The sequence below is a fragment of the Mytilus galloprovincialis genome, chromosome 13 (assembly GCF_965363235.1).
Source record: "Mytilus galloprovincialis chromosome 13, xbMytGall1.hap1.1, whole genome shotgun sequence".
NCBI classification, from domain to species: domain Eukaryota; kingdom Metazoa; phylum Mollusca; class Bivalvia; order Mytilida; family Mytilidae; genus Mytilus; species Mytilus galloprovincialis.
In genome coordinates, this window is record NC_134850.1 from 24,869,114 (window position 1) to 25,013,292 (window position 144,179).

General features: G+C 31.4%; 1 protein-coding gene and 2 long non-coding RNA genes across 6 annotated transcripts in view; 2 read left to right on the forward strand and 1 right to left on the reverse strand.

Moving 5' to 3' along the window:
- Positions 1-17,262: 17,262 nt before the first annotated feature.
- Positions 17,263-73,656, forward strand: LOC143057769 (uncharacterized). 2 transcript variants are annotated; one of them, XR_012972816.1, is made up of 5 exons: positions 17,263-17,537; positions 46,771-46,900; positions 52,608-52,747; positions 54,720-54,864; positions 73,532-73,656. It is a non-coding gene; the product is annotated as an uncharacterized LOC143057769 (long non-coding RNA). The 2 variants fall into 2 exon arrangements; XR_012972817.1 differs by lacking the exon at positions 73,532-73,656 and adding an exon at positions 59,173-59,424.
- An 8,103-nt stretch (positions 73,657-81,759) lies between these two features.
- On the forward strand, positions 81,760-132,393 carry LOC143057770 (uncharacterized). 3 transcript variants are annotated; one of them, XM_076231163.1, is made up of 7 exons: positions 81,765-81,906; positions 95,487-95,611; positions 122,056-122,592; positions 123,964-124,051; positions 126,712-126,844; positions 127,916-128,104; positions 131,048-132,393. In XM_076231163.1, exons 3-7 carry the CDS (start codon positions 122,091-122,093, stop codon positions 131,753-131,755), a joined length of 1,620 nt encoding a protein of 539 aa, XP_076087278.1. In that variant the 5' UTR covers positions 81,765-81,906; positions 95,487-95,611; positions 122,056-122,090; the 3' UTR covers positions 131,756-132,393. The 3 variants fall into 3 exon arrangements, with proteins under 3 accessions (XP_076087276.1, XP_076087278.1, XP_076087277.1); XM_076231161.1 differs by lacking the exon at positions 95,487-95,611 and having other exon boundaries at positions 81,760-81,906; XM_076231162.1 differs by lacking the exons at positions 81,765-81,906; positions 95,487-95,611 and adding an exon at positions 95,245-95,345.
- Positions 132,394-139,370: 6,977 nt separating this feature from the next.
- Positions 139,371-144,179, reverse strand: part of LOC143055948 (uncharacterized) — a 5,096-nt gene continuing 287 nt past the window's right edge. The window contains exons 2-3 of the long non-coding RNA XR_012972176.1: positions 140,740-140,827; positions 139,371-139,870 (exon numbers count right to left, since the gene is read on the reverse strand). This is a non-coding gene — a long non-coding RNA (uncharacterized LOC143055948). The remainder of the gene's footprint in view (positions 139,871-140,739; positions 140,828-144,179) is intronic.

Genomic DNA, 144,179 nt, shown 5'->3' on the forward strand with positions numbered 1-144,179 from the left:
TACTTTTACATAAGTTATCACGTAACTTTTCAAATGTCTCAGTTGTGTTTGCTTTTTGTCACGCTCCTAGTTTCCTTCCGTACGTTTTCGTCAATATTTGTGATGGTTCAAGTAACTGGTTATAATCCAATTACTGCAAAAGTCAATGCTAAAAGGTATGTGTCAGTGCACTGTGATACCGATTCCCTTTTTATTCGTATTAATATATAAGCTTTTCCTAAGAAGTGTTTTTAGAGAAAGAGATCATAGTTTCAAGGACACAAAGGTAGAAAGAGAAAATAAAAAACATGCTTGACCTTAATATTTCCTTCTTAGAAAAATTAGATGTATACAATATCATATTTATATTCCCACTAATATAATTAATAATGACATACTTTCACTGTAAAACATTTGTTAAGGGGGACAGAAGCGGTGGTTGATACATGCAAACCCACAAATAACGTACACAAGACAAGTGACTTGCGTAATGAAATTCTCAACAGAGACATATTTTTACATGATTTATGTTCAACATTACTAGTATATGTATAAGAAAAGAAAGTATAACAAGTTGAAGACAATTTGATGACCTTGTTATCTGCTGGAGCACAATATTTTTTCATCAAACAGTGGACCTAAAAAACATACCCCCTTGAAGTTAAATGGTCATTCCCTTATTAAAGGTTGTCGCTTATTCATGAAGAACTTTAACTCTCTGGGATGAAAATCAATAAATCCGATATGTAGTGCGAAAGTTCATACATGTATGTGTATTAATTTATTTTGATTTATTATTCACATTTTGTAGTGATTCATCCTTGACAGTTTGTGTAAGACGCCACTTTCAGTACATTTGACTATGTCTGACTTTCAGTTTTTTGTTTATAGAGGAAGCTGTATTAGCCGAAAGAAACAAATGAGTCTTTGGCAGAAAAAAAAAAAAAAACAAAAAAACTGGCAGCCCTGGTAAATAAAATTGAATTGGAACACAACTTCAGTATTGATAAAATAGTGAACACTGAAGATGAATTACGTAGACCACTCTACAATTTTTATTGAAAAGTTACTTATGTTGAGCAATTAACCTGGAATTGATTAAACTTGTTGTAAAGTTCAAACTCCAAAACAAATACGTGTAATTATTCACATCATCAGTTCATTTAGCATCCCGAACGGATTACTTTCGGAACATCATTACATTAAAGAGTCATCAATCTCATTTGGTATTGTATATGGCTATGATCATGTTTGTCGTATTTGAGCATTGTTCACGTGCACATTAGCCAATTCAAACCCTTTTGCAATTGATTTGTGAGTTCAAAACTACTAAGAAGATTGTTTTCTGCAAGTACTTTTTCATTAGTTATCACGTAACTTTTCAAAAGTCTCAGTTATTTTTTACTTTACACTTGTTTGTGCTCCCGGTTTCCTTCTCAGCGTTTTCGTAAATATTTGTGGTTGTAACAGTTACTGGTTAAAATCAAAGACTGGTACAAAAGTTATTGATGAAATGTATTGTGGATATGTTTACCTTGTTTAATCGCTAAACAACAAATTCAATTATTTTGTAAAATATAAAAATATCTCAGTATTCCTAACAACACAGTTATAATATATAAATTTTCCTGTGTCTTATGTTACAGTTGTCTTTTTTATGTTGTTTTGATGCATTTATCACATACGGTGAGAATTGGTTTTATTGTCTACCTGTAAAAAAAATCATATACTCAAAAGTCTGTAACTTGTAGAACTCTTTAACATGTTTCAATTCTTGTAAAAAAACACATTTTTATTTGTCAGTTCTCTGTCATGCTTTTTCTGGTTTTTATGGAAAACAATCATTTTTAAACTATCAGATAAATTTAGGAAACAAATAATGTGCATCAAGAAACGATTTAAACCTCAACTCTTACATTTGTCTAGCCTAAAAACAAGTTACCCTTTTGCATTTTTATGTCTACTTAAGTAGTAAACTGCCTATTAAGAATCTATTATTGGTTCGAATTCTTTTTAAAAGTACAACATTTGGCTTATTTTACATTGAACCATAGAAAGAAAGTACTTCATTCTAACATTTAAGTTTTTTTCACTTTCCCTTACTGACTTATTTCGTATTGTTATCACTTTAAAGATCCATTAATCAGTATGCCAAATTAAGTATGACAGCATTCGCAAGTATTCTTATTCAATTTTCTATTGATGAATGCAGAATCCATAAAAGACGATTTATGTTGGAAATAACAACTCTTAATGATATTGTATGTTTTTTTGCTGAACGACTGTTTCTAAAATTTTCTTATTAACGTTTGTCGCTCATTCGTGTAGACCCTTTATTGTCTGGTAAAAAGTCAATATATCTGTTGTGAAGTGCGATGGGTTATACATGTACATATATTTGTATAAGATGAATTTGTTTATTATTTACAATTTGAATTGATTGATTGAATGACATATATAAATAAACTCATCATAGATACAAGGATTAAATTTTATATTTACGCAAGACGCGCGTTTCCTCTTCAAAAGACTTATCAGTGACGCCCGAATCCGAAAAAAGTTAAAAAGGGCAAATAAATTACGAAGTTGAAGGGCACTGAGGACCAAAATTCCTTTATTATATATATATATTGTAAATGTCTACAATAACAGAAATAGCTTTAACAATTATTGCTGAAAGACATGTTGTTTGACAAATTGATTTCTATTAATAGAAATAAATTCCCTGCAGCTACATTAAGTAAAGTGTTATTGTTTGGAATGCCACAGCAATAATGGTCACACTGTTGCACTTTACTTTTATGTTATATCACAGGAAAACATGTCACTATGACAGCGAACTTGATGAAGTTCCACTCACAGAATTTTCACAACTCATCCTAATGATATAACCTTGCATTCTAAGCGGAATTTACAACACAACTAAGTGTATATGTAATTTTTGTCAATAATAAATCATCTTTTGCACTTACAACAAACAAGAAACAGCTACATAATTATGTATATTTTCCTTTTTCTAAATTGGACATTATACATGATAAAAGGCCCCCATATCTACACTATCTGAAACACGTAGTTTGAAATTTGATAAGTCAGCAAAACTATGAAAAAGCATTTGAGCATTTCGTGAATATAAAGATGATGTACTATATCATTTATACTTCAATTTAACCTCCCTTCGACGGCAAATAAACCATAGACTATATAAGGCATTACCCTGTATTTCCGTTCATTTGAAATTGTGACTCAATGATTTGCCTGTACCAAGTCAGGAATACGACAGTTGTTATCGCACTGTTTGTTGTGTTTGAGCTTTTGATTTTGCCATTTGATTAGGGACTTTCCTTTTTGAATTTTCCTCGGAGTTCAGTCAAACGCGCGACTTTTTTATTGCTTCTTTGTTAAATATTTGTTTGGTTTTGTTTTAATTGAGATCGTGACACGTTGATGACTGCTGTACCCCTATTTTGACAATTTTAACTATTATGTCTGTTTTGTTCACTCATCGTTGTAAATATTATTGAATTTGATGCGACTGTCATACAAGTGAGAGGTTCAATCCACCATTTTTTACATTTGAAAATGCTTGTTCCACACCAGGAATATGACAGTTGTTGTCCACACGTTTGGTGTGTTTCATCATTTGATTTTGCCACTTGATTAAGGACTTTCGTTTTGAGTTTTCCTTTGAGTATTTTTTGTGATTTAATTTTTTCATGACATATACTATGTACTATAGTGCTTACAAATATAAAAAAAGCGTAAAACTATTTTAAGAAATATTGACATGCGACAAGATATTAAAAAAACAAACGCGTAGTATACTATTATCTTTTATATTCAGTTGTCAAATTAAAATGACGTATATCTGTTTTGTATGAGTGTATTAAAATATATATCATTTGATATTACTTCTGAAAACGCAGAGCCAATCATTGTATCATTGTAGGGAAAACACGATTCCAATAATTTGAAATGATAAGATGAATACTTGAAGTCAACTTGCGGTTATCGAACATCACAAAAAAAAACGTATCATATACGGTTTATTATATACATGAACTTATGATTGCTGATGTTTGTATTTGGTCTTGATGTGTCCATGTGCAACCATGACCTATATCGATATCATCATCGATGACTGATACTGAAAGATTGATTTGACATTGATTGTATCACCCATAACGTTAATCGATTTTCTGTTCAAAGTTAACATTGTAATTATAAATCGATATCATTAATTAAGTTAAATGTGATAATAAACGAATTATTTGCAATTTTGTTTTTTCTCTTTCTCTTTTTCGTTTTTAAATCTTCCATGTCCATAGTAAGAGTACCGAGAGTGCCGTTAACACCCAATCTCCGTAACAGTGGTGACATTGCTTCGCCTATTAAAGTCAAAATATTGTAGCCAATCGGTAATTTTCGAGTGAATCCGCTACTCGGTACGAAATCGGCCGAATTTTGACAAATGGTAGCGTAGCAAGGAGCTCGAGGCGGTATAACTGTTTCGGAGTATTTTGTACACCTACAAACAATATATCGTCCATGAGACTAAAATAAATAAAGATGATGTATATCAAAGTAGGTTGACATAGTGTCTTTACACTAATAAACGAGTCAACATTTCACTTGGTATTACTTTAATTGTATTCTCTAATTTGTGTGATATTTTAAACATTTTCTAGAGCGGTGTAAGAACAATATTTCTCACTTGTGAAAAATCTATAATTCTTAGCAAATGATTGGTCGAAATTTAATTTTGACGTTTAGTGTTCTTGATTTCGTCGAAATTTTCTATTGTGACGTCTTGAAAAAAGGTGACGTCACGCACAAAGAACTCAACGTTCTGAAAATGTCAGCAAAGAAAGGTTCTAAATCACTAGAGAAACAGATTCCACCACTGTAATTCGTGTATTATGATATTTCGGTAAGCCTCGTGCTTTAAATATTAAAATTTAACTGTATCGAGTGAAGAAATATCGTCACACACTTGTTGCAGTTACGGAGTCCATATTCTCTAGCTTTTTAAATTTGTTTTTACACTTTGCTTTAAATTAATATAAGATTTTGATACTTAAAGAGTTTAACCGACCGATCCACGTTCTATTTTGTATGAAATGTCAGAGATGTCTCATATATTTCCTACTTGTTAAATGCTTAATCGTAATTTTCATAGAATAGAAATTTAAAATTTCTTCTCTCTCAGAACAATGAATGCACAAGTCATGGAATAATGGCGACGTCTTGTAAATAAAAAAAAATTCTTGATTTGAAAGAAGTTATGTGCATCTTAAAACAAAATTGCCTGTCTATTATATTGACTGAAAAGACAACGTTGATCGATCATTCTGTCAAATAATTTAAGTGTGTTTATAGACACGCACTACAGGGAAAGATTTTATTGACTCAGCATATTTCATTTTTTCTAGTCGATGTATTTGTGTTAAGAGTGAATATCTCTGGTAAGTTTTTTTTATCAAATTTTTTTGGCATTTAAAATACAACGAAATGACTTTGCATGCTGATGTAGTTTGCCACTTCGTTCTAGAGTACACACACCGGTTAAAAGAGTTTCGATCCTTATTGGTATATGTCCATCTGTAAAAGATGATTTATCAAGAAAAAAAAAGAAGGAAAACTGCGCAAAACTTTAACTCGTTAAAATTTTCAAGGAAGACAAACACCAGGAATTTGATTAAAAGATCCAGTTTTATAAGAAAAAAAGGAGAGCAACAATCTATGAATTAATGCATCCGAGGGTCTATTTCTGTAGTGACCATCACCAAAGCCGAACGTTTGAATGTCAAGGAAGTAAAAAAACTGAAATAGTTGAAAAGCTATAAAACAAAATTAGTCTATTATCAACATTGTCTGTGGGAATTGAAACCTTACTAATCGATTTTAAATTTATAAACGGAAACTTGAAAACAGTTTTGTTATAAGTCATGTCCGAAGAAATTAAAGCTAAAAACAAAACTATTGGTGACGAGGTCTTTTTCAACTGGCTTGGATATCTAGTCACGAAAAACTTGTTCACGCTCACAAAACATGAATTGATCATGATGCATATAACTGATGAAACAAAAGAATTAAAAAACAACAACATGCAAAATGTAGCCATTAAAAATAGTTTTGGTGGGGTTCGTGTTGCTTATTCTTTAGTTTTCTATGTTGTGTCATGTGTTCTATTGTTTGACTGTTTGTCTTCTTTCATTTTAAGCCAGGCGTTGTCAGTTTATTTTCGATTTATGATATCTTTCGTCCCTCTTTTAAAAGCTTGAATATGGAAAGTCTATTTTCTCTAAATTGTTAATAGGATTGACATTTTCAAATAAATCAATGCAGTTATATCTTTTGTGATGATACCTCGTGTTTGTACACTTTATTAGACTGTGTAGACTGTCTATCAATTTATTTCATTCACGCCGCAGACTAGTTAGTCAAGAGCATGTCTTCAATTCTGTTGTCAATTTAGGATGGATATTAACTTCACTATGTGAAACAAACTACAATCTGATAGATAAGTAAATAGCTGACCTGAATTGAACAATTTCATCTGTAAATGTAACATGATTGACTTTCTATTTAGGTGTCTGGTAAAATGTTGATCTACCGGTTAAGCAAATGCGTTAGTTTCAAAGACTTGCGTGACCAGATAAAACAAAATAATAATCGAAGACTATTTAAGATGAATGACAAATTATAAGAACAGACTCTATTTTCTTCCTGTAACAACTTTCTTAAATTCATTTTTGTGAGATGAAATTTGATAATCGATGGAATTTTCTCGTTTTAAGTCACAACTGAGACAACTTCTTTTAACAGAAACTAAAATGGACTTGCAGGTTGTTCAAAACTAAAAGAAAATCATCGTCGTTTTGGATAAGGTTTAATGATACACATTTAATACTTCATCATATTTTCTATGTTCTATTGAGTTTTTTGGTTTTACTTTCGTCGCATTTCGTTTTTGTATTGTCCTCTTGATTCCCCCTCTCTCTGTTATCTTTTTTTTATCCATCCATGAAATCTATAGTAAATTCGTATCGCTTTTCCATTCGTCACAACTCGGCTGATTCCGTACCAGTCCTTTAGAAGAAGAGTAGCGGATTCATCATAGGATTGCCGATTAGTCCCCTTAGAATCCCTTAAAGAATATTTTCAAGCCAAACAATTTTGAGTTTTTTACGATTTTTAATAAGTCCCATGAATGTTTAATTCCCACATTAATTACATGTGGACGACTAGCATAATCATTATACTTAAAGGTAGTTCAAAATAATCTAGAAATATAAAGAAAATGGGTTGCAAACGGAAAGAATGTGAAAGCCCTTGATTGAATTAATATTTTCCGCGAAGTCAAAATTACGTTGTACTATATTATCTTCAGAAACTCAATTTAGGAATAATCATTTGCTTCAGATGATACATTTAGCAATTTAATAGTTATATAACAGATTAAAATTGAAAATGAACATTTCAAAATTGGATTTTGCGATTAAATGCAAAGATCATTGATGTTTCCATCAAACTGGAAATAGGAAAATAAATGATCATCAGATTAAAACTTTAGAGACTTTTCTTGTTTATCGTTCTGTAAGGGTTCAAACATTGGAAGAATTGAAAACTCATACTATATGGTCTTTTTTTATCGAGACGTACGCCAAGTAAGTATTATACATTGACATTATTTTGTGAATGTAATAGTAAGGGAGACCATCATTTGTTTTAATCATTGACTCATAGACCCAAATTTCCGTCGTATTAACAACAGTTACGCTATTGCATGAAATAAACAGTCATAACATAAGGAGGTGCATTCACAATAATGTTTAATGTATTTCTCGAATTTCGACCAGTCTGTTTAATGAATTTGTTGTACTGAACATCCGAATTTCGATGAGGACATTGGTTGTCTCAATGTTTGAACTGTTTTGTAGTTAACCGTGACATTGTAGGAAAACCAATAATACATGTAAGTATAAATTTTTGATATGATTCGACTCGATTTGGCTATAAACAGCCTCTTTTGAACCAAAGTTCGTTCAATGTTAAAATTCATTCTGTGAAATTGAGTTGACGAACAGCAATACTGCTTTTTTGCTTACCCCATACGGTATTTACTATAAGTAAAGTATTTGTTATTATTTAGAAACATTAAAGAAGACATTGAAATGTGTCAAAATTAGTATGAGGACAGAAAAAAAATATAAGTATCGGTATTGTAATTGTTAAAAGAATGAACATATGTTTTATAATATAGTTTATGTTTATACATTACATATACGATCTTATCTCTGTCCTTTTCTCTCACAGCTAGACAAATCGTTTCTAAATATAAGATAGGTTCTATGCAATCAATACTTAATGATCTGAAGCAGAATAAATTACTAGATAAGACAGGTCAAGCTTTTAACGTGATTTAAAAGTAATCTGCAAATTGGATGACGTTTCATATTGAATTTTATTGTCTGGACCATGTTAAATTTTCCGTATATTATCAAATAAATACATTTTTAAAGATAATGTTGCTGTCTATCAACACTTACAAATAATAAGGAAAAGGATTCAATTTATCATTTAAAATGAGAGTCGAAAAATGCAAATTAAAAAAAACAAGAAAACTCATTAGTCGAAACAAAAACGACAGTGCCATGGCAAACAAATAGATAAATAAAAATGAAACGACCATAAACAAACAACAGTACACAAAACACACATTAGAAATATTTATGTCTGAGACCACAATTCCTACCAAAACACTGTAATATAGGGACGAAGTCCCCAATAACAGTAGAAAAATCAATTAAAAAAAAATAAAAAAAAAAATATCGGGAAAATCAAAATCGTTCAATTTTTTTGATGTCATGTTTTGAATTCCGACATCTGTGCAGAAATCTACAATGTACTTCTTTTTTCCGCTCTCGTTTCTATGAAACTTTGAGTAAAATATATAGTTATCAATCTAGTATAAAATAGAAAAGAACGCAATACCAATTTCATTTTTAATAATTCCTTTGTTTACATTGCATATGACGTCACAACTTATAGATAACGTCACAACTAATATCCCTAACAACAGAACCAAAATCGGAAACGTTACGATATTTCCCTTCCTTTTTTTAAACAAATATTTAAGTTACAAAAAAATAATTCATACAGACTCCATTTAGAGGTAATGCCTGCCTCATATGATTTTAAAAGCATTATTCATAGAATTACTATTTCCGTCCTAAGTGTGACATATTAAAAGATACGTGTTCATCTGTTTAAATTGAGAGGCGTCAAGGATACAGCAACATGATAAAAAGAGTCGAAAACAGACCAAAGCCACCATTTGGGTCTTAAACACAGCAAAACAATCACGCACCCGGAAGTGGTTAAAATTATGTTTGTTTGTTAATTATCAATTTCAGTGCCAAAATAGCTGTATCATTTCAAAAGACAAATTAAACTGCCTGATAAGGGATTGAAACATAAGAACAATCATAACATATATATATACAGAAATGAACGACACTTTCGGGAGCATAGATAAATGACAAAAAGGTATTATTTTTCTTGCATAATGTTTCCTAATCGTAGTACAATATTATGACTGGATGTAAAGTAAATCTTTTACGATCAAATTATAACTTTATTTCACATAACACAAACTACACAGATTAAGGTGGTATAGGTGTCTTTCGTCATCTTGGATTGTAAAAACAGAGAATCTAATTAGGTCCATTTTTTTTTCAAATAAGCAAAGTTTGATGCAGGAATTTTCGTTATTTTTGTTTGATTTTTAATGTTTAAAATTGGCATTTTAAGGGGAGGAAGCTTTGAAATAGTTCATTTTCTAAAACCTACGGTGACCCTACCTTTTCTTTTGAGTTTCTCAAAACATTGAAGAAAAACCCAAATTCTCGTATTTTATTTTACAATTCTATCATTTAGTTTAGCTTACTATCACATAATGATGTGTTTTTCATGTATAAACCATACAAAATGTGACATTTTGTCCCAACCTGTAGCTTGGGAAAATGCACAAAGACCTATCATTGCTATGATATTTTTGAATATATTAATATATATTAATTTTTGGCAAAGTATGAACAAATTCTGTCATTTTCAATGTATACTCCCATATCACTCCAGCTGAACGTCGGCGGATTTTTTTATTATTATTACACTAGAAATATTGTTTTGACGTCAATACAATACTTCCATGTTATAACAAATTATATAAAAGGTTTGCATTCGTAAATCAAGTACATGTTATAGTAAATTACACGGAACTTATCCAATTCCAAACCAAACCGTTTTTTATCCCATCATCATGTCTGCCTGAAAAATATAAAACCATATATATTTAAATAAAGTTTGGGTGCGTATTACATATGAGTTTAGTTTAAATGAATAAGGAAGGTTCATAGACAATGTTCCGGATAGTACAATAGAAGTATCGGATTTTTCATTGCCATAAAAAAGTAATCATATTGATATCTTTGAATGGGTAAATAAAGACAACAGTAGTATTCATAATTTCGAAATATTCGAAATTCATAAATCGATAGAGAAAAAAACAAATCTGGGTTTCAAACTAAAACTGAGGGAAACGCATTAAATATAAGAGAACTACAACACAACAGAAACACAACAGTAAAATGAAACACACACAGAAACGAACAATAAAATAACAATGGCCATTTTCCTGACTGGGTACAGGGCATTTTAAAATAAAAATTGTGAGTTGAACCTAGATTTGTGGCATGCATAAAAATTCAAACAGAATAAAAAAAATATTACAAAACGAAACAAAAATGAAGGAAAACACATAGTGTCTGTACAATTTACCAAGTTTAAGATCGTTTTAATACGCCATACACTTGAATGATTTCTTCACGTTTTAAACTTTCAACGGAAACTTTAGTTATGATTTGTGACTTAATTTTTATTTTTTGGCCACTGTCTTTCTCCGAGTAATAGAAAAAAAATTCTTTTATTTATTAGAAAAGTGCAAACAGGTCTTTATATTGTGGATGCTATGTGTTTTACTTAGAATATCTATACTATTAAACGAGACCTCATTTTGTGTGTCGCTTCTCTTCCTTCCACGATTAATTAATCACCATGCCTCTGTGCTCTAGAGGTAACATGCATAGTCGCATTTGTCATCCATTCTTATGATTATGCAAATTGAGTTATTTTTGGAGAAAAAACGACAAAAAAGGAGTCCGGAGATTGATTCCGTCATCAGACTGACTTTTAGTCATATATAAGACTTCCGGTTAAAAACAACCAATCGTATGATAGATAACAAAAATCGAAAAATAAATAAGCCAATCAGAGCTATCTCCGTATCATGGTGTTTAGATAGCAAGTACCACAACTGTTATACCTCCTTAGACATGTTAGAGAGGACAATTATTTTACGCGTTTTATCTACATGTAAACTACGATTATGCTACTTTAATATAAAGATCCTCTCTGTATTCTGTCTACTGTTTTCTTTGAAATGCTTACTATTTGAGGGGTCATACCAGTTGCCTATATATTAAAATAAGTTAAACATGTGGAAACAAGAATGTGTCCATAGTACACAGATGCCACCTCGGCACTATATTTACTAAGTTTCGAGTTGATTGGACTTGAACTTCATAAAAAAACTACCTCGACCAAAAACTTTAACCTGAAGCGGGACAGACGGACGGACGTCACGAACGAACTCACGGATGTACAGACTAGAAAACATAATGCACATAAATGGGGCATAACAATTTATTGTTGAAAGTGAAAGTAGTGATTTGGCAAAAATGAAAGTATAGTAGAGACTAGAGGGAGGCAGGACCTTTTTCGGGACTTCGGGATCGGATGTTTTTAAGCTTGGGATCTGGGGATTGATCAATACGGCAGCCGGGAATATATTTTTCGATTTCGGTATTTCGGGATATGAATTTCTTTGAATTCTGCATCTCGGGATTTCATGTTTTTAAGACCGGGATTTCGGGATTGCGGGATCAGGACCCCTCCGACCATTGGCATGTTAATAAGGCTCTCAAAGGAAAAAGCACTGATGGATCCAATTGTCCTAGAAGCATATTTTATTAGACAAATAATGGTCTATATACAAGTAGTTACATTTATTTCATATTTGAAGCGGTGCAAATTTTAAATTTAATTTGACTTTTACCAAACAATGCATTATAGCAGTGGAGAAGAATAATTGTGGTCTGAGGCCAGAAACACGAAAATAGTTGAATTTAACAGAAAGGAAACAAATATCGAACTTTGGAAAAAAGGGAGAGGGTTTTTGATACCTTTTCTGAAATTCTCAATGATACATAATTATCTTTAACAAACATCATCCTACAACAGTTCACTAGCTGTATACGCCCGCGATTTCGCGGGTGTGTTCTAGTTTTGTTTTAAGAGAATGCTCCAAAATACACATTATCTTGAGCAGAAAAATGCCCATAAAATTTATGAATACAGAAAGTAAAGACCTCCTATCCAGACCCTCATCCACGGATGTTCTTTTTCTTCTTTATAACCTTTTTTGGATTTTTGCTTGTACGTTTAGTATGCAGATCGTTTTCCGATATTTGTTGTCGAGCGTTATGGAGTCAGTGAATAAAACTTGCCCTAGTGACATTAAACGACAAATAAAACGAATTTCATGAAGTAGTTTTCGTTGTTTTTTAACTGAAGGTTAAAATTCAAACATAATTCATTGTGCTAATGTGTAATATACAATGTATTATAAAAGGCAAATTCAATTTTTTTACACCAAAAGAGTCAAAATCTTATCAATTTCATTGAAAGTCGTTGACATGTTTGACTTTTTGATGTATTTAAATTCATTTTGTTTAAAAGTCCAAATGCAAATGACAGTACATTTGTGGCCGTTAAAGTACAAGATTGATGCTAATGTGACTTTAACAGGTTAATGATAGTTAATATATAAATATATGAAGATATTCTCATAATAAAAAAAATAAACAGAAAAAAGTTAGCAGTTACCAATAAAAAAAACACAGAGGGATGTTTGAAACATTCAGTAGTATTACTATACACAGCATTAATACAGATTTATTGTAAGGCGTTACGTAATATATGATGTTCAATAATAAGACTTCCCTTTCCTATATCCGTTACCGTAACAGTGTGTTTAAAATACAAATATACTGACCTACTTTAGAAACGCAACACTAGATTATTTTTTTCAATTTTTTGAATGAATGTATCACCGTCAAAAGCAATGCCTGCCTGTAACAAACGCCAACATTATTGTCAGAAAGGTCAACCAATTCTGTTCGACATGTTTCGGGTTCTGTTTTACACCTTCTGATTTTGCCTTTGTTCCACATATTACAAATGTTTTGGCAATCATGCGGTTGGAATTTAAGGGCTTTAAATGTTTTTCTTCAGTCAATTCTTTGGCAGTTCATTTTATGGGAAAACATATGGCATGACTATGTGTGCATCGGCATTTGGCAATTCAAAAAGCAGTTGACGTTGCAGTCGTAAACATGTGTCGCACATGACGTTGCGTATTCAAATTCTATTGACGTTGCATTGTCACTACATGTACATGTTGATTCAGGTCATTGATGGTCAGCAACAAATTCCGTCGAAATGTATCGTTGTCGGAAAGGCAGACAGACGAGTTTCTGAAGTCAAACTGTGTGGTTGCAGCACGTTCACATTTTTTTTTGTTTGCAGCGTTCTCATGTCCTGATTAAGTTTTTTATTCCTCAGTCGTGGCAATATGGAGATGAAACATTTCTACCTGATTTAAGTTTGGCCAAGGATTGACAAAATTGTTAGACGAAGCAAAAAAACCGAAAAAAATCTTCTACGGGTTCCAAATTTCGTTTTTAGAAATTCGTGCGACTTCAAAAATCCGGTATATTCAATAACGGCACGTAAGTCAGATGTTGATTTTTTTCTAAAGAGAAAGCAGTAGGGTAGGTATAAATAGAAATTATATGAGAATCAAACATATGAGTGTTGCGTTTTTAAAGTCAATCAGTATATATGACAATGGTACATTGTAGTGATCGGTAAATTACATATGCAGTTTAGTAAAGTTTCCGGAACTGACTTCATTTCATAAAGACAAATTTACCAGTTAAAAGCGACTCAGTCATTATAGCTGTTAGATGCATTTCCGTTTACTCGAATAAAGTGATCGGAAGCCGAAATTTAATCGTTCCGGCTATTACCATGATATTAGTTTTGTATTGAACAGTCTAATCGGCATTATACATAGCATCAGAATAAAGGATAGGATATTTCTCAGTAAAAAATCGCTTATTTCTTTTACTAATGATGCATTGCAAAAACTTCATTGCTTTTACTTCCAGGAGTTAAGGTCTGCATATAAATGGTCATTAGTACGTCTGATATTGATAATAACAAAAATATGCAAATAAGGGTTGGCCATTATGATTTTTTACAAAAGAAACTAGTAAGCTGCCAGAAAGTGTACATGTATATCTAAAAAAGAGAAAACAAAAAAGCAAAAATAAAATGTCACATTCATCAATTTTTATATCCAGTTCCTTACTACTCTTCCATTAGTTAATATATCAATAATTTATATGAAGTGGTTATCGAAGATATTGAAAAGTTACGTTATCAAAGGTTATTGGTAGTTTATCGATGTCCAAGAGGTCATCTTCACCTTGTTGTGAAGGGTGCAACCTAATGAGCTTTTGATGCTATTTAACAGACAAGATAATATATTAAGACATATTAGAAATTGCATCTTTTCTTTCAAATAGTGTCTGACTCTTTAGTATTATGGTCTTTTATCTTTTTTGTTTAGAACCAATTTAAAACTACATTTCAAGAGATAATCATTTGCAAAATGCACATACATTGCAGGACAACAGTAAAATAACAAAAATACTGAAGTCCGAGGAAAATTCAAAACTGAAAGTCTCTTACAAATGGCAAAATCAAAAGCTCATACATCCAACGAATGGATAATAACTGTCATATTATTGACTGTCATATTCTTGACTGTCATATTCTTGACTGTCATATTCTTGACTGTCATATTATTGACTATTATATTCTTGACTGTCATACTCTTGACTGTCATATTCATGACTGTCATATTTCTGACAATAGGTACCATTAATGTTATTAGACTTTGTACATGTATGTATGATATTATCTAGATCTATTACGTATTATTATAGATGTTACGTTAAATTATTGGGTGCATTACTGGTGCCACACATCTTAACTTTGGCAAATTTGATCGGTCTTTCTACTTTTGTTTTTATATATTATTGTTATTGAAAACATATGCAAACTAAGCTGCTATTGACCGATAATTGCATACACATATACTAAGTTTCAACAGCAATGTGTTTGCATAGAGAATGTGACGGATTGTTTCTTAACGCATGACTCTTATAGGGTAGACAGATTAACACTTACTCAAAATTGGTACACCTAATTTATTCAACCGTTCAATGTACAATGTGTACCAATACAACAGTCTCTTAGTAAGTAAAACATGCATGATTTGTTTACATGATACATAGAAATAGCTTCCAGCACATATTAGTACTCTTAGATTGATTTTTGTGACTCTTTGTTAGTAGCTTTTTCTGCTTGGTGTCTGTGTGAAGAGTGAAACTCTTTCTCAGTTGTACTTACATTTTATTCTATGTCCTTCTGTTTATATATGTTTTGGTACCTGTTATGCGAAGAGAAAACAGCTAAATGACATACTTAACCCGACCACATTTGCCGTATGTACACTTGTCCCAAGTCAGAATTATGTGAGTCGGAGGTTGTTATTGTTTGCTGTCCTGTATATTCGCATATTGATTGTATAACTCTGTATATAGTTTGTGTCATTTTTTCTTGTAGATAGTTTTCTTTCGTTAATCATACCATATCTTCTAGAACTTATTTTTTTATATAATCACCTTTCTCTTTAGTCTTTTCATGGATATACGTCTCATTGGCAATTAGAACAATTCTCTTTAGACTAATATTTAACGCTCCCTGCATGTTTAAGTAAAAAAAAAATAAAAAAATACTGATAACACATTCATTTAAGCGTCCTTTCCTAAGCTTTCTTGACAGCCGTTTGTTAAAGGGTGTAATATAAATCAATATGACATACATTATCTGTTACAGATACTATAGGTTCTATAGACAATAATGAAATTATCAATGTGCATGTCAACCGCTATTTTCAGTTTCTGTTGTATATTATTCGATCACATGAGTAACCACTTGAGTTGCGGCATCATTTTGACGTTAACGATATTGGCAAGAATTAAAATAGTATCATTAATTCTGGAAAAAGCGTATAAGCAATACAAAAAAAAAAAAACCCACTAACAATTAAGGATGCACAGAGGTTTTGCAGACGTGTAAGCTTTTTCTGTCCGATTAGTAGTAGCTGCGGAACCGTAGCTCGTAGGTCTGCAAATAGTAAATAGGTAGCATAAGGACCTCAGAGCTACTGTTCTGCAGCTAGATTAGTAGCATCCATATACTTATTGCATATTAACAACTGTTAACTTGTCTCGTATTCGGGGGTGTAACTTTTGAGCAAAATAGACTGAATTGTTGGTACGGCAAGCGAAAGATATCAATGGTAATTTTGAAAACGATATTCCCTGACGGTCAATCACATAATGATGGCATCCGTAAAACTTTCGACAAGATTACATTTGGGATCTTTAGTTGAATACTTCTTTATCATCAACATCCTCTACAAAATATTATGACAAGAAACGCCAGCATTTAGATTTCGTTTCAACTGGAAAATGTATATGCCATAGCCGGGCTCTACGTTAATGCTTTACAGAAATGTACATTTCATATTGGTATAATGTAAATCATTTCTTTTATCTACATATGACAAATGTATGACTTGCACGATATAGTAATAACGGGCATACACCTTAGGAAAATAAAAAACATTTGAAAAATACCACAAGAAAACCCATTCATCTTAAATTGAGAGACATTTCAGGTTCTTCGGATAAATTTTATGAATGTTGGGTACACACTTCTGAATATGAAATTGTTATGTGTTTTACTTGTATTTTCCCAGACATAATTTTTTAAATAAGTTTAAAGAGTTCAAAATTAAGTTATGTATTTTTACAACAATATATTTATCATTTAGCCAATCAAAATGTATTTCAGATTTTCCTTGTATCTTATTTTTCACTATTTAAATCAATCGGATGTGACCGATGTAAAGTATTTCTGAAATCACTCCAAGTGCGGACAAGTGTACATTATTACTTTACAGGAAATTTAACAAGTACGTTTAAAGTTAAGAGATGATCAATTGATGTATTATACTTTATACATCCTCTGAACATTAAACACTGGAGTATCTTCTTCGTTTTGATTTCTTGTTTCTTAATTTATACATGCGTTTATTTGATTTGACAGATTACATAGGAGATAAATAGACGCTGTTCGGATATTTACCTTAATTTGAATAGGATTTAATGGATATGCATTGACATTTTGTGCTATTGATGGATTAATGGATTAAAGTCACATCACTGAAAAAAACTGTAAGTACACTTAAAATTAATACTTGTTCTTAAATTATTTTGTTAATTTGAACTTTGAACGTTCATAATGCTTAAACAAAAGTATACATTTGCATTGAACAGAATTTGCGAACATGATTTACAGAAAGTATTTTTTTCTTTATGTATATCAACAAATGAATAATTCAGGCCTAACTATGCGTGTCTTTTTGATACATGAAACATATTAAAAGACTACAACTTGTCAGAGTCAGAGTTTGACATTTTTCTCTTATTGCAGAAATATGAGTTGCATGTTTTTAATTATTTCTTATGTTCGGGCGCTTTAAATTGATTTATTGAAAAATTAAGTTCAAATCAAGTTTTTTTGGTAACTATAATATTGACATGGATACAATTGACACTTTAATTGCATGAAACGAAAACAAACGAATCGCAGATACGAGGATTGAACTTTTCTATCTGCTCCAGTCGCGCGTTTCGTCTACAAATGACTTATCAGTGACGCTCGCATAAAAATATTAAAAAGCCAAACAAAGTATGAGGTTAATGAGCATTCAGGACCAAACATTCATAAAAGTGTTGCCAAATGCAGCTAAGATGATCTCCCCCTGGGATAGCAAAGCCTTAGGTTTAAAAAATTCAAAGTTTTGTAAACAGATGATTTATAATTATGACCATATCGATGTCAACACAAAGGTGGTGACTACAGGGCTGGTGATTCCCCTAGACATACTAAAGCGCAAAATACAGATGGCTCACCAACACAGTACAAAATAAACAAAACTACCTGAGATGACATGTCAGGTACAAATTGCTTTATATCAAAGTTCCAAAGGTAGTTCATATTAATAAAGAAATTAAAAAAAAACGGAAATAATGTGAAAGTCCTTGATTGAATGAATATTTTCGTTGTACTATATCATCTTAAGGAAACTCAATTTTGGAATAATCATTTGCTTCAGGTGATACATTTGCACGTGAATAGTTATGTAACAGAAACAAAATGGAAAAAGAGCATTTTGAAATTGGATTTTAGATTAAATGCAAAGATCATTGATTTTTTCCACAAAACTGGAAATAGGAAATTAAATGATGATCAGATTAAAACTTTAGGCTTTCATTTGTTCATCGTTTTATCATCAGGGTTCAAGCATTGGAAGAATTGCAAACACATACAATATGTTCACCACATTTGTTATGTTATGTCGAATAGACAGAAAAAATATTACAGCAATTTCTTATAATTTAATTCAAAATTCCATTTTAAACCAGAGTAAGCCATGAAACATAATTGATGACGTCACGGTCACATGACAAAATTATGTCTATGAACTGATTAACAAAACAACGTCAGCCAATCAGAAGACGCGGTACATTGTGACTTGGATGAATGTTGTCACTCTTACTACATCTTCTTATTTTTATAAACGCGTTTATGTCTGTTATAGTAAGTGTCTTAATGAACCAGCTTTGCTTAATGTTTTGTACATTTGGAACAACTAAAAATAACTCGAAATATTCAGCAATCTATATCCACTACCGTTTCTCGAGGTTATGGCTTGATAGTAGTGACTGCTTTATAATGATTGGATTATTCGGGTTAAACAGTTTGAACTTTTAAGTTTGACGGGAAACAACATCTGTTTATTTTGAGATAACTCGTTTGAATTGTTTTATTTTTGTCATTTCGGGATATGATGTAGCTAACTATGCAGTATGGATTTTTGTCATTGTTGAAAGTCGTACGGTGACCTATAGTTATTAATGTCTATGTCATCTAGTCTCTAGGGGAGAAGTGTCTCATTGGTAAACAAACCACATCTTCTTCTTTGTATATCAACATTTGTTTATAACTTTCTAATTACATGTCATACTCAGCTGACAGTCTTTTAAACTATATACATAACCAATATTTTGTTAAGTAAGAATTGGATTGGAATCTCGTGATTTATCGTTTTCTCTTACTTGTCGAGACTTCGATACTCGCCACAACTACTTGTCACTTACGACAAATGTACGATATTGGAACTATCATTCGGTATTTTTTGTATCGAGTTATGTTTTTATACAAATTCTTGACATATCATAATCTCATCGTCTTTCTTTTTTTAACATTTTATCCATTCATTGATTTAATACAATATTTACAAGATAGTATATCAGTTAGCATCAGCGAAGTGAATACGAATTGTAATTATCTATTTTTCATTACAGCTTTTGTTATCATTTACACTCTTATATATGACGTTAATATTATTTTATCACGTTTAATATCCATGTAATTACTTGGAAATGTCTATGCGTGGATAGTTGTCTCATTGGCAATCGTACCACATCTTCTTTTTTTTATATTCACTTACATTGATTTACTTGATTATTATTTGTTTATTTCAACACATGTATTAATTCTATAACCATATTATGAATCCATTTTTGTATAAGGAAAACGTAAACTAGGCCTATTACAATTATAGATAAATCACAAATTGAATACATTTTAAAGCTCGAAATGATTTATAAAAAGTTTTTGAGTCAACGGTTCCACGATTTCTAGAAAATATATATATAACGTACTAATCGCATTCAAGTATTCGGAAATATGCAAATTTTGAAAAGTTATTCAATTTCTTGTGTTTTTTTTTAGAATCGATTTGACCTGTTGTTCAATCTATAGTTTACTGTGTGGTATTATGTGGATCGAATCCAATTTACTTTTTTCGTTTTCTAATTTACAGTGCTGTTGATTGTGCCTTTGTTTCAAGGCCTGACCAGATTCACATTGTTTTTCAAAAATCAACACCGGTTATCAGTATTAATCGATATGCAGCGCACTCTTATGATTTGCAATATGCATGTATTTTGTTTTAATAAATATCGTTAGGTGCCTAGCTGTTGTTTAGAAGAAAACAGCTCGTCAGAGATACAAGGATCATATTTTGTATGTAGATGCACGTAATGTCTGCAGTGACGCTCAAATCAAGTAAGTTAAAACACCAAATAAAAGACGAAGTTGAGAAACATCGAAAACCCAAATTCTTGAGTTTGCCCAAAACATCTGAGGTTTTCAATAGTTATTAATCCTTAGTATTGGAAAAATTCAAAGTTCAGAAAAGAGTTAACTTAATATATAAATATGGCCACATCGATGATAATTGATGTCTACACGGAAAAGCTTAGTGAACTAGCATTTGATTTTTATGGGGAGCTAGGATGAAATTTGAAAAATTATTAAGGAATTATTTGCAAAAAAGTCAGGATGAACTAATAAAAAAAAAGACAGACCTGAATAGATTGAAAAATAAAAAGGCAGGACAGAGTTCAAAACTAAAAAAAAAAAATTATCGAATGTAGCCCCCCCCCCCCCCTAAACATCAAAATCAAATGGTATCTTCCTTACTAATGGGCTGGGACGAATCCCTAGTCAACAGTTGTTTGTGGTAATTATGTGTTTCGATTCACAGTGCGGGGCTATTAGTTTCAGTCGAAATACACGCCATATTGAATAAATTACTTATCACGTATAGATTCTGACTGATTGGATGCGGCTGAGATACAACAACAACTATTAGCTTAAATAAGATAAAGAATTACAGACTTTTCTCCGACAGGATAAGACATCAAATGCCGGAAAATTGACTATGTGAATTTCATTTCCGATCAACTATTATTAATTCCTGTTCGTTTCATTATGCATACATTTCACAGATAAATTCAATATTGAAATATCAATTATTGATACGCGTTTATTTGCTTTGTCACTTTGCAATTTGCACGATTTTCTTTCCTAACAATGTTCTTATACAATGTTTACAAAAATGCATAAATGCATTATCTGTATTTTATTTATAATTCTTTTAATTTCTAATAAGATTTTTTTTAAAGCATGTATAACGCAAACTTTTAAAGTACATTCTTTTTTTTATCAATCAATATCTAAAAATACCACGTTTCCAATACCAATTTAACAACCACATGCACACATATAACCTTAAAGTAGCGTAGGGCGAAGCAGTCCATAGCTTTTAAGACAGTAAAACTTGTGTTGTTTACTTGATTTAGCGCAACTAATGACAGAATTTGTTTGATTTCTGTGTCGCTTATATACATCTTCGTTCTTTGTTTCTTCGAATAACAATTAAATATGTTTTGCTATTTTGAGGCCGTAGAAAGTAGAGTGTTTGAGGACATTTCAAGGTTATATAAAACACTTTAAAAAAAATTTTCGACAGTATGAGTGACCATCTATAATTTGCTGATATAGTAAAATATAAGTTGTATGTTTCTTGTAGAATTTCAAGTCATAATTGTAATTTTAGAAGTATATATAAATAAAAGTGCTATGTCTTTAAAAAAAAAAAGATATAAATGTTTTAAACAAATATTAAAAACAGTTTCATGAAATATTATTTTGACCGTTCGGAAAAGAAGTTAAATCTGATTAAAAAGAAACAACTGCACATATACACAACTTTATTTTTTAAAGATATATGAGCTGCGTTCATATTGACCATATACAAATGAATATCAATAAATCTGTTTACATATTTTGTGTTGAACAAATCTTTAAGGAAAGCATGGGACTGTTTGGAAAGTGAGTTCTCGTAAGAACCCTACAAAAACAAACCAAAATTCCTCTTCTATTTCGTATTCAAATGTTCCAAAATAAATCAATCTTTTAAATTTTCATGTTTACATGCACTTGCATAAGGTCGTTTTTATCTCACGCAGCTTAATTACAATGATATAAAATAAAGTTTAAGTCATTTTAGAATTTTTGTATTGATTATATAGAAATGATTCAATATCATGATATACCAACTAACACACAACAAAAACCCGAACTGTAATTATCTGATTTCATTGTTGTAATGATCATTTGTTCTTATAATAATTGCTGCGGTTATAAAACCCAGACCATGTTAATACCTCGTTTGTCTATGCAATTATAGGAACAACAGTATAGGAAGCCGCAGCTTATTGCGTTTAATGTTAAAACAAATCTCTAATGACTGCAAATACTTTTATTTTATGTTGTGCAATAGTCCATGATATTATTTAAGATCGTGTGTGAATCTCTAGTGTTAATTCCGGCTGATAGAAACCAGCGGTGAAAAAAAAATCATATTACCTTATTGCTTTCTAAATCGAACGCCGAAGGAAATTGAAAGTTATAAACAATACCACAAAAAGAAAGAAAAAAAAAAGAAAAATCAAAGGATTTCAAAACCTCTTTAGAATTTGACTTTTGCAGTACTGTAAATATATTCTTTAGTTTGAATAATCAAAAGCATTGAACAAGATAGTGTATATAACGAATATAGTCTAGTGATCATTTGCTTTATTGGTAATTCGGTCATAGACACTCTATCTAAAAGGCACAGACTGATATCTAAAAATATTTCATATGATTGGTCAATTAAACTGCAACCCATTGACACGTAATCCAAACTACAGTTAGTAAAAATTTAAAGAAATCAACAGTATACGCATGTCCATAAAAGAAGTCAGATACAATATCTTGTCGAGTCAAGAATAACCATGAATACATTGACAGGGTATGTAGTAATATGAGCAACACGACGGGTTCCATATGTGTAGCAGTTTCTGCTTATCCTTCCGGAACACCTTAGACCCCCTTCTCTGATTGGGTTTGTCTTGCTTAGTCTTTAGTTTTCTATGTTGTGTCTTTTGAACTATTATTTGTCTGTTTGTATTTTTCATTTTTAACCAATGCGTTGTTTCGATCTGAATGTCCCTCTGGTATCTTACGCCTTTATATTTTGAGCAAAGACGTGCATCTTCAATTAACTTAAAATCCAATACCCAAACGACAAAGAGCGTTCGGCCATAATTAACGAGGTTTCTAGCACGGACAGACACACGAACACAACTGAACTAAACAGCAATTGACAGTGTTCCGACTAATGGTTTGTCTAGACGGTGTCGAAAGAGATTTTTTATTAGTTTTAGTTAAAGATAAATGAAAATGATGATCAAATTGACTTTTTGTTGATCTCTGGTTCAATAAAATGCAAAGTGTCATAAATGCAATAAAACGTCATGTATCAATACGTATCTTGCGAACATTTGAATGAAGATGTTGACCGGGTAATATAATTTTGTTATCACCCTTAATTTATCAGCATCAGTAGATGTCATCCAAGTTCTCTATGTGTTCAGATTAAGTAATTAAATTACAAAGTTATTGACAGGAATCAATGTTAATTGTTCTGTAAAAAAATACAATGAAAAGTGTCGTTAATCGATTTACCAATGAAGAATTAAGTAATTGGTTAATGAGTAAAAAAGAGCCTGACTATGGTAATAACCTTATACTAAGAGGTAACACAATCACGAGAGTATGTTTTTCAATATCGATTAAAAACCTATTTTTTATCACAGTTCACGCAAAAAGACGCGTGTTACAGTGTTCAATTAAGAAACAATAGATAATTCAAGTTTCTTTCTCCCAAAGGAACAGTTAAATTTAGATGTTTTTTTTATAAAAAAATAAAGAAATAAATGTTCTCATGCTTAATACTAATATATCATTCTTCTTACGATCCCATTACATAGAACAGGCTTTTTCAGACAAAGACAAGTTCGTGAATTGTAGTTGAAGAACCATGGCTAATGACGACAGACTATCGAGACATAAAGTGAAAGAAGTAATCAGAAAACTCGTCATCAGCGATTCACTTAATGTAAAAAATATCGGTTCGTCGTACAATGAACCTTGGTTGCTGTTTCATACTTGTTTTACTCTTTCGAATTATTGTATATTTCGTAATGTCAAAGCCTTTTATAGATTGCCATACGGTATTGTTTTTATTCAGATTATTGAAAGACGTACGGTGATCTATTGTTGTTGTCTTCATCTTCGTCATTTTGTCTCAGTTGGATATATATCTATTGGAAATCATACCAAATCTCCTTATTGTAATATTTATGTTCTCTCTTAAAGGTACAAGGAACTTGGTTACAAGATTCTAAATATGATTTCATCAAAGCATATTACATTTTAATAATGCATTTGTGTGCAATGAAATATCAAACCAAAGAAACTTACATTAAAAGTCGATTAAGGTGGTACCTAACACTACAGGGAGATAACTCTGTAAAATTAGCTAAACGTTTTAATTACGTTGTGCTGTTAAGGGAATATTAAGCTTCTCAATGATCAAAATTAGTCTTTGTCAAACTGCTATATAACCAGTGTAATTTTTCTGATAAATTGGTTGGTTCAAATTTTTTGAAATTTATATATTTTTGTCAAAGGGTCAAAGTAAATACTTTGTCAAAATTTAATGAAAATTAAACGAGCCAAATTAATTTTAGTGAAGGTGTTGGGTACCACCTTAATAATTTTACATAAAGTTCATGAAACTACATTTCTTTATGAAGGACATTTATACACTGTTAAATTTTAAATATATACCATGTATAGCATGTATAGAGATCAACAATTTTATTAAAAGTGATGTGTAGCCAAATCAGATCCTGAATTTCCTCTATAAAATTACGGTGTAAGACATTGAAATTAGATTTTTATTCAATTTGAAGATATTCGTTGCATTGTTTAATCTAGTTTATGTCATAAACTAGATCACGCAATCTTGTTTTTTTAATGTTATTATTGAACAAAACGTCAAAAAAACAAAAAGAAAAACAGCTTTCAGTTTGTCCAGGTATTTCATTGATGGTTTGACTTCTAAGGATTTCTAACTAACACGGCTCATTTTGAAATTCTAATGCTTCTACTTCTAATCAACGCGTTGTCAGTAAAAAATGAAATTTACAAAGAACATCTTTTAAATTGATTTAAAGCTTGACGGTGCATCCTTCTTTTTTTTTGTTTTCAGTATTTGACCTTTGGCAGTTTCGTATTTGACATATATAGTTAGAATGAAAAAGTTACAAAAATTATGGTATGACTATTCTTTTCCTAAAGTTAACGTACTGTTAATATCATCATATAAAACATGAAAAACTGAAATCTATTTTAAGAATTGTATATACAAGCTGTCAAAATATGACATATTTGTAAGCGAAGGTGATGTATGCGACTGTTGTTAATGCATTAGGCTTACTTTACCAATGACACGGCACTGATAAAAGTAAAGAGGATTATGTCTAAAAAAAGATCATTAGACTAAACATCTCAAGTAAATGACCAAATAAATGCAATTAATGACAATGAATTACAGATGTTAGACGAAAATTTGCAGCGATGAAGACTCAAATTACAACACTGTAGAAATTAACTTATATACATTATCGTGTCACATTTAAATGACCGTAGTCTATTTTGTTTTACTTCGTTGTCGTTTGTTTGCACATTCATGATAAACTCGAAGTGGACTTACGTTTTTATATATTTCCCATTTCTGTTTTTCAAATGCTTAGGTTTACCAGAACAGTGCTTCGGACGCATCAAATATATAATCAGTTATTTTCATCTAAAGCAAAGATATAATGTACGTTTGTGTGCGCAAACTGGATGTTGGCAGTAAACACAAAAAGTATGTACCAATATCATATCATATCAAGAAAAATGCTGAAGATTCCAAAATGGAGATATGATGATTTAATACAATTTTAAGAACGTTTTTCGCCGAGTTCTTTTATATTACAATTTTGGAGTCGTCAGTGGTTAATAATCCATAGGCGTGGACATATTTGCGTCAATGTTTGTGTCACGAATGTAATCAGATTGATGGGTCCTTGTTTTTTTTTTCTTTTTTTTTTTCAATTTCACAATAGACGTAGAATCAATTAGATTTTTTTTCCAGTCTCACAATACTTATGAACTTATCAATACCTCACTCAATATGTTGCTTAAATCACCAAGGCTGTAAGAAGACAAATAAGATTCCCTTCTCCAGACAGAATTGTCTGACACTAATTCCTGCATTATGATATATTAAAACTTATTGATAACACACAGCAATTTCCTACAGGAAAAGTGCAATTCAAAACTATGTGATTTATTAAATGAACAATATGTCGACATTTAATGCTGTATATCTTCATAGGCTTAGAAAATTAGTTTTCTGTCCACAGTATATCACGAATTTTCTTCTAATAATGCTTTCTTTTTGTTATAATAAAACACCCATGCAACCACGCATCCCATATTTCATGATAGGACCCGACACTACTTTAGTGTTTCGGCAGTTAAGCATGGGATGGTCATTTTAAGATGCATTATTTGAATATAATCAAATATGAAAATTATTCATGTATTATAATGTATTGATATATTTATATTCTAATTCTTCTTCAATAGATCTAATTATTATGAAAGATCTGCCATCATCAGGGGTCCAACTGTCAATTTTATGTTAAAGTCTTTAACTTTAATCTACTAAGCATATCTGTAATAATGTTTATGTTTGCTACACGCAACTATTGGTGCTGTATTGAATATTTGTACACAATCTTTGTCGAACTGTAATAAATGCCAGTGCTTCATTAAACGTTTCTTTAATTTACGTATATATGGAATATTTCTAGTTATTAAAACTAACGGAATAATTTGTTTTTTCTGTTAATTTTACTTGTTGTAGTAATTCAGTATGGTCAATTGATAAAGCATCATTAATACTATCATTTATTTCCACGTTTAATATCATAACCCTATCTAATAATTTCACTTTGAAATTAGTAAGAGTGTTTATTTATTTGTTATGGTCACGTGTGTTTCTAATTTGCCGTATTGCTTTACATTTAATAAATCCTCTGACTATATGCTGTGAGTGACAGCTAATTCTGTGCAGAAACAGTTAAGAATTTATTTCTTTAAAATGTATTTCAAGGTCAAGAATGCCATATGTTGTAAATCTTTGACCTTTAATTACATCAACATCTAAGAACGACATTTTATTTTTTTTTAATTTCAAGGTGAACTTTAATAAGGGGTTTTAATTATTTGCTAGACGAAAAAAATCTTTAATTTCATCTGATGTTCCATCATACATTATGAATCAATCGTCTCTATACCTTTATATCTGCCATGAAAGAATATTTTGTCTTTAAATTGAAATGCAGAAATAATTTGATTGATTATTTTGAATATAAGTATGTCACAGATTTCCGGTGAAGGAACTGCACCAATTACTGTACCTTTTATTTGTTTGTAAATTGTTCCATCAAATTCAAATAATTTCTAAAATGATTCTCAGTAAACAAAATTGAGAGTGGAAATAGGGAATGTGCCAAAGAGACAACAACCCGACCATAGGGGAGACAACAGCAGAAGGTCACCAACAGGTCTTAAATGTATTAATACATTGACTGGCGGAGCATTGACTTTGAAGTTTGATTTGTCAATTTGTCAAAACTGTCATAGGCTCGTTCAACCGCACTCAATAACGCTTCTTGGGGTAGATTAGTTAACATCTGTGTTACATCATACGAAACCAACAGGCTGTTTGCCATAGGTTTTAATTTCTCAATGATATTAATGAACGATGTAGTATCTTTTATATATGTAGACCATTGGTATAAGAAAATAGTCAACGTACATGTAATGACATATACGTTCAATTACAAAACCACACTGTGATATAATTGGTTCGCCAAGTGGAATTATATTCAATTCATTTAATCCATCATGTTGTATTTGTTTAAACGGCTCTGTTTCAAGACTGTGAATTTTTGGGAGAATATAAATTCTCTCTAATCGTGGATCTCTTATTTTTACCATTTGTTAAAAATTTAGCATGGTAGTCATTTTTGAAATAGTTAAAACTCACACACCCAAAAACAAACACAAACACACACATATTAACCAAAAGTAATCGAGATAAGTCACATTGTGAGAATTATAGTTTAGTCTAGTTGGACAGCGATAGTGCTGAAGGTAGCGTAGAACAACCGCAATCAATCATTAATTCAAAATATATATTATTGGTAAAGCAGTAAAAAAAAAACCCTTTTTGTTAAAACATTATAGATTTCATGTTAAATCTACATCACTCTTTACATTGATACTTGAATTCTGATCTAATATGTTGCATGGGACATCTTCTCTATATCATGTTTCGTGTCTTCTGCTTTCTATTGACTTAAGATCAGCCAAAACGGATCCATCAGAATTAGGAATCGGTTATGATGGTCTAATAGTTGTTTGGCAAAGGCCATTCAGTATATTGTTCACATTAGTATATGACATATATTTCTAACCAGTGGTTTCAGAGAAAGAGGTAAGAGTTTCAAGAACAAACATGTAGAATGGAAAGTAAACCTGCTTCACTTTGATATTTCATTCATTGGTAAACTAGATGTACACACAATCATATTTATATTCCCTCCTCTTTGAATAATAGTGACATACTTTCATTGATAAACATTTGTTGAAAGGGACAGAAAGGGATGGTCGATACATGCAAACCTACAAAAACGTAAATAGGGACAAGTGACCTCAGTTTCAAAACCCTTACCAGATGCATATTTATCAATGATTTTTGTAACATTACTAGTATAGTTATAACTATAAGAAAGTGTACATTGCAACATGATAAAGACACTTTGATGGCCTTTAACTGTTGTTTGATCGGGTAATTGGCTCTTTGATATAATTCATATATTCTTAAAATCTGTTTATTTTCGTTTAAAACAAAGTTACTTATACATGTATTTATCACTTAAACTCGAATTGGTTAAAGTGCAAACTCCAAATTGCTTTGGAATACAAATCAAACAACAAATTAAATTGATTACATCATCAGTTCATTAAAAATCCCGAATGGATTTCCTTCGGAACATCATTACATCAAATAGTCATCAATCTCAATCGGCATTGCATATGGTCATGATCATGTTAGTCGTATTTCAGCATTGTTGATGTCAACATGTGCCAATTCAAACACTTTTTTCAAATGATTTATGAGTTCACAACGACCAAGAAGATTGTTTTTAGAAATTACTTTTTCATTAGTTATCACGTTACTTTCAAACTGTCTCAGTTGGGTTTTATTATTGTTTATACTCCTGGTTTCCTTCCATGCGTATTCGTTAATATTTGTGATGGTAACAGTTACGTGTTATAATCCTATGATAGCAAAAGTCAATGTATGTGTATCTGAGTGCACGTTAAACATTAACCAACAATTTGTTGTTGTTTTTAGTAGAAAATAAGAGTTGTTCGTAAGTTCTTTGTCGCGATTTTTCTGATTTTCATGGAAAACAATCAGTAATCAAACATGTTAAACAATCGTTACATTTAAAGAAACAAATGCTGGGCACTAGGAAAAGTACTACACCTGAACTCAAGCATATCAACAAGATAGTTTATTCGCGTTTGTATGTCTACTGAAGTTGTATTAAACTGATTTTTATAATTCATAACGTGTTCCAATTCATTACAAAATTACAAAGTTTCGCCCATTTCACATTGAACCATAGGAAGAAACGACTTCAGTATCACATTTAAGTTTGGTTTTAACTTTCCCTTACTGACTTATTTCGTATTTTCATTACTTTGAAGATCTGCCATTTATCATAAAATTCTAAATCAATTTTCAATTATTGAATTCCTAAAAGACGATTTCTGTCAGACATAACAACTTTTAATGGTATTTTATTTTGCTCATGCACACTTGATTCTAAAATGTTTTTATTTAAGTTTGTCGCTCTTTCGGGTAGACCCTTAATTATCTGGTAAATAATCAATAATTCTGATATGAGGTGCAATTGGTCATTAATGTACATGTACACTAATATCGATTTTGTCATTAGCAAATTAAAACATAACTAAATTGTATTTTCTTTTGAGGAGGGATGTATAGAGACACACACACGTTAACTTGTATCTCTAAAGAAGTCGCTCCTTACTATCCTACTACCTGCCGATACATTTATTTTTGGTATTGCACAAGTCATGTCTACTCTGACTGTTCATGACGTTAAAACACTAAATCCCTGGGATGTGTTTGAATTGATTTTAGTCTCTGATGCATGATTTTTTTTATTATTAATTGTTTTGGATTTTAACTAGCTGTCAGTAACTGCGAGTACTCTCAAACCGTACTTTCTTGTTAATTTGACCTGTTGATACTATTTGTAATGTTTGTTTGTTATTTTATATTAATATGGATATTGTCTATATACCAGCTTTGATTATTTTGAATATCTACTAATATTCACTTCTTCGTACTAAGAACATCAAATTTATTCTCCTTCAATCTGTACAGGAAGTTTTTTCTAGCTCTAATAGTATAGTTTTATTGTAGATATTCACCCCATACGTACCAAGTGTTAAATAAGATTATTTATATTACAGAACTTTCTTGGTGTCCTTATTGGAAGATTTTATATCCACAGAGGTAGTATACCTAAAACGACAAAATTATTTTTCATTTACCTGTATATATTATGGAACCGGTTTTTTTTCTTCTTCAAAAGTGATGATTTTCTAAGGGTTGTTAAATATTTCGCGGTTGTGTCTTGTCATGGCTTTGTTTGGACTTCTCTGTTTGCTTTTGGCTTGAATCTTTGTCCCTAATAATTTTATAAGCTATGTATTTGCATCCATGTATCGCAGATAAAATTTATTCGTTCATAGTGTGTTAATTTATGTTTTTTGATGAGTTAAGCCTTCCAAACTGATATTTTATCGTGTGTTTTTCTATATTGTGATGTTATACTATAGTTGCAGAAAAAGGGAGAAGGTTTGGTACCATTAAAACGTTTAATCCCGCTGCAAAGGTTTGCACCTGTCCTAAGTCAGGAATCTAATGTACAGTAGTTGTCGTTTGTTTATGTCATTTATACGTGTTTTTGTTTCTCGTTTTTTTTTTATAGATTTAGACCGTTGGTTTTCCCGTTTGAATAGTTTTACACTAGTAATTTTGGGGCCCTTTATAGCTTGTTGTTCGGTGTGAGCCAAGGCTACGTATTGAAGGCCGTACATTGACATATACTGATTTATCTCTATAAATTGTTATTTGGATGGAGAGTTGTCTCATTGGTACTCATACCACATCTTCCTATATCTATGTATGTTTATGAGCTGATTTTTATTGATTATTTACCATTTGTATTGAAAAAAGTAAAATCACAAAAGTACTGTACCCCGACGAAAATTTAAAATGGAGAGTCCGTAATCAAAAGATAAATTGAACCCTGAAAAATTAATTGATTGAATGGCATATACAATATATAAATATTTTATATGTCTGCAATACACAGAAATAGTTTGAACAATTGTTGCTGAAAGTCATGTTGTTTGACAAATTGATTTCTATTAGAAGAATTTATGTCCCTGCAGCTACATTAAGGAACGTTGTATTGCTTTTTATGCGACAGCAATTATAATCAAACTGTTGAACTTTATTTTTATGTTATAACACAAGACAACTTGCGACTCTGACAGCGCACTTTATGGAGTTCATGAATTGTGATATCTCACTCCATATAACTGATCTTTCCTACATACTTTGATATACCCTTGCATTGAAAGCAAAATTTACAACACAACTACAGGTATGTGTAAGATTTGTCCCATAATAAATTTTCTTTAATATGATTTAAAATAGAGTGAACATAAAAGAAACAGCTACATAATAAAGTTTTGTTTTCTTTTTTTTTCTAAATACAACATTAAAAGGCCCATATTTTCCCTACCCAGAACACGAAATTAGAAATTTGAAAAGTAAAAAAAGATATGATAATACATCTGAGCATTTCAGAAATAATTATATGATTTATGCGTCAACGAAACAGGATCACAGGGACATAAAAAAAACACCATCTTTATGTGCATTTTTGCAGACATCTCTTATTAATATTATATATCTGTAATTCCTTTCCATTTGAATTTTTTACTAAATTATTTAGCAGGTGTTACTATCAGATTATTACATGGCATTTTTTATATCGCATCTTTTATCAGCCCTAGGTTAAATATCAGCCCAAGAGCCGCATGGATCGAGGGCTGATAATACATGCGATATGAAAAATGAGATGTTATGATTTTTTTATCATATGCTACAACAATGGAGAAAAAAGAAACAGATTCATATATTGATCCTTTTACGTGGTTCCCAAATAGAAGTTCAAAGAATGAAAAGTTCACGGACGTCGGATCCCAAATTTAGCATATTCGATATGACATCTTTCTATCATATGTCTCAACAGAGAAGAAAAATATTTTAATATGGACGAAACGACAAAAATATACATAATGAACACCGTTTGGAAAAGTCAACTGTCTTAATGTAACTTTCTAAACAATGTTTGAAACTTTTAAAAATGCATCTATTTCATAATTTGTTTGTTTTCTTTTTTTTTATTTGAAACAGTATACTTTTCAGTATCCAAATAATTATTTTGTACTCTACTTTGTAATGTTTTGCAATGAAAACGTAGCATTGAGGTGTATTTTCCGGAATTTGCCGAGTATCACCGGAATGCCATGCGATAAAGTTACGGAAAGGCATGTGATAACAATCGAAACATGTGATAAACTTTTCATATCAGCCTGTTAAGCACCAATTCGAAAAATATGGAATTTACGTTAATGTAATGCTATTATCATACAGTAAAAATCATATGTTATTTAGTCTAAGTATATGATAAATGTAGGTACAATGTTATAGTTTGAAGTAGAAGTACAATAGATATCCATTATTTACATTACAAACTATACAGTGATAACATTACAAAATGCTATAAAAGTATATTACCATTTACAGAATAATATTGACATGCGACAAGATATTAAAAAAACTAACACGTAGTAGACAGTTGTCAAATTAAAGTGACTTATGTCAGTTTAGTTTGAGTTTACTGAACATACATCATTTGATATTACTTTGAACACGCAGATCCATTCATTGTAATACGGTAGGGAAATCCGATTACAATAATATGAAATGATGAATTAATACCTGAAGTCAACTTGCGGTTATCGAACAGCAACAAAAAGCCATATCATATACGGTTTAGTATACACATGCCTTTTATAGCTCACTATGCGGTATGGGCTTTGCTCATTGTTGAAGGCCGTACGGTGACCTATAGTTGTTAATGTCTGTGTCATTTTGGTCTTTTGTGGATAGTTGTCTCATTGTGATCATACCACATCTTCTTTTTATATGACCTTATAATTGCTGACGTTTGTATTTGGGCTTGATGCCGTCATGTACAACCATGACAAATATCGATACCATCATCGATGTGTGATAATGAACGATTAATTGCTATTGATTGTATCATGCCGAACCTTTATCGATTTTCAATTCAAAGTGAACATTACAATTTATTCTATATCAAGTCATTAATTTGAATGTGATAATAAACGATCTATTTGTCATTTTTATTTTCTCTTTCTTTTTAGAAATTAATTTCTACATAAATTTTACGGACGCCATCACAAGTTGGTTGACCGTTATGGAATAACCGTTTCACAAATGATATCGGATATGTTCCTTACGTCGTAACTACAGTCCCCTTCCCTTTCATGAATGTTACCTACCGAATTAGACTATTTACCGGATTTGTTATCACATAAGCAACATGACGGGTGCCACATGTGGAGCAGGATCTGCTTACCCTTTCCGGAGCACCTGATATCACCCCTAGTTCTTTGGTGGGGTTCGTGTTGTTTATTCTTTAGTTTTCTAAGTTGTGTCATGTGTGCTGTTGTTTGTTTGTCTTTTTCATTTTTAGCCATGGCGTTGTCAGTTTGTTTTAGATTTATGAGTTTGACTGTCCCTTAGGTATCTTTCGTCCCCCCTTTTTCTAACTCATTTCTTTCATGGTCAGTTTTTCGGTATGCTTCATGTTGTTATTATGTAGCATATGCTTAGAGCTTCACAATACTAAACGGGTAAACATTTTACTGAGTATTATTTTGATTTCTAATTCTCAAACCATGGAGATTTTTTTTACACTTTGCTTTTAATTTGTAATACGATTTTGATATCTAAACATTTAAACATACCTACCTACTACTTTACAATAAATGTCAGAGTCGTGTCACGTATTTCATACTTGCTCACTGCTTCATCGTAATTTTCATAGTATAGAGATTTGAAATTTCTCCCGTCACTGAACAATGAATGCACAAGTCATGGAATAATGGCGACGTCTTGTAAATAAAGAAAATAATTGCTTGATTGAAAAGGAGTTATTCGCATCTTAAAACAAAATTGCCTGTCTATTATATTGACTGAAAAGACAATGTTAATCGACCATTCTGTCAAATAATTTAAGTATGTTTTATAGACACGCGTTACAGGAAAAGATTGTATTGACTCAGCATATTATATATTTTTTATTTGATGTAGTTGTTTTAAGATTGATTCTCTCTGGTAAGTTTTTCTTTATCATATAGTTTTGCCAATTCGTTGTAGAGTACACAAACGATTAAAAAAGTTCCGATCTTAATTGGTGCAATGTATATGTTCTGCAGTGAAAATGGCAATTTTTTGCGAGTGGATGTTGTCGATTATCTCGAGATAAAAAACCATTGCGCAAAATGTCACCTCGCTAATATTCTTTAAGGAGGACACACACAATGGCTCTCAAAAACAAATTTTTATTTTAGAAATCAGAAAACAAACCATTAAAGATTTGATGTATCGAAGGGTATTTTTGTCTGTATTTACCATCACTAAGAAGACTCAGAGCCGAACGTTTGATCGCCAAGGATGTATAAGAACTGAAATGACTAAATTCGTATCAGTATAAAAAAGAAGATGCGATGTGATTGTCAATAAAATAACTATTCGCAAGAGACCGAATGACACAATAATTAACAACTACTAGTATCGGCCACCATAAGGCCTTAAATCATAGGCAAAACCCATAACGCGGATTCAGCTATAAAAGGCCCCGAAATGACAAATGAAAAAATATTAAAACGAGAAAACTAACAGCGCAATTTATGTACAAAAAAATTTAACAAAAAACAAACAAGTATGTAACACTGTAACAAACGACACACACTGAATAACAGACATCTGACTTGTGACAGGCACAAAAATACAGTTAGTGACGGGGGTCATCTTTTCTTAAAGTCGACTTTGCCTGAAGAAGTTGAAATTTTACTTTCTTATCGATTACTGAATTTGTAGACGGTCAATTTTAGGCAGGTTTGTTATAAAGAAGTTCCTTGACCTATAATGGTTTACTTTTATAAATTGTTACTTGGATGAAGAGGAGTTGTCGCATTGGCCCTCCTACCACATCTTCCTATATCTGTGTCAGCATAAATGGAAATTAAAGCTATACAAAATCATTTTCAACCAGCTTGTAAATTTAATCACGACAAACTTGTTCACGCTCAAAAGACATGAATTGATCATAATATGCATATAACTGACGATATAAAAGAGTAAAAAAAAAACATGAAATGTGGGTAACATTTAAAAGCTTGAATATGGAAAGTCTTTTTCCTCTAAATAGTAAATAGGATTGACATTTTCAAATAAGTTAATGCACTTATATCTTTTGTGATTGTAATTTGTGTTTGTATACTTTATTAGACTGTGTAGACTTTCTATCAATTTACCTCATTCACGCCGCAGACTAGTTAGTCAAGAGCATGTCTTCAATTCTGTTGTCAATTTAGGATGGATGTTAACTTCACCATGTGAAACAAACTGGAATTTGATAGATAAGTAAATAGCTGACCTGAATTGAACAATTTCATCTGTAAATGAAACAAGATTGACTCTTTATTAAGGTGTCTGATACATTATTGATATACCAGTTGAGTAAATGCTTTAGGTTCAAAGACATGCGTGACCAGATAAAAAAGAATAACAATCGAAGACTATTTAAAATGAATGAAAACTATATTACAACAGACTCTATTTCCTTTCTGTAACAACTATCTTGAATTCATTTTGTGTGATGAATTTGGAAATCGACAATATTCAATATCTTAAAGCTAAAACTGAGATTTTAATAAACTTGAATAGACTTGCAGGTTGTTCAAAACTAGGGGATTTCTTAAAAATCCCTTGAAACTTGTTTCCAAAACAAACTGTTCACGTATTTTTCAGGAATGCTTAATTCATGCATCAATCTTACATGTCTTATGTAGATTACTATCATTATCATTAGATATAGGAAGATGTATGAATGCCAATGAGACAACTCTCAATTCAAGTCATAATTCATTAAAGTAAACCATTACAGGTCAAAGTACAGTCGTCAACACGGAGCCTTGGCCCACACCGAACAGCAAATTATGTTATTGTTCTTAAAGGTATTTCATAGTAATCTAGAAGTATTAAGCAAGTTGGTTGCAAACAGAAAGAATTAAGATTAAGTGCAAAGATCATTGATGTTTCAATCAAACTAGAAATCGGAGATAGTTAAATAAGTAATCAGATTGAAATTTCAGGATTTCATTTGTTCATCTTTCTATCATGGTTCAAAAATTAGACGAATTACAAACTCATATTAAGAGTATTATTGTTAAAGAGAAAGAAATAGACTGTATGATAGAGAACGAACGCTATATCTGCGACCACTATGGGACGAAAGTGCTATAAATCGTTAACAAACCTTTATCATAGACGAACGTCTATATAAATGGATGAGTATTTTGTGAATGCAATAGTAATGAAGACCACCATTTGTGATTATCATTATCTTATAGACCTATATTTCCGTCGTATTATCAATACGTAAGCAATTGCGTGAAGTAAAAAGTCATAACATAAAGGTGCATTCACAGAAATGTTTAATATATTTCTCAAATTGCAGCCAATTTGTTTACAGATTTTTCAACGTTGTACAGAACATCTGAATTATTTCGATTGAGTATCGTGATTGTGAAAATGTTTGAACAGTTTTGTAGTTAGCTGTGACATTGTGGGACAATTAATGATGGTATTCATTTTTTTATTTGATTCGACTAAATCTGGACACATAGGCTCTCTTCAACCAATGTTTCGTCCAATTTAGAAGTCTGTACTGTGAAATTGAGATGATGAACAGCAATACAAGCGCTGCTTCCTTGTTTTTTGGGGGTATTTTTTGATAAATTTTTGTCATGGTTAATTTTAATACACAATATCTATATTTCGTTTTCAATTAAGAAAGGACACTTGTATGTAATTGCTTTTCTATTTAATAATTGTCCGCTTAGGCATATTGCATGCACATACGTTATTTACCATAGTAAAGTGTTTGTTATTATTAAGAAACATTAAAGAAGACATTGAAATTGGTCTAAATAATTAGTGGACAGAATGTAAACATAAGTATTGTTATTGGTATTGTTAAAAGAATGAACATGTGTTTTATAATATGCAGTAAACATGTATTTATTTAATGTCGATGATTTACAAATTATAGCTCGGTAATTTACAATGCAATTTGTTCATACATTACATATCTGATCTCATATCTGTCCTTTTCTCTCACAGCTAGACTGAACGTTTCTAAATATAAGATAGGTTCTTTGAAATCAATACTTCGGGTGCAAGAATTTCTCGCTGCATTGAAGACCTGTTGGTGACCTTATGCTGTTGTCTGTTCTATGGTCGGGTTGTTGTTTCTTTGACACATTCCCCATTTCCTTTCTCAATTTGATTAATGACCTGAATATAATAGATTACTAGATAAGATAGATCAAAAATCTTTTAACATGATTTAAAAGTAATCTGCTAGAAGGATGACACTTGATATTACATTGCATTGTCTAGGCCATGTTTAATCGTCCGTACACTGTCATATAAATGAATATGACTGACTATCAACGCTTACAAATATTAGGGAAAATAAGTCAGTTTATCACTGAAAATGAGAGTAGAAAGATGCCAATTAAATTAAAAAGCGACAAGAAACTCATTACTAAAAACAACGACAATGCCATGGCACACAAAAAATAAGAAAAAATAAAAATAAAACGACCAAAACGAACAAGGCTCCGTGTTAACAATGACCACTGCCCTTTTCTCGATCTTGATATCTATATCACTAATGGAAAGCTGAATACTAAAATTTATGATAAAAGGGATGATTTTTCATTTCCTATCGTTAATTATCCGTTTTTAGATGGGGACGTTCCCTTGTCACCATCTTACGGTGTTTATATATCTCAACTTGTACGATTCGCTCGTGTATGTAACAATGTTTTAGATTTTAACGAGAGAAATTTATGTATTACTGAAAAATTATTACACCAGGGTTTTCGATATCACAAACTAGTCAAAACATTTACTAAATTTTATCATCGGTATAAAGACATCATTCGTAAATATAGCTCAACATGCAGACTTCTAATACGTTCAGGTATTTCACATCCAATTTTTTATGGAAATATTCTTTATAAAGCACAAAGGTGTCAGTATTCACCTCAGAAACTTATAAAACCTTTGAATAGACTTATTAAGAAGGGATATAATTACGATACTGTTGTCAAGTCATTAAAGATTGCATATTTTGGCGTTAATATTGAGTCACTGATAAGGTCTTTGCATCGGAACTAAACACATTTATTCTAAAAACAGTTGTTGGCATGACACGGGTTATGTTCTTATGTTATGATGGTATGATACTAAACCCCTAACGGGAAGGATTGTGCCTGATGTTCATATGATGAAATCATAATCTTTCAGTCAGTTTAATTGAAGTCTGGAGCTGGCATGTCAGTTAACTGCTAGTAGTCTGTTGTTATTTATGTATTATTGTCATTTTGGTTATTTTCTTTGGTTACATCTTCTGACATCAGACTCGGACTTCACTTGAACTGAATTTTAATGTGCGTATTGTTATGCGTTTACTTTTCTACATTGGTTAGAGGTATAGGGGGAGGGTTGAGATCTCACAAACATGTTTAACCCCGCCGCATTTTGCGCCTGTTCAAAGTCAGGAGCCTCTGGCCTTTGTTAGTCTTGTATTATTTTAATTTTAGTTTCTTGTGTACAATTTGGAAATTAGTATGGCGTTCATTATCACTGGACTAGTATATATTTGTTTGGGGGCCAGCTGAGGGACGCCTCCGGGTGCGGGAATTTCTCGCTACATTGGAGACCTGTTGGTGACCCTCTGCTGTTGTTTTTTATTTGGTCGGGTTGTTGTCTCTTTGACACATTCCCCATTTCCATTCTCAATTTTAACAGTACAAAACACACATTAGAAGTTTTAGACCTTAGACCACTCTCCCTACCAAAAACCGTAATACTTTAAAAGCATTATTCTGAGAATTGTTGTTCAGTCTTTAACTGTGACAGTTTAAAATGTACATGGTCATCTGAAATTAAGAATAGAAACAAGAATATATCAAAGAGGTAATAACCCGACTTAATTAAGAACAGGAAATAGCCCAAGTTCACCAATGGGTCTTCAACATGTTCAACACAGCAAAACAATCACGTATTTGGAAGTTATCAAAATAATGTGTGTTTGTTAATAAATATCCATGTCTCTGTCAATAGCTTTATTTCCCCAAAAGGCACACCTAACTGCCTTATTAGAGCTTCCAAAATAAAAACAGTCATGACATATATAACAATAAACAGAAAAGAACGACAATTTTAAGAACATATGAAAATGATACAAAAAGTAAAATTTTCTTACTTAACGTTTCCAGATCGTGTTGCCATATTAAGACAGGATATACAATTAAATCTTTTATGATCAATATATTAACTTTATTTCGTCATAACACACAAAACATTTAGATTCTGTACTACAGCTGTACGTCTCCGGATATTTTGTTTGCTATAACAGTATATTTTGATTTTGGATGTAACGAGTCTTCTGATAGGCTGACAGTGTTTTGTCTATAAGTTCATAGACATAAAGTTGTTATGTGACCTTGACATCATCAACGGTTTTTCATGTTTTACTTTAGGTAAAACTGCACTTAAGAATCAAATCATAGATTGCTGAAATGACTGTTATGTTCGAAATATCATCAAAAATGCTGTGCACACTTTAAAGTCACCCACTGTGCAGATTATTCAGTATGCACCACTTTGTTGGTGTTATCTATTCATAGACAGAAAAAATATTACAGCCATTCCTTAATGAAATATAATTTTGACGTTAATACAAGACTTCCTTGTTATTACATATTATTTAAGTTACTGTCAATCGTAATCAATTATATGTTATGGTTTTGTAAATTACACGGAACATATCCAATTCCATACCAGACCTTTTTTCATCCTATCATTATTTCTGTCTGAAAGAATATAAAACCATACATATTTACTTAAAGTTTGGGTTCGTATTGCACTTGAGTCTAATTTAAATAGATAAGGAAGTTCCATAGACAATGTTTCGGATAGTACAATAGAAGTATCGGATTTATCATTGCCATTTAAAAGTAATCATATTGAACATCTTCAAATGGGTTAACGTCCTCAAAGAGATACACACAGAACAAAAGTATAACAAACCAAAGAAAATATAGACGGCAACAAATAGACTGGTGTCTTAACAATTTACCCTTATCTTTATCGTTTTAATATGGCAAATACTTGAATGATTTCTAAAATAAAAGATTGTCAACTGAAACTTTGTGAATTGAGATAAACTTGATGGTCACTGTCTCACAGATATATATCCCACATCTCCATCATGAAACAATAAACTATTTTCACACAATAATAGAAGTTCTTTTATTATTTTTTTCCAGAATATCACAAAATACGCCTTACGTTTTCAAATACAGAAAAATCCCCCAAAATTTATAGGTTCAACAAGTAAAGACCCCTTCATACAAACCCACATCCACAGATGTTCTTTTTTCTTGATTTACCATTCTCGTGATAATCATTTTGGAATTTTACTCATTAAATGCTAATCGTTTTCCAATATTTTTTGTAGAGTTTTATAGACTCAATGAATACAATTTACCCTAGTAACATTAAAACGACAGATAACATGCATATCATATGTTTCATATTGTTGTTTTCGATGTTTTCCAAATGAGTGATAAAATTCAGAAACAATTTCATTGTGATAATATCAGATTATTACATGGCATTTTTCATTTCGCATGTATTATCAGCCTTAGGTTCAATATCAGCACAAGAGCCGCATGGCTCGAGGGCTAATATTGACCGAGGGCTGATAATACATGCGATATGAAAAATGACATGTTATGATCTTTTTATCATATGCTTTAACAATGGAGAAAAATTACTGATTCATACAATGATCCTTTTATGTGGTTACCAAATAGAAGTTCAAAGAGTGAAAAGTTCACGGACGTAGGACCCCAAACTTTTCATATCAGCCCGCTAAGCAACAATTTGACAAATATGAAATTTACATTAATTTAGTGCTATTATCAGACATTAAAGATTATATGTTATTTAGTCTAAGTATATGATAATGTATAGTATATATTAAAAAAGGTAAATTCATTTTTTTGTTTATACCAAAAGCGTCTAAATCCTGTCATTTTCAATGCATGCCTTTAACTCTTTGACAAATTTTAATTTCTTTTATTCAGAAGTCCGAATGTAAATGTACATTTTTAGTCGTTAAAGATGAGGTGTCAGGTACAATTATAAAATTGATGTAAATCTTACCCTACCAGGTTAAAGATTTCTAATGTATAACTAATAACTATCTCAGTAAAATTCTCTCAATATAAAAAATCACTAAGACAAACAAGCAATATCCAAGTAACAAACAAAGAGGGATATATTTATACATGCAGTAATATTACTATATACAACACTAGGACATACCAAGTTTTATTATAAGGCGTTTGGCCAGTTACGTAAGAAATCATGTTTAATACCTAAACTCTACTAGATCCGTTACAGTGTTTTCATTAAAATTCAAATATATGATAATGGTACATTGTAGTGATCGGTAAATTACATATGCAGTTTAGTAAAGTTTCCGGAAATAATTTCACATCATACTGACAAATTTACTAATTAAAAGAGAATCAGTCATGTATTTCCATTTACTTGAATAAAGTGTTCGGAAGCCTAACTGACATTGTTCCGGCTATTACCATATTAGTTTTGTATTGAAAGGTCTCATCGGCGTTATACATAGCCTTAGAATAAAGAACAGGATATTTCTCAGTAAGAAGTCGCTTATTTTTTTTTATTAATGATGCATTGCAATAACTTCCAGTATTAAAGATCTGCATATAAATGCTCATTAAGGTGGAACCCAACACTTTCACTAAAATTAATTTGGCTCGTTTAATTTTCATTAAATTTTGACAAAGTATTAACTTTGACCCTTTAACAAAAATATAAAAATTTCAAAAATGTTGAACCAACCATTTTATCAGAAAAATTACACTGGTTATATAGCAGTTTGAAAAAATCCAATTTTGATCAATGAGAAGCTTAATAGTCCCTTTACAATACAACGTAATTAAAACGTTTAGTTGATTGTACAGAGTTATCTCCCTGTAGTGGTAGGTACCACATTAATACGTCTGATATTGAGATAACAAAAAGATGCAAATAAGGATTAAACAGTATGATTTTTTACAAAGAAACTAGCAATCTAATACAAATTAAATATCCGCGCTCGCTCATTTTTTTATGCTTGGTCGCTGTCTGAGAGCATAAATAAATGAGCGAGTGCGGAGATTAAATTTTAATAAGATTGAGAAACTAGTAAATTGCCCTTAACATGCTTAAGTATATATCTTAAAATTTCCCCTTTTCATACATTTAAATTAGATTAAGTTTCATATTCCAATCAAACTTATGTCCAACCATTACTGTATAAGCCTGTATTTATTATATATTTGGGATCTTATTACACGCATCTGTACAATCGAACAATAATGGCTATTTTTTTTCGAAGCCCTAACAATTTGTATATGCATTCCTCAACTGCTCTACCATTTGTTAATCTATCAATATATTTATATGAAGTGGTTATCGAAAGATATTGAAAAGCGACGTGGTTAACTGGTATTCTAGAGGTCATCTCGACTTAATTGTGAAGTTTGCAAACTTATAGATAATGAGCTTTTAATGCAACTGTTTAATAGACAAGAGAATGAAATAAAATATTAGACACTTGCACCATTCCTTTCAAATAGTATGTGACTCTCTAGTATTTTTGTTCTATGTTTCTTTTAAAACCGAATTCAATATAAAGCTACATTTCAAGAACTATTTATTATCAAAATGCAAATATGGTGCAGGATAATTGGTACTAGTTATGTTATTAGACTTTGAACATATATGTTTAATGTTATCTTTGTATATTACTTATCAATGCAGATGTTACGTAAACTTATTAGGTGCAATTATTGGTGTCACACATTTGACTTTTTTAAAATTCAATCATTCTTTTTACTTTTGTTTAATTACACATATTTTGGAAAACACATGCAAGATAAAGCTGCTACTGACCAAGAATTGCATACACATATATCTAGTTTCAATGTCAACAGCAATGAGACTGCATACAGAATGTGACGAGTCGTCTGGGCTTATGATTCTGAACGCGCATATAGATTGATACTGACCCAATATTGGTACAGCTGATTCATTCAACCAGTCAATGTTGAATCTGTACTAGTAAAACAATCCCTCAGTTAGTTAAATATGCATGATTTGTTTGCATGATAAATTGAATAGCTTTTAGCACATTATAGTACTCTCATATTGGTAATTTGTGACTCTTAATTAGTTTTTTCTCTGCTTCGTTCCTTTTATATTATTATTAACTGTTGAGCGAAGAGAAAACAGCAAAAAGACATACTCAAACCGACCTTATCTTCTGTATGTGCTAGTATCATAAGTCAGGAATATGTGATTCGCTGGTTATTATTGGTTGCAGTCCTGTATATATATTAGCATATTGTTCGTGTATGTACAAACGTCCTTTGGTCTTGTGGATAGTTTTCTCATTGGCAATCATACCATATCTTCTAGAACTCATTTTTATATAATCACCCTTTTCTTATGTCTTTTTATGGATGTACGTCTCATTAGCAATCATAACACATCTCCTTATCTTAATACATAACACTCTGAATGTTTAAGTACACAAGAAATGTTGATAACATATTCATTAAAGAGTCCTTTTGAAAGCTTCCTTGACGGCCGATTGAAAAGGGTGTCATATAAATCAATATGAAATATCTGCTAAAGATAAATATAGATCAAACTAATTCTACATTTCATTTCAATGCAGGAAAGTCATGATTTTCGTTTGGAACACCACCTCAATTGCAGAAAATCTCATTGAGTTTAGTGTTGTTGAGAAAAGGATTGATTTCCTTCGTACATAATATTGATGAGTCCTTATAAGAGAATAATGAAATTATCAGTGTTCATGTCAAACGACACTTCAGTTTATGTTTTATATTATTCAAACACATTTGTTACCACTTGAGTTGAGTATTGTATCATTCTGACTTTACCGATATTGGCAAGAATCAAAGTATTTGTTATTTGTTCTGGAAAAAGCCTATAATGTGAATCATTTTGAGAACACATTAAGGCATTTATAAGAAGACAGCGTGTGTTTGTGGAATTTATAAATGTACATACTATTTTACTTCATTGTCACTCTGTGTGTACTTTTGTTATACGAGTACTGTCAACTTGACTGAATGATTTATGAAATTGTCTTCACACGTGTTTTATTTAGTAGAATTTTGATTTTGCTGTTCTGTCATTTAGGAGATTTGACATACCTCGGAAACTTTGAAAATTGTAAATCCCCTATTGAAAGTTGGATAATTGATCGTAAGTTATAGATCCAATGGACTACCTTACAAATAAGCACAATGATGTGATATATGAGTTTTAATGAGACAATTATTCATCCAATCTTGAAGTCTATGGAGGTTGATACTGTACATATATGTGTTTGAACATAGAAGTCTGTTTCAACCAGATTTGATTTGCTATTACCATATTTCATTGGTAATATAACTATGCATATAGTTGATTGTTTCGTGTCTTGAATGGTTTTGTCTTTCCGTCCCATTTATGCATTCATTTTACTTCCCTTGATTATATCTTTGGTGCGGGTGTATTATCTTTTCCGCCTTGTTTATTTGATGAATATTCTTATTGAGCTTCAAATGATATCACTCGTTGATTTACAATAATCACCACGTAGTGCAGTAAAAATTACTATCTGACCGTTTAATGACTAGAATGTCAATTACCGATTTTCTAAAATTCTTTTGTTTGTCCGGAATATTAGAACTATTAACTATACCCACTCATGACTTTTGTACATTGTTAAAAACATAATTTGAACCTTCAAAACCATGTCTAAAACGATTTTCTTATTCATATACTTTCTATACATCCTGTATATAATACAACATCATCACTTTTTTATGAATTTATCCTCGGGAACTCAAATGGAAAATGGAGCAAAATCGGATGCTCTGACATGGTTAACCGATCTGCTTTTCACAATCGTTTAAAAAAGGAACCAGATTCCTGGCCACAAAGGAAACGACGACAAGACGAACAGTTTAGGAAACACTTTACATATCTAGCAATACCAACCCCACGAATTATTTAGGATTAACTAAGTATTTTCAGACTGGTTAGATCTTTCTGTACGAGTAGGATCATTCGAATACTCATTTCTTCCAAGGAAATTGCGATATTAGTCTGGTTTTCTAGGTGCAACTATCGAGTAAAATAACGGTAAATCAAATCATGATGACTTCCGTAAAACATTCGATAAGATAAATATTTCCTTTGCATTAGCACCCTCCATCCAGAATATTATGACAGGAAACGCAAGCATTTAGACATGTTAGATTTTGTATCAGCTGATAAGTGTATTCCCTATATCCTGACTCTGCGTTGATGCTGTACAAACATGTAAAGTTCATAATTTATCTACAGGAAGCACCAATAGCGGGCATTTACGATAGACGAATATATAACATTTTAAAATACACAAAAAATAATAAAAAAATACACAAACAAAAAACCAAAATCCACCTCAAATCGAAAGTGATTTCAAGTGATTTCAGGTGCTTCGAAAAATTTCATGCATGTTGGATATACACTTCTGAATATGAAATTTTTGTATATTATGTATTTTCCCAAACATGATCTATTAAATGAGTTCAAAGTATTTCAAGATTATTCTAGTATCTTAGTTTAACTATATAAATCAATCGAATTTGACCGATGTCAAGTATTTCCGAAATCACTACAGTTTAGTACAAGTGTACATTATTACTATACAGAAAATGTTACAAGTACGTTTAAACTTAACAAATGCTCAATTGATTAATTATGAAGTGGTTTTGTTTTCTTGTCTCCTAGTTTATACAGGAATTTATTTGATTTTACAGCATACAGAGGAGATTAATAGATGCTGCTCCGATATTTTCTGTAATTGGAATAGGATTTAACAAATCAGCAATGACTATTTTGTGCTTTGATTGAATAATCTAGATATAAGTCGCATCTCTCAAAATTAAAGTAAGTAAGCTACAAGTTAATACCTGCTCTTTAATTATTTGTACATTTGAATTTAGAACATTCCTAATGCTAAAACAAAGATATACATGTGTTTTGAATAGGATTTGCGAACAATGGTTTAAAAAAAGCATTTATTTTGTTAATTTATATCAACGAATGAATAATTTAGACCTAACAATGAGAGTATTTGTGAAAGCTATAGGATTTATATAGGAATCATATCAAACTAGAACAACTTGTCTGAACTAGGAGAGTCAGAGTTTGACATTTTTGTCTTATTGCAGAAATACGAGTTGCATATTTCTAAATTATTTCTTCTGTTCAGGTGACGGCAGTCAATAGTTTTATTTCATTTAAATGAAGTTATGTTTTTTTACAATAATTTATTTAATAAATAACCAGTTTAAATGTATTTCAAGATTATTCGTGTATCTTATTTTTCACTATATAAATCAATCAGATTTGACCGACGTCAAGTATGTCTGAAATCACTCCAAGTGCGGACAAATATGCATTGTTAATATACAGGAAGTATTTTTTTTAATATCACCAGAAATGTGTAACATCTGAAATAACACTATGTAAAGAAAGAACAACTCCGAAAGAAGACGTCACGTGTCACTCGTTTCCTCTCATTTGACTTAAAAACAATATACTTTGATGTACAATGGTATTTGACGTCATTGTTTTTTTTTATTCATTGACGCTAATCGTTACGAACTACCCTCAGGGAAATTTTTCCGGCGTGTTTCAGAGTCATTTCGCGTCTCGACAAATGAGAGTTGAGATCATTAACAGTGACAATGTTTCAGAAAAACTATCACGTATAACATTTGACATAATTGGCTATTCAATTAAAAGTTTCTGTCAATGGAAACGTATTAAAAGTGATTCTGGTTCTATATAATTAGAGTAAAGGGGTATTTTGTAATATTTTATGTGAAGTAATGTTACATTCGGTTTAAAACAGCCTTGTGTAGATGGTATACTTTCATATCTAAAAATACCTTCAAACTCTAAGTAGCCAGTACATCAGTATTGTTTTGCATTGGATTACTACAAAATATAAAGCACGACCTGGTAAATTATTTTAGTACAACTCAATTTGCTAAGTTGTATGTCATACAAATGTAGTGATGACTTGATTGGTCAACTTCCGAATCCAGTTAACAATTCGAACAAGATCAATTAAAACTCCATGTGTGTATATGAAATCCAATTCCCCCGGTATAGAATAGTTTTTTCAATTATATATTCCGTACATGCGTACGGAAACCCATTTTCAATGACTTGAGTAATTTCTAAATGTTGATTATCACTTTTCCTCGTTTGTTTATGGCATACATCTTTATTTTACTGTTCCCATTATGCTGAAAGTGCAGATTTGTTGTTTTATAATTAAACATTGAGCTTTTGTTCCCAACGAGTTTAGGGGAAATTGGCTTTTCATTAACGCCCACAGCATCTTCCTGTTATTTAATTTAAATTTTAGAAATTGATATTACCAACATTTGTATTCTGTTTTGGTTTCACAATCTGCATATTTTGATTTAAAATCAAGTTGGAAGTCGTTTTCTGGAACACGAAACACTGGTTTAACGCGCCAATAGCAAAGAAAAAGAAGAACCAATCAAAGTTTGTATACAGTTGTTTTTCCAATCGGAGGTCGGTGGTTTTCTCAGGGCATTCGTCGTCCTACACCAATAAAAAACTGTCCGCCACGTTATAGCCCACAAGCGGTGCTTAAAAGTTGCGTTTTAACACAAAAATCAATAAATCAAAAGGTATCCAGTTGATTTGGCATTGTCTGACGAGTGTTTTATATTTTTATATATCTCATGAAAATTGAAAAAAAATGTTGCTGTTGCGTTGCTGCCCCACACGCCAATGGGCGTAATGGGCAGTAAGTAAGTAAGTAAGTAAGTAAGTAAGTAAGTAAGTAAGTAAGTAAAGAAAGAAACATGATAAACATGTTTATTTATAACAATTTTAAACATAACCTTAAATTTCAATTCATTTAAATAAAAAAGGTATACCAAAGTCGTATCTCTACTACTACCCGAATATTAAGATAAGCCCCGCCTCCCTACTAACCTAATATGGAATATAAAATGTCTCCACGCGGACGCTTTTAACCAACCATAGTCCTAGAAATGTATATGAGGTAAGATCAATCAACAGATGGTTGATTCACATGACAATCGGTTTATTGGTCGATCATCACATTTCCGATCTAATCACTGTCATCTTCTGTCACAGCTAGAAGGACGAGCATTTTAATTAGTTCTGAATATAAGATAGGCTCTATGCAATCAATACTGTTTGACCTGAAGTAGGAGACATTGCTAGATAAGAGAGCTTTTGCCTTTAACGTGATTGAAAAGTAATCTGGAAATGGAATCACACTATCCATGGATTTTTTTTTGTATTGAACATGTTTATTTGTCCATATAACTTTTTTTTTAAATACACTTATGCCACACCAATTTAATTCCTTGTTCGACTGACCCGCCCGCACCGACTTTTTTCAATACAGGAAAACATATTTTTTTTTATATTCCCGCTTCCCGTATCAGGAAATGTAATCAAGTCCATTTCCCGCACCGTTTTTTTTTTTGTAAATATAAATAAAAAGATATAAACACTTGTTTTTAAAATCACAGTCTTACCTGTATATAACGATTTAAAACTTATAAGCACCCCTCCACACTGTAAATATCTGTGATAATATTTGATTCAGCATGAAACCCATGTATCCCAAGTATATATAAATATATAACAAAAGAAAATACTTGTACAGAACAAAATATTGGTTTCCATCCCCCTTACTTATATTCCCTATCAAAAAATGTTCGTTGTTAGAATAAAGTACAAAGAACTTTTGAAAGAGTTGCTTTCAACTGCAATTATATTGTATGCTGAAGATACAAAACTACCTATACCCAATGCATGTTTATGCACCTGTACTGATTGATTCAGGCAACTGAATTCAGGGCCTGTCATTCAGGAGTTATCATTTGTTGATGTTGTTCATTGTTATTTTCCCGTTTGTATATATAAATTAGATTAATAATTTTGGAGTCCCTTATAGCTTGATGTTTGGTCTGGGTCAAAGCCCTGTGTTAAAGCTTGTACTATGACCAGCTGTATTTGTTATTATTTGTTTGGGAGCAACCCTTCCTTAAGGCTCAGACATGGAGTCATTTTACTGTAGTAGAAAAGAAAATAGAAATACCAAGGATTTGTAGAGTGCTAATATACAAATCCTTTGAAAAACTAAGAATTTAAAAAAAGAGGAGAAATTCATCATATTTTAAACAATTTTGCTAAAAGAAGGTCCACTTATTTTGAATAATATTAAAGGACATGTGTTTACGTGGTTAAAGTCCAGGAATATTACAAAATTCTTGAACATGTTTTGACCATTTTATACCAGATAGATATATAGTTCTGTGGGAAAGTATGAGCCCTTTTGTACTAACAAAAAAGTGTTATCTACTTATATTGACCCCTCATAAAATGGATATTTGTAACATTGAGGTGTTTTCCCCACCTGATTATGACTTGGATTGAAAATTGTCTCATTGGCACACATACATGTACATATACCACATCTAATTATTCAATTATTTCTTGGTGAACAGGGAATAGTACTTCATAAATTAAAGAAATGTCAAAGTACATGTGATAAATCAAGTTTTAATATTGTCAAAACCTACTATTTTATGTTTACAAAAAATAAATTTAATCGCCCGCCTTTATTTTTCAAGCTTCGCCTCAAAAATTTGATGCATAAAATTGAGAGTGGAAATGGGGAATGTGCCAAAGAGACAACAACCCGACCATAGAGCAGAACAGCATGTATTTAAATATCTTTTTATTAAATTTTTCAATTCGGTCGCTCGCCCCAATTTTTGTGTTCCAAAAATCCGTAGAAGAAGAAATTAAATTGGTGTGGCCTTATCTAAGATTCCAGGGGTGAAACTGCATAATACGAACCCAGACTTCATTCAAATATTAGATACGATTATGACCATATCAATGCTTAATCAAGTCGAAAAAGGACTTATTAACAAACTCATCATACATGAGAATAGACAGGTTCCTTTGTTAAATAAATATTTGCTGTCCTTTACACCAGGTAAAGTGCTCTTTACTTTATCATTCCAAAAGAGAAAAACAACTGCCTGATGTTGTGTTCCTATTATGATTTAATTGCGGTATACTACTGTTGCCTTTATTCATCCTATTAATATGTCTGTCTGATAAACATGAAGTTATGTATATTTGAATGAAATCTGGGTTCGTATTATATATGATTTTAGCTTGAATAAATAAGGCATGTAAATCGAAAACGTGCCGGATAGTACAATAGAATATCGAACTTGTCGTTGCTATTACAAAAAAGTAATAATAAAAGAAAAAAATATAGTAGGCAACCCTAAAGCGTCCTTTCCGAGATTATTACCTCATTTGGAGTTTAGTCACCTTCCATAGATCCACAGGGGGTCATTAGTAAACCGTGAAAACCATTAACATGATTAATTACAAACGGGAAATTTTCCTGTCATGTTTCCTTTAAAAAAGCAAAAACACAACAATATTAATAGATGATGTCCCTATTAAAGTCGACTTTACGTCATGAATCTATCTATGAAATGTACTAGGTCTATATGTAAACTATGCTTTTGAAATAAAATGATATTCCACTTATATTGACACTTGAGTAAAATGCAACGATGAAAAGATTTGAAATTCAAGGCAAAGGGTTGGGATCCCGCTAACATTTTTAACCCCGCCATAGTATATATGTATGTGCCTGTCCCAAGTCAGGAGCCTGTAATTCAGGGGTTGTCGTTTCTTTATGTGTTATATGTTGTTTTTCGTTCATTTTTTTTTATATAAATCAGGCCGTTAGTTTTCTTATTTGAATAGTTTCACATTGTCATTTGGGGTCTTTTTATAGCTGTCTATGCGGTATGGGCTTTGCTTATTGTTGAAGGCCGTGCAGTGACCTAAAGTTGTTAATTTTCTGTGTCATTTTTGTCTCTTGTGGACAGTTGTCTCATTTACAATCATACCACATCTTCTTTTTTTATATTTCAATCTATATTGAAACACCCGGATGTTCTTTTTCTTTATTTATCTTACTCGTGGTAAACATTTCGAAATTTTACTAGAAAAATTTAGTATGCTGATCGTGTTCCAATATTTTATGTGGAGCCTTGTTAACCAATAGAATCAAACTTGTCATAGTCACATTAAAATAACAGATAACGCGAATTATATAAAGCTGGTATTGATGGTTTTCCAAGCATCAAGCATCATTTCATTGTGCTAATTTGCCATGGCGTCGTCAGTTAATTTTCGATCTTTGAGTTTGAATGTCTTTCGCCCTTCATAAAGACATTATATTGTCCTCATTATTGTTATGCTGTAAACTAAAATCGTCGAACTCCTGTCAATGTCCATATAAGTCTTTGGCAGATTTGAATCTCAATTACTTTTTTGGATTCGAGCGTCACTGATGAGTCTTTTGTAGACGAAACGCGCGTCTGGTGTATACTAAATTTAGTCCTAGTATCTATGATGAGTTTATTTTAAATTAACACATTTGGAGTCTAAAAAATGACATGACTTTTTTGTCGGTTTAATGATATGCGTTTAAAAGTAAAATTATAATTTGATGTTTATTTTATTTCAACAGGCTAATGAGTTTTGTATTTGTTATGCATATCCGAGAGAAATGTATCCAAATTCTCATTAGAATTCACCAAACGATAACATTATCCATATACTAAGACAAAAAAGAGAGGGATATCTGATGCACTAGATGGTGTGTAAAAGGTAACATTCTTATAAATTATATCATTACAGAAATCCTTTTATGATCAGGCGTTTTGTTCTTTACGTAATATTATGTTCAAGACTCAAACTTCCGTTCATTATATTTTTCTTTAAATTTCAGTTCAATTGATTAATAAACAAATATTTCTAACCAATGTTTCAATTCCCTCGAACCACATTGACCAGAAATGGCTGCGACAATTTATTTTTTCATAACTTTCTCGACAGTAGTTCTGAAAAGCTATCATATCATTCAATATGAAAAAAATATTTGATAAAAGATAAAATTTAATAAAGATAATACTAATTCGTTATTCTAAATGGAGCACAACACCTCTATTGAAGAAAATTTGATTCTGTTTCATTGATTTAAGTGTTGTAGAGAAATTGATTTCACCATTTCATAATTTTGATGAGTCTTTACAGAGAATAATGAAATTATCAGTGTTCATGTCAAACGCCATTTTCCGTATATGTTATTTACTATTAGTTACCACTTGAGTTGCGTATCGAATCCTTTTAACGTAACCGATATTGGCAAGAATTAAGTAATGTTATTAGTTCTGGAAAAAGAGTATAATGTGAATCATTTTGACAACTACGTAAGACATGCATTACGGGGCAGCATCTTTTTAGAACATTTATAAATGAAACATACTATTTTACTTCATATGTCACTCTGCGATAAGGGTAATAATGAGAATATGTCAACTTGACGAAATTAATTGTGTGGAATTGTGAATCCCTTTCATTATTTTTGTAAAGGTTGTATTATTGTTCGTAAGATTTCATTCCAGTTTCCTCCTAGGATTATAAATATAAAAATATGATATATGTTTCCATAATGAGAACTTAATTCACAATTGTTATATTTTCGTTGATATTGTAGAATTTTGTGTTTGAACATATACTTCTATTTTATAGAAGTTGGCAATGATTATCATTGGAAATATTACTAGGAAATTAATTGGTTTTTTTTTCGTGTCTTGAACTGTTGTTTTTGGTTTCTGTTCCGTTGCTGTGTGTGTTACATTTTAATGTTGTGTCGTTGTTCTCCTCTAATATTTAATGCGTTTCCCTCAGTTTTAGTGTTACCCCGATTTTGTTTTTTGTCTATAGATTTATGAGTTTTGAACAGCGGTATACTACTGTTGCCTTTATTTATGTGTATTCCTTTTCTTCCCTTGATTATATCGTTAATGTATGTGTCTTGTAGGATATTTTTAATCTTTGGATAGCCTATTCTAGCTACAATTTATATCTATCGCCGATTTACAATACTTACCACGTAGATCAAAACGTATTACAATCTGACTGTTTAATGTTAAGAATAAGCAATTATCGATTCTCGAAAATCCTTTTGTTTTTCCGGAATATTAGAACAATCGATTTTACCAATTCATGACTGTTGTACATTGTTTCAAAAGTAATCTGATACACAAACGCAATGTTATAAGCGATTTCCATATTCCTATCTTTACGATATATTCTGTATGAACTAAAAAATACCTTTTCAATCAGTTAATTTTCGGGTACAGTAAAGAGTGAGATCGGATGCTTCGACATGGTAAACCGAGCTGCTTTTTCACACTTATTCAAATCAAACCAAACCGAACCAAATTCCTGGCTAAAAAGGCATACGACAGCAAGACAAATACAACTACTTAATAAAACAAATACATTTAGCTTGAACAGCTAATCAAGTTTATTTTAGTATCTTTTAACATTTTATTGTATAAATCAATAGGCTTTGACCGATGTCATGCATTTCCTATATCACTTTCACTGCGGAAAAGTTTACACTTTTACAGGAAATTCTAAAAGTTCGTTGAAACTTAACAGATGATCAATTGGTACACAATATTTTAATCACTCTTATATAATAAAACAAAGGCATACCAAAGAGAGAAAAACAACCAAGTTATTGACAGTACTCCCTTGTTTTGATTTCCTGTTCCTTTAATTTATACAGGCGTTTATTTGACAGAATACAGAGGTTATAAACAAGCGCTGTTCGGATATTTACTATAATTGGAATAGGATTTAGCAGATCAGCATTGAGTTTTTGTGCTACTGAGGGATTAATAAGAATATAAGTCACATCACTGAAAATAAACGTAAGTTAATTGCTGTTTTTTAGTTTTAATTAATTTTAGTTTTGAACATATTTGAGGCTATATGTGTTGTAATGCTGAAAGGTTGAATTGTTATTGAGTACATACTTCAAACGTGTATGCATGATGAATATTTCAGGACTAACTTTGCGAAATTGTTTGAGGATATTTTAATGGTATTAATTGTACAGTAGGTTTTGTCATTATTAATTGCAAGTTTAGGAAAATTAGTTGTTTTAATGTACAAAAATGACAATTGAAATCAAACGTACGTTTGTTGTAAATGCATGGATATGGACACATGCTTGACACAACGTAACTATTTACCAAGAGGAAATACAAACTGATTAGTAAAAACAGTACTACATAATTAAAACTTCTGCAGAGATCATGCTGGGTGTCTATCATTTTATATCAAGTTTTCAACAACTAGGTAAGAAGACATCACACTTTATTGTTTTATTTTTATTTAAATTGAAGGTATATGTAATTGTTTGAATTACTCCTCATCACTTCCTTGACCATAGGTACACGTTTTATATCATAAATATCCTATACTTCTGTCATTCAATTAAACGTCATAGTGTATCGAACGGAGGAGGATCTCATATGTTATATCTTAGAACAAATTAGTATGTATTGATATTATTGCTAACTATTGTTATATTTACTTTTTGTTGGAGGTATTGTAGAAAATAATATTTGTCTGTTGTTTGAATCTTCTTCCTGCAGCTATGATTTCCAATGCTTTTTATTATTTATACACTAAAATAAAGGTTGAGCTCCTATAGGCATAATTAACCTCAAAATATTTTAAAAGTTAGGTGTACACCTATTCAGTTTTGCTATGAATTTGCCTCGAACGATTGATATGTGTCTTTAATATTTTGGTTTCGAGCGAGATTACTTTAGTATCTTTCATTTAAGTTTTGCTAAAATCTTATCGGGTCGTTTCATGTCTTGGCTGTCTCAGGATTAAACTCATTTACAACCCAAATACAAGAGAACTATACATTAAATTATAACGATTTTGTTCTTTTTACCTTTATTCTAATATCATCACCACTGTTAAAAATAAGAAAAAAAAAGACTGATATTCCGACAGGTTCATTCGTTGTTATTTAAAATGTTTTGATATATAGTTAGATCTATGCAATCTAATATATATTGTTTCATTATGGTCTTCTAAAAAGTTGAAGATTCACAATTGTTCCAGAATTTGAAAAGTTATGAATATGACAACTTTAAAAAATCTGTTTGCCAAACAAATGAAAGGTTCTTTTAAGCGAATACCAGTCGATTAACAATACAGTTTAATTGAATGTAGACAACTGCCTTTTGCCACTAGTGTACATAAATTGAGTGGCGTGGAGGGTCGTATGTAAACGGTAATTTGTAAGGATATCAAAGTAAACCTTACAATTGAATATATCATGTGATTTTATTAATGCCGAATCAAAAATTTTCTTTCAAAGAAAGGCTTATATTTCAATATGGCGTACGTTTTTGTTTGTCAAATGTCTGTAGTATATAGTTTAAACAGATCAGTATATCACTTTTAATGCTGTGCACTTTTTGATTATATATTGCCTCATTTTATAATGCTTACTTCTTTTCACTGTGTTCTCTTATGTAACCTTGTCGTACTTTTGCACTGGACGTCACTGTAACTTTTTGTATTGGTGCTAGTCGTGCCAAGCTACCCTCAAGCACAATTTCTGGTATGTATCAGAGTTACTTTGCGTCTAGACAAAATAAGAGCGAAGGTCATTACCGGTGATTATGTTTGAATTAAAGATAGTCCTAACTGTGAATTTATTAAGTGGTTAGTGTAGAGAAAAGATCTGTTTGTAGGAAAACTATCACGTGTGAAATTTTACTAGACATAATTGGCTATACAATTGATATTTTTTTCAACGAAATGTCTTTAGTAAGTTAGTTTCTGTCCAATTAAGGCATATGGGTAACATTGATATATCAAAATGATGTATCAAATAATGTAAAGTCGTGCAGTTTTAAACATCCGTTGTGCAATTCTTTAAAAATCTAATAATGATTTGCTTTGGAGCACAACAAGCATTAAGCGTGGCTTCGACCTTAATAATCCTCAACTCGCTTGGTTGTATGTCACACAAATGTACTGTTGATTCGTTATAAGTAGATAAATAGGTACATCCCATCTTTTTCTCACCCTTTTAACACTTCAAATACAATTCCATGTTTGTGTAATAAGAACATTTCCTTTAATAGAAACAGGTTTATGTATTTTTATTTTGTGTACAAGCACATGCAATTACTTGAGTAATTCTAGTAATTTAATAATTTCAGATTTTCAGAAATTGTGTTAACGTCATGAACCCGTATTTAGCTACGTCCTTCAAACTAGAAGTGAAGAGGATTTGTTTTATAATGTAACTATGAGCAACGAAATTACGAGAAAATGGTTTTTCTAATAATGTTTACAGCATCTTCTTTTTATTCAATTTCAATCTGAAAAGTTGTTAAAATCAACATTTGTATTCGATGTCAGCTTTTCGCTATTTGCATAATTTAATTTAACATTTAAGTTCGAAGTCGCATTTTGAATCATTATAAATAATATTGAGCGTTCAGATTAAACACATAGCAGGTTTAGTCTCAAGCTCAAGAATCAAAATTGTATTAAATGTAACAGTAGTTGCAATTTAAAAAAAAATAAAATCACAAAACTACTGATCTTCGAGTAAAATTCAAAGTCCCTATTCAAATGGCAAAGTCATAAACTCCAACACATCAAACAAATTTATAACAACTGTCACATTCCTGACTTGGTACAGACATTTACTTTTGCAGAAAAAATGGTGGATTAAACTTGGTTTGAAAGCTAAAAAATCCTCTCACTTGTATGACAGATGCATCAAATTTCATTACATTGACAACAATGTGTAAACAAAACAATTCAAACAATTGTTATTTTACTGGAAATGGATGTTAATCCAGTTTGAGCTTTATCACTTACTTGAACGATACATTAAGCTTCCAAGATCATATTTGCTTTTATGCCTATGTTTTTAATTGTATTCGTATTAATCTATATGAAATAAGAAGGTGTGGTACAATCACCAATAAGATAAATCGCTAACAGCGAACATACGACATAGTAGTAGACAACTGTGTTTACTCGATATAAATATTACAATGAATATAATAAACAATATTTTGAAAGAAACTCTATAACTCAATTTTAAATAATCTACCTCTATAGGAACATAAAACATTAGTGTGACGTTAATGTTGACCACAGTAAATATGAGTGAAATGCGGTTAGTTAAATTATGAGAATATATTGCATAGCTGGTCTGTGTTGATGAATAATACAATTAAGACAAATAAGGAAAATGGAATAGAACAAAATCTTATAACTTAATTATCACATTAGTAACTGTAGATTTTGACCAAAGTTCAATAGATCATATATAACTTGATGTATACTAGAAACTCAATACAGTATACACAACATATGTGTTTATTGAAATAGAAACATGTCTTTCGACTGAGTCTTAAAGAAGAAAATAAAACATGTATCTTGATTGAATGATGAGATTTTGTTGTTAAAAATAGGAGAATTTTGAAAATGAAATTATGGAATGGTTTGAGATAACAAACACCTATGCCCCTAACATAATGAAATTGGACAGTTAGTTAAGCTAACAATATGGGGAATGCAATTTAATGTACACAAGTGAAATACATTATGCTAATGGCTTTATGTTTTACGAACAGCGTTGACTTCCTGAGCTATTCTCATTTCAAATGGCAGTGATTCGCTTTATAGCTTCAATTATTTATTGTTTTCCAATGGTTCGCTGCTATATATGTAATAAACAGAATTAGATTCTACGGATCAAACTGACGATGAATTGGATTCTTGAAAGTATACTACTTACGTACACACACATTTTATGTATTTTTAAAGTGTCAAAATCGTTGGTTTCGGATTGTCTAAAACACGATTATATAGCTTACCCGAAAAATAAGAGATTTGTTGTTTCTTTCAATGCATCATAACTATAAAATATAAGACAACAGTGCTTGTAATGAATATATATAAACTGAGTATAATAGAAATCATACCGCATCTCCCTTTTTATATAAAATTTAGTGAACACAAAACCTTTGATGTTTTGGATAATTTTTACCTAATTGTTATATCCTTGTCTATTTGGAGCAGGATCTGTCATTCAGGAATAAATATACTTATATATCCCAGTTTTATACTAATGTGAGGAGTCAATCTATTTCCAAATGAATTTTACAGTTGTTTATTTATAGAGTGGTGATCGAAATATGATTCTCTATGCAGGAGTGGATGTACACAAACTAGCCCGCCGCTTTTCTTGATGTTCCTCTCTCTGTCTAGAAATATTTTCCGGTTTTGTCTGGAACAATATAATATATTTATTGTATTTATTTTTTTAGGATAAAGCAAGCCCTTGGTTTTACTATTTGAAGTTTAATTTCATATTTGACACGGACCTATTATGTTATATAGATACAATTAATAATCTTCTTGATTCTTGAAAAACAAACCATGAACCTGGATTATTGTTTTGAATAATACAATATTTTTGAAAACTATGCAATATCGTTGTAAATTAAGAATAAATTTGCCATGTAAAAAGGTGTTTTCTACATATTGTTTGTTACAAATTCTTGATAATTTTTCGATTTGTATTCTTTTTGTATAACTTTTTCTTGGTTTTAAATAACATAATTCATTTTCATCTGAAGAAATTCAATTTAGGAACTGTTATTGAATTTAGATGAAGCATTAATCATGTGAATCTGTATATTAATAGGAACGCAATGGTATTTGTCTGGAATCTAAAGCAAATTATCAGTTTCTATGCTTAAATTCTAATCTTTTAAAAATTTCTGCGTTTTTGTATATAGCAAACATAAGAAAATATATATCACCATATATGATTAAAGAGGCACAAAAGATACCAAAAGGAGAGTCAATCTCATAGATCGAAAATAATCTGACAACACCATAGCTAAACACAACATAGATAACTAAAGATTGCGCAACACGAACCCCACAAAAACAGGGGGTGATCTCCGGTGCTCTGGAAGGGTGATCAGATCCTGGTCCACATGTGGCACCCGTCGTATTGTTAATGTAATTATAAATCAGGTAAAAAGTCTTATTCAGTAGGTCACATTTGTGTCTCGAAATGTATTCGAAACTGGGTAAGCAAACATTTATCATATAAAGGTCAAATACAGATATTTTATATTGTAATTGAACTTTCACGAATTTGGCTACCTTGTTTATTGAATTTTTTGCGCAATACATTTGAATCATCTACCATATGTTACTCTATTTCTTGTAAAGTAATCTAGACTAAGCGTATATTATGAAATGTGTCATGGTTATCTAAATGTGTGTAATATATATACATGTGCATGACAATTTGTGAATTATTTTTGTGAGATTTAGATATAATTTGATGATATTATCTGCTAATTATTCAGGTGCATATGAGATCATGCCCATTTTTTGGTTGGGTACGTGTTGCTTAGTTTTTAATTAATTTTGCTATGTTGTACTATTGTTTGTCTGGTTTTTTTTTCCTTTTTAGTTAATATGGCGTTGTCAGTTTATTTTCGATCTATGAGTTTGACTGATCCTCTGGTATCGTTCGCTTTTTTTTAAGTACTTCTGGCGACTGTCAATTGAATATACAGAGGTCATGGATGTTGAATGATCTACATCTAGTAAAATTGAATTTGGCTTTACCTTGATATTGAGGTCCTCTTGATAAGTGACAGTAAATACATACATATTTCTTGTTATTAAATTTATGAATTAATGAATTTAATGGTTTATAGTAATATTTAATTAAGGTCAATGCAATACGTATTCCAGCGGAGTTACTTATATTCCAATTTGTTTTTTGGACACTAATAATATATCGGATCTTATATCTGTCCCTTTCCGTCGCAGCTAGACAAATGAGCATTTTAATCAGTTCTGAATATAAGATAAGATAGGTTCTATACAATCAATACATATTGATATGTAGAAGAAGAAATTTCTAGATAAGGCAGATCCTGCTATTAACCTGATTTAAAAGTAATTTACAAATGGAATAACATTTGATGTTCAACCAAGTTTGAAAATGTGGCTATCATAAACATAGATTGAAGTATTATATGGCGTCAATACAATACTTCCATGTTATAACATATTATATGAAATGCCATCAGTCGTAAATCAATTATATTTGATGGTATTGTAAATAACACGAACTTATCCAATTTCAAAACAGACTTGTTTTTTATCCTATCATTATGCCTGTCTGATAAATATTAAACTATCGGTGCTGTCTGGTTTCATATTGCATTTAATCTGAGAAGGAAACAAACAACAATCGTGATAGCGCAGTAGACGTATCGGCTTTCTCTTTCCAATAAAAAATAGGGTCATAGTTCACAACTCTGAATTAAGAAAGATGTTAGGCATGTTAGGTTAACGTCCTTAAAAACAAAAAGAACAACAAAATAATGCCTCCCGAAAAGAGTACATCTCAATTTTACATTATACAGGTACAGTGGAGATGACTTCTAACCTCTCTTTAGAACTGTCAGAATAGTCTGTCATAGAACTGTTCTATACTGTCCGAGAACAGTTTTACCTAGAACAGTTCTACCCTAAAACTGTTCTAAGTAGAACTGTCAGGATCAGTTATAGGGTAGAACTTTCTAAAACTATTCTAGGTAGAACTGTCCAAATCAGTACTAACCGTAGAACTGTCGGCAGAACTGACTTGATGGTAAAACAGTTCTAAATGACGTCACTGCAGTACTTTACTGTTTAGCAGATTTTCTATATGTTTACTGATCAAACGTTACATGCACAAATATCGAAGCGGATAGAGAGGTTATCCAACTTATCGGATATTTTAATATAATTGCACATAAACATCGTGGTTTACTTTGCTTCGTTCCTCGTATTGAACAGTCTCTTCCTTACTATAACTCTGCATTTAATTCATGGAATTTTAATCGTAATTTACCCTGTTTGCCTTGGATTTACATTCATGATATAAGATTCTGTTTTGACAAATGTTCAAACGAAAATTGTACAGTGGATGAGTTAGAATTTTTCGAAAAACTAAGGATTTTCTTAACCCAGGCATAGATTACCTTAGCCGTATTTGGCACAATTTTTTGGAATTTTGGGTCCTCAATGCTCTTCAATTTTGTACTTGTTTGGCTTTATAAATATTTTGATGTGAGCGTCACTGATGAGTCTTATGTTGACGAAACGCGCGTCTGACGTACTGAATTATAATCCTGGTACTTTTGATAACTATTTACGGGAAAATAATGAAATACGTTGTTTAAGTATGTACATTTGCACTATCTCGTCAATTTAGACAGACTTATCCATAACGATTATAAATGATATCTCGGAGTCTGGGACGTCAGGAAAATATACTCGATCTGAACATGAATGAAATATTTGTATCTGATACAAACAAAATCAATCATTCTTAAAAGGGGTCTAGCTACGAGATATATAAAAAATCAAAAGTATGATTTTTTTGTTCAATTATTAATGAAAGTGAAATAGTGAAATAATGATTTGCTTTTATCAGCTAAAATGGTTCAATTTTGTCAAATTAAGCTAATAAATTTTGATCATGAATTATTCACTTGCAAGTGTATAATTCGACCTCATTAAATCCTTATTCTTGTAAACTCCAATTTAACACCCGTAGAAAGAGATAGTGTACGGGTATTTAGAGGAAAAAAATGTCATTATTGAAAGTGAAACAAAGGTAAATAATTGGATTAACTGATTCGATCCACACATAATTTTTTAATCTATATTAAATTTAACAGACCTATAAAAATCCAATTGCACGAGTTGCTTAATCTGTTTATATCTATGTTTATGTTTACATCGCTTATATGGTCATATAAGGTAAACTCGATAGTTAATTAGATGGCGTCTTGGCTAAAATTCACACGAAACGAAGCTACATCTTATTGTGACCATGTCCTGTAAATTGTTTAATTTATACTTTTGATAGTTTGGAAAAATGTTTTATATTGTTATAAATAAAATATGAGAATTTGAGTCAAATAGGTGAACATGAAGTTGGCAGCTAGTGCCACTTAAAAATACATTATAATATTCAAAGAAGAGAACTTCTCATACATTTACTTTTCATTTTAAAGTATATGAATCAGTCATGTGAGTGTTGGATGATTCCATTAAATAGGTTTGCTTAAAAACAAATCATCACGTTCCACTGACTTTAGAGAGGAAATAATAGCACTATACATTGTTGTGGACACACTTTTGTAGTCATGGTAGTCATTGTGTTCCAGAATTGGTGTCATCTTTATCATAGGATCTGTCCTGACATAGAAATATTTTTGGTTTACAATTCAATGAGGCCATACATATATATTTACATGATAAAGTGTAAATATGTTCAGTTTTGGTTGATGCGGTCAAATAACTTTGTTAAAGCGACTCAGTTTGATATATCGAAACTACTGAAATTTGTTTACGATTCAATATTTTTGAATAAAAAAAGTACGTGCTGATTCTATAAATTAATGTGGAAATGTTTTTGTAGTCATTGTGTTCCAATATTGCTGTCATTTGAATTATACAAGCCATCGTGATATGTAAACGTAAGCGATTTACTATGTGGCTATATTTATATATTAAGATTTACATAATAAAGTGCAACTATGGTCAGTTTTGGTTGATGCTGTCACATATGGTCAGGTTTGGTTGATGCTGTCAAATATGGTGAGTTTTGGTTGATGCAGACAAATAATTTTGTTATATGTGTCAGTCTGAGATATCAAAACTACTGAAATTAGTTTACGATTCAAAATTTTGAATAAAAAGAGGACATGCTGGCACTATTTACTGATAGGAGCATTATTTTGTAGCCATTGTTTTCCAATATTGCTGTCATTTATATCATACAATTCATTCTGATATAAAAATATCAGTCATTTACCATGCGGCTAGATTTACAAAATAAAGTGCAAATATGGCCAGTTTTTGGTTGATGCGGACAAATAATTTTGTTATACCAGTCAGTCTGAGGTATGAAAACTACTGATAATTGTTTATGATGCAGTATTTTGAATAAAAAAAGGACATGTTGGCACTCTAAATTGATCCAAACAAAATTTGGTAGTCACTGTGTTCAACAATATTGCTATTTTTTGTATCTTACAATCAATCCTTACATACAAATATTATGCATTTACTATGCGACTATAAGAGTTACATAAAAAAGAGCAAATATGGTCAGTTTTTGGTTGATGCGGTCAAATATGATCAGTTTTGGTTGATGCTGTCAAGTATGGTCAGTTTTGGTTGATGCAGACAAATAATTTTGTTCCACAAGTCAGTCTGAGGTATATAAACTACTGATATTTGTTTCTGATGCAATTTTTTGAATAAAAAACGGAAATGCTGGCACTCTCAATTGATGCGAAAACAAGTTTTGTGGTCATTGATTTCCAATATTGCGGTTATTTGTTTACTACAGTCCCTCTTGACCTAAAATTATAACTGAATTATTGTGCAGCTATATAGATTTACATAAAAAAAAGAGCTAATATGGTCAGTTTTTGGTTGATGCGGTCAAAATATTTTATTACATGAGCCAGTCAGAGGTATGCAAACGAATGATATTTGTTTACGTTTCAATATTTTGAATAAAAAGAGGACATGCTGGCACTACACATTGATGCGAACAAAATTTTGTGATCATCGTTTTCCAATATTGCTGTAACTTGTATATTAAGTCCCACTTGACCTAAGATTATAACTGAATTACTGTGCAGCTGAATAGATTTGCAGAATCAAAGAGCAAATAATGTCAGTTTAGGTTGATGCGGTCAAAAGATTTTTGTTAGTCGGGTCCGTCGGACGTATGAAAACTACTGTAAACAGATCACTTCTAACCTCTCATTAGAACTGTCAGGAGAACTGTCATAGAACTGTTCTAACCTGTCCTAGAACAGTTCTACCTAGAACAGTTCTACACTAGAACTGTTCTAAGTAGAACTGTCAGAATCAGTTCTAGGTAGAACTGACTAAATCAGTTCTAGGTAGAACTGTCAGGATCAGTTCTAGGGTAGAACTGTCTAAATCAGTTCTAGGTAGAACTGTCCAAATCAGTTCTAACCGTAGAACTGTCAGCATAACTGACTAAATCAGTCAGGACTGTAGAACAGTTCTAAACTGACGTCACTGCAGTAAGGGCACTTTAGAAATTAGAAGAAATAAATCACTTCCAATTACTTTGCTATATAATAGCAGATTTTCTATATTTCTTTCTGATCATACGTTACATGTACAAATATCGAAGTGAATAGGATGTTATCCAACTCATAGGAGAAATATTTTATAAGATTGCATAGAAAACATCATTGTTTACGTTTCTTCGTTCTCCGTTTTTAACAGTCTCTTCATACATGTCATAAATATATCTCTGCATTTAATTCATGGAATTTTAATCGTAATTTACCTTGTTTGCCTTGGATTTACATTCATTTAAAATTCTGTTTTAACAAATGTTCATACGAAAATTGTACAGTGGATGAATTATGGGATATTAATGATAAAAGTGTTGTATTATAACATTATAACGTAAAAAAACTATATACATTTGCACCATCTCGTCAATTTAGCCAGACTTATCCATAACGATTATAAATGATATCAGCTGGGAGTCTGAAACTCAGAAAAAATATACTCATCTGAACATAAATGAAGCATTTGCCACTGGACGTTCGGCTACAAACAAAATCATGCATTTTTCTTTGCCTTCTTCCATTTGTCTTCAAATTATATTAACAGTATACTATTCCAAGAAGAGAACTTCCCATACATGTACTTTTTATTTTAAAATAAAGTACATGAATCAGTCATGTGAGTGTTGGATGATGCCGTAAAATAGTTTTGTTTAAAAAAAAACATCACAATTATTCATAGTGGAATTGGAACCAAGTTATTACATTTGATCAAAGAATTTTTTTATACGAGTTCGCCTGACTCCCGGAATAACAAATAAAAAACAATTCAAACGAGAAAACTAACGGCCTAATTTATGTACAAAAATGAACGAACACAAAATAATTTATGTAACACATCAACAAAGAAAACCACTGAGTTACAGGTTCCTGACTTGGAACAGGCACATACATGCAGAATATGGCTGGGTTAAACAGGTTGTCTTGATTAAAATTCTGAAATAAGACCGGCAAAATAGCAAAACTCTTTATATAAATCGCTATTTTGCCGAAGTCTTATATATAAGACAAAGAGTTTTTAAAACTTATCAAATCAATTCTAGCCGTAGAATCTAAAAATTAATTCATTTGCAATTCTAGTCGTAGAATTTGTAAATCCATTCTAGCCGTAGTATTTATATATCAATTCTAACTGTAGAACTGTTCTAGAAGTAGAACTGTCTAAAACTGGTATAGGGTAGAACTGTCAGGATCAGTTCTAGGTAGAACTGTCCAAATCAGTTCTAGGTAGAACTGACGAATCAGTTATAGCTTAGAACTGTTCTAGCTAGAACTGTCTAAAAGGTGTCAGGCTGACAGTTCTATATACTGTCCTAGAGCAGTTCTCCGGACAGATTCTGACACATTTAATGAGAGGTTAGAAGTGATCTCCACTGTATCTTTACAATTTCTCTAGCTTTTTCCTTTAAAAATGTCCTGTACCAAGTCCGGAATATTGCCATTGTTATATTATAGTTCGTTTCATTTTAACGCTGTATTTCCGTTGTGTCTTTTGTTTTTTCTTATTTTTGAGTGTGAATTCACATTAATATAAGACGTGTCACGGTACTTATCTATCCCAAATTCATGTATTTGGTTTTGATGTTATATTTGTTATTCTCATAGGATTTTGTCTAATGCTTAGTCCGTTTCTCTGTGTGTTACATTTTAATGTTGTGTCGTTGTTCTCTTCTTACATGTTTTTTTGTTCACGGATCTATGAGTTTTGAACAGCGGTATACTACTGTGGCCTTTATTTGATACTATCTCACTGACGTATGAACAACACATTTTTGTATTCATCAGTTTTTTTTGTAGTAGTAGTGCCATTTTGTTCACCTTGTTGACATATTTGTTTGTTTTATTGTAATTGTGACACATTGTTGACTGCTGATTCCATATTTTTGCCATATCGACCTTGGATGTCTGCTTGTTTTGTTATACATTGTTGTCAGTACAATGTAGATTTGTGCGATCGTTATCATTTTAGATTTTTTTGTTATTTAGTATGCTGATCGCTTTCTTATATTTTATATCAATCTGTATGGAATCATTGAATAACAATTACCCTAGGCACATTAAAATAACAGATAAGACGAATTCTATAATATGTCATTAGGATTTTTTTTCACATCAACAATTCAGACATCATGTCGTTGTGTCTATTTTTAATATACTATAAATCCTAAATGCGTTTATTGCTGTAACCTTAAATGGTCAAAATCAATTTTCATGTATGTTTTTGAGAGGTTTCATCCTTTTTTTGTTCTAAATTGACCAGATTAGGATTTTAAAATATCAAATGCCATAGCATGTTTGTCAGTTTAAAGATGTGGATTCGAAATTAAAATTCAGGAATCGATTTTGATTATGATAAAAGTGTCGGAAGAAAAGTCTTAGTATATTTTTCCCAAACCCTAGCCTATACATAAAAATTGAACAATTGCAGAATGAGAAGGATTTTTTTCAGAAATAGTTTTCTTGTTAGCCGTTTTGTTCATTATGTAATATATGTTGTTAAATACTCAATATCCCCTTTCCTAAATCCGTAACAGTATTTGGTTTAATATTCAAATACATGACAATGGTATATTGTAATGATCGGTAAATTACATATGCAGTTTAGTAACTTTCCCGGAACTGAATTCACTCCATACAGACATAATAACCAATGAACTGAGACTCCGTCATTTTGTCTTTTAGATATATTTCCGTTTCCATGAATAAAGTGTTTGGAAGACTACCTGACTTTGTTCCTGCTATTACCATATTAGTTTTGATTTGAATGGTCTCACCGGCAATGGAAGTATCATTAGAATAAAGTACAGGATATCTTAGAATGACTTCGAATAATTCTTTTATTCCTGATGCATTACAAAAAAATATGTTTCAAAGGACTGCATTTTAAATGCACATTAGAAAGTCTTATATTATTAATAATTGGATGCAAATGATAGTTTGATATTATGATATATGACAATGAAATTGGTCCGCAAACTTATATAATTTAAGGAAAAGAACACGAAAAAAAATCATATTAATCATATGTATTTGTCGTCTTCTAACATTTAGATTAGACATAAGTTTTATATTCCAATCATATAAATGCAAACCCAGTATTGTAATGACCTGCATTGATGAATTATATATTGGATCTTGACACACTCATATGTACAAGTTCGTCCGCAAATAATTTATGTTTATTCGGAGACTTAATTAATCATTTGTAAACAGGTAATTGTTATCCCATAAAGGACGTGATTGTGTCAGTATAAGATCACATTGATGGTCAGTGCCGGGAAGGTGATCTTTCATTGTCTCACCAAGTCTGAATGGGAAAACATTTTCAAATCCCAACTTTTCAAGACAATATGAAAAAAAAATTACGATTCACATTATCTAAATCAGAATGCTATGATACAATAATTATAATATACTTCACATATTACTATTCATCCTGCAAATGGGTGCCTTACTATACAGATACAGCCCTACACATATCACTATGCTGTATCTGTATAGTATAGATATACTATAAGATATCGCTATAAAGCTCCGCCCACAGCCGGTACTACGTTTGTGTATTGCTGTTGAAGAGTGTTGTATGAACCTGCGTGACCTCAGAATGTGTATTGCAGTTGCATTCCAATGACGTATTGATTGATGGAATTCACAATTACTTTATTTACGTTCTGTTTGTTTTCAAACATTGCTTTAGAGCACTAAGAATGAAACCAATTCTGATAACAGACAAACATGAACAGAGTATTTTCTACGACGACAATCATCGATTTCAAAACTTGAATGTTTACATGTGTTTAAAAATCAACCATGCCAATTTCAGCATGCATGTTAAGTGAAGGTCAAGTTCAGTTCAAAATTCTGAAGCGAAGAACAACTCGTATACATCTGTTTTCAACTGGACAATGTTTTGTTGTTTCTTTTTACTGTTGAAAAAAGTTATGTTAAAAAAGATAATTATTCACCTTGAGCGATGTATTATTGTTGACTATTCGAGATTCCTTTTTTGCGAAACTGTCTTCAGCTGAATGTGTGCTTTTGATATTACTACGCGGGCCTCAATGGATATTTAATCGAAAATAAATGCAAAAAAAGTGATTTTTTTTGTCTTTAAAAGCACTAACAATATACAGAATTAATTGCAGGACAAAGACAATAACTGTATAGTCTCTTTAAATATCAGTATCTCTGTATTTGTACTCGGCACGGAACAGGAGTATTAGCTCCCTAAAGCTCGCATTACACCTGCTTCTTAGCCTTTCTACAAATACATCTGATAACTAAATACACTGAACAGTTATTGTCGATATAGGATATGCACTCGATGAGCCCCGGATACAATGTTTAAATATGTTAAATTGCTATTTACATTAACTTACATTGTAATAAAATATCACGAAATTAGAAAATAAAATCTGGAACATTTGTTTGCAATACTGAACAATTAGGCATCTATGAATACATGATTCATATTCAGTTGATCGCCAATCAATGTATACGATATGTGCAGTCTATTTACAGGACATACATTAAAGTTGAAGATGGTTCTTACTTTTGACCGCAGAGCTATGTTCAAAACAATAGCTTCCGTTTCAAGACATCTTTAAACGTAAAACTTTACTCAAAATAATTTAGCCAATATAATGATTAGAAGTACCCTCTTCAAACCCATTTGTCTTTATCACAATTGTTAAACAGTGTCGCCTCACATTTCCAATTAACAATACTATTAACGTCGTTATCAATGAGTTCTTTGGTGTCGATAGCTATTAAATGCCATCAGCTGATTATTTGTTTTCTGTCAAAATCGATCCGCGTTACGAGTTCAAGGTGTAATCTGAGTATTGTTTGATGAGGGGAAAAGTCCAAAACCAGAAACAAAATTAACAAGATCGGCGTTGTCAAACGGTTATATATTTTTCGCCAAGTTCTTTCGTTAACCACAAAAATCTAGTACTACTAAGAAAAATTACAAGACGGAAATTATCAAATGTCAAAACTAAAAGATCAAACACATCAAACACATGAAAAAATATTCTGTACAATTCTGACATGGTACAGGTATTTACGTATGTAGAACATGATGGGTTCAAAATATTTTTTAGCTAGATAAAACCTCTTACTTGTATGAAAGTTGCATATTATTTCATTATATTGACAACAATGTTTGAGAAGAGAAGCACATCCTGATTTAAACGCCCATCCATTGTTGAATGTCTATTAAGCACACAGTATCTCAGCAAAGGTAAACTATGAAAGGTTCATCTATATGTGAAATAGATTCAGTAACTGTTATATATAATTTGTACTCTAAAGTTTAAATAAAGGGTCAACACCAATTAATACAAACGACGGATATTATTTTTGTTATTTTAAAGTATATCATTTAGTAAACTTAAGGGGTTTCTGGAGCTTTTATCAAGTACACATTATTTGATACAAATAAATTGCAGAAGCCCATGAAAACACAACATTAATGGGATTTTCAAAGCTTGAAAATCTTCGACAAGAAAACACATTTTGTTTTATTCTTTCGATGACAAGAGGTCAAACATTGCATTTGTTTTAAAAACTGATATTTTATTTACACAAACAAACACGACAATGTTTTATGGAAAAGATATATACAAACCAATGTGATTCCTTTCGGCATGTTAGAATCAAAAGATATAAAATAGACAAATTGATTTATGATATCTCCTTATATACATGTAGCACTTTAATAGTTATTCATTTACACCGTCCTAACGGGTATGCATGTTCACTGTCAGTAGTCAGTACTTCGTTTCTGCTTCTGAAATGATCTTCGATATACTTTTCTAAAGAATTCACTTTCATTCTTCTGGTTTCAATTCTAGCAAACCTTTCATTGATTTTTCTATTCTTGTTATGCTTCTATTGACCACATGGCTGCTCAAGTTTTATTCAGCATTGGCTTTAAATTTCATATATACCAAATCTATATAGAGTTTATTTCATTAAAGTGGTCGAGTATTATTAATAGTTGCATCAGTACTAGTAATTTGTAAAACTAATTCATATCCTTGAATTTCAAATTGAAACACCTATTCTTATTCTTATCATTTTCAAAAGAGCCTTTCAATGTGCTAAACCCACACCAGGAATTTGGACTCAGTGGATTGCAATTGTCGCTGTATTTTTATAGTTCTTTTGTTTATTATGTATTACGATTCACGATTGCGATTGTACGGCGACATATAGTCGTTTAAATATACGTCATTTGATTGATAATTGTGTCATTACAAAACATAAAAACATTCTAGAACTTATTTTTACATAATAATCCTTCTCTTAAGTTTTTTTTATGGATACACGTCTTATTGGCGATCATATATAACGCTCTCTGCATGTTTAAAGCGGAAAATTCCTGATAACACATTCATTTAAGCGTCTTTAGTGAAATCTTTTCGACAGCCGATTGGTTAATGTGTCTTATCATTCAATATAAAATATATGTTAGGAGGTAAAACAGGACAATACAAATTCTTCAATTTTATATCAAATAATTCCTGTAACAATACGATTATCTATGGAGCATAACACCTCTATTGGTGAATATTTGCATTTTTTTCATTAATTTTAGTCTTGTTGAGAAATTGATTTTAAGCGTTATTAAATTGATGAGTTTTTACAGACAATAATGAAATTGTCAGTATTCATGTCAAACGACATTATCTGTTTCTGTTTCATATTATTTGAACTCATTTATTACCAGTTGAGTATAAGATTTAAAATTAGTTTTAGTTATAACATCTAAAATAAATTATTTTCGACAACAAATTAAGATATACTTTACGGGACAGTGTGTTTTGGAAAATCAAATAATGAATCATACTTTTTAACTTCCTTTGTCACTTTATTACTTATTTTACTAATCAGAGTATTTCAAGTTGACTGTCTTTATTGTAACTGGGAAAAGTAACGATTTTTATAAATCCCCTATATACCAGTGTTCTTGTTGAAGCTTGTATTATTGATAGATAGTGTGTGTAACGCCAGTGGCACATATGTCATGCATATAAAGAACAATACACTACTGATAACTATCAACAAGACATGGAAAAACTAGACATATTTGCCTTCAACAGGCCACCTACAAACCCATCAAAGAGGAATTTGAATTATTAAATAACGTGGCGCTCTCTCTGCATCACGCTCATGATGCATTATAATTACCGATCCTGTTCGACCAAACGGGAGTTGAGTACTAAACATTCTAAGAGCAAAGTTTGCTACTTCAATCACCTCATTCTCAATACAGCACAAAACTGATTTGAGGTGTACCGTTTTGAGACCGAAGAATATAACTGATCAGAAGACAACCAGAGATAAAAAAAACTGTCTACCATAAACATTAAATGTCTTTCACGATATTTAACAGTGTCGAAAAGAGTTGTGAATCAATTTAACATATTCCATCAAAGAAAATGAATCCAACACCATCAAATACCATTATATAATATTTTAAACAGAGAAGCAGATTCAATTTACCATAATAATGAAGTCCAGAAAATAAACTCAACTGTACTAAACTGGCAAAAAAAAAAAAGATTTAAAAAACAACAAAAACACGCTGAATGTACACAGTTACGGGACAGTTACGGAACAGTTATTGAACAGTAACGGAACACAATTTTTTATACGAATCTGCTGATAAGATATCATATCCTATTGCAATACAGTTCACATGTTTGAACATGAGCTTTTGTTTCTATAAAAGGTTGGTTCCATATTTTTATTTACTATTACAGTATATTTAATTGGACCAACAAAATATACCAACCTAAAAAAACCTACATCACCCTTTTACAATTTTGTAATTTCTCGTGCTGAGAACAAAAAAAAACATGTGTGTTGAGTATTCACTCGAGTATATGACTGTTTTTCTTTTTTTGTATTTTAACTTGACGTTTTCCTAGCAAGGAATATGTAATAAATTCACAAAACCATTGTCAAATATATGGCTATTTGCAACAACATACTAACATTCATGGTCAAGTGAAATTACTTTAAAGTTTACTATATTATATTAAACTATATAAAACAATCTGCTTTGACCAGTGTCAGGTGCTTCCGACATCACTCAAATGCGGATAATTGAACACTATTACAGGAAATTCAACAAGAAATTTAACAAGTGCGTTTGACCTTAACAGATGATCAATTGAATCATAATTATAAATTATAAATACCCCTTTGACAATTAAACACCGGAATGAAAAACTACAACTAAGTTATTGACAGTACTTTCTCGTTTTTATTTCTTGTTCCCTTAATTTATACTGGCGTTTATTTGATTTGACAGAATACAGAGGATATAAACAGACGCTGTTCGGATATTTACTATAATTGAAATAGGATTTAACAGATCAGCATTCACTTTTTTGCTTGTGATGGATTAATCCGAATTAAGTCACACTACTACAAAACGTAAGTAATCTACAAGTTAATTGCTGTTCTTTTAAATACATATAATTTTCAACGTATTTAATGCTTTGTGTTTTATTGTAAACGATAAACGTGTGCTTTGGATTGGAATTGAGTACAAGTTTAACATTAGTATGTATGATAAATTATGCACGTTTAACATTACTATATTGTGTAAAGTTAGGAAATTTAAATGCTTAACATTTTGAATTTGCTTCTTCTTAAATCATAGGTTCGTGAAAGTTTACTGTATAAAAAGAATTAATTGTAAAATTTGACATTTGTAAATGCATCAATAGCATGAATATGTATGCAATCATAATCAAACGTTCAATGCGTGACTGGGGAATAGAAATATGGTCACTTGGTCTTCTCCCGACCGGCAGTAGAACGCTTGCCGAAGTGGGGCGTCCGTTTGGCTGTGCGGGATGTATTAAGTTTGCAGTCACGTCCGGTCAGAATGGGGACGTTAAATCCGATGTCCCGTGTCAAGAGAGTGCCACGCTCTTTGCACGTTAAGAACCCTTGCAACAACTCTTCGAGGGCCCGTAGGTGGCCTGTTGCAAGGCAAAATTTCTGTCCCTATCCAATATATCCTCATTTTCCAGTGGCAGTCCAAATTTCCCCGACCATCATCCCAAATGGCCTCTATTATGACAAGACCTACCTATTGTATTTATTGTGAACTTGTTCTCGTCCTGAATATGCATGAAATATTTGCCACTGGACGTTAAGCAACCAACAATCAATCAATCAATGCGTGACACGACATACTAAGGTGCGAAATACAGACTGACGTGTCAACAGAGTACTACCATATCAAAATAACCTAAGATGACATGTTTGATGCAAATCAGTTTATATTCAAATTTCAAAAAAGTATCGGTCAGACACGATTTTGAAATAAACTGTTGTAATATCACTATATTAACAAAGAATAACTCACCAGAGATAAAATGTTACATTTAACTTGTAGCTTCTCATTTTAATTTGAGATAATGAAAACTGGGAAGTTTTATTCTAGTTTTGAAATACAATTGCTCTAGAACCTCTCTGTTGCAAGTCAGCTCCAGTGACACTGATGTACTTTTGCATTTGACGTCATTGTTATTTTATTTAATGGTGGTAATTATGTACAACTACCCTCAAGCAAATTTCCTGGCGTGTTTAGAGTCAATTTGCGTCTAGACAAATGAGAGCTGAGATCATTAACAGTGACAATATTTCAATGCATGATAGTCTAAACTGTGAACATATAAAGTAGTTAGAACAGAAAGTAATCTGTTCGTACGATATCGTATAAAATTTGACTAGAAATAATTGGCCTTTTTTTAAAAAGATCAATTTCAAAGGAAACATATTAAGTGAATTAGTTTCTGTTCCATTAACGTAATCGGTGTAAAATTGAATTTTTGAAATGTGTACATGTAGTGTAATGTCATTTAATTTAAAATATAAAATAGTCAGTTCTTATACTTCTTCAGATCTTTCATTTCCATTAAATCTGAGCAACAACGTTGGACAGTCAAATTCGATATATAGAGTATTAGAAGTATTAGAACCATTTTCCAGTTTTTCAGTAGATCTAGAATAGGAATTACAATACTCTTGTTGAAAATGCGCTGTCGTCAATTTGTTTGTGAAGGAAACATTTAATTTCTGGCTCAGTTACGCGTTGCAACGAAAACTGCGTTTGAAATCGTCAAATCGCTTATTGATGACTCAAACTCTTCAACTGCAGTACTGTTATTCCTTAGTAATCAAGTTTTCGGATGATAGAATAAATCATTCATATCAAGTCATGCAGGATTTTCATTATGTTTACAATGACATAATGAGAAGATAAAATATTTAATTGATAAAAAATGTGTAACTAAAATCAAAAACAAATTACAGCTACATTTATTGTTTTGCATTGGAGTAAAAAAACATAAAGGGTGGCTGGGTAAAAAACATAAATATGAAACAATTCGTTTGAGAATATATCTTACTAATAAAGTGGTGTCTCGTTTAATGTACTCGAACATGTCCAACAACCATTTCCCCTTTTACCACCAATTCGTACGAGATCAATTGCAATTCCATGTTTGTATCTTTGATCTTTGTATCGTACATGCGTACAGTAAGCAACCTTCAAGAACTTAAAATATTTTAACATTGTGGACATATGTTATGGGTTTTTTTGGGGGGGGGGGGGTGGAGGGGTGGGGGGGTATCATTCATCCGTATATTACTACTTCCTTTAAGCTGAAAGTCAAGTTTTGTTGTTTATAATCAAATTTTGACATCTGTACCTAACGAATGCTACATTGAAGACCTGTTGGTGACCCTCTGCTGTTGTTTTTTATTTGGTCGGGTTGTTGTCTCTTTGACACATTCCCCATTTCCATTCTCAATTTTATAGGAAATTTTACTATTAAATTTAATTGGCAAGAAGTGCATAAATATGCAGCAATATGTACTGAAAAAAGAGTACGATATTAAAATATTACCCAGTATAACTTTAACTGTAGGATGACGTCGAAAATTTCACTAGCAAGCTCCGTCATATTTGTACTGGGTTCTTAAAATGAAAACCATTTTCTTCACTTTGTGGGGTCTGAAACGCTTTTATGGGTTATGTCAAACTTTTCTCTAATGGTATTATCTTTGATGTATTTACTTTGAGTATGTACTAATATTCATCAATATGAAATATGAAGGTGTGGTATGATTAACAAGGAGAGAAATCTTTACAATAAATTTCACTTATAGTAAAAGACAAATGTGCTTATTCGATATGAATTTTACAATGTATGTAATAACCAAATACATAAAGCAATTATATTAGAAGAAACTCGATTACTCAATTTCAAATCTTCTTTAAGCCAAGTAGTAACATATTGCTATGTTGTGACGTAAATGCTGACCAATATACTTATGAGGTAATGCGGTTAGTTTAATTATGAAATTATATCATATGACATATCTGTGTTGATGACTGGTACGATAAAGACATAATTATAAGAAAAATGGATTCCACAAGATTTGATAACTTATTTATCACACTAGTGGATGTATATTGTGATCCTAATGGGTTAAATCATATTGAGTATGTGATGTATATGTATGCCAAGCAATCAGTTTAACATACACAAAATGTATGTCTCTTGAAATGGCAACATGTCGTCATTACGCACACTGTTAAAGGTTAAAATTTAGGAAGGTGTCTCTTAAAGTCATCGTTGATTTTTAAACAATTCGTTGTGTATGATGAGCTCTGTGTATGTTAGATTTTAAATGTATTGAATGGTAAGACGTCGCTTAATTCTTTTATTCAGGGTGCATTACAAAAACTTAGCTGCATTGCTTTGCAATATCAAAGAACTGTATTTTAAATGCGCATGTGGCATTCTTATATTATATATTTTTTTATTAATAAATAGATGCAAATGATGATTTGATATCATGATATATGACAATGAAATTGGTCCTCAAAGATAGATCGTTTAAGAAAAAAGAACACAAAAACACAAACAAAATACTATTGATCATTTCTCGTCTTTTTACATTTAGATTAGTCATAAGTATTATATTTCAATCACATTTATGTTAATCCAGTATTGTTATAATCTGCATTGGCGATTTATATATTGGATCTTAATATCCACATATGTACAATTTTGTCAGACAATACTAGCTATGACTTTGAAGGCCTAACCACTTGTTACATTTGTAATTCTCATCGGATTTTGTCTAATGCTTAGTCCGTTTCTTTGTATGTTACATTTTAATGCTGTGTCGTTGTTCTCCTCTAAATTTAATGCGTTTTCCTCAGTTTTAGTTTGTTACCCCAATTTTGTTTTTTCCCATAGATTTACGAGTTTTGAACAGCGGTATACTACTTTGGCCTTTATGTATATACGTAATAGTTATCTCATGATAAGGCAGTCGTGTCACTGTAAGATTACCCTGATGACCGGAGTCGAGAAGGTGATTTTGCACTGTCACACCAAGTCCGATTGGGATAACGTTTTTTTTTACATCCAAGCTCTTATAGACTTTATTTAAAAAAACATGTACACTTCATAAAATGTGGATCAGAATGATATACAGTAATTATTAAGTATTTTATATATTACTTGATAGGATATGCACTTGATGCTCCCGATAAACTATTTAAATATTTTAAATTAACAAAGGATTTGTATCAGTCGTCCTTGTCCATGTTGTCTAGGGGTATACATCTTGACTTAATATTCTAAAGGTCTTAGTTCGATCTCCCACATAGACACTGGAAACTTAGTGGATTTTTTCTTTATGAATTTTTAAAGTAAAAATTTTACAGAAAAAAATACATACAGAATAAAAAAAATCAACGTAGAGTGATCTTCCAGAGGTGATTTGTTTCAGATAACCCCTGTTAGAACAAATTACTTGGAATGTAAAGTTTATTAAATGATCTCCCTTTTTGGGTATCTATCAGAATGTAATAGAAAGTGATTATCGAAAGATATTAAAAAGCAAGTTAGTTAACTGATGTTCAAAAGATCATTTTGACCTTTTTATGAACGATTTTTCAGACAAGAGAAAACCAAAAAATAGTGCCATTCATTCAAAAATGTGTTTCATCTTTTAGTATTTTACTTTTCCCACTTCTTTGGCAATTTCAAGCAAATTTAAAACCACATTTGGAAAAAATATTCATTGTTGAAATGCGCATCTGGTACAGTAAAATAGATATAAGTAATGTTGTTATGCTTGAAACATATGTGTGTGACTGTTATGAGTATTAGGACCATACGCGTATGGTCATGACCATATGTGTATACTCATATGGACCGTACGCGTATGGTCGGACCATATGAGTATTATACTCGTTTGGTTATTAACGGACCGGACCATTTGAGTATTTGAACCATATATGTATTGTTTTTCCAAAATGCAATAGAAACGTTTGAATAATACAATAATCTTTATCTTAAAACAAAAGATGTTAACATAAAAATGTATCAATTTCACAATTCAAAGCTACATAAACATTAAATATAGATGTCACAGTCAGTTGATCTTAGTTTTTTCATCGCTAATTGTATTATTAAATGTATGGTTAGAATAACATTTACTGCAACAAGGTACCATAATTTTTATGCATGTGCACGTTTTGGTTGTGCACGAAACTTTTCAGTTACACATTTTGCTTGGGAGTGACAAGCTAGTTTTCTTTGCAGCAGCGTAAAGTGATATCGAGGTCTCGAGCCATTCTGATGAGTCTACAGTGTTTTTAAGAAGCTCTAGATCTCCAATATCAAAACATGACTGCAATACACCATATTCGCAGATCAAATTAAATAAACTATGGTCCTTGCCGGTATGTCATCTACTTTCACATTAAACGTGGTAAATTACTAGACCCGGTATACGTAAAGTAACAAAACTTCCTTTTACAATATGTGCATTTGTTTTTGACATCTTCTTATTGTATTTCAAAAAGTAAGTAACATTAAATGTGTGAAACTGCTTATTGTTATTTAGCTTATCTTTTTCATTATTAAAATATAATAGAATGACATTGTTAATGACGTAACAACTAGAAGGGTCATACCTTATAAAGTGTTTTAAAGTATTTAAAGTAAACGTGTTGATAACCCCAACCATACGCATACGGTCGGAACATACGCGTATGGTCGGACCATATGAGTATGTACCCATATGTTCATAACCTTACACGTATTGTCCAAATACTCATATGGTCCGGAACATAACCAGAGTTTCCCCGAGTTCAAATATGTATTCCCGTCTCTTTAGCCTCAACGATATTTGTTTCGCTACTCTCAATTTTTATTCGCCGACTAACATAAAATAAAGGTATCCTTCTTGTCAACAAACAATTCCAGTTTGCTGCTCTTTTTGTTTTTGTTTTTTTTTTTAATTATCATTTTACGAATTCATAACTTACATTGTAATAAATAACGAAATTAGAAAAAAAAATCTTGTAATTTTGCTTTACTATACTGTAAAAGTTGGTCACATGAATCACAGAATTTATCTTCAGGTTATCATCAATCAGTTTATAAAAAACATGTATGCGCTGCCTTTGTAAAGGTCAAGGACTAAAATTACAGATTTTTTTCATTTTTGACCTCATAAGTATCTTCAAAACAAAGTTTTCCCTAACCGAGTCATCTTTCTAAATGTGTAACCTTAAACTTTACTTAAAACAACTTCGCCTTTAAAATTATTTGAAGTACCCCCTTCAAAGCCATTTTTCTTTATCAAAGTTGTCAAATAATGTCGTTTCACATATCCATTGATCAATACTATTAACCTCTTTATAAGTTGGTTCATTTGTGTCGATTGCTATCAAATACAATCAGCTGATTATTAGATTTTTGCATAAATCGGTTTGCGTCACGAGTTCAAGGGGAAATCTGAGTATTGTTTGATGAGGGGAAAAGTCCAAGACCTGAAACAAAATAATCAAGATGGACGTTGTCAAATGGATACATATCTTTCGCCAAGTTTTATTTTCTCTTATCATGTTTTTTAATCACAACAGTTATCATATTTGCGTTAGCTGAAACCTTGTGTATAATGCTATATAACTTGTTTTATTTTTGTTCAGACATATGGGGTGCAACTACTAGTGTCACACATTATTATTTTTTTTATTTCGATCAGTCAGTCTTTCGAAAAACAAATCATATATATATATAAACAAAAATCATATACACCCGTTAATTACATCTTCATCTGATGATCATTAGTGTTAATTCTTTCATCGTTTTTATTTTGAGTAGGTCCATGCTCTGCTTCTATTTGCAAAAATTAACAAAAGATTGTAAAACAAAACAAGTTTGCAAAAATTAACAAAATTGTAAAAATTAATGAAAATTGAACACATCTGAATAAAATCATGTCAATGATTAATGTACACAAAAAGTAATCAACTATATATTTTTAGCCAAGGGTCAACTCCACTTAATCCGAACAACGCTCATTATTCTTGTGATCTTTATTTCAAAGTGTATTATTAAGTCAACTTGAAGTTGTTTCCGAAGCTTTTATCGAGAACACATGTTCTTTAATAAAAATCAATTGCTGAAGCCAAAGAAACACAACAGTATTGGAATTTTCAAAGCTTTAAAATTTTTGACAAGACAACCCATTTTGTTTTACTTTTTTAAAGATTGGAGTTTCAAGATTGTTTTGATTGCACTAACAAACACGACGATTTTTTTTTATAGCAAAAATATAGTCAAACTCAATATGATGTCTTTCGGCATGTCATGATCAAAAGATATATAATAGGCAAATTAATTTATGATATCTCCTTATATAGCACTTCCAATAGAATTCATTTACGCCGTCCTAATGGAGTTATAGCCCAAGAGGGTATCACAGTCAATTGTCAGTAGTATACCTTTTGTGCATGTTTAAGGCGGAAAATTCCTGATAACACATTCATTTAAGCATCTTTTCCTAACCTCTTTCGACAGCCGAATGGGAAAAGGTGTCACATCATTCAATATGAAAATCACGTTAGAAGATAAAAAAATAGATAATACAAATTATATGTTTTATATCAAATAATTTCTGTAACAATATGATTTTCTTGGAACAAACCACCTCTATTGATGAATATTTGCATTTGTTTCATTGATTTTAGTCTTGTTGAAGAATTGATTCATTCGTTCATAATTTTGATTAGTATTTACAGAGAATAATGAAATTACCACTGTTCAGGTCAAACGGCATTTTCTGTTTCTGTTTCATATTATTCGAACTCATTTGTTACCACTTTAGTATAGGATTTTAAAAAAATCATTAGTTTTAGAAATAAATTATTTTCGACAACAAATTAAGATATACTTTACGGGACAGTGTGTTTTGGGAAATCAAATAGTGAACCCTTCTTTTTTACTTTCTTTGTCACTTTATTACTTATCTTATTAATCAGAGTATGTCAAGTTGACTAGAAGAAATTCAAAAGGAGAAATATTGGCTTCCAACAGGCTACCTACAGACCCCCTCATATACACCCTTCGATAATAAAACATCCGCATGAAAAAATACAACTAAGTTATTGACTGTTTTCCTCGTTCTGATTTACTAATTTATACAGGCGTTCATTTGATTTGACAGAATACAGAGAAGATACACAGTAGCTGTTCGGATCTTTACTATAATTGGAATCGGATTTAACAGATCAGCATTGACTTTTTGTGCTATTGATGGATTAACCCAAATTAAGTTATATCACTGAAAATAAACGTAAGTAATCTACAAGTTAATTGCTGATTTTTTAAATACATTTGATTTTCAACGTATTTAATGTTTGTGTTTTATTGAATAAGATAAACTTGTGCTTTGGATTTGAATTGCGTACAAGTTTAACATTAGTATATGTATGATGAATTATGCAGGTCTAACGTTGCTATATTGTGTAAAGTTAGGAAATTTAAGTGCTAAACATTTTGAATTTGCATCTACTTATATCGCAGGTTCGCGAAAGTTTACTGTATAAAAAGAAGTAATTGTAAAGTTTGACATTTGTAAATGCATTAATAATATGTATATAGATGTAATCAAAATCAAACATTCAATGCGTGACACGATATACTAAGGTGCGAAATACAGACTAGCTCGTCCACAGAGTACTACCATTTCAACATAATCTAAGATGACATGTTTGGTGCAAATCAGTTTATATCCAAATTTCCAAAAAGTATCGGTCAGACACGATTTTGAATTATGCTGTTGTAATATCACTATATTATCAAAGGAACAACTCATCAGAGAGAAAATGTTACATTTAACTTTAAGGCTCTCATTTGAATTTGAAATAATGAGAACTGGAGAGCTTGATTCTAGTTATGAAATACAAATGATTGCTCTAAAACTTCTGTGTTGCAAGTCAGCTCCAGTGAATCTGCTGTACTTTTGCATTTGACGTCACTGTTATTTTATTAAATGGTGTTAATTATGTAAAACAACCCTCAGGCAAATTTTCTTGTGTGTTAAAGGGTCAATTTGCGTCTAGACAAATGGGAATTGAGATCGTTAACAGTGACAATGTTTGAATTGATGATAGTGCGAACTGTAAATATATAAAGTAGTTTGTACAGAAAAAAAACTTTTGGTACGAAAACTTACACGTATAAAATTTGACTCGACAAAATTGGTTGTTTTATCAACAGTTCTTTTTAGAAGGAAACATCTTAAGTGAATAAGTTTCTGTTCCATTAACGTATCGGTGTAAAATAAAATTTTTGAACTGTTTAGTGTAACGTTATGTAATTTGAAACATCAGTTGTGCAGTTCTAATACTTGTTCAGATCTTTCAGTTCCTTTAAATCTTAGCAATAACGTTGCGCAAGCCCAGTTGATGTATATGGGGGTATTAGAAGTATTAGAGCCACTTTAAAGTTTTTCATTAGATCTTGAATAGGAATTTTAGTACTGTTGTTGAAAAGGCGCTGTCGTCAATTTGTATATGAAGGTAGAAACATTATATTCCTGGGTCAGCTATGCCTTGCCAAAAAAACTGCGTTTGTAACCGTCAAATGGCTTATTGACGACTCAAACTGTACAACTGTAGTACCGTTATTCCCTAGTCATCAGTTTTTAAATGAAGTTGTCAGCTGATAGAGTAAATCATTCATTGATGGTCAAGCAGGATTTTTGTTTTGTTTACAATGACACCATGAGAAGATAAATATTTACTTGGTAAAAATAATGCGAAACTAACATCAAAAACAAATTACAGCTACTTTTGTTGTTTTGCATTACCAAAAACATAAAGGGTGGCTGGGTAAATTGATTTAGTATGACTCAATTTGCCTGAGTATATATCTTACAAATAAAGGGATGTTTCGCTTTATGTACACGAACATGTCCCCTTATACCACCAATTCGTACGAGATCAATCCCATGTTTGAATCTTTGAGTCATTTCCTGTGATAGAGATTTTTTTTGCATTTAAATATATTGTACAGGCGTACATTAAGCAACATTCCAATTTTAAAATATTTCAATATTGTGCACATATTTTATGTTCTTTTGTTTTGTGTTTGTCATTCATCCGTATGTTACTGCTTCCTTTAAGCTGAAAGTGACGTTTTGTTGTTTATAATTGAATTTTGAGATTTTGTACCTAACGAATGCATGGGAAATTTTACCATTTATGTTCACATAATCTTCTTTATCTTTTTAAATTTCAAATCTTGAAATTGATAAAACCAACATTTATATTCATTTTATGTTTTCACAATTTGTATAATTTGATTTAAGATACAAGTCCGAAATCGTTAAAGATGAGTTTAAACGTAAAGAGCAAAGAAAATGCTACAGCTATTACGCAGGCATCGATTATTTTCAAACATTACTTTAATGCATCAAGTTATCGATGGTATGGTTTTTTTTAGGAAGAGCCCTTGGTTTCGATAACTCTCCACGTTGATCGTGTTTATGTCATGTTATTACTGATGATAATAACAGTGATTGCTGACTGTTTAACGCCCATTAACAAATATTGCATAAATATTCAGCCATATGTTCCGAAAAAGAGAACGATATAAAAATATTAACCAGTATAACTTTGACTGTAGGATGACGTCGATAATTTCACTAGCAAGCGCCGTCATATTTGTACTGGCTTCTTAAAGTCATAAGAAACGCGTGCCCGACGAAAAATAATTTTCTTCCAATTCTTGAACCAATGCATACAAACATCATAAACTTAGTCTTCTGTGCACGAATTTATCATGTTTTTCGTGTAAATTTCGTATAATTGTCATTTTTTCTTTAATCGGTCAGTGTTGTTGTGAAAATATGGCAGGTAATTAAAGTTCGTGTATTGAAGCCGAAGTTTCACGATTGTCACCTGTTTGTCAACAATCGAGAAAAAATCAACAAAAAAGCATGGAAATTGAGCACGTGTTTAAACTTGTAAATTCAGATAATAGTTTATTTTAAGGACATCCATGCGTATTGTGATCACCGGATTTTTACGAGATGGGTCACGCTGAGGTCACTTTGCATACGGAAAATATGTCGGGGAAATTGCTTCATTGAAGGAAGCAATTAAAATAAAGTAAACTTCTTCTAAATATGAATAAATTAAAGAATTTTCTTCAGAAAAAAGTGTATGTACATAAGTTTTATAATGAAAGCTATCCATTAAGTTATAAAAAAAAATATGCATTATTTTTTTGATTTAAGGTTTCTTATGACTTTAAAGTGGAATACAACTTCAAGTGATGTATAAAAACGTCAAAATAAAAGTAGTTTTTTTTCTTAAAATAAATGACAAAGAGGACCAAACAGAATTACCAAATTCATTTAAATTCATCTTTACGTGGGGGAGAACATGTAGGAACCAAAGGTTCTTAACAATCTACTTATTCATTAATGGTCACGGAAATTGTTTAAAATAATTGATATAGATCATATCAGTACCGATACACTGATGAAAACAATACATTCCTGGCAAAATTTTTCTAATGGTATTGTCGTGAATGTATTTGTATTGATTATATACTTTTATCATATGTTTAGTACAAAATACAGCAATTTTGTATATCTAATAAAGGTTCTTTTTTCCAGTCTCTATCACCTACCCTGTATCGCATACCCCGTATCGCATGGCTAAACCCGTATCGCATACCCCTAATCGCATAGCAAAGCCCGTATCGCATACCTGACATGACGTCACAATTCGAATGACGTCACCGTTTGACCTATGACGTTCAGTTTCTGTATTTCCTGGCATAGGAAAAAAAAAGTCTCATCATTTCAGCTAAAATCGGTATTTTTTCCAAAAATTAATATCCATGGTCTTTAACATATATTGAGAATGTAATAAGATTATAAGGGGCATTACGATGTGGATATTAAGCAAATAAGGATGTCTATAAAAAAAAAACAATTCAGCTGGAAAAATACAGAAAAATCATAATAGAATTGAGAATGGTAATGGGGAATGTGTCAAAGAGACAACAACCCAACCATAGAGCAGACAATAGCTGATGTCCACCAATGCTAGCTTATAATTTCAGACGATTTAAAAAAAAAAATGGATATCCCATAAATCTGATTCCATTAAAATATATGATAAACAGAATAATACATGGCAAAATCCGTATCGCATGCTGTATCACCGCTCGACCAATATCAGCCCTCGGGACTGATATTGGTTTCTCGTTGTGATAACAGCATGCGATACGGATTTTGCCATGTATTTTTCTATATATATTTATCAATATGATATATGAAGGTGTGGTATGATTGCCAATGCGAGAAATCTTTACAATAAACCACCATAAATAGAAGTAAACAACTGTGATAATTCGATATGAATATTACATTATGATGTATGTAATAACCATATACATAAAGCAATTATTTTGGAAGAAAATTGATAACTCAATTGCAAATCTTCTTCAAGCCAAATGGTAACATATAGATATGTTATGAGGTAAATGCTGAAAAAAATTAGTATGAGGGAATATTTAGGTTATGAGTGATTATCACATGATCTATCTGTGTTGATGAATGATGCGATAAAGATATATTGGAAAAATTCCACAAGATTTGATAACTTAATTATCACACGAGTGGCTGTGGATTTTGATTCCAACTTTTTAAATCATATCGAGTTTGATGTTTGCCAATCAATCAGTATAATAAAATTAACGGTACCAATTTTCTTGCACCAGATGCGGATTTCGACAATACATGTCTCTTCAGTGATGCTCGTGGCCAAAATATTTGAAATCCAAAGCTTATATAAAAGATGACAGGATGAAGAGCTATAATTCAAAAGGTCCAAAAAGTATAGCTAAATCCGTGTATATCATACCAAAAAATGTATGTTTTTGAAATGAAAGCATGTCTTTATAATGTAGAATATCTTAACCAAATAAGGTGTCTTATTTAGCCATTAATAATTTTTGAACAATAATTTGATTGTTTAAACGATGAGTTTTTTGCGAACAATTTTGTCCTATATTTTCTCCCATTTTTCTGTTTATTTATTGTAACCCTGTCGTGTAATGTTGTCATTTTAATGTTATAATTAACACTGTCATTAAAGCGGGCGGTTTGGTATGCCACAGAACCAGGTTAAACCCACCATTTTTTCATAAAATGCCCTGTACCAAGTCAGGAAAATGGCCATTGTTACATTAAAGTTCGTTTCTGTGTGTGTTTCATTTCAGTGTTGTGTTTCAGTTGTGTCGCAGTTCTCTAATCCCCAGTTTTAGTTTGTAACCCGGATTTGTTTTTTCTCTATCGATTTATGAGTTTGGAACAGCGGTATACTACTGTTTCCTTTATCAAAAACAAAAATATCCGGGTCTGGTAGAAATTTATATATATATAATATCATGTTGAACAACACAGCATGATAACAGTTAAACTAACACCACGCGTGATGTATGCACTTTTGCATTTCTTTTTATGTATAACATTTGGTAATGGTTTCATATTTCATAAAGAGCGTTGACATCCGTAGTAATTCTGATTTCAAAGCGGCAGTAATGTGTTTTCTAGTTTTTCTGCCGATTTTTCCTCAAAGTTTCGCTGCTATATGTACAATACATGGAATTGAATTTTACGGATCACTTTGAGAGTGCTTCTCGAATTGATTCTGATTTACACGCGATTAAGTACATGTAGAGTACATCATATTTAATGATATGGTTTTAAAATCTATTTTTTGAAGCGTCAAATTCTCATTATGCAAACTGTTGGAACAAATGCCATAAGTAGTTTTGATAAATAAATCGTCTATATGGTATATCCGAAAATAATGATTGTAAACACACTTATTACTTTAGTGTAAGATTAAGTTCATATACTACGATTGATAGACTTTATAATTGATGCAAGTCTAACCTTAAAAATCATGCATTTTCAGAGCAAAGTTTCCATTTTTTTGTTGTTGCTGCTGATTATACAAAAATATTGTTGACAAATCTTTAGAGCGTTTTTCATGTTATTTATAGAATAAATTTTCTGTGATTTGTATATGTATCGTTGAAAACAAAATTGTGATTAGCGCAACATCACGCTTGCTACGGTTCTTGCTATGATTACGCATTGAAAATAAATTGAAGGAATTGAATGGATCTATAAACACATTTAATTTATTAACATGACTTGAATGAATTAATAAACATATCATCAACATACGTTGAATGAATTTCGTTAAATACTGTAACTACATTTTTTAGACGAAGGAATATTGTCGTTGCATGACAATTTAATGCGCCATTGACAGCATTGATTAACAAATTTATAACAGAAAGTAAAGGATAGTGTCCTGCATATAGGTTTGGTCTTTGTCTTTGAAGTTTATTAATTAGAAACAAATTCATATGTCGTAAGCAGTTTAAATCTATAATACCATGAATACTGAAGCTATTTGATTGTTACACGCGATAACTAAAGTAAATGTTGCAGTAACCTCTTGTTAACGATCATGTAATCATACGGCTAGGTAAATATGATAAATATTTGATTAGTTATTAATATATATCATTTGCTGTGTAACTTTAACAATACGCTACATTAAATTAGACGTAATTTCAATTTACCGCGACTGTATATGTATGCATCCTAGTATGAAATCACCAAGAGCAACCACGCATTTTATCTTCAATCATCTATTTTGAACTCTTTGCTGTGACAACTCTTTAGAAACAATGATATATTTAGCTGTAATTACTTAGCGCCATGATTGACAAATTCCTTTTCTGTCTCATTAAAGTAACAATAAAGAGCGATAATTTATTTTAAACATCACCATTCCAGATAGGTCTCTGGAGAATAAGATCTTTTTACATATTTATTGATAAACCTTCGTTTGTAATAGCTATGGTTTTAGCTCACTGCTTTCATTTTGTTTCCAATCAAGCAATAATACCCATGGTATTATGGGATGAGCTCTCGATTTATATGAGGGCATATTGGTAAAATACTGTTTTACTTAGAACTTTCTATCGTTGTTGTGTATTACAATGTTAAGGATAGATTGTTCGTGATAAAGAGAGGGCACCAAACTTATAAAGTGTTTTCTTCATTTAGTAGTAATAACAAAGACATTTAGAAACATTAAATTATTTAAATCGTGATTATTTCGAAATGTAGAGCAGAATGCAAAATATAATGACATTTAAAGCCGGCATTGCCACATTTTTTATTCTAAAACGTGCTCTTATCAATACCATGCACCAATTTGAACATGTAAAGGCAACTTCAGATACTGTAAGAAAATATAATTCATTCTCGGTCTGAAAATGCTACAAATATTTGCCCCTGACTTGAAAGATGTTTGAGTCAACGTATGTACTTAATATATATTTACTTTATTCTTCCAAAGTATATAAACCGTGTTATAAGAAATATCGCTATATTAACACTTCATCTTCTTGCACCTTCTTTTATTATCGTGCAAAGAGCCTTATGAAAATAAAACGGAATAATATTCAAATTACGTCTTAAATTAAATGTGTTATTCCATCATTTGTTTATGTGTTAGTTGCTAAATGTTAACTACAAATACTTATAGTCACTTATAAAGAGTGCCTCTTGAATAATATATCAAAGAAATGATCCGACTTTAATAGAGGGCGGGATTCGAAGTGCTACTGGATAATTTACTATAACGGTACACGATAGTACTAATATTTAAGTTTTTGGCATATCTAACAATGTTATCTAGTAAGAATAAAATTGTGTTATACTTCACAGCCAATTGTTTAATTCTTTGATGTAATAGTAGTTTTATGTTTGTACAGTTATTTCGGTGATACTCAGTCTGTTTCTATATATCATTGTGTAAACTGTTATCTGTCCTTTCGTCTGTTATTGAGATTGAATATCCCTTTGGTATAAGTTGCCCCTCTCAAAAAAGTCTCATATAACAAAATATATGGTATATGAGACATATATAACACTTTAAATACTATAAACATATATAACACTTTAAATACTATAAAAAATACGACTCACGAATTCAGCTGATACATGTACGTATTCAACGACATTTTATGGTCAGCTAGTGCCACGCAAGAAACATCTTACCGATGTGCCATTAGATAACATAGTTTTACAAAGCATTAGTATTTTTGTATTTGGCAAGTTAGTTCCATGGAATTCATATTCGCCCCTAAAAATAAATTCAATGTTTCAAGATAGACAACGTTTTAGGTTGACAAAAACACATGTGAAAGAGTTAAATGATATTGCATATCAAAATTTCTTTTAAATATCAAAGAAATATGATAAATTCATCTCTGCATAATGTGTTAAAGTACACCAATAAAAAATAAAAAGATGTAAAATTGAGAATGGAAATGGGGAATGTGCCAAAGAGACAACAACCCGACCATAGAAAAAAACAACAACAGAGGGTCACCAACAGGTCTTCAATGTAGCGAGAAATTCCCGCACCCGGAGGCATCCTTCAGCTGGCCCCTAAACAAATATATACTAGTTCAGTGATAATGAACGCCATACTAATTTCCAAATTGTACACAAGAAACTAAAATTAAAATAATACAAGACTAACAAAGGCCAGAGGCGTGTATGATTGCCAATGAGACAACAACAAGCTCACTACATGTACATATCAGTACTTAACTGAACTTCTTTCTTCTTACAAAGTTTTTGTAAAGCAAATGTTTTCTTTAAAAGAAGCAACATCTAAGAGTACAAATATTATTATTACAAGTGATTTAATGCTTTCAATTTAGTTTTATTTAACTTGGTTCGAAATCAAAGAAGACAAATATTGCAAGGTTTGATAACGTATTATGTTATAAATGTTAAAGCCATTATGTATATCGATTTGAATTTAAGATGTCACTTACATTAAACAGCATTTTGGACTGAAGTCTACAGACTCTTATCGTAAGACTGACTATGACGGAACTCTATCTACCGTTTTATATCAAATTATTTCAACATCATTGCAACATCTCTTCGACTTCGACGAAAAACATATCATTTTTATCCTAAAGTGAAACCGGTCCAATATAGAATGTTCAATATTCATAGGTATCATTTATTACTAACCTCAGATTTTTACATTCTAATGTAGTTTAAATTAGAGAAAGTTAATAGCTACTGCATGAATGTAATTTGATACACAATTATCTTGAATGTTTTGCATTTGCAAACAAGTTTTATCATGTTTTATTAATCAACTAAGTACATTATTGCCAAACATGACTATTTATTACAAATTACATATTTTCTGTAATGGTCCTGTTTTTTTTCTGTAATGGCCCTGTTTTTCTGTAATGGCCCTGTTTTTCTGTAATGGCCCTGTTTTTTCTGTAATGGCCCTGTTTTTTTCTGTAATGGCCCTGTTTTTCTGTAATGGCCCTGTATTAATGCCCAGTTTGTCTGTATTAAGCCCAGTTAATAAAATTAAGTTTTAAAGAGCATAATACCTTTTTGTATTTTGTTTAATTTAGTAACCAGCAACAAACATTAAAGACTTATAAAGAACCATATAAAGGGATCACTGTTTATCCTGTTTTTCAACACATAACTTCTTTTAACTTTATATCTTGGATATTTGGTATATGTAAAGCTTTATCATGGTGGAGTACTTTTGTTCGATTGGCTAATACATGTACTAAGAAATGGGTGTTTTTATAATGGCCCTGTTATATGTCCTCGGTCAGTAATAATGGCCTCGGATGTCTGTAATGACCCTCGGCGTTGCCTCGGGCCATTACAAACTTCCTCAACCATTATTACAGACCTTGGACATATTATAGGGCCATTATAAAAACACCCATTCATTAATACTATAATATTTACCGCATGATTTGATTACTAAGGCATAATTATATAAATTAGACGTCCTTACACTAATGAATAGTTGTGAATATTAAAGTTGTAGTCCCGACTCTCGGCTACGATACAACAACCTGTGTTATTTGATATAATGTACTGTGGATTCATTATTATTAGTTGGTCACCAATTTTCGTGGATTTCGTGGATACAGATGAACCACGAAATTAAATGCTCAACGAATAACAAATTTTCTATAGGCTTGTATGCAGACTTTAGCACAACCACGAAATTAAATATCCACGAACATGTAAGTTTTCCTTAATCCACGAAAATTGGTACCCACGAAAATAAATGAATCCACAGTAGTTAAAATATGTACTGTTGGATTTTCTCTTATTTTCAAATTAATGTTTGAAGCTTAATTATATTGGTGTGAGTTTCAATTTGCTTTCAGTGGTTTATGTGTTTTGATAAATAATGGCTATTCAAGGTTCATGTCTCCAATAACCAGAGGCTTCTGACATATATGGAAAGCTATTGCATAGTTTACTTTGTATGTCTAGGTTGTTTTTTTAGTGTTTAAAAAGAGCCTGAATTCTGCTCTCCTGTACATTTTGGCCAAGATAGTGTATATGAGAACACATGTACCTTAGAAAGGCAAACAATATTTTTTTATCACTTAAATATATCAAACTGAAGTCATGTGTGGACAAGATTAATTCATTCGAGGGTAATAAGATAACATCACAAGATTAAAGCTATGACTTATATAAAGCTGACCATTCAAGCATTGATTGCATTTGCAAATCTTAATATATGCAGTTTGTAACTGCATGTCTTGCTATCAAAGTGTATTTTCCCGTTTGATAAGCGTAAATAGAATTTCATTGGAAAAAAAAACACCAAACTACCAGGAAAAATTTAAAACAGAAAGTTTGTTATCGATTGGCAAAATCAAATGCCCAATCTCGTCAAACGAAAGAATTCAGTATTGTGCTGAATGACTTTAATTAGTCGGGGTTCATAGCATCGAGCAACATTTCCGCTTTTGTCTGGGTATAAAACTAGATATAAGACTAAACAATTTTACGACTATTAGTCCCCATTTATAACATCAGCTCAGAAATCATATCATTGGTACTTCCAAGATTAAAAAAAAATCTTAATTGTCCGTTGTCAAATCATTTATTTTTTTTTAGACTTTCTCGGACAAGAGTGACCTCAGATGGATTTGATTATTGTGTAACTGTTTTTTCTTCATATAGCTTTTAATTTTTTGAAATACTTTTCATCCCAGGCACGGATTACCTAATCTGTATTTGGCACTTTTTGGAATGCTCTTCAACTTTGTACTTTGGCTTAATAACTATTGTGATCTGAGCTTCACTGATGAGTCTTATGTAGACGAAACGCGCGTCTGGCGTATTAAATTGTAATCCTGGTACCTTTGATAACTATCTTAAACTTGGCTTTCAATTTTTTATTTAGCTTTAAACATTCTTGATGAAGGTAATTTCTAAAAATGCATAACAGAGATAAAGCGTTTTAATATTTTTCTATTGGAGCAAATCATTGATTCAGATGCTGTCGGGTTTGATCTTTTAGACAATTTGTTGGATCAGAATATTTTGTTGAATTGTTTTAAACTTAAAACGATCGATTATGTATTCACTTGTCTAGACTTATTCACTTATGCTTTATTTACTTAGTACACCAATCCATAGTGTAAATTTAACTTTGATCAATAAATCATATGTAAAACCTATTTTACTTATTGAATAAACAAATTTTTATAGTGCATGTTTGTCTTTTCATAATTGCATTTTCATATACATTTACTCAATTTCATCACATAAAGCAATAGAAGTGAAAGAAACAAAACAAAGAATCAATGTGTAAAAGGCTTATTTCGTTGTTGTATGTAAATTATTTCTGATTATGATAGATGACCGAAAAGGAAGAACAGCTTTAAATCCACTTGCATCGCTATTTGATATTAAGTCGTGAATAGGACGCATTGTCATCGAAGTATAATTCATGTTAATTTTAATTGCAATGTAGAAGACATAGATTAAAGATGAAAATGTTAACTTGTGTTAATATAATAAAACCAGCGGAAGACATAAAGGTTCTATCATCCTGTCTTGGAGAAATTCCACAATTGTTCAAATATGGTGTTTTATTCAATAACGTACTGCTTATATAATAAGATCTCAATATCAAAAACACTGATGCAAGAGTTTATGTATGTATCAGTACTTACGAAAAATGTGAACATAGTCTGAAGAATTATGTTTGTATTTTCCGCCTAAAATTGTTACAATGCAAGCCCTATTGTTTTCCAGGTTTAATTTATTCTACAAAGCAACTTTAAAGACGTGTTTAGTATGATTTTCCCTTTTAAGATAAATGCTCAACTACCATTTTGAAGTTTAACTCCGGTTATATGTGAGTTTTTTCATATGCAATTTGTCTAAAAAAAAACATTTCGATGCTGTATATTACATTTGTTAGTTAGGAACTTTTAAAACGGTAAATAAGTACTTTGTCCTGTCGTGTTTTGATAGACAAATTATAAATGTATCTGTCACTGTATATATCCTTTCTCACTTGAAAACTTAGATATTTGATCATTTATTGGTCCACACTCTATTCTATCTTGATGCGGCTTGGTTTGGATTTGTCGAAGAAATTTTGCTCGAATCGCTGTAGATGTAGTCTTTCATTATAGGAAAATGTTCTATCATAGCAGAATATAAGAAATAAAGAGAAAAAGCCCCCCCCTTTTTTAGTATGGCTTGTTCTGTCAACTGAATATTCATGGTAGAGTCCTATTTCAAGACAATTTTATCATAAAATGTGTTTGGGAGACTCAGTTCACTCAGAATATTTCATTTTTTGAAATATTTCACAGAAATTTTAACACATGAGATTACTCACAAAGTCAAAGGTGCGTGTATAGATTTCATGATAAGAAAAACATGGCGCTCCAATACTTGAGTAAATAAAAATCATATTAACATTAAAAAAAAATAGCAGTTTTGCATCGAATTGAAATGCATTTTATGAACAATGATTAAAGATGTACTATGTGTTTGCACAAAATATCAATCTAATGATATTAAAAAAATATTCTTAGAAAAAAAATAACACTATTGAACCTACTTTAATTCTTACCTTATTTGGTCTGAAACTTTTATTCGCGCGTCACTTTTATTCGCGCGTGAATATTTTGCTGACGAAACGCGCGTCTTGATTACATAAAAAAGCCTGATAGCTTTGATGAGGTTTTTTTCTAAATTAATTTATTTTCAGTTGTTTACTAGTAACATGCCATTTCGATGACATCAATGTATAATGCTTAATGTCAACAGGAAGCGACATTAACATTAAACTTCTAGGTTTGCTCATGTCTCTTACACCAATACAAGACCATGTTTTGTGTTAATTATTATGCATTTTTGAGCTTCCTTCTCCGACGAATGGCTTACTTATTTTGACCTTTTTTAATTTTCTTTCTGTATATTTTGTTATTCTAAATATTGTGAATAAAGATGCGTATGCTCAAACGAGGAAGACTATTGTTGCTTTCAATGTCAATATGACATATAATATTTGTTATTTTTAATTAATTAGTCCATATTTGTCTTTGTTTCGTTACAAACCAAAATAGTATTGAATTTACTTAAACAACAATGGCAAATGCAACAATACTACATAAAACATATTCAAAATGTCATCGATTATTGGGAATAGTGTAAAATTGATATTGCTTGTCCATATGATATGATTGCTCATCAAGAACAGCTGTATGATAACTGTCAATATACCTGGAATTATAATGACGTATTAATATATAACGATCTCGAAACAGGTGCTTGATTCTTGGGAGCGGCAGGTAGGATTTATTATTATTTTTTTTATAACGGTTATTTCTTATACACGTAAATTATTTTGTAGTCGTTTTGTGATATAGCCTTAAATTCGTAAACGATTTGCTTATCCATGATATTTTTTTTTTATTTTAAATAATTTGTAGAGACAGACGAGTAAACAGAAGTGTCTATTGATGATGCATCTAATAAAAAAAAAACTAAAAGCAGAACATAAAGATATATATATATACATAACGAATCACGAAAAAGGAGAGAACGTTTGGATGGGGTAAATTCATCTTTCTTGAAATCATATTTTTCTTGTTTGTACACGTTTAATAACAATTTTCGCTTGATTAATATACATAAAAACGGCTTGACTTTATGATAATTTGCAAAAGTATTTTCGGTTCCTTAAAATGATGAAGAGGGAATAATTTAATGTGTGTGCACGTGGACATTATAAACATACGTAATATTATCTATTAATAGAAAATGTTCAAATTATTTGCATTGTATATGCTACTACGTAATCATATATATTTACAAATATTTTACACTCGAAAAAGTATTGAATATTTTAATCAATATTGTTTATCATAAATGATTGTGATTGTTTATTGCGATCTTTTATTATAATAATACCGCTAATTCTGGCGACAGCTATGCACCTTTCAACAACACAATTGTCTTGTACCATGTGTTTTTTTTAAAGATAAATATGATTATATGAGGATGTTATTGTTATATCAATATCATACGCTCATCTTCAACAGCTGTTCTTTGCTAAATATATCGAGAATAATGTACGATAAAAAAATATTTGTATATTTTGTAATATATATCAATAAATTGAAATGAATGGTTAGGTATTGATCTATAAAAAAACGTGTCATACATGTACCAAATTCAGGGGAAATGTTTTAATTGTTTATGTAGAAATTTATATATATATGAACAGTCTGAAAAATCATCCAGTTACTAATTATGTTTGTGCAAAATTATGACACAGAATTTAGATGAAGACTTGCACATTGAATCAGAGCTATACACTGGAAAAAATTGTAATTGTTATTTAATTTTTTTATATATATATTTTGCGTCAAAGTGTTTTTTGAAGCTACATGTATGAGTGCAATAGTTTAACGTACGTTTTCACGATCATTTGCGTTTGTCTAATTATTTGAAGAAAAAAAACACTGTTACTGTCGAAAAGTGTTTTTTTTTCTTAACCCTTATTTTATTATTTCTGTGAAATGTAATACATTTTGTAATAATGTATACTTAAAGAAAAGGACGACTTTACAAAATATCAACAGGTTACGAGCTTATATTTGAAAAATGGCACAATCATTAGAAAAGATTTTTTACGTTTGTTTTGCTTATTATTGAGTTAACGTTGTTGTTTATTTGGTCGGTATGGTATACACTCAATGTCTATTCTTGTACTTGTATGTAACGTTTGTGTCCCTTATCTAGACATTTAGATCTAAAATATAGTCAACAAACTCATGTTCAAGAGAAATAATATATCATCAACCTATTCTAAAAAAGGTTTATCTATATTTGGTAGTATCACTATTTCAACTAAATTTGAAGCAAAATGAGAATTATTTTGACCATCTGAGCATACAAGCAGTGTTTTAGGAGGAATTCAAATCATTTCATTCCTTTGAATTGAATCAAACACAATACCGTTTTGATACTCTATCATACGAGAAATGTTATTCAAACTATCTTTTTCATAAGATAATAACTTGAACTAGTCATTAAAATTATCGTTGAAATAAGGGATCTCTAAAACTCAGGAAATTTAAGATAACAAAAATCCCACACTCTTTTTTATAATTTTTGTGATTAGCTAAACCTCTCACTTGTACGTCAGTTGCATAGAATTCGCGTTGACAAGAACAAATCTACTTATTAGCAGTGTCATTGATACATGGGACTATAAGGATGTCTAATATTTACGCAAAACTTAAATCTGTTTGACTTAAATTTATTTTACTGGTATTGCTATATCAACTGATAAAATCATGAATGGTTGTCGTTTGTTGTCGTATATAATATTTGTTTTTATTCATTATTGCGTACATTAATCAGGCCGTAATTAATTTACCCGTTTGATGATTTTATCATTTGTCAAATCGGGTCCTTAATAGCTGGCTATGCAGTATGGGTTTTGCCAATTATTTACGGACGTACGGTTTACTTCTGTCTCATGTGTTCTACTGTGGAGAATTGTCTCACTGGCAATTGTGTAATATCTACCTGTCTTTTTAGCTTATCCGACAACATCTCACAATTTACACTTGATGAAATCAATAAAACCCTACACAGCTTCACCTTTGGAAATATGAGGTCTTAAGTCTTTTTAATCTTGCACAATCTGTCAATGACAGATGGGACTACAACAGCACATCTTAAAGCAACCACTTCAGTCTACATCTGTCTAAACGATTCACGGTTATGTAAAGTAAGAAAGAAAAACTTGTTTCATCATCAACTATACAAAAACCAATTATCCTTGCTGGTACTACATATTTCAAAACATGCTATCTAAAATCTAATAGTTGATTGCCACTGATCACACAGTTTGTTGTTAAAAGATGTTTTCGGTAAGATCAATGTATATTTGCACTGCGCAATGTTACACGGAAAACCATTTGGAAATATGCATTTCTAAATAAAATGTTGTAATACTGTTACGGTTTCAGTAAAATAATGGTATCAAGTATGGATCAAAGGCCATCCCATGTTTTTATGTGATTTGTATACTTAAGAAATAATTCATGGAAGCCATAGATTTGTTGGAAATTTACACATGGCCTGGGCCGTGATATTCGAATTTTATCCTGAGCGTTAGCGAGGGATAAGATTAACGAATATCACGGCCCAGGCCATGTGTAAATTTACAACAAATCTATGGCTTCCATGAATTATTTCGATTCTAATAGGACAAATACGATCATCAAAAAACTGAAGCGATGATGGGTATACCGTGTGTGTGGCTGTTCTATTTTACCCACTGTTCGATAAATGTAAAACAAATCTAATAAAACTGCATGAATGATTTCTTAACTAACCGCTAGAAAAAAATGTGATTACTTTTTTTACTTCTCAGTTAACCCAACATTTGCAATTCTAGATTTGCATTTTTTATCGTAAGCTACCGTCAAATTCACTGTTGACATGTTGTAACCAAGGAGCCGCCATGTTGACTTGCTGAAATCAGTAAATGTGCGAATATTGCAATAGAACAGCAAACAAGCAACACCTACCTCAATACTTTATTTTAATGCAATTGTATCCGAGTTTAGAAGGTAAACGCAATAGAAAAACCTTCAGCTTTGACGTTTTCATTCGTATGACGTCATGTTTTTAAATGACGTTAATGCGCAAAAATCATTACGGGAATTTCGCGGACTTTTAATTTGTTTTGTTTTGTCCATTGTTCCGTTCTCTAATGTGTAAATTCTTTTTGTTATGCATCAGAATCAGAATAAATGTTCTGTAGGGTTTTATTCAATTGTAATTGTTAACACAGCAAAATCCACAACCGTTTACACATAGGTTACGATACATGTGGATTTACGTGGGAGGCATATTCAAACAGCCATTTGTGTACATCTTGGAGTCTGCGCTAAGTATAGATATATCGAGAATTTTATCACGGTGTTGTTTACAAAGCGAAAGAAGCACGTCATATTAGAATACTATTTTGCAAAATCCAAATAAGCGGTAGACAATTTATAATAGTGTTGTTGTATAGAGAGGTGAAAACTTCCCAACATGATTTCAAAACATAAAATGCACTCTAAATATTTGTGTACACGTGGTACTGATATTATTGCCGATTTACGGTCACAGAGAATTCAGGTTACAGATAGCATACATGTAGCATATGTTTTCAATCGATCAAAGTGCCAATCGTAATTTTAGTATGATTCGAATTTTCCTTTTTCTGTATCTTTGTTTTCCGTATATTTCCCTTTTTATCATATACTATTTGGATGTCAAAATTAATTATGTATTGTTGTTTTATGAATGTAATTCACATTTTGTTTTTGTGTAGCGTAATAATTTTAGAATTGTTTTATGATGATTTAAAAGATTTCTTTACTAGCAATTTCGATGTCAAGCTGTCATCATTCTTAAAGTGTTCAATCTTTTTATATACATGATATAAAGTAAGTTTGATTATTTAGACTGTTTATTTCTGAAATCGTTCATTATCGTTTTACTTTCCTCGGCGAACATCTCTTCGTTGCTTTTCTTACATTCAAATTAGTTGTTTCAACCTATGTCTGTTAAGTATAATGACAACTCTTATTTCTATTATTGTCAGAAGGAATTGATAATCCCATTTAAATCAACAACCATTTAATTATCTAAACAAATTCAATAACAAAATAATTAATTGGAATGAAATTATTGATTATCGTTGCTGAGAACCCATAGAGCTTGTCAAATCTCCGAAATCTTAACATAACTAGAGAATTTTATCATATGACATTTAAAATCTGTTCAACACATGCATTTTACATTATCACGTGTCATATATAAGTTAACTGTATGTGTTTCTATCAGGGTACGCTAGTCCCCTATCCATGGACAGCAAATATGTTCCATTGCTGAATTTTCATTTTTTGCGTTTTGTTTTCTGTCTGAGGCATGTTATGTTGTTACATTTGTAGGAAATAAAAAAAATCGATCTATAATTCTTTACATTAATACGTTTAATGCACAGAGCATACCATCATTTTGGTATCAAATAGAGAGCGAACACTGCATGAAGCATGGTTGAAATTTACCTGGTTTGTAATAACATGAGCAACACGACGGGTGCAACATAAGTGGAGCAGGATCTGGTCACCCTTCCGGGGCACCTGTGATCACCCACAGTTTTTGGTGGGATTCGTGATGCTTGGTCTTTAGTTTTCTATGTTGTGTATTGTGTTCTATTATATGTCTGTTTGTCTTGTATTCTTTACCCATGCCGTTTTCAGTTTACGTCGATCTATAAATTTGACTGTCCATCTGGGATATTTTGTCGCTTTCGTATTCTGTCTTGCTCATACACAATCCGCATACCTATCTAAATTGTACTATCTGGTACGATCAATTATTTCCAAAGCTTTTAAAAACAAATATTTGATCTAATATTAGACATCAATTCCATTGTTAGCAAATTATAATAGCACATTGCTGTGAAAGTTATATCTGATGAAAATAAGCGGTTGTTCAATATTTCTGTAAAATTACTCGGTGTGTATTTCGTTTATCACTGAAAAGCATTTTATTCGATTAGATTCTATGTAAATATTAGAATTTTTATAACGTTCATTGCCTTTTATTGCAAATATACATTGGTAGAAAAATCCATAACGTTTGCGGAAATCATAGAAAGGAGAGATAAATCTTCGACTCATTAATAATTAACAAAACTCGTTCTTCTACTTGTTTGAGAAGATCTTATGCATGTTATAATAACATAATAGTTTTTCCTCAGCTATTTTATACGTTTGAATAATTTATCTGTAGACACCTTTATATTTTCATCAGAAACAGACAAAAGTCCTTCATAAAAACTTTTAAAAGCCTTGTCTTGGGCAAGGTTCGGATAGATATTACAAAGATAATTCGAAATTAACAAGACAACAAAAGTATAACAAAACTGTTAACAACAAGGTCTTTTGAGGACACTAATTACTAGATTTTAAATACAACAGTTATTTCCGCTAAAATGTCAATTGCTAATTTAACATAGGCTCCATAAATAGTTCATACAAGTCATTCAATTACATTTGCTACAGTTGCCCAAAAGCTTACTTTTACGAAAAACGTACATCCGTGGTCGGAGAAACATATGTGAATCCTCGTCTAATGATTTATTATGGGGAAAATCAATTGCGAACAATTTAGTATTAATAACAGATGGGAAACACAAATTTATTTCTTTTAGTCAATCCTGAACCATCGTCAAAACAGTAGTAGGAAAACTAATGTTGTTAACTTAGCCTTATACTATATGGCAAAAATATCTTATCGGATTTCGTTATGTTTCTTCACCTTTTGTAATACTTTTTATATGGAGTTCAAGTCAACATATTTTTTTTTCTCATATAGACAGACGAATCATTTCTAAAGCTTCAACATGATCTTCGAGTGCTTCGTTATCTCAATTTCACCATTAAAATCAATGATTTTCTTTTCATTAAAAAAAAATATGTTATCATGATTGAAGATTGAATATTACGTAGATGTAATTGGCTTGCAAGGAATACTGTTTTTTTTTTAATTTTGTTTTTGTTTAGAGGATATTCACATGCTCAAACATTGACAATTATGGATTTAGGATTTTCATTGTTTGAGTTTGACAGTAAAACAAAGAGAGGTGATACCACAGTGTATTTGATTACGGACTTTCCGTTTTCAAGTTTCCTCGGAGTTCGTTATTTTTGTAAATTTCCTTTTTATTTTTAAACACGTACAGTATGACAATATTAACTTTGTTATGTTTTAAAATGTTGCTAAAACAATTTTAAAACTATAAGTATATCCTTCAATGACTTATAACTAACGCCTAATATAACAGTATAAACATCTAACACAGCGCTCCGACGGAAATATTGAGATCATAATTCTCTATAATTTTACACAAGCTGTCAATGACAGATGAGGCTACATGATCAAAACTTATTTTTGTTATCTTCTGCAACTACTGCTGCAACATATGTTTAGATTTGAAGAAGAAAGTTATTTCCAAAAGAAGATTTGGATAAATCAACATTAAACAGGATTGTAATATATTCTGCCACGTCTTGTCTGTGTTTTTTATAAGATTTTCTTTGAATCGATCTGGTACGTTTAGCCTGTTCCACTATTCTTTATTGTTTGTTCTTATATTATGCTGTTACAAGACTGTGAGGAAGGATTGGCGCTCACAACCATGTTTAATCGACTAAATGGTTATGACATTCTGTTCAGCCAGGGTCGTTTTAAATATATTCAGTAATCTTTTTTTTTACATGCGTGATATTTTTTTGGAATTTGCATATATTACTTAATGTGTGTATATGGATAATAATTGTGTATTATTTGACGGATGCAATTGACAGACGTATTTTTATAACCTTGTACTTAGATTCGGTCTTTACGATCAATTTTAACTAAACAGAAAAGTATTTATAAAATGAAACCGATCCACAATTCCGTACTGACTTCGTGCTGTTGAACAAGTTGTGCCTTTTGTGATTAGTTAATTCTAAATATCCAACGCACTATCCATTTCCCTTCCCTATTTGCAAATAGAAATCTGACGAGCTGGTCCCATATTAATTAACGATTATTATCTTTCAATAAAAAGAATTATTAAGAAAATGATTTGCCAAACACGTGTATATTAGCATATAGACTCTTATTTTTAGTGGAGCTAATAAAATTATTCTATTAAACAAACAACTGTTTGATAATCCAGAAAATCTATTTAACATTTTTTTTATTATTTTAAATTGGTGATTTTGATTGGAAAATGTAGTGTGCGGTATAAGCCAAAATTCTTCATACTAAATTGTGTCATTAAACACATATTATATATTATTACTTTTCGTAAATACGTATCAAGTACGTTTATGTGTATTTTTGCTGCACATATCTATATAAAACAGCAAACATGTATACTAACTACATCTTTGTTGCTTGTCTGTAGACAATATATTTCTCATTTTCACATAAGAGACTTTTCACATACGTGTATGTATGTACATTGCATATGAGAACAACTTTACTAAAATTACAATTCTGATTGATATGATTAGTTAGATAGGTCATTTAGTTTTGATGCGATGATTGCATTTCGAACGGATAACATTTGATATTACATGTATGTAATGATTAACCATTTCAACCATTATCAAGTTAAAGCAAAATTAATATAAATTGGGCAATACAATAATCATGTTCGAAATTCGTCCTTCAGTACAAAAGAGTGTGAATTGGGTCTGCAGAATATAAAGGATAAAAAAGAATAAAGATAATTTGACAAAAAAATAATATGAGATGCTAAAAAATAAAGAATAGGAAAGAATGAAATGTTTAAGAATAAAGCATGGAGAATAATAATGTGAAAAAAAGAGAGCATAGCGAGAAGCTACAAAAGAATACAGAATATTAGGATGTTCTAACAACGAGAATGAAGAAAGATGGAGTGTAAGAAACAATAATTAATTGGGTGTTACAAAATAATGAATAGAGATATATAAGGTGTTAAGAACGAACTAATAGAGATACATATTTTTTGTAAATCAGGGTGTTAAAACATAAAGAATAGAGAATTATGGGGACAAGGTTTACAGAATAATGAGAAATTACACAAAAGTAAAAAAAAAAAAAATGATAATTTACAAAAAAAAATAAAACATCTACAAGTGTAGACACGATTTTTTATTATTCTTTTTTTTGATAAATGATTGTTGGTATGTAACTGACTGTTGAGGAAAATTGCAGAAATACAGGTATTTCAGTGTCACTTTTTAAATATGTCCTGAATTGTAAACTATTGGGTTTAGATAAAAAAAAAATCTAATAAAGATATATATTAATTTCCTAAGTAAAATTATTTAGAATTGATAACAATAAAATTGATGGTTTAAACGTCATCATAAGGTATAGTATGTGGGTGTTTTTATATAGCTTCGAGTCTATTTCTTGACTCGCTGGTAGGTTTCCGAATATTAATCGGACGAAGAAACAATAAATTGAAACAAAGTCTATTCTTCATTGTACTAAGGATAAGTTATTTTCTAGGTTGTTTTTTTTAAACAAATATTTGATTTACTAGTAGATATCAATCCGTGTGTTAGCCAACTTTGATTGCATATTGTTGTCGACGTCCTATCTGGTTGGAATCATTTCGGCGTTCAATATTTCTATAAAATTACATGAGGATTTTTTTTATCATCACTGACGACCGTATCATCCGATAAGCTTCTATGTAAACATTACATTTTCATAACATTTATTGTCTATTATAGCAAATATATATTGGTAGAAAATCCATAGTTTGCGGAAACCTTAGAACGATAGATGATTATCCGACTCATTATAAATTGACAAAATTCTGTTATTTCAGTTGATTGAGAGGATAGTTATAACATAAGTCTGCATTTGGAGCTTTTTTGTTGCTGTATGCTTAACCTATTTTAAGATAAAATGTTTTATATATATATATTCATTTATCAATATAAATCACAGACAAAATACGATAGGAGGGTTTGGGAATATTAAATCATTATATAAAACATCGCATGCTTCATTGTTATAATTTTATAAGCATAATGAACTAAAGTCTACAAAAGATTTATCATTGCCAAATGCAGCTTAGGTATATATTCCTGAAGTAAACAAATCCTGAGTATTTCAAACACTTATAATTTTCATTAAAGCATAAATTTATAAATATGACACAATCAATTACAATTCAGGTTAACATAGAATATAGCTATAAGAAGATGTGGTATGAGTGCCAAAGACACAACTCTCCATCCAAGTCACTATTTGTAAAAGTAAACCAGTATATGTCGGTGCATTGACTCACATCAGCAAGCTATAAAGGGCCCAATTCATGACTTCTTAGTATTGCAAAACCATTCAAACAGGAAAAGCAACGATCTTGTATATATAAAAACTTAGACATGCGTCAGATATACGTGCCAAGTACTTAATCGCCTTTGATACAGTTCCATAAAAAAAATATAAAAATAGTCAAGTGCACAAGTGGACAAGAAGAAAAAACACTTTACTTTTAACTGTTATTCTGTTTAACTCATTCATTCCTATTTTATTTCTGAAATGCATAAAAAAGTCAATAAAAATGATTTATAAAAAACAGTTTGAATGAATACAGTGTTTCTGTTATAGAGATTGCAGACGACAAAACAATTAAAATACAAAAAATGTCTTACATTTACAAATTGCCATGGTCAAGGAAGGTACACTATACATGTATTTGAAAGTTGAAAATACAATAGATATGTCCGACTCCAATGAAATGCACAACACAGCGTTTTATTGGACAGAATCTCAATATTATAAGCCCTAAAATAAAGAGAACGTTTTCTTCTAATCTATGCAATAGTTTATGTTTATTATCGAAACATTCATGTTACATCATCTTTTTCTAATTTTTCCATAAAATAATATAAATGCATGAATGTTTTTATTGGCTTTTTAAATAAAAATATTAATTTTGACAGCAGTTTCTTAATTCTTTGAGTAAATATCGCGTTTATTTGGCATAAGGAATAATAAAACACAGAAATGTATGACCTAACTTACATTTTGTAAAAGCTCAATTACTAAAACATACAAATGTAATTCATGACCATTTGAAAAGTTTTTTATAAATTATTTTTATCGATTGTTCATACTTCAGGCAAATACTAGAACGTGGTTGCAGCTTTGGCTAAACATTCAAAATATTTATTATTAAAGTAAAACCATCTTCTCAATTTTCAAAGGGAAGCATATTGATTTGAATAGATAGAATGATAGTTTCAAATTAAAATTGTTATTAAACTGCGTTGTTATTTATTGATAAATTTACAGTATCATATCGTGTTACGCTCTGTTTCAATGGAGATTTTAATTTGGGAAGCAGGACTTTATTGTATTTGCAACCAATTCTTATTGACATATTTCTCGATCATTTTACCTCAACCCCATAGTAAGGATGGAAAACAAAAACGTTAATGTGTTTCGGGTGGGACGTTCAAAAAGTTGGACGCAAATTGTTATATAATAAGCGGGAAAACACATATAAATGAGTTCAGAACCTAAGACTTTGTAACGATCAACTTATTACAGAGGATTTTGTTCATTGAAAGTTAAATCGTGTTGTCAGTGTAATATGTTTTATTGTTGATTCGAAGCGTTATCATTCGTAATAGACATAAAATATTAAGTGTTTGTTTCTACAATGGAAAACGGTTCTATTGTTTTGTAGATAAGTATAACCGCAAAGTTGACATTTTTTTCATCTTACTTTGTTTTTTTTTTTTTTTTGTTAGATACCTTTTGGTCATATCGAAAGACTTGAAGTTTTGAAGTAGTTTTACGTATACATGTTTTATACTAGTCACTTTTTGGGCCCTTTATAACTTGCTGTTCTGTGTGAGCCAAGGCTCCGTGTTGAATACCGTACTTTGACCTATGATAGTTTACTGTAATTAGTTAAGACGTCAGTTTTATCATGTAAATCTTTTATATTCATTTGATAAAATTTACTGTTTGCAATAGCATAAATTGTTCTATATAATAAAGGATGTTCTTATCACAAGCAAAAAAACCCTAGCCGTATTTGGCACAACCTTTTTCAACTTTTGATCCTCAGAGCTGTACTATTTTTAATCTTTTTTTGACTTTCGATCTTTTATATCTGGGCGTCACTGGTAAGTCTTGTTTGGACGATGCGCGTTTTTGACGTAATGAATTCTAAACCTGATGCCTTTTGTTATCTATTATTCATGTGTTTCTTTGCCAAATACGTTCTGCTATTTATTTGTATTGTAGTCCTGTATTATTATGTTATCATTTTAATGTCATATTTAACAAAGCCATCAAAGTGCGAGGTTTGGCATGCCACAAAACCAGGTTCAACCCACCATTTTTTTCTTTAAAATGTCCTGTACCAAGGCAGGAAAATGGCCATTGTTATATCATAGTTCGTTTCTGTGTGTGTAACATTTTTACGTTGTGTTTCCGTTGTGTCGTTTGTTTTCTCCCATTTTCGAGTGTGAATTCACATTACTATAAGACGTGTCACGGTACTTTTCTATCCCAAATTCATTATTTGGTTTTGATGTTATATTGGTTATTCTCATCGGATTTTGTCTAATGCTTAGTTGCTGTGTGTGTTACATTTTAATGTTGTGTCGTTGTTCTCCTCTAATATTTAATGCGTTTCCCTCAGTTTTAGTTTTGAACAGCGGTATACTACTGTTGCCTTTATTTACTTTTACAAATAGAGAGTTGTCTCATTTGGCACTCATACAACATCTACTTATATCTATGTAGTTCCTTTGATTTCGACTTTTGATATCACGGTAGCTTCAAGTTGGTATAGTGTATGAATGATTACTTTCATACATGTAGGAAAACAAAATTACCCGTTTAGTATATTGAATGCCCTCTTATGCAATGATAGAAATATGTTGAAGCGTTCAGAAATATTTAAATAAATTTTGTCATATAAACAACACAGCACCCTTCTGTGGCAAGTTTATCTAGGCATTTACCAGAAACGAAACAAAGATGTAAATAAACAAGGGAGCTATGTATTTGACATTTAAAAAATAGTGACTCTGATGACGGTTGATCAATTCAAAAGGTTGATATGTTGTACATCAGAAAAGTGTTTCGTATACATAAGACATGCGGTACCCAAATCAAAACATTAAGGTGGTACCCAACACTTTACCTAAAATTAATTTGACTCGTTTAATTTTCTTTAAATTTTGACAAAGTATTTTCTTTGACCCTTTTACAAAAATATAATAATTTCAAAAAATTTGAACCAACCGTTTTATCAGAAAAATTACACTGGTTATATAGCAGTTTGACAAAAACTTATTTTGATCATTGAGAAGCTTGACATTTCCTTAACAACACAACGTAATTAAAACGTTTAGCTGATTTTACAGAGTTATCTCCCTGTAGTGTTAGGTACCACCTTAAGAAAGCTAAATCAATAGCAAAATTAAACCGTATTGAAAACTCAAAAACTATTCCGTGTGGCAAATCAAGCAGAGGGTATCTATGTCTTGAAATGTTTGAATGATATTGATATTTTATGAACAGTAAAGTCTTATATCTGTATAGATATACCAGTTTAGGTTTAATATACATGAGCACTCAATCAGATATTTTTAATTGCAGTGATTGCTTTCTTTTAAATACATTACTTTGCTTGGAACAAGATCTGCAGCAGTGGACTAATAGTAAGCACCCTTAAATATTTGACATAATGCGAACTATGTGACTTTTGTGCAACGTTTACAATCATTAAATGAAGTTAATGTTTTACTTAAATGAGCGTTTGTATTGCAGAACCTAATTGTACTGTTCTATAGAAAAAAACTTTTAGACATTTGACAGACGAAAATAAGCAACTCAGCAGTAAAGAATTCACTAATAATGTCGACTGATCAATAAAATAATGGTTTTTACACGTTTTTCCATTTTATCACACATTTATAGATTGTATTTGAAATTATCTTTTAGACTTTGATCACCATGGCTGGGATAACTTCAACATTTCAACATACTAGTACTATATGTTTCCCTCTTTGTTATTTTCAAATGTGAATTATTCACTCCTTTGAAGCATAATGAAGTGATGTTTCCATAAAGATATCAAAAATAATGAGTAGAAATAAAACTTTACAAATTTGAAAGCTTCTCTCATATATTTATGAAACCTGATTGAGATTACAGTTATTTTATACGTCTAGTTCAAAGTTTTAATGAGTTGTTTATATGGTAATTACTCGTTATACATTGCTAATTCTAACGCAACAAATTTGTCACGTTCATTTTGATTGGATAACGTCACATATTTACATGGCATCAATTGACAATTGATGCTATGGGACGTACGCGCAAGCGCAGACGCCATATAGCAAACTTTAAATACATGTTTTAACGTTGTTTTCAGTCAGTTTCATTAGAATGGAGATAACAATATTGTATTTTAAGCTCCGACGGCATCAATTGGGGATTTGATGGTCGCAAATACCCGTTTACTGTCTCCGCTAACGCGTCGCCAGTAAACTTAATTTGCGACCATCAAATCCCCAATTGATGCCGTCGGAGCTTAAAATACAATACAGTTATCTCCTAATTATTACTATAATATTGATATAACAATGATGTCTTTATGGCTTCCTTGTAGATGAATGTTATCATGATATCTTAATTATAACCCTAATGACTATTTCATTTGATGTATGTTATATAAGACAAATTAAGTAACTTCAACAAAGAACTTTATATTAACTTTAACAAATTACAGTATAAAAAATATAAAATTAGGGTGGTTAAGGGCGGTGCTTGCACGGAAAAAACGTGAAATAAGACATCATTTCACGTTGAACGTGAAATAATTTCTGTCATGAACTTTGCACGAAAAATAAAAACTTTGATGTGAATCTTTTGTAACTGAGTCCCCGTCCTCTTGTATATATAAACTCACTGTTTTACATGATATTCCCTATATAGTCCTGAAAGTATACACATTTATGATATAAATGATTTACGGCTTTTAAAAAAGTATTGACCAATCTTCTGAACTTTTAAAATGCAAATAAAGGAACAACATCATAAGGCCTTTCCGCCTTATCACAAAAACAAAGTTCAATCATGGCAATTTTTTTCTTGGCGATCCCTGCCTAGCATTTGAAATTTATTTGAAATATACCGTGCACGCAAAATAAGCATTTGAAAATTACGATGCCCGTAGAATTAAATATCAGAAAACATTGAACGAGGCACCTGTCTTGTACGAATGAACGTCAAATAAAAAAGTAAAAACACGTTAATCCTGAAATAAAAAACGGGCGATCACGTTGCACAAAAATAACCCTATACCACCCTCTCAAATGATATGAAAAACCCAAGAAGTGTGTGACCATATTTTTGGAAGAATGCTTAAATTGTGTATAAATTATTGCATCCAAGTGGAAGTTATCGTTTACATAATATCTTATTACTTATAAAAAAAATTTATTGACTTCAATTTACAAGGTTGATTTCTCTGATATATTTCCCTTGACTGCTTTTTTTTATTTAAATTTTAATATACACGCATGTACAGGTATTCTGTTCTCTATTGTTTGGTCGGGTGGTTGTCTCTTTGACATGCACATACCCCATTTCCATTCTCAATTGTATTAGCTGTAAAATTCACTCCATTTGTATGTACTAATAAAATATTCATAATAAAACACTGGTCCATGTATATGTATCGTATTTGAATATTACAAACTGTCTTTCATAAACGTCATTTTGAATGAATGAATGCATGAATGAATGGTTTGTTATAGTGCAACCTGTTTATAAGATATACAAATTAATACAATATTACATTACAGCCAGCCAGATAGGCTTACGATGCACTGATGCGTCCAATGACAAATATTTCATGCATATTCAGGACGAGAACAGGTTAAACCATATTAAATTTGGGTCCGTTAAAGCAGACGATGGAATGTTTAATTATAGACATTATCCAATTCTGCTATAATAATAAAAAATGATACTGTGTTGCCTATTTAAATTCATTTACACCCGTCAGAAATGTTGATCATGAATGCGTAAATACAAAATTTTATCCTGGTTACTATGATGAGTTTATACATATCCATCGATCAAGAACAAACCATTTGTTGACTGAATTCTTGCTTAAATTTTTTTTTAAGAGAAAACTGATAGATTCTATCGAAAACAATCGTTCAAGTCTCATGTAAACAGGATATCTTAATATATAATAATGTGTTAAAATATAGTTTATCAAATTTAAATACGAAATAATCCTTGGCTGTTCCTGGCGAAAAACGACTCCACCCTGACACTAACCGGCTTCCGTAAAAAAAAACAGTAGGTTATTGAAAAATGGACATAAATTGTTCTTTCTAAACTGTCATCTTTTGACCCTTTCAGAACTACAAGCATTAGCCTTTCAAAAAGAGCTAAGTCGACTCTTAGCTGATGAAAATGGAAAGTGCTCTCGCTTTGTAGATTTATTTATTTACTAGAATAGCCACGTGCATCAATCAACAAATTTTACCACAAACGTGAGGTCACACGTTATGAAGTAGTATATATCGTTTAACGTTTTTGTTTACGAAACTCCAGAAGATTCGACTATTTATAGATAAAAGTTACCTGTGTACCAATATCATGAATATGCATGATTAATGACCAGGCAAAATATAATTGCTAAAATAGAGAGGACAAATCCGATACTCTACGGGATGGAAGGACATTTACTAGGTTTGGATTGTCCTAACCAATCAATAAACTTTGATTATTCACGTCTCGTAATATCTTCCAATCAGGTAGCAAGAAAAATTCACGCACTGACTGTCCATCGTTCAATTCTTACTATCGACTCCTAGGAGTCGTAATTATAATCAGTATATATACCATGTAGAGAAAGCGTTATTCGTCAGATACGCATCATTAAATGTATCCTCTACTCGCCCTTGGACGTGTCTGCTATTCATATAAATGACCAACCGCCAAACGTATACTTCCTCGTTTTATTCTCTAATGTCGGAAGAAAAACTTCAGGCGACCATAATACTAGTTTAACGATTAGGGTAAAAAAACGGATGATATGAATAAATACTTAAAAGTAATTTGACGAAGTATTTAGAAATTAAAGTTGTCTTCAATTGATAATTCGTTCTCGTCGAAAATGTCTTTCCCCCTTTCCTTGATGATAAAAAATTGATATTTGTCACGAAAGGATAACCAGTATGAGCTTCAATATTTCTCTTTCCTATCGTGTTGTTGAAAGTTATATGTATGGTGTATGATTAAAAGATTTATTTGATTGTATTAATGTGGATTCCCAGACGCCATACATGAGGGTCTGGATGGGAGGGGGTTCTGTTATTCTGTAAACATTAAATTTTCACCCCTTTTTTCTCTAATCTTTAAAAAATTAACCCCTTTTTTCTCCAATCTTTAAAGAATTAACCCCATCTTTAAAGAATTAACCCCTTTTTTCTCTAATCTTCAAAAAATTAACCCCTTTTTTCTCTAATCTTCATTTTTTTTGCCCGTTATTCTCTAATCTTCATTTTTAAAGGGCATTATTCTTAAATCATTTAACCCCATCCAAACCCTCATACATCAATAACGATGCTTGAAATGATTCATACAGAAAATGTAGGTTATTAGATGAGTTTACTTATATTTCTGCTCAAGGACGTTATAATAATTGAAGAAAACAAAATGGACAAATGTTCTTTCATATGTAATAATAACAGCGAAAAACAATATAATATATTATTATTAGATATAAGAAGATGTGTATAGATTGTCTACGAGACAACTTTCAATGCATCCAAATTACAATTTGTAAAATTAAGTCATTATAGGTCAAAGTACGGTCTTCAACACGGTGCTCCGCTCACATCAAACAGCAAGGTCAAAGTACGGTCTACAACACGATGCTCGGCTCACTCCAAACAGCAAGGTCAAAGTACGGTCTTCAACGCGGTGCTCCGCTCACACCAAACAGCAAGCTAAAGGGCCTCACAAATATCACATGTTATTCAGTAAACCTGATTCCCTTTGTTTATAACTTCCCTATACGGAAGCCTCACGGGAGTTACACTGAAGACGCACGTATGCAACATAGGGAGGCATGAATCATAGACATAATAACATGGCAATATCTTCATTCGTGCCAAAACACGTTATTAGTAGGTCTAATAAGGTGGTGTCTTTATTTCTGGATTCTTTCTTCATGTCATTTTTCTCCGATACTGTATTGCTTTCCCTTTGCATGCCATTGCTAAAGGAGCTACCATTTGAGTTTTATGGGGGGGGGGGGGGGGGGGCTAGGATGAAATTTGAAAAAAAATAGGCAGGACAGGAGTTTTGAGTAAAAAAAAAAAGGCAGGATGAGATGCTTGCAAAAAAAAAGTCAGGACGACAATTTAGGTAAAAAAAAAAGTCAGGATAAACTAAAAAAAAAAAAAAAAGAAGGCAGGACCGAACAGAGAGAAAAATAAAAAGACAGGACAGAGATTACAGCTAAAAAAAATGCAGGACAAAATTTTTCATCCTAGCCCCCCCATAAAAAATCAAATGGTAGCTCCCTAACTATCACGTCTTTAGTATTTTTTTGGTGCCCATTTTCTATATTTTTTTGCCAATTGTTCACCATTCTTTAAACCCATTTTAACTTTTTTATAATGTGTCTAAATGGCAATATTCTCGTACATTGTATTATGTATTACAATTTATCTCTTAACAAGGAAAATGGTAATAAACTTTAGTTTTAGTACTTTAATGTAACCTTTAAATGAATTTCTACTTACCACAAAAATTCAAAAAGCAATTAGTTTTGACGACGTTATTTCTATTGCTTGGATACCATTTTGACATTATAAGATGCAGTTGATGATGTTGGAAACACTTCATTCCCTCTTTCCTTCCTTTGGAATTCCACATGACATTTGAAATTGTTTCGACCTGTGATATGCTACACTGATTTTAAAGATGATGATTAAAAATTACTTGAATCCGTAAGCTGCAGCTGTCTAGTATCATTAGTGCATATAAAGCAACTCGTTCCATTTAAAATAACGTGTACAATCTTACACAGATCTACAAATCTTTACGGTTTATAGGGGACTCTCTCATGTGAGGTACTTATTTTTTTCTATATATAGATTGATCTCCTTAAAAAAGCATTCAAAAGAGTTATACACATACATACTGATTCAAACAATGTACAATAAAATTGAGAATGGAAATGGGGAATGTGTCAAAGAGACAACAACCCGACCATAGAGAAGACAACAGTAGAAGGTCACCAACAGGTCTTCAATGCAGCGAGAAATTCCCGCACCCGGAGGCGTCCTTCAGCTGGCCCCTAAACAAATATATATACTAGTTCAGTGATAATGAACGCCATACTAAACTCCAAATTGTACACAAGAAACTAAAATTTAAAAAAATACAAGACTAACAAAGGCCAGAGGAGAAGTATATAAAAACACGTACACACTATAAAAAAAAGAAGATGTGGTATGATTGTCAATGAGACAACTGTCCACAAGAGACCAAAATGACACAGACATTAACAACTATAGGTCACCGTACGGCCTTCAACAATGAGCAAAGCCCATACCGCATAGTCAGCTATAAAAGGCCCCGATGTGACAATGTAAAACAATTCAAACGAGAAAACTAACAGCCTTATTTATATAAAAAAAATGAACGAAAAACAAATATGTAACACATAAACTAACGACAACCACTGCATTACAGGCTTCTGACTTGGGACAGGCACATACATAAATAATGTGGCGGGGTTAAACATGTTAGCGGAATCCCAACCCTCCCCCTAACCTGGGACAGTGGTATAATAGTACAACATAAGATCGAACTATAAAAATCAGTTGAAAAAGGCTTAACTCATCAGATGGACAAAAATACAAGTAGACGTGGCTGGGTACTTGTACATCCCGATAACAAAAAGACACTAGGAACAGATTTGAGAGTACTCGCAGTAATCTGACAGCTACTTCAAAGCCACTAACAACTTATTTAAAAATAATGTATTTTAAACTAAACTATCAATTCGTACACATCCAACTCCAATGGATTTAGTATAAAGACGTCATAAACGGTCAGAGAAAAACATGACCTTGTGCAATGCCAAGTTACAGGTATCGACAGATTGTAGATCCATGAATGTGTATATGTATATAACATACTAGTAATATTTTATTTTAGTTTGCTTTTAATTTACTGATAACAAAATGATCTTATTACAGTGTTTAATTGGTAACCTTTTAGAATAGGTTTATTTAAAGGAGCGATAAGTTTACAAGGATCATTTCTAAATTTCCGACCACGGTTAACAACATTTCCGTAAAAATGAGGATGTGCTATCCCGTTTGAAATAAGTTTTCTACAGGTACAACCAAACTTCAAAACCAACTCTTTATGGAAAAATTTAGTAAAGGTTTTAAGTAATTTATGGTAATGATATCCCTGGTTTAATAATTTACAAGTAATACATAGATTGCATTCGTTAAAATCAAAAACATCACAACAGACACGGGCATAGCGAACGAGCTGTGAAATATAAACACCGTAAGATGGTGCCAAAGGAACATCATCATCTAAAAATGGAAAATTAACAATAGGGAACGAAAAATCGTCCCTTTTGTCGTAAATTTTAGTGTGGAGTTTCCCGTTTAAAACCGAGAAATCTAACTCCAGGAAAGGACAGTTATAACTGTCTAAATTTGATTCATTTAAAGTAAGTTCCTTGGGGTAAATTTCAGCAGTATATTAAGAAAATTCTTGATCATTTAACGAAAAAATTTCATCAAGATAACGGTAAGTGTTGTTGAATTTATCAATTAAATGTACGTTTATTCAAGATGCAGATTCGGGTCTAGGATTTGGGAAAAAGGGGGTTCTAATTAGCCAACCTTTAAATTTAGACTGATTCTTGCCCTTAAAATCGCCCATGGAGAATTTGAAAAGTTGGCAGGTATAATGCTTCTTCTACACATACGTGTTTTTTTTTTTAATAGACACATGTAAGTAGAATAAGAACGTGTTTCTGTAATAAGTACGTGTTACTAAAATAAGCACGTGTTTCTTGAATAAGCACATGTTTCTGGAATAATCACGTCTTGTTTGAATAAATAAGTGTAAATGAAATAAGCACGTATTTCTGGAATAAGCACATGTTCTAAAATATCAAGTGTTACTGCAATAACCTATCTTCAAATTCATCCTCATGTCAATTACATAATTCTATTTCCTTTATCAATATTGCAACTGCCGACATGCAACTAATGCAAAATATGTTGTTTGTTCAAACTATTTGCAAAGATCTTTAATATAATTAATTTAGAGCTATGCCTTAATGCAGTTCTTGTTACCATCAATGTTGGAATTTCAATTTCCTAAAAGAAATCCATTAAATAAATTCGGGAATGTGCTTCTGATATTATTAGATTATTTGTATTAGTCCTGGAAGGCATAAAATTCAATTAATGACAATCATTCGAGACTTCTTACGACTGTTCGATAGTATTTACGTTCTGGTTTTGGTCATTATTAAGTTATTGCATTGCAACTGGAGAGTTTAGAAAACCTCAAATTGTTAATGATTGGAATGTAATTAACGTTCTAGTACCATTTGTATCCCACAGACTGTTAACTAGATTGCATTTTTTTCCTTTTTGATGAAAATGTTTATGTACGTTCTTTCATTAAAAGTTATTGAACAACTCCGCTTCTTAACCAAGATAACTATTATATTGACCTCATTGTAATTCAAATGTACATTTGTAAGTTGTCCATCAATTTAAAAGAATTTAGCAAATTAATTTCTACCACTGTAAGCATTGTGGTTGACGGCCATTCTATAAAATTCGTATTAAGATCAATCTAAACCAACATGAACAGAACTGTCCCTGATTGTTCGTAAGAAAATATACCTTAACTTTCACTAGCATTTTGGTTTTCGTTAAAATACGCTCTTATCTATTTTCACTATAGTTACGCGAAGTTTGCACAGATCTCGTAAGCATGCAGTTTCGAGCCTTTTTTTTGGTTACATATTCAGAATACACCATTATGTGGTTTGTACGTCAACAACATATTTCAGTCCTGCGGATTTTGAACAAATCCTGAAAAACTTTAAAATTGACTGGGATGAAATAGTATACATAAAATAATGAGAACTTTCATTTATTTAGATAACTTTATTTGCAATCACTGTAACAGTAACACGTTCTCCTATCATCCTACGTGTATATACTGACTCTTTTGCACTGAAGAAAAACATGACCAATTAAAAATTTTGAAAGTACCAAAAGGATTAAATTGATAAATCTATTTTCAAAGCATATTGACAAATGTGTTTGTCGTAATACGCATTCGCGGTTGTAAACTAATCATTCAGAATTGTATACGTGACATGCCGAAGATCACGATATTACGGATAATGATTCACGTCACCTGCTGCAGCAGACGTAGTATGTTTCCCGGTCGTGATTGAAATTCTTGACATTAATATTTGTATATTCCGTAGGCATACTGAATGTTTTACGGAGGGGAACAACCTACAGCAGACAATACTATGGATAATATAACTAAGATTATAATACGTTCAAAGAAAGTCTCCCTTTATTCTCCCGACCTCAGTAATGAAATACTTCTCATTAAAATAATTTGGTCTGCTTTACTGCAATGCATAACAATAAAGAATAACCATGGCAACTAAATTGTTGATTAACTTACATTTATCAAAGGATATTTATCCGGTTCGATGATGAATGCGAAGCAAGCAAAGGTCATGTGTACAATTACTAAGCCATGCCAATAGAGCTGTAAGAATTGAACATCTAGAATGATTAACGTGAAATTAATTTAATATTTTCGTCTATTTTTTTTTTTTTTTTTTTCATCGAGATGAGTATTATAAGCAGAAACCTTGTCCTTTTCTAAATTGTCGTTGAGTATATGAGATGCATACTTCTTTTTCTGAGTAATTTGTATATGACATGAAAGTGGTTTATTTTTTTTCCTGATCATTTTTCAGCCAATATTAAATTTTAACGAGTCTAGACATAAGAAACGTCAGTGGCTTTCAGGACCCGGAGAGGTAACAACCGAATAACAGCCAGTAACTCGATACTGATGTAACAACATTAAAATAACTATAATACTGTTGTCTTTTACAATTTCTGTTGTTTTGTTGCCGTCTCAATACCATGTACTCCACACCTGTTCTTGTCTCCAAGCTAAAGATCTCTTTTTAATTTGATCATGATAATAAAAGCAAGAAATACTGATGCAGATCGGAAATTCAAAAGGCTGTCAAAAATATTTGTTCACATACAGCTTTGGTTGAAACCCACTTACCAACCAAAATGTATACATGACTATGTACGTATATCCCTCCGTATTTTGGAGCTACCATAGAGAGCTGCTAGAGTACAGTGGAATCTTTATCCAGAGATGTGGTTGTCGTCTAAATATACCAATGATATCCCCTGCATATCAGGGGCAGATCTAGGATTTTGGTAAGGGGGGCGAAAAAATTTTGGGGACTTTTTTTTTGCTAAAAAACATAAAATAAAGTGTAAAATGCATTTTAGTTAAAGTGTAGGGGGCTTGACATTTTTGATGCCGTATTCTCTACATTGATTGTCCATTATAAAATGATTGAATGGATCCAAAGCTATATTTACTATTTAATATATGTGTAGTGGAATTTGTCAGTAAAAAATGGACATGGGAAATTCCCGTTTTTTGTATGGTTTACTTTACAGATTTTTTGTTGTGAACAAGATATACGGCTATTCAATGTAATTTACATTACGACCGACACGAAGAAAAACAAACAAGAAATTTTTATCCATTGAAATGTTTGGTTGAAATGTTTCACCCAACAATGGAAGCGAGGGATACAAATCAACCAAAAGGCTACGAATGAATCGGAAACGAAAATGAAGTTGTGAATAACGTTCGACATATGGAGTCATATAGGCCACACCCAGCAGGCCGGTTGCAGTCGGGCTTTGAAAAAATTATTCAGTATATCAGTATATCAGTTCGACAAGAACAGACCTTCCGGTCAGATATGGGATTCACATACAATCCTCCCCCCCCCAAAAAAAAAAACACAAAAAATATACGCCCGGTTTTTTTAGAGTGTAATGGAGTATAATATTCTGTTGGGTGGAATTATGATAAAGAAGTCAATACGTCCTTGCTCAATACTTTGAAGGCGTCATCCTTAGCCTAAACATGTTTTACTGTAATCTGAATTTCAAAATGACTGAGTGACGGTTTTTTTTCGACGTACTTGTCAACTCCACCGTAGCGAATCACATAACTTTGACATAATCAATAATATATTACAGTGAATACGAGCGAAAAATATCTTTATAAGTGGAGAACTGTTGCATTAAAATTAAGGCATACACAGCAAAATTCACGAAGTCTAGGCTGATTATTAATCATAAGTGCCAGCAAAGGGGGGGGCGTACGCCACCCTCTGAATCCGCCACTGCATGAACTGCCACTGTCGTGTTTAATTGAGTATACTGTATAAGAATTTCTATATTTCATAATTATAATCATGATAATTAGAACATTTCCCTATAATGATATTGTAATTTGCACGAATGACATTTTTAAATTAATCATGTACACATATATTGCGCACGACTACTTATTTTACAAATACAATAGTTAAGACGAATGCCTAGGGACTCAGATCAAAAGTACGATAGTTCATCAATGTCGCCAAGAGGCAATTGACATGGAAATAGACTGATAAATTGGATTATTTTTTTTCAAATCGTTTCCTGTTTTAATAATCATTCCAATATTATTGCCCAATGTTGTCGTCTTACCATTGATGCAATTTGCTAAGGGACTTTTCTTTACTTTACGTCGATTATTCGGTGAGTTTTTTTACCCTCCGACTCAAAAACAAACCATTGCTACATATTATATACATATATACGTGAATTTCCCCTTGCTATTTTCTGACAATATTACTAAATTACTACACTTGATATGCCAATTTTCATCTTCTGACAATATTGACATATTGCTACAATTTCATTACTTAAACGACTGAATTGTGAATTATTAACAGCTTTTACATGGAATTGTCAATACTTTTTTAAAATGCGAATAAATAACAAATTAACTCATATTACACGACGCCATTACTATTTTATCAAAATGAAATTGCATATTATGATTTTGTTACCGTTCTCAGAAACAAATACTTGTAACATACTTCAACTTACTCTTTCAACACATTTGGAATCCCGAATTACGTTGGTTGATTTGATGACAATTGTGAATTTCTAAAACAAGTCTGTGTTGGTTCCCTATGCGATATGGTATAGGTCAGTGCAGAACGGTGACCTAAGTTGCTTACGATCCATATACGTCATATCGGACTATTGCGGATTGTTGTCCTATTAAATAATACGAAATCCTTATTCTTTTAAATACACTTTTCCTTTTGTACCCTCGAGACATTGTGAAAACTTCATACATACGAAAATAAACTCATCAAAGATACCAGGATTGAAATTTTGTATTTGCACTAGACGCGCGTTTCGTCTACAAAAGACCCATCAGTGATGCTCGAATCTAAAAAAGTTAAAATGGCAAAATAAAGTACGAAGTTGAAGAGCATTCAGGACTAGAAATTCCTACAAGTTTTGCAAAAAACAGCCAAGGAGTTCAATTTTTAAAGTAGAAAATCGTAAGTATTTCAAAAATTTAAAGTTTTGTAAAGCATTTTACGGGATCCAAATTTCTAATAAGAGCAACAACTAAATTTGTTAAAACCATGACGCCATTGACGATTTGTAGGCATTTTCCTACCTAAAGACGGTTCCTAAATGGCTACAAGTAGCAAACAAAACAAGTATTGAAAGATATGCTCTCTCTCTCTCTCTCTCTCTCTCTCTCTCTCTCTCTCTCTCTCTCTCTCTCTCTCTCTCTCGACGATTTGTAGGCATTTTCCTACCTAAAGACGGTTCCTAAATGGCTACAAGTAGCAAACAAAACAAGTATTAAAAGATATGCTCTCTCTCTCTCTCTCTCTCTCTCTCTCTCTCTCTCTCTCTCTCTCTCTCTCTCTCTCTCTCTCTCTCTCAACAAGTCCATTTATTTGTTTACTCTAATCGACTTCGAACCGATTTCTTATATATACATGTAATAATTAAAAGTTTGTTTCTCTATGCATAGTTTCCATGCATGTTCGTAACGTACACAATTGATTAAGCTTTTACTTCATCCAGAACCATTTGTACAACTGACAAAATAGACGAAAAATAAAATAATTTATTCAAGATTAGTCAGAAGTATAGATTTTCAATTTACCAATAATTGGTCCCAGAGGTTTTTCGTGCATATTGCATATATATTGTTGTCAGAACACAATACAATTTCCATCTTTTATAAAAGAAAATCTAAATTGATCGCAAATTTGGTCTGCTTTGTATTGGAGATTTTACTCAATGGGCATTGTATACGTTTTATAGTTTAAAAATTACAAGTAACGCAAAAACGCTTAAACTATCGTATTTATTTACAGTTCCGTTTAAACGACAACAACAAAAAAGATTTTTTTCAACTAAAAATTCAAATATGTAGAGATGATTTATTTTTGTGTCTTAGATTCGTTTCGCAAAAACATGATCGATTGTCATCTGCAGGTTTCCTTGTTCGTTGTCTGAAGGATCAACCTGGTAATGAATAGTTTATTGAGCAAAGCGTTATGCCTATAACTTTTACTTTGAATACTAATGTTAATTATCACGTTTTAATTACCCTTTTCATATTTTATGATGTTTCTTAAGTTATATACTTGATCGTTAAGTTGGAGAGGTATAGAGCTCGAATGTTTTCAATTAGTCTTACTAACCTTTACGTCTTGGTACATTTACAAGGAAAATTAGTTGTTCAATTTTAAGGAATAGTAGGTATAAATGTTAACAATTACTAGTAGTCGGTATGGAATGTCGGCTGCAACGTAACGAAGTATATTATTCAGTTTGAAAGTGTGGAGTTGGTTATCTCTAGACCACACAATGTTATTTGTGTTGGTTACCAATCTACCTAAAACATGTCATGTGTATAAGCTCTGATTACACGGATCTAAACACGTCCCATTCTACTTTCTGTGTTATAACCTTTCGGAATCTTCTGGTTTTGACGGATAAATACACACCTGACCAACACAAGTTTGCAGACTGAAATTTCACGATTGGCTGATGTAATAATAATCAGTTAAGAAAGTAACACGGATCATTGAAAGCAAAGCTTAAACATAGTATTGGCCTTTTAATGAGATTTGCTGTTTTCTAACAGCAAAATATTTTATATAATTTACAGTAAGCATATTATGCTTATTTTGTCCAATTTCAGGTTATTACGATCGGCTATTCAGCACAGCATCAGAAATGGACTTCAAATACAAATTGTTTGTTACCAATAATTACTGGATATTCTTAGTGGTAGTTGGATATATTCAATTAGTGGTCACGGCATCTTCTAATTGTCCGACATTCTTCAAACAAACTGGACGAAAGGACGAGGAAGTTAACGTAACAAAATCGAATCTACAAAACTGTGCACTATTTAATGACCTTGTCGATAAACTAGAGGCGCTCAATATTCTTATACCACGTGATACCTCTTGCTATTCATTATTGAAAGTAGGGCAGACATTTGGACAAAAAGATCAAGACTCAAATTCTCAGACTTTCAGTGTCACATTCCATTTTCAAGAAAATTTCAAAACTGGAAATATACCAGATCAAACGTCGATTGACGCAACAATGTGCACCACCGGAAGTGTAACCTATCAGGCTCAAGGGAGACAATCACATATTGAAAATGATACCAATAATGGAAATGATACTGTTGCCCTAGCAACGAGCATAAATGATGGAGATTCATCAGGTATGTTAATTTCATTAAAATCTGTTTTATTCGTGTATTTTTAAGTTTTTGAAGGCTGATATAAAAAAAAAATAAAGTCTTGCCTAACATATTGTTTGTTCATTATACATGTAATTTAGTTTTTTTGACAAGAAATAACAAATTTTAATTGGTACGGGATATGTTTCTTACATCCTAGTATCTTCATACATGTTGTTACTTTTTCTCCGCAAGTAGGGAACTATTCCCGTTAGACTTGGTACTTAATATTAGGACCAGGATAGTCTAGCAAAGTAGATAAACGAGATCATTTCCCCCCTCTGGGATACACAATTGTAGAGTTTAAATAAATCAAATTAAATAAAAAAAAAAAAAAAAAAAAAAAAAGAAAAGAAAGAAAAAAGACTGATACAAAAGGATTTCAGACACAGTGACCAATTCAAAAGAAATCTCAGAATAATAAAATTACGGTATCGTGGTTTTGACTATGTTCGACAAACTAAGCTCTATTATTTCTAGCACAATCATCTCTTTCGAAACGTATCGTTAAAAGAAAACTAAATATTTACTAGTATGTTATATACATATACACATTCATGGATCTACAATCTGTCGATACCTGTTACGTAACTTGGCATTACACAAGGTCATGTTTTTCTCTGGCTGTTTATGACGTCTTTACACTTAATCCATTGGAAGTTGGATGTATACGGATTGATAGTTTAGTCTAAGATGCATGATTTGTTTTAGTAATTGTTAGTGGCTTTGAACTAGCAGTCAGATAACTGCGAGTACTCTCAAATCTGTTCATACTGTCTATTTTTTTTGTCGAGATGTACAAGTACCCGGCCACGTCCACTTGTATTTTTGTCCATCTGATGAGTTAAGCCTTTTTCAACTGGATTTATAGTTCGTTCTTATGTTGTACTCTTACACCACTGTCACCGGTTAGGGGGAGGGTTGGGATCCCGCTAACATGTTTAACCCCGCCACATTATCTAAGTATGTGCCTGTCCCAAGTCAGGAGACCTGTAATTCAGTGGTTGTCGTTTGTTTATGTGTTACATATTTGTTTTTCGTTCATTTTTTATATTAATTAGGCCGTTAGTTTTCTCGTTTGAATTGTTTTACATTGTCTTATCGGGGCCATTTTTAGCTGACTATGCGGTATGGGCTTTGTTCATTGTTGAAGGCCGTACGATGACCTATAGTTGTTAATGTCTGTGTCATTTTAATCTCTTGTGGACAGTTGTCTCATTGGCAATCATACCACATCTTCTTTTTTACATATCATGAATTCAAAAAATATTGTATTTCACTTTCAGAATTATAAGGAATTTTAATAATACAAATGAAAACTGTAATTACTTTTAATTTATTTCTTTTTTTTAGGTTTGAGCCATACACAAGTCGTTGTGATAGCAACTTGTTCTGCGGTCGTTGGAACATTTTTCATATTAGCAGCTGCATTGAGAATAAGGTATTTTATGTTTCATATTTTTTGTTTGTTAAAAAGAGTGTAAGGAATGGTGCATTTTGTACCTAAATAAAACCAACACACAAATATCACACAATCACAAAACTATCAATATTCTCAACCGATAGGTACGTATTTTTTAATTCACCGTTTCAGAATACACAGTAATATAAAAAAAGAAGATGTGGTATGATTGCCAATGAGACAACTATCCACAAAAGACCAAAATGACACAGACATTAACAACTTTAGGTCACCGTACGGCCTTCAACAATGAGCAAAGCCCATACCGCATAGTCAGCTATAAAAGGCCCCGATAAGACAATGTAAAACAATTCAAACGAGGAGCATTCTTGGTAATATTTCAAAAAGCATACACCAAACCAATATTGTGATTGGTTTAAAACGTGATAAAAAAAAGAAGAGAGTTTGTTACTTGTCACTTGTTAATATAATTTTTTTTTATTTAAGGAATGACTGTAATATTTTTTCTGTCTATGAAGAAATAACATAAAAAATCTGGTGCACACTGAATAACGCGCGTAGCGGGTTATTTAACAGTGTGCCCCACATTTTTTATGTTATTTCAAATAGACAGAAAAAATATTACAGTCATTTCTTATAATTTAATTCTAATTCCATTTTAAACCGTAGAAAACCATGAAAAAACGTTGATGACGTCACGGTCACATGACTAAATTATGTCTATGGGCTCATAACAAAATAACGTCAGCCAATCAGAAGACCCGTTACATCCAAAATTAAATTATATATATATATACATATTATACATACATATATGCTAAGTCTCAGGATTAAATTAGTAACCAATAATAATGTCGATGACGGTGACTATAAAACTTCTAAGTAAAACGACATCTTTTAAACAGACTGAATTTATTGAATAATGTTATTTAACAAGCAGCCATTGAATCGCAATCTCCATTCTGTTATAAACAATTGTCAGGTTTATGACTAGAGTGACATATTATGCTAATAATAACTTTCGAGGCGTTAATTAATTTTACACTGCTGCAGAAGACACTAGGCATTTTGTTGTCATGAGAAACTAATTTCAGCAATCCATAATGTAAATTCTCTATACTCATTTTGACATGTAAATACAAAAGAACCGACTCTGAAAAAATACTGATAATTCTGAGTTGGTTTAATTTCAACACTGAATCTATATTACAATTATACAAAACTGTACTTTTCATATTACAGCGTTGATTAAATATTGAAATAGAATGAAATTCAAAACAGTGTGGCTGTGGCTATTGATTGACACATTAAATTCATCCATTGGCTGGGACAATTTAGGTGAACGTTTGTATGTAACAACCACTGCTCACTATGTACTTTTTAAAGACACTTACACTATTGGGTCACCAAAGGTTCTCAACACCTTAATAAAGTAATTCGAAAAATTAATCAGAAATAACACGATGTTTTGATTTATACCAATTATATAAATCAAAACATAAAGGTTATTCCTGATTAATTTTTCGAATTATTTTATAAGTAAAGGCGTTAAGAAACCTTTGGTGACCCCACAGTTTAAATGTCTATCGTAGGTACGTCGTGAACAGTGGTCGTTACAGACAAACGTTCACGTAAATTGTCCCAGTCAATGGATGAATTTAATGTGTCAATCAATGGCCACAGCCACACTGTTTTGAATGTCATTCTAATTGTCATTTTTGTAATCAACTGACGAGAGCTTAATATCCAGATATAATTAATTCGTTGAAAAGAAAATTAATCCTAAAAGAGACATTTTAATACATATTGTTTGTATACGATTAGCTGGCAGACAAAAGACTTGTAAGGATTGTTAGAGCTAATTTCCAAATGCATATAAAGTAAGACTTTGGTCAGCTTGCTTGCTTTGTTACAATCGTAATGGAATGACATCCAATCACATATATGTATAATATATGCAGGTTTAATTATGCCTATCTCTATTGTTTGCAGATGTGTCAATCTAAATTACAGTGTTTGAGCAAACGTTTATACAACCAAAGCAAGTAAGCCAACCAAAGTCTTACTCTACATTCATTATGAATATAGGTCTAAAATGTATAAATAAGTTCAAAAATACTTCATATGTATGTATTTCCAAATTTCATGATTAAGCAAGGCATACACAATATAATATATGTACAATGTCGACGGAAAATATAAAATGTATTTGTACGACCTTTGGAAACAAGACGAAAAAAGAGACTCGCCGACTTTTCTCCTGTTTCATATAGCGAGTACAAATAATTTGTCGTTTCCGACTATGAACATTAACTGAATGAAATATTCACAATACCGTGTCCTCAACATGGAAATAAAGCAAAGTATTATGGTTATACCTGTCTTTTTTACAATAATTGTCTAATTGTAGGACAAAAAGAAAACTATCTCCTGAAAAAGTGTAGTTAAAATACCTTGGCATGATTGAATATTGGTAAAGTTTATATTAAGATGAACAACATGCTATAAACAAAAAAATATAAATAGATTTAAACCCAAAAAATATCTTGGGAGATGAAAACGGTTCTTTCCACCAGAGACATATGTACACATCTCTGTTTCCACATTTTTCTGATTTGGCTGTCGTAAAGCTCCTTTCAGTAGACAATATGTAAACATGTTGGTATTGCTTCTTTTAGAAATTGTATGAAAAGAATTCGAGAAGACCAGCAAACCAGTAGACGTTCAAACAATTATCGACTTCCTTTAGCAAAAGGCCCTAACTCTCTTGAAGGACATTCTCGAAAGTCTTCTTCAACGCATAGTCAACAGGTAACAGTTTGGTTTTTAGAAGAAATTATATATTTTAATCATAATTTGTATGGTTTTTATTGTGCTATTAAAGCCACGTTAAATTGACGTAATTTGTATATCTGAACAATACTTTATTTCGCGTAATGCCTTTTTTAGTCCATTACGCGACGATTTAATTTCGCGATTTTACAATTTACTTGATTTAGTTAAATAAGGACAGATCAAAGTTAGAAAAATTCGCGACGATTTATATTCGCGTTATTTTTCTACTCGCAAAAGTCGCGAAAATAAATCGCTCGCGAAAATTAGTTGGTTTACAGTATTTGGCTCAACTTTCAGCTGGTCTATAAACAAAATATTTACCACATTGTAGTTCAATGAAAATGGACGTCACACTAAACTCCAAGACATGTAAATGAATTTAAAAAAAAACTAACAAAGGCTAGAGGCTCTGGACTTAGGACATACGCAAACATGCGACGGGGTTCAACATGCCTTGAGAGATCCCAACACTTTCCTATACCGCTAGCTAATGTAGAAAAAAGAAACACGTGCAGCAATACACAATAAAACTCAGTTCAAAAGAAGTTCGAGTTGTATGTTCATTCAAATGTATTCGTTTTTATCGATAATTGTCAATGAAAATAAATGATTTATACGGCGAAAATTCTGACATTTAAACATATATTTGAAATTATTCTATAGTTTTATCCATGTTGTGTCAATACAAATTTTACCCAGTAACCGCTACTTTTCTTTTCTCAATTGTATTATATATAGTTGAAAAGTTATTTTTTTTTAAATCTTATTTTGATTTTGAAAAAAGGTACAAAATAATGCTGAATGTAAGAAAGTCCAGAAAGAATCATTTTCCGCAGATGTTCAATTCATTATATTTAAAGACGAAGAACATTAACATGTTTTATTTTTTCCCCTCCTTTTATAGTTCTGTTATTTAAAATCTTTCAATTTTAAACAGTTTGTTTTAAAGCTTGTTATTTTGAAACCAAGTATCAAACATCCTTAATTTGTGCAAACCCCTTGCATTATGTTTTTGACAGCTGGGTTATGAATTGTCATATTTTCTAGAACAGTCTTCTCGACAAAGATGGTAGCACATTTCCAAACAGAAATTCACCAAGTGCCTGTCGTGAGCCACTATTACTTGATACAACGCCACGCCTTATAGTGACAGCGCCATCTACAGCCGCCAGTACTCCCGCGGACTCTCACAGCTTTATACAATTTATCGATGAAGAGTCAGACAACAATAGTCAGGTAATTTGCATCCCCCATATATAGGCATTATGTTTTTCAGTCTATGTGTTCGTCCGTCCGTTCGTCCGTCTGTCCCGCTTCATGTAAAAGTTTTTAGTCAAGGTAGTTTTTGATAAAGTTGAAGTCTAATCAATTTAAAATTTTAAATTAATAGTCACATGTTCCCTATATATGATATAATCTTTCGTATTGTAATGCCAAATAAAAGTTTTGACCCCAATTTCACCGTCCACTGAACATAGAAAATGATAGTGCGAGTTTAGCATCCGGGTACTAAGTCATTCTTTTTTTTTTAAATTGATGGCTTATTTATGATTCATTGTGACGAAGATGACTGACAATGCTTTGAACTGACATTTTAACGAATAAAAACGAACAGGAATTAAGCAAAACAGAATTAGTATGTCCAATATTATGACAATACATATTAATTAATTATATTATGAACAGACACACACACAAAAAAACGACCAAGAGGGAGAGAGGGACGTTTCCTTTTTGTTGCAGTTATCTTGTTTCTCCTGTCAATGAATGAAGCAGAATTGGGCAATCTTTTAATAATTTAACTCAGTTTACATGTAACTCGACTCGATTTGATGAGCTCAATTTTAGTACCATGCATTTTAGTACCATGGGTTTGATGTGGTGTTTTTGTTCATAGTTGAGGCTATTGTTTTTCGATGTTTTATATTTTAGATTTCAAATTTAATGTTTATAGTACCAATGACGAGAAAAAATCCCAATCCATCAAAATTAATTTGGAATCTTAAAAATGTTTTATTTACTATGAAAGGGGGACGCCGACGAATGATACCAGAGGGACATTCAAACTCATAAATCTAAATTAAACTTGCAATGCCATGGCTTAAAAAAGGAAACGACAAACAGACAAATAATAGCGCACAAGACACAACATAGAAAACTAAAGACAAAACAACTCCAACCCCACCACCAACTTGGGGTGATATCATGTGCTCCAGATCTAGAAGGATTAGCAGATCCTGTCCCACATGTGGCACCCGTTGTGTTTTATCTCGCCTTTTTTTCACATATTTGTTTTTCAATATTAAAAATTAGAAAGTTCCTTTAAGCCTAAAACCTAGTAAGATGGGTTAAATCAAAAGTTACAGCCGATTGCATTGAGTCTGTAGGTAAAGGTAATATCGTTGGTTAGCTTGCTTGCTACATTTGTAGCTTAACCGTGAAGTAATTATTGGGTAAGGTATACTACCCTCCTTGTGGAGTAGCCTAGTCAAACAGACAGCTAGATTGGTTATCTATCGGACTAGTCTACTTATAAAGAAGGATAGTTTACCTGACCTAATAATGACTTCACGGTTCAGCTAGCAATCAGACTAACTAAAAATATTAGCTTTGCCTACAAACTCAATGCAATCGACTGTAACTTTTGATTTAACCCATCTAAGGTAGTATGCTTATAGAGGAATAACCTAACAACACAATGCTAATAATGTTGTTTGGATGGAACTGGTAAAATCATTGAACTACATGCTATTTTTTGTACATCGGATGACCGTGATGTCTTTCCGGTGTATTGATGCCACAGACATTTCTTCCCACGTGAATTTTCGTTTTTGACTGATAACCAAATGCAAAATAACATTCCTTGTCTGATACAAGTGCTTGTGACCATACACAAGAACTTGCAGTCATCCGATGTTCAGTACTTCAGTACTTTGATTATTCCTGTTGTGTTCTTATAAGATTATGAATTGCAATCTAGCCAGTGTTCGTCTCCTGTCATTATAGACATGGATTGTTAGTTTTTTTTGCCGAACGTCGGAGGTTCCCTCCAGGAACTTCGGTTCATCTACCGCACAAAAACATCCGGCCTTTAAGGATGAAGACCTTGGTTAAGGGAAATAACTCTTATAATCATCAGTACGTTTGTGTCAACCATTTTCATAAATATATTCTAAGCTTCTAGGTTACATAGATTATTTTCAATCTGTTTCAGGTAAATGCTTAAAATACATTGATGAACTTGACTTTTACAAACGCTTAACTGATTTAAAGAGTTATCTCCCTGAACCAAGGTCTACCCCTTTAAATAGTTATTGAAAGTGGTCTTAATCACCAACTTACAAACAAACATGTAAACCACACAATGGACTTAAAGAGAATAAACAAACAATAAAAAATGTTTCTACTCTGCAACTAAATATAAACAGATTTATATATAAGAAGATGAGGTAAGTGACAATGAGGCAATTCTTCATCAAAGTCACAATTTGTCAAATAAGCCATAATAATGACATTATAGGTTAAAGTACGGTCTTCAACAAAAAGTTGGCTCACATCAAAAACAGGCAAATCCAATAACTAATACAAAATCAGCAAACATTGTTTAATTAAAAAAAAACTGTTCTGCGTGTTCAAGGTGGTACCCAACACTTTAACTAAAATTAATTTGGCTCGTTTAATTTTCTTAAAATTTTGAAAAAGTATTTACTTTGACCCTTTGACAAAAATATAAAAAAAATGAACAAATTTGAACAAACCGTTTTATCAGAAAAATTACACAGGTTATAATATAGCAGTTTGACAAACACTTATTTTGATCACTGAGAAGCTTAATATTCCCTTAACAACACAAAGTAATTAAAACGTTTAGCTGATTTTACAGAGTTATCTCCCTATAGTGTTAGGTACCACCTCAAAAGATCAGACAGACAAACATTTGAAATGTTAATACAGTTAAGGTAATACCTCAAAACCACCTTCTGGTTTGTAGCTTACAGAAAATAAAGTTAAAAAAAAAAAATTAAAACATGACCATGGCTTAGATTAACGTTAATATATCAAGACTAGTTTCGGTAAACTTGGTCAATAAATCTTCCACTATGTGCATTTAATTTTCTGAACACGGGTCGCGGATCGTTTGATTTGCTCTTTTTAATTTACGTTTGAAATAATTTTTAGAAAACTGAAGAAAAGAATCAGGATTCCGAAGAACCAGCATCGGAGGAAAATGAAACAGACATGATTGTTAAACCTTTAGATAAAAAGTCGATTGAAGACGTTTCCACATTCGACACTAAAGACAAAGAAGGAAATCCTGAAGTAGTTATAAATATTCAAGATAAAAGTGAAATTGAAAGTAATCACATTGGAGAAGATGATTTAAAGTTAAGTTGTGCAAGCCAGGAGGAGATTAGCGACATTTTACCAGTTTCTATGGCAGAATCACATTCTATTACTGTTGGACTAACCCAATCAGACGACAGTTTAACTTCTCACAATCCATCATACTGTTATGGCAACCAGGTTGAATATTCAGATAATGGAGGATATGGAAATGTCGGCTATTGCGCACAAGGACAACACGAAGAAATGTTTGAACACGAAACTATAATAGAAAACGATCCCGTGAACGGAGATACAAATGGAAAAACATTAAATTTTAACACACATTTTAGTGAAAATAATGCAACGTCATTTGAAAGAGACGAAATGAGAAATGCTTTCAATGATAAAATGAAAGCAGATAAAAATGACCATGGTGCTCGGCCATCTTTAAAAGACACACATAATGTGATTAGCCTAGACCAATACGAACAACGCCATAAGTTACAAAGACAAGGTAGAACTTTGCAACATACTAGTTCAATTGACAGTGATGCATATTAAACAAAAACATTTAACACTTACTCATATACCATGTATTCATCTATTTATAAAGTCGCCTTTTCAATGAGTAACTGAAAAAGGCGCACAATGATATATATTACCTTGTTGTTTTTAAAGGGTTCAATTTTTATACAATAGCCGTTCATTTATTTGATTAACTGTTATGAAAAATCTTAAAGGGCAGGTCATTCAGATTTTTATTTAAGGTTCAACTTTCATTCACGCTCATTTAATTGAGCGCTCTGTGTCTGAAAGACATGCTTGTGAGTTAAAACGAACATCCAGTAAGAGATTCTTTTATGTATATTGTACTTATATCTTTTGGAAAGATCTAAAATTGACTTACTCAAAACATTCTAATGCATTATTTGTTTTGGTTTATTAATGTTAACTTTATTTCAGTATAAGTATGTACAACCATATATTATGATTTCCATCTTATTTTGTTAGTGTTAACATTCGGTTTCAATCATTTTTTAACATCCGGTGTCAATCAACCGGTTTTAGTGCATTTTAATTTTTTTGTTAACGTGTGTGACTGTGTAAACTCTGATTATTTCCAACGAATTTACATTACTACATTCATAGGTGTGTACACATTGTTCATGTTGTTACGAATTTAAAAGGTTTGCACTTAAGTTGTTTGTATTCACTTTTAATTGTTTAACTCAGAAACAGCTGCTTGATTGTGTCATATAACTAAAGGACGAAAAACGAATTCGTTCGAATGGCAGTAATTTTATTTAAAAAAATTGAGGATGGAATTGGGGAATGTTTCAAACAGACAACAACCCAATCACAGAGCAATAAACGACCGAAAGTCACCAATTGGTCTTCAACACAGCGACAAAATCCCTCACCTGGATGCTTGCTTCATCTGGCCCCTAAACAAGTTCAGTGATTATACTTAACTCCGAAATATGTAAATGACCTAAGTATAAAAACCATACAAGACTAACAAAAGTCAGAGGCTTCTTACTTGGGACATGCGCAACCCTCTCACTATACCTCAAGCCAATGAAGATAAAAACAAAAACAAAAAAAAAACTCAAACACATACAGCAATGAAATCGTCAGACCGGATTCTATTTTTCCTTCATTTCTACAAGTTTGTTAAATCAAATGGTGTGAATCTATAAATATAAAAGATATTTTCCGATGTCAGCTCAATTGTTAAATCAGAAAGATACGGCTTGTTTTCCTTTTTTTAAACATATTATTCATTTAACCAATGTTACAGACAATTTCCATATTAATTTGATCTGAGCGGCACTGATGAATCTTATGAAGACGAAACGCGCGTCTGACGTATCGAATTATAAGCCTGATACCTTATATATTGAACTTATTATAAAATATATTTAGCAAATGAAAACAAACAAATTTGTTTGAAAAGATAAAAGGAGAAAAATGCTTTGACACATCTTCTAATATGCATCAATGATCTGATTAGCTGCGGAACTGTAGCTCATAGGTCCTTATGCTATTTTTTTATGGTCCGCAAATAGTTAAAAAAAAAATAGCATAACGATCTGTGAGATACGGTTCCGAATCAATGATCTGATAAGCGATTCAGAAGTAATATCCAGTGTCACTACCAAATACACGACAAACAGTTGAAGGGGAATCTATAAAATATATAGAGCAATAGATAATTTAGACGCTGTGCAACCTTTTTGTAGTTGTTTGTTGTTCAAATATATAATTAAACTGATGGAATCTTGTCGGGTGTCTCTGATTTTTAAAGTAAGCCCATTAAGACAATCAATTGTGTTTTATTTGGTAATACATATTCTGTGAAATTGTCATCTGATAACGTGCAAATAAACAGTAGTCTTGTATCATTTTTAATTTTAATTTCTTGTGTACAATTTGGAGTTTAGTGTTGCGTTCATACATGTAATCACTGAACTACATGTAGTATATATATTTGTTTAGGGGCCAGCTGTAGGACGCCTCCGGGTGCGGAAATTTCTCGCTGCATTGAAGACCTGTTGGTGACTTCTGCTGTTGTCTGTTATATGGTCGGGTTGAATTGTCTCTTTGACACATTCATTCCCCTTTCCATTCTCAATTTTATTTAGTAGTATCTACAATTTATTATCATGTAGTTTATTTTACATTTTGCTTCATTTTTCACAAATATTTAAGATACTTTTTCATTTTATAATAACAGAAACTTATGGCCCTTCTGGAGCACATGAGTTCATCCATGCTGTATACATAAATTAGGCCGTTATAGTTTTCTCGTTTGAGTTGTTTTACATTGCCATTTCGGGGCTTTTTATAGCTAACTATGCGGTAGGAGATTTGCTCATTATTGAAGGCCGTACGGTGACCTATAGTTGTTTTTTTTTTTGTCATTTGGTCCCTTGTGAAGAGTTGTTTCATTGGCAATCATACCACATCTTCTTTTTTATAAGTTATGATTTGGTTACGTTGGTCAATTTTTGGTTTTATATGTTGTGTTTTGTGAAACGTCATTTGTTTTCTCGCTCTTGTTCCTTAAGGATGTATTCTTCTGACTTTTCAGTCTCGTTTAGTCTCGTTGAAATATCGTTCTTGAATTATTTCCAAATTATGTGATACAAGTGAAAAATATCAATGAATTTTAAAAATATTATAATCAAACATAACTCTGTGAAAAAATTGTGCATTTACAACAAACGGTTTTTGAGTAATACAGTTTTCAAATTTTACGACCAATCAAGTCTGTATTTTTAGCCAAAATTTTGAGAAAATGGATGAGGGAAACAAAAAATGATTTTACAAGAATCATGTACATTCCATATCATTTTGGTCTTTTCAAATTTCTTAGATATGTATTTTTTCAATTATTTATAACAAAAATAGTTGAAATAATATGCATTATGTTGATAAAACTGAGAAAAATCACAAAAATAGAAAATTGACAGCATGGTAAATTTTACACAAAAAAGCGTCAAAATATGATAAAACTTTCTTATATTAACACCTACCTATAGTTTTTTTAAGTAGAATTTATTCAGATTGGTCCACTCCATCTTTATAGAAAGTATGAAAAAAAGTTTAATTGTGGAACTGTGCTTTTTTTTTACGATTATAGCCCAAAAATAGGTAAAAATCGATGAAAAATGGGAAAATCATCAAAATTGGGCATTTTCAAAGGACCGTAGCAAATAAAGAAGTGCACCACCATATGATTTTTTCTTCACCAATTATTTTGTTACAGTCTTATAAACCCAAAAATCAGGTTAAGAAAAAAAGTTTAATTCTAAAAATATTTGGCTCCTCAGAGGTATACATCCTTAAGACAATGGTGTATGTATCTGTCTTTTTAATTATTATCTTTTCTTTCTTGATTTACATATAACAAAGAGTATACCTTAAAAATTGTTTATTTTATTTTGAGGTTTTATTTGTAAGAGGAAGGCTAAAACTAACATCATGTAGGGGTTTATCACACAAACAAAACTGCAGACGGCATTGCAAAAACGAGAATTAAAACAAAACTGCAACTGGTGAAGGCTACTCGTGCAACACTTCAAACTGTATTTTAACGAGTTTTACATGGTGAACAAGAACTGCTTAACCGAAGCCCCTAAGACGAAGCCCCTTAACCGAAGCCCCTAAGACGACCTACGATTTTTGGTGGGGTTCAAATCATTCAGTCTTCTATATAGACTTCTGTGAACTGGTTCTTCTTTATTCGTTTCCTTCATTATTCATTGGGTTGTGATTTTTTTTTTTTTTCTCGATTAATGAATTTTGGATGTCATATACTATTAGTTCTTCCACCTTTATTTTAACCAACAAACAAATTCATTTGATGCATATTCTTCCTTTATTTGCCATTTTTATTTTAGTCCCTTATATATCCGATCGAGGTTTCTTTCTGAGATACTTATGTGTTTATTGGCATCTTCATCAACTAATCATATATATATACCCGGCGAGGGAAGAACCAAAAATTTGCGAAAGCAAATTTACAGATCTAACATTGTTGGGTTGATGTTCAGACGAGTATATATATATAAAAGCATCAAAGGTAAATTTAATACACATATTTTATAGTGTGTCTGTCTATGAATTGATGTTACACTATCATTTCAGATAAGGGTGTAGGTTGGTAAATATCTAAACATTTCAATCCACTGCATTTGTTTGCGCCTGTCCTAAGTTAGGAATCGGATGTTCAGTAAATGTAGTTTGTTGAAGTGGTCCATACGTTTTTCTCGTTACTCGTTTTTTTATATAATAAGATTAGACTTTATTAGAGTCTAGATTGGGGATTCTTTCATTTCTGTATTCTTGAATTTTTATGCCATTTTTCTCTATTCGTTTGCCCATTATCCTCGGTTTTGTAAACCCCATACCCTCAAGTAAAAACTGTTTCTGAAATGGTTTGTACGTTGTTTAAATTTTATGTCTGTTTCTCGAAAATGGAATTTTCTATATCTGTAAATACCAGGAAATAAACTCATCATAGATACCAGGATTGATTTTTTTATTGGCGACTTTCGTCTACTAAAGACGCATCATGTCAAAAAGGCAAAATAAAGTTTAAAGTTGAAGAGCATTCAGGACCAAAAAATCTTAAAAGTTTTGCCAAAGACAGCTAAAGAAATCTATTCCTGAAGTAGAAAAACCTTGGTATTTCAAAAAATCGAAGTTTTAAAGAGACTTATTAGATGTTTCCTGTATTCCAAGAGTGTCAAGGTCACACCCGTGAAAGTAGGCGTATATGGGACTGTCTATTAGGCTACATTTTTATCATTAATACCCAACTCCTTAAATATTTCATAGTGCCGTCAAACTTTGTAAAACCTTTACATTTATACATTTTAATCCATGTTTGAATATCTTTCTATTTTCAATTTAGTGAATTAGATAAACATATCAGTTAATAAATTTTCTTACGTTTGTCAGATAGTTTAATAGAAAATGAATGAAAAATTCGTATGATTGTATTATTCTTTTTAGATCATGTCATAATATGCAAGCATTCACTGGCGTAGCTAGGTCATTTTTACGTGTACGCCCGAACCTCCGTGCGGGGCCTAAAGGCCCAAGCGGGTCCAGGCCAGAGAACCTGCTGGTAGTGGATTAACGGAGGCGAAGCCTCCGGAAGTTTAAGAGTTATCGAGAATGACATAGCATTTCTCATATTGAAAACGGATCAATTACAACATTCTTTAGATTCAAAATGGTTTATTTTTTATGTTTAATTTATTCGTTGTGTTTATTTAGAATCTAATGACTCTCATTGGCTTAACTTGGAGTAAACGTCCAAACCAGTTACTTTAAAATATGATTAAAGGGAACCGTGGGGTAAAGCACTCAATCCACAAAGCACATTTTTATGTGCAAATGTCGTAAATGAACACGAAATAATTAATTTTCTGGGTTGTTCGGGTGCAATACTAAAAGGAGAAGGCCCAGTTAGACCCCTTTTTGGCCCCAAAATATAGCAGTTTTACAAAATTGTTAAAATATAATTTTTTTAGCTGTTTAATGGAAAGTAGAATAATTCTGTTACATAAATATTAGCTGTTTTTGACAATACAATGCACATGTATCGGTTACTAGCATAATTAAGTCATGGCTCTAAATTACCAAATCTTCGAAATCTTAACATTTTGTTTATTTTTTAGTACGGTTTCCGTCTGAAATGGAAGTGACCGCAATTGTGTTCATTCTTTATAATATTTGATAGATTTTTCATATTCAAGCTTGAGTTTGAGCGTCATTAATGTCTAAATCAGTTCAAATCTTTCACATAAACTAATTGAATCGACTGAAGTAGACACTTAATGTAAGTGTTTAAAAAGTGTCCAAAATCTTTCATCAAATGAACCTGCATTTTGAGGATAAAATCGGTCCTTACCCTACTCCCTTGTAAAGAGTTCTTAATAGAACCCTGGTTCTCGCCTATGATTTCTCCCCGCGAAAAGTATATTCATTTATCAGTCCATTACAGGATTTAAACGAATGAAATATTTTCTTTAGATATTTTTTCTTGGTCTGGAATATTAATTTCTGCACAAGTTTCATGACAAAATATGGTCATTGAGTAGTGTTAAACAGAATTAAGAATGAGCAATAGGTTCCTGATATTACTAATTTGGCAAATAGGTAAATAGCAAGAACGCAAATATAAAAAAAGAAACTTACGGGTGTGATCCCTCTAATTACAGAATGATAGAACACAGTACAAAGGGAAGTAATCCAAAACTTACAAGACGCAGAATTCACATTTAAGGATAATAAGAATAAGAATAAGAACTTTATTAGTCTAAAATCCAAACAATAGGATTGTTACTAAAATACAAAACAAAAACACAAACACACAGACAGACAGGCATATTAATTACAAAACAATAGACATGAAACACTACAAACATGTAGCATTGAAAGAAAAAAAATTGTAGATTGTTAATATTAATTATAATACTATTTTTGACAGCATGCCTCCTCTTTAAAATTATTAATTCAAATATTATACTTATATATAACATTCTAAGTTGAACCATCAATTACACAGTTCATATATTAACATTATAATTGTTTCTCTCATTATACATTTCACTTATATTGTTAACAATAATAAGTAAAATATCACATTCTAAGCAGGAAAATATAAAATCAAATTTGTTTTCATCACTCATTGAATTAAAACTGGGGACAATATTAGAAATTTCACTAAACATTTTGATCCTAGTTTTATAATTTCTGAACATGTTATGATAAAATGAAAGTCATCTTCTACCTCTTTATGACATAAGATAAAAACACTGGACACTTTTAATTTGCAAAACACTCATTTGCAAATCCGCCGCCGCCTCAAACAAGAGCTACAATATCATGTATATAACCAAAATGTGCGGAATTACATGGGATTCAATAATTTTATTGGTTTTTTACTATTACTTTCATATTTATTTTGCAATTTGAATTATAAAAACATGGGATTTTCAATATCCCATGGGACAGGGCAAAATCCCATGGGATTTACCATTATCCCATGGGATTTTGGTTAAATCCCATGGGATTTTTTTTTGTCCCATGCCCATGGGACTATAATTATCCCATGGGATTTTTAATATCCCATGGGACAAAATAAAATCCTATGGGATTAAAATTATAAATATATATATATAAATATAAAGTTATGTGTATGTTACAATGAATGCTGTTTGGTAGTAAAATGTTTTAAATGTATTCAAGTTTTTTTTATATTTTTTATATATACATATATATAATTTTTTTTAAATTTTGTCACAAACATGTTTTTTATTTGTTTATATGACAATAAAGATTATTCTTATTTTGGAATGTATAATAATAATATTTTACAGTCAAAGAATATAGTCCTTTCACTGAAACAAAATGATGAAATTTCTAAATAAATGAAAAAATATTGTTTTGAAATCTTTGTCTTGTTTATTCTATTATGAAAAATAGAACTGAAAAAATATTTCATATTCTGACTGAATAGTTCACTCTTTTCATGAGGTAAGATTTTCTTTGTTATAGGTTCATTGCAATACTTGTATAGGCAAACGATTTGAATTATATATAACTTTGTGGTGTACATAATAGTATGCTTATATTTGCAAATTTATAATATAAACACTTTTTGTTAAAGTTTTTGCTTTCTTTATTCACAACTTGCTATGTACAATTATTCAGTCCACTATATAAGAGTGAAGTCAATAAATAATTTCATTCACTAGAATATTCCTGCAATTCTTAGACAAAACATTTTTTCAATCTGTTCTTCAAAGATCTTCCTCTGTACATCTTTATTGAATTGAGAGATTCAAATGAGAAGACAAAGCAAGTTTATTTGGACAACAACATTCTAATATCTTGTTCATTCGTTCCATCTTTCAATTGATAATTACATTGTTGTATTTATATGATCAAGTTCTTGTGCATCAATGATCGTGATGATATGACTCCTTTTTGTTTATAGTCATCATGTTGAAATTTCCTCTTTCAAATAAATGTAGGAAAAAACATGTTCCATTTCAAATTAATAAAAAAGTCGCACTATGGAGAAAAATATCAGCTTTAAGTTTTCCGTTCAGTATTGATCTGTGAATGATGACCATGAAAATCCAGATTTCTGACCTACAAATACACAAACTCAAAAATTATCAGTGAAGAGATCAATAAAATGGCTATTTTATCATGTTTATGATTAATATGATAAACTTTCATTTAAATATTCAAGTACTAAATTACAGAAATCGCTTAAATTTTATAATAGTTTAGTTAAAGTACAGCTTATTTAAAATTATAATAAAAAATATAGGCCACCGTTGAGTTAAATAAGATATTACATTTTTAATGCCAAAAAATGGCATTTTTGCACCAAAGGGAGATAATTTGGAGCTTTTTCAATGATATATGCATTTTAAAAGTCATCTGGGGCCAAACCGAATTGATTGTTTTGAATGATTTGGTGTACCATATGATAAAGATATAAATAAATTGAGTTATGAAAAAAAAATATTAAAACATTTTTCTGAAATTGTTATAGAGCCTCCTTAAATGTCATTTGATCTCTATTGGAGAAATGTCTCATTGGAAATCAGACTGCTAAGTGTTTCTTATTTTTATATCAACCCAGCCATATTATACCTGTCTAATATCAGGAGCTTGTACATAGTTCAGTGGTTGATGTTGGTTCATACCCGTCATTTTTATTTTTCATAATTTTTTGTTTTTATAAATTAGTCTGGTATATTTGACGTTTGAATTGATGCTCTGTTTCAAATTTGGTTAGTGTTGACTTTTATAGATTACTATAACATGTATAGGGTATGGGTTTTCTCATTACTTACAGGTCGTCAATGGCCTCTAATAAGTAATTACAATGCTTACATCCACTAAATTGAACTCTGATGGATAGTTTTTTCTTTAATCATACCACATCTTATTTTAATAAATATTTAATTATTATTCAAGGACAAAAATTTTTATAACAGTGGACTTACCATTTAGGCTTTGTTGACCTCTGTAAATCTTATTTTGTTGATAATTTCTTCTGTTTATAGTTTCCCCTTTATCTTTCATGTTCTTGCCCTACACATAAAAGGGTAAACATCATTTAATGACAAAAATAACTACTACATGTATTACATAATTAGTAGGCAACTGAAAATTTTGTCTTATTTGTATATAACATCAACTTACTCATCATTCTTGCTGTTCAATATCATGAATATTATCATTATTCTATGAATATGAGGTCACAGTAAAATTAACCTTGGCAGGCAGACATCTTTTTTTATTTGATACCTTGTAGTCATTCCATACAACAAGTAGACCTATGCTTAAAAAATCTAAGGCCAAAATTAAAAATATGTTTGTTTCCCCTCCCCCCACACGGGTCAAAAATAAGCGCCCGGGTCAAAAAATTATTTTCCACAAAAAAATCGAAATTATTTTTTTCCTGAAAATAATTTGTTTCCATTTTTGGAAAGTGCTTGAAAGCAGAAGGATTGATAATCTAAATAAATACACTCAAATTGAGCACAAACAACTGATAAGTGGCCTGGACTGGACAAGTCAAACCATTCATGTGACCATGCTATGACAATCACATCCAGTTAAAAAAAACTACAGGCTCTCAAGAGCCTGTGTCGCTCACCTGTTAATGTGTTTACTGATGTCGGCCATCTTCGTTGGTAGGCGGGGTCATTAGACACTTTTTTTTAAATAGATACCCTAGAATTATGATTGTGGCCAAGTTTGGTTAAATTTGGCCAAGTAGTTTTAGAAATGATTTTTATACAAGTAACAAAAATGACGAAAAGTTGTTCAATATTGACTATAAAGGGCAATAACTCCTTAAGGGGCCCTCTAACAATTTTGATCATGCTGACTTATTTGTAGATCTTACTTTGCTGAACATCATTGCTGTCTACAGTTTATCTCTATCTATAATAGTATTCAAGATAATAACCAAAAACTGCAAAATTACCTTAAAATCACCAATTTTAGGGCAGCAACCCAACAACAGGTTGTCCAATTCAACTGAAAATTTGTGAGGGGATATATCTTATTCTGATGGACATTTAAATCTTGAAAGATTTGCCCTAAATGTCTTAGTTTCAAAGATATAAAGCAAAACCTGCATTTTACCACTATGTTCTAATTTTAGCCATGTCGGCCATTTTGTTTGGTAGGCTGGGTCAGCGGACACATTTTTTAAACTACAAACCACAATGATAATTGTGGCCAAGTTTGGTTAAATTTGGCAAAGTAGTTTCAGAGAAGAAGATTTTTAAAAAAGTTACAAAAAATGATGAAAAGTTGTTAAAAATTGACTATAAAGGGCAATAACTCCTTAAGGGGTTGACTGACAATTTTGGTCATGGTGACTTATTTGTAGGTCTTACTTTGCTGAACATTATTGCTTTTACAGTTTATCTCTATCTATAATAGTATTCAAGATAATAACCAAACACTGCAAAATTTCCTTAAAATAACCATTTCACAGGCAGCAACCCATCAACAGGTTGTCCAATTCGTCTGAAAATTTCAGGGCAGATAGATCTTGACCTGATCAACAAGCTTTGGTTTTTGAGTTATAAGCCAAAAACTGCATTTTACCCCTATGTTCTATTTTTAGCCATGGCGGCCATCTTGTTTGGTTTGACAGGTCACGCCACACATTTTTTCAAACTAGATACCCCAAGGATGATTGTGGCCAAGTTTGGTAGAATTTGGCCAAGTAGTTTCAGAGGAGAAGATTTTTGTAAAAGTTTATGGACGACGGACGCAGGACGACAGACAACGAACGCCAAGTGATGAGAAAAGCTCACTTGACCTTTCAGGTCAGGTGAGCTAAAAAAAACCTGCCTTCCTGGTCTGTTTACAAAGGTAGACCCGGGGGAGGGGAAACAGACATTCTTTTAAATGTGGCCTGATAAAATGACAAAACCAAGAAAACTTATCATTGACGAAAGAACAATAAAATGCGGTCATGGTTTATATATGAATCTGCCATTCAGACATGCACACCTTACAATTGTTTCATATAGATCTACCAAATATAATCTACCTGTAACTTTAAACATATGATAAACTGACAAAACAATGCAGTGTTTCATTGACCAATGAACCATGCATGAAAATGAGGTCAAGTTCATATAAAATATGACAGACAGCTAAGTGCATCTTACAATTATTTCATTCACTAAATAAAGGGGCCTTATTGCTTACAGTATCCGGAAAATAGACCAAACCACAAAAACTAAATATTTTCAAAGTTCCTTATACCCTGCCAATTTGTTATGGTTGTGCCTGTTCCAAGTCGGGATCCGATAATTCAGTGATTGACGTTTGTTTATGTGTAACATATCTGTTTTTCAATTTTTTTGTACATAAATTAGGTTGTTAGTTTTCAACTTTCAACTTGGCTAACATGTGTAAAATCATACAAGTGTTGGGAAAACAGGAAGTTGTCGAGTGATGAATCTGAAAATGCATCACACGGTATAGCTGACTTATTTAACCCTGAAACCAAATTTCAGAAATCCTTCTATTGTAGTTCCTAAGATAAATGGGACGAAAAATATTCATCGGACGGACTGACTGACGCAAGGATGGATGGACAGACAGGGGTAAAACAGTATACCCCCCCTTTTTTTGAAGTGGGGGCATAATTTTAATACGGGGCTATAAAAACCCATGCAAGATGTCAAAACAAAAAGAAGTAACCTAATTCTTACTTGTTAGGGGCTATTTATTTATTGTCGGTTATACATATAACAATACAACATATTAAAGGTCTGTAGAGCTTTTATCCGACATACATATATGACAAGCACAATACATTTTGCTCATCACTGAGATAGTAGTCTCAGATAGAGGGAGGCGGGGTCAACCAAACTCCCCTATTCAATCTGAATGCAGGACAGAAAGTCACAGTCAAAAAGTCACACTTTAGTTTTGAGATTATTTTTCTTTGAACAAGAAAACACTCTTTTTGTATTTTTCTTGAAGTTTTATACATGAACATGATGTAGCAACTTTAAATTAACATTTATTAAAAACAAATAAATCAGTGCATTAGCTTTGCGCACATTACCATTACATTTGCGCACAAAAATCATTACGTTTGCGTGCAGCTTTTGATTACATTTGCACTCATTTTTTAACATGTAAATATAAAAAAAGATATAGTATGATTGCCTTTTACAGCTGACTATGCGGTATGGGCTTTACCTCGGGCTTTGCTCATTGTTGAAGGCTGTTTGGTGACCTATGGTTGTTAATGTCTGTGTCATTTTGGTCTCTTGTGGACAGTTGTCTCATTGGCAATCATACCACATCTTCTTTTTTATATTATGAACAATTTCCTAAAATTAAAAATGAATATATGTAATAAAAAGAAGATATTTCAAAATCTTTTTTCATTTATATTCAA

What these genes read in the sequence shown, in the direction of transcription:
- LOC143057770 (XM_076231161.1), top strand. Translation starts at nt 122,091, where the DNA reads ATGGACTTCAAATACAAATTGTTTGTTACCAATAATTACTGGATATTC. An exon ending in AAATGATGGAGATTCATCAG is followed by an intron (nt 122,593 to 123,963) that starts GTATGTTAATTT and finishes TCTTTTTTTTAG; the next exon opens with GTTTGAGCCATACACAAGTC. An exon ending in AGTCAGACAACAATAGTCAG is followed by an intron (nt 128,105 to 131,047) that starts GTAATTTGCATC and finishes AATAATTTTTAG; the next exon opens with AAAACTGAAGAAAAGAATCA.